The sequence below is a fragment of the Podarcis erhardii genome (genome assembly GCF_964252035.2).
Source record: "Podarcis erhardii genome assembly, chromosome: 3".
Taxonomy (NCBI): Eukaryota; Metazoa; Chordata; class Lepidosauria; order Squamata; family Lacertidae; genus Podarcis; species Podarcis erhardii.
This window is the reverse complement of record NC_138507.1, coordinates 124319432-124450446: the sequence shown is the minus strand read 5'-3', so window position 1 is coordinate 124450446 and position 131015 is coordinate 124319432. Positions and strand designations below refer to the sequence as shown.

Genomic DNA, 131015 nt, shown 5'->3' with positions numbered 1-131015 from the left:
GGGGGGTGTCCCTAGACCAGGAGAAAATAGCAGAGGCCGAGCAAGGAATCCTGAGAAGCCAAGCCAAGCCTGATCTCTAATCTTCCACTCTTGCCCCGGGATCCCCGCTCGCCACGCGCAGGAGGAACAATGGGGCACAAGCCCTTATATCGACTGGGGAAATTGCCCTCCCCCCCCCCCGAGCCCCAGACCCCCCCTCCATACATGCATCACAAAAGAGGTGTGCTGTTTTGGTTATCTGCCAGGTGATCTGATTGCCTTTCCTGGTAGTCTCTCACCCTTTGAGATGGTGATTTCCCAATTCCTGAGACAATGGGAAGCTTCCCTCGCCCCCTCCCTCCTCTCAGAGAAAACATTGGGTCAGTTTGGGAATTAAAAATGGTTTCAGGACGGCCTTCCTGTGCTGATCTATCTACGTGCTTGGTTGGTACGTTTATGAACATTTATTATACATTTAAGACTTTTAAATTCTAATCACAAAAGGAGCCCCCCCCCAAGACATACAGCTGGGGGTCTCCACAGCCCCCCAGCCACGCTTGAATGGAAACCTCGTGGCACAGCACACCCATTGCTTTTAATGGAGGGATGCATCCTTTCCAATGTTATCACTTCTTTTTTTCATTAGAAAGTGCCGTTTATGAAGTTTGCAGAGGAGGGCTACCCGCTTACACAGACAGAGGGAAGACCCCCCCCTCTGCTGGCTGTGCCCTGTGCCCAGGCAAGCCTTAGAAATGCCGTTTTGTGCAAGCAAAATTTCAAATGCCCCCAACCTTTTTTGGGGAGGCAGTGAAAGGTTGCTGGCTACCAGGGAGACCAGGCCAAGAAGCCAGTGGACTTCACTTTTGGCATTACCCAACAAGGTCAAAGCTCCCCGGAAGCCCACAACCCGTGCAAGGGAGCCGGCAGCTGGGCAGGGCTAGTGGGAGTTGCAGTGCAACATCCTGGAGAGGCAGAGGCTGCTCAGACATTGCCCCGGGGCATGGGCGGCAAGCGGCAAATGCCTGGCGCTGCTGCACAGCCGCAGAGAACTCTTGCCATTGTTATAAGAATTTTAAGGTCTTAGGTAAAGGTAAAGGGACCCCTGACCGTCAGGTCCAGTCGTGGCCGACTCTGGGGTTGCAGCGCTCATCTCGCTTTACTGGCCGAGGGAGCCGGCATACAGCTTCCGGGTCATGTGGCCAGCAGGACTAAGCCACTTCTGGCGAACCAGAGCAGCGCATGGAAACGCCGTTTACCTTCCTGCCGGAGCGGTACCTCTTTATCTACTTGCACTTTGACGTGCTTTCGAACTGCTAGGTTGGCAGGAGCAGGGACCGAGCAACGGGAGCTCACCCCGTCATTGCGGGGATTCGAACCGCCAACTGTCTGATCGGCAAGTCCTAGGCTCTGTGGTTTCACCCACAGCGCCACCCGCGCTATATGTAATAAATGTTCATAAATGTACCAAGCAAACACATACATAAATATATAAAGCACAATAAAAAAATTCCTTCCAGTAGCACCTTAAAGACCAACTAAGTTAGTTCTAGGTATGAGCTTTCGTGTGCATGCAAACTGGTATCTGAAGAAGTGTGCATGCACACAAAAGCTCATACCTAGAACTAACTTAGTTGGTCTTTAAGGTGCTACTGGAAGGAATTTTTTTATTTTGTTTTGACTATGGCAGACCAACACGGCTACCTATCTGTAACTGGAAATATATAAAGCACATGTCTGAAACCCCACAGAAAAAAAGACCTGAACAAATTGACCTCAAATATTTCTCTGCAAGGTCAAAGTGGGAAACCTCCCCATTGTCTCTTTCTTCACAAATCCTGTCTTAAGGGCACATTTAAGATATGAATAGGGTGTGAGCCTGTGACCTGGCTCAGGAACTAAGTATTTATCATTACAAAAGACTGGCCAGGCTCCCCAGGAAATTCAATCAAGTAACCATTAAAGAGGTGTAGCAGGAATTTAGGTACAGGTTGGGGGGGTTGCCCCTCCAGCAGATATCATGCACATGCAGCCCACTACCAAAGTCAGCACAATCACTTTTGTGACTTTTACAGATAGGTAGCCGTGTTGGTCTGCCATAGTCAAAACAAAATAAAAAAAATCATTCCAGTAGCACCTTAAAGACCAACTAAGTTAGTTCTAGGTATGAGCTTTCGTGTGCATGCACATATCTGAAGAAGTGTGCATGCACACGAAAGCTCATACCTAGAACTAACTTAGTTGGTCTTTAAGGTGCTACTGGAATGAATTTTTTTATTTTGTTTTGTGACTTTTGTGATTTGTCCCTACAAAACACTTCATCACAGTTTCTTCCTAGCTATTCAAAGGGCCTTTGCTGCACAATACCAAATGTAAGAGTTCACTGATAAACGTATCTCTGTACTGGCTCACTGGGGAAACTTCAGAAATTCATCTAGACCTGTGAGCTCAGCTACTCAGTAGCCCCTCTGCCTGAGGGATAATCCCTGGCATCCTGATACCTGAGTGCCAGACAGGTAGCCCTTCCAGAAATAACAAACCCAGATGAAGACAAAAGGGTGTGATGAACTTGGCTGTTAAACAGAGAAATGTAAATGTCTCTTTTGTTCCACTTGATGGGTGTTTGGTGGAGGGCAAGGGGAACCATGGGGCAGGGTCCAGGATGCTCAGATTCCTGCCACCAGACCTCCCCTTTCACGATGTATTAGTGATGTAGTTGGGATGTAACATGGGGATTAGCAGCTAATAAAAGTTTGGGTTCTCTTTTGTTTGGGGCTTCCACCTTGTTCCACCTGGTGGCAGGTGGGAGTCCTGTCGCAACAGTCTTCAATCAAGACCAAGCCTACTGGCTGCTCTTTTGCTCTGGTCTTCCTGGCTGGTGTCCTTGTTTTTTGTCCAAGGGAGCCCTCAGATTTCTCTGTTAACACGGGTAACCTGCCAGACAGGAAATAAACGATGACAGGAGATAAACAACACACTCAGATTTCTGCTTTAGCCCGTCCTTTCTGTGATGTAGGTGTGATGTGTCTGGGGGTGGTCTTGGACTCCAGGGCGGGCAATTAAAAATGTCTATATAAGGGCAGGCACACCTTTGTTCTGGGTCCTCCTCCGTCCTTCTGCATGAGAGGGGAGCCCCCTGTTGCAACAGTTCAATAAAGATCAGGCTTATGAGCTGCTTTCCTTCTCAATATTCTTTGGTTGGCCTCTGTTCTTTTCTTCAACCGATGGAGAACCTGCAAAGGACTCTACAAGGGCCCTTGTGTCCCCCATAAGGGAATAAGGGCAGATTTCCGTTCATTACACCACACTCCGGTTCACGTTGCCCCAGGTGCCTCTGGCAGCCCTTGGCACGTGGCTCTCCTTGGCATGCTTTTCCCAGGGAGTCCAGCAGGGGACGCTGCTGCTGTGCCTCCAGGCCATGCGAGATGCACGGGGACATGCGTGTGGCTTAGACAGGAGCAGTGCATTGTGGGAGGATGAGGTGGGGGGGGAGATCTCCGGGCGCAGCAGCCAGCAGGGGGCGCTTTGCAGGAGGGAGAAGCCAGGCTCCATGACCTGGCAGAAGCAGCCGCCTTGGGGGTTTGCCACTCAGAGGTTGCTCACCTTAGCTGCAATTCCTGCAATTCCACCCCCACTGTTCTGCCTGGACACTGAGGTCCAGCGCCAAGGGCCTTCTGGTGGTTCCCTCGCTGCAAGAAGCCAAGGGAATCAGGCAGAGGGCCTTCTCAGTGGTGGCACCCGCCTGTGGAACACCCTCCCACCAGATGTCAAAAAGAACAACAACTACCAGACTTTTAGAAGACATTTGAAGACAGCCTTGTTTAAGAAAGCTTTTAATGTTTGATGTATTAGTGGCTGGGGAAGCCCAGCCAGATGGGCAGGGTGTAAATTATTATTGTTGTTGTTGTTATTATTATTATTATTATGGCAGGGGGTTGGTCTAGATGACCCTCGGGGCCCACCCCACTCTACAAATCTATGGTGTGTATGGGGAATGCTCAGACGTTGAACCACTCTCAAGTATTTTCACGGCAAGAATTTTGTTTTGTTCACTAGAGGCTCCTGAGGCTGTTTTAAGGGAAAACACTGGAGGAAATTAGACCATAAGAAAAGCCTTCTGGATCAGACCAATGGCCCACGGTTACAGAAATTACGGGGGGGGCACATCTTTAAAGTTGTTTAATGTTACAAATATTATGCATAAATGTATCCTTTCGACTTGACGGCTCAGGGAAGTTACCTAGGTTTATCATATAAAATCAACTCCTTTGCCAGTTTCCTCCATTTCAACACTTTTGCCCTTGGAAAAAGGACTCTTTTCCCTGCCACCTCCCCAAGGGTGAGGACATGTATACACACCTCCTACCCCAGGAAGTGCCCAGAGGTGACAATTGCTGAGCTGATTGTTGGCCAAGGAAAGCCTAATCCCATCACCGGACTTGCCGAGGGGCCAGACATGCAAAGGAAGTTCTGTTGTGCTTTGGGTGGTGGGACTTCAGAGGTCTTTGCCTATGCTAATTTTATACCTGGGTCTTGCCCTGACTGTCTGCTTATGCTAATCTTGTACCAAGGACTTTTCTGGACATGTTTGCCAAGGTTAAACTGGTGTAACCCCTGTCTACCCCTCCCCTTTGGTGACATGTCAGTGATGCAGCAATGATGCTGTATGAATTGTATTCTGGGATATGGTGGGAAAGTTTTAAAAGTCCCTGTCGCCCCATCCTCGGGGTTCAAAATTCCTCTTTGAACCTATTGCGCAATAAACTTTGGTCTACAGCTATTTGCTCCGGTTGACTGGACTCCTTCCTTTATTCCGCAGGGACCAGCGGGCTCTGTCCGACCAGGTGGGGGACTGAGCAGCCTCACACCTGGATTTTTCGGTAACACCCACCTAGTCCAGGGCTCTCACATGGGCCAAATTTCAAAGCGTTCCCTGGTTGTAAAGCTGGCACCAGCAGAAGAGCTACTTTGGGCCCCAGATGCGAATGATGCTCCTTGCTTGGGGCTGCTGGGTCCGGCTGAACAGATCTTGCCTGCTGCCACCATCAGTGCAGAACTGTTTGCACAACTCAAATCTTAGAGCAGCAAATACCACCTGGTGGGCTGCTCCGGCATCAAGCAGGGAGCAGGTGCCCCTTCTTCCAGTTCTGTGATTCCAGGCTATGGAGCACCACCAGCAGAATACTTGCCTGCCTTGTTTAATTCTCTGTAGGAAGCAAAGGCCTCCTTCCAAGAGTTCTGGAGCTGGCGTCCATCTGAGGTGTAGGCAGGCAGGCAGGCAAAAGACACAGCCGTTTCCCCCCTTTTTGTACGTGATTCTGCATTTGGAGGGTGGCCCCATCTCCCCCTCCCCAATAAAAAAGTACCGTATTTTTCGCTCTATAAGACGAACCAGACCACAAGACGCACCTAGTTTTTGGAGGAGGAAAACAAGAAAAAAAATATTCTGAATCTCAGAAGCCAGAACAAGAGGGATCGCTGCGCAGCGATTCCTCTTGCTGTTCTGGCTTCTGGGATAGCTGTGCAGCCTGCATTCACTCCATAAGACGCACACACATTTCCCCTTACTTTTTAGGAGGGAAAAAGTGAGTCTTATAGAGCAAAAAATACGGTATTTTCCTGGCACCCTTCAAAACTCTTTGGCAAGCTGAAGGGAGCAGCAAAGATGAAGAATGAGTTCCCTGCAATTCAAGCGTCCCAGGAAGGCCCTGCTCTTTCACAGAAGGAAAATAGGCAGCCAAGGTCTCCCCAAGTGACCACAGGAGCTTCTTCACAATGGGGGGGGGGGCGATCGAGTTCATAGAATCATACAGGCGGAAGGGACCTGTGAGGGCAATGCAGGAATCACAACTGAAGTTCTTACACAACCAGCCAAACTGCTGGACTACACCGAAATGGCAAAACTAACAGGAAGACAGGTATCAAGAGGATAAGATTTAATAAAAATAATGGGGGAAATTCATAATTTATTTAGGAGACCACTGTAATCAAATTGAAACTTTAGCTGGACTCTGAGACTCACTTGTAATGTAATGAAAGCATGGATGATTTGAAAATTGAAATTTGGAGAACAGAAGCGCTCCAACTGGAGAACAGCCTTCACCAAAGGTGTCCTAGGCTTTGAAGACACTCAAACTCAGGAGGCAAGGGAGAAACGTGCTAAGAGGAAGGCACGCTTGGCAAATCCACACCGTGATCAACTCCCGCCCAGAAACCTCTGTCCCCACTGTGGAAGGACGTGTGGATCCAGAACTGGTCTCCACAGTCACATACAGACTCATTGTTAAAACTGTGTTTATGGAAGACAATTTTACCCGGCTAATCGCCAAAGAAAAAGAAGAAGAAGAAACATTTTAATAAGGAACCATTCTAGGGTATGGGGGGAAGTCAAGCAATTCAGAGAATCTCAAGAGACGGTTATATAATTGATTGTAAATTTGTATTGATGAAAACAAACAAAAAAAATTTCAAAAGAAAAACAAAGTTCTTATGCAACCTTTGGGCAATCCTGTTTAAATGCCTGGAATGAACCTGAGGGGGCCGTGAGCAGCTCACAGGGGGCCGCTGCCTCTGCATTTCCAACTCGCCCTCAACACACAGAAGCAAAAGTGTGAAGTTCCTTCATTTCAGCAATTGTGGGTGAGGACGTCAACACACAGGTGCCCTGTCTCCAGCTTGACTCTTCCTGGGGGACAACGGACAAACCTTTCTAGGGAAATAGCGCACAGCGGGTTTTCTGGGAGAGAGTTCCACGCACCTGCAAAACAAGGGGGGCAACCACCATCCCTCTGACTCTGGCTGCGTCAGGGACCCCATCCATGAGGCCCTTTGGGGGTTTGGAGGGCAGCAACTGCAGCGAGGCTTGAGAGATGCAGGTTCTGCCCCTTGTGAGAATCCCAAGATATCAGAGCGGCCTTGGCGGAGAAGGGGGCAGCCCAGGGCGCCTCTTCCTCTGGGCTCGTGGGGCACCAGCTGCCAGGAGCTTCTCTGGCCAGCAGCCCCAAGGCAGAGACCCCTGAGCCCGGGGGGGGGGGGGTTCGATTCCGCCACAAGGACCATTCCTCTCCGTGTTCTGCTTCCAGACTTTATTACAAACTTGTGGCCCAAGCCAAAGGGTTTCTGTCCAGCTGCAGAGAAGAGAAGCCTCTAGGAGACCTTTGCCTTCCGCCTCTGGGTGACCCACAGGAGGAGGGAGAGGGCGATGGTGACAGCTCCCAAGGTCCCAAAGAACAGCAGGTAGGGGAAGGTGCCCTGGAAAAGAAAGGTCAGTTAGGAAGACTTTTCTCCTCTTGCGGCAGCCCCCAAAGCCCCCCAACACCCAAGCCAGTCTGGGGAAGGCTGGGAGGGGGCAATGCCTTTGACTCTTGGCTGCCGCTGGACCTGGCTGGGTCGAAGGTCTGCCTTCTTGCAGAGAATCATAAATTGGATGAGTTGGAAGGGTCCCTGAGGGTCTAATAATAATAATAATAATAATAATAATAATAATAATAATATTTATACCCCGCCCTCCCTGACCAAAGCCGGGCTCAGGGCAGCTAACACCAGTAAAATTACAGTAAAAACAAAACAGGGGTGGGGAACCCCAATTTAAAATGCAGGTTAAAATGCAATTTAAAATGCAGCCTCATTTTAAAGTAGCTGATAAATCAAGACCATAAGGGGAGGGAAACATAAGGGTCAGACTGAATCCAAACCAAAGGCCAGGCAGACCAGCTCTGTCTTGCAGGCCCTGCGGAAAGATGTCAAGTCCCGCAGGGCCCTGGTCTCTTGGGACAGAGCGTCCCACCACGTTGGGGCCAGTGCTGAAAAGGCGCTGGTACAATTCCCTACAATGCAGGAATCTTTTTGCCCATCGTGGGGCTCGAACTTGTGGCCCTGAGCTGCCCACACAGCTGCAGGGCTGGGGCAGGGCTCCCGCCGTTGGGCCAGGGTGGGGGGGCAGCGGCCCTGCATTCCTGGCCTCCGCTGTCTCCCAGCCCCCAGGCTTTCCTGGTGCACGAAAAAAGCCGCTCTGCTCCAGTTGAGTAGCACAACCCCCCCGGCCCCCTCTTTGCACCCCTCCTCTCAAACACAAAGCCCCCCGCCCTCTGGGGCAGCTCACCTGGCGCAGGCACTTGTAGCCGTAGTGGGGGCTGGTGCAGAGGCACTGGGGCAAGCCGGGCCCCTCGTGGGAACACAAGGAGTCCTTTGGGCACAGGTGGCCTGCGGGAGGAAGAGGACAAGAGAAGGAGACTTTCCCCACATCCTGCAGGTGAAGAATGTTCAAGAAGAGTCTGCTGGGTCAGGCTAATGCCAAATCTAGTCTAGTGCTCTGTTCTTACAGTGGCTGACCACACGCAGGATTCAACCAGCCTCCTTTCTGGCTACCAGGGCCAGGCCATGATGTCTCGGTGGTAGAGGCAATGAGGACCCCCCCCCCGGGAGCTCCCCAGGTCCTTGCAGGGCTCCCCTCTGTTCCAGCGAGGTCTGAGCAGAACGTCCCACGCAAGGCCACAGGTCTTGTGCAGGAGAAGCTCCTGGCAGCTGGTGCCCCACGAGCCCAATGCATCTGCCCGCCCCTCCTGCAGCCCTTGGCAGGAACCCAAAAGAGCTGCAGTCGTCCTTTCTAGGGTTGTGCCTCGAGGGAGACGGGTGGTTGCCCTGAGCAACTGGGCCGTGTGGCACGAGGGATCCTGGGATGGCCCTGGACTCTGGACTGTTTTCCTGCCCTCCACTGAGCTCTCTCAGTCCTGCTTGTGGCCTGATCTGAACACCAAACAGACACAGCACCATGCCCAGGTCCCAGGGTGGGTCGCTCTCGCCCCACAGGGAACTTCTGGAACCCCTGAATGGTTCAGACCCGGCTCCAATTCCTACACTGTGGGGGTCAGGTGGGATTGCTATGAGGAATCATGAAATATGGAGCACGCCATTGCGTCCGCGATGAAAGCATTGCTGTGACTGGGCCTGATTCATTGACAATAATTTCTGATCAAATCCCACAAGCCTCTCCACCTCTGCCCCATCTTCTCTACTGTCCATTTTCTACACCTGACAGGCACGTAAAGCATTCTAAATCACAGACTGGTGGCTTCACCAGACATCCTGAGCCATGAAGATAGGAGGTAACTTTGATGTAGCTTTCGTTAATCTTTAGATAGATCTTAAGGGCCAGGAAGGGAGCTTACATGGAGATGGTAAATGCCGCTTTCTTTCCTATGGGTTTATGAGCTCTGGGGGTACTAAATGCATTCCTCCTTGGCTCCTGTTTATTTACATTAACCACGTATGCACGCTCAAGTAGGAAATAGTTTCTTTGTAGTTAAAAGGATTTCTTCTGATCTGACTTTGTCCCACGTGGGGTTTTTTGAAATGCTCAGAGGAAATCTGATTGGTTCTTACTAACCAACGTAAAAAGTTCTCTTGTGAATAAAACGACCTGGGCCAACGGCTGGACAGGATTATTATTGGCACTCCTCCCAGAGTCTTGCTGGTCAAGCCTCGTGTGTATTCTATGAATCAGAGTCTAATCCTTCCTTGCTTTGGGAACGCAACACTACACACAACATCATCCTGCAGCTCCTTCACTGCAGCGGATATAGGAAGGACTTTGGTGGCTCCCCAAATCGATGCTTCCTGCGCCCCACAACTGCCCTGATCCCCCCCATTCTGCATGAGGCTGTTCCTCCAGCCCCCAAGCAGGCCAGCCCCTGCCCACCCCCTCCATACCGAGCCCCCCTGAGCCATTGCAGGGGTTCCTCTGGCCGTGGCAGATCCGGCTGCTTCCTTGGACGGTGACGTTGTCCCAGCCTTCGTTGCCTCCAGGGCAGTCCAGCGTCAGTGGCAGAGCGCTGCGGATCAAGGGGAATTATGAATCTCACCAAGTCCAGGACTGGTCTCCCCCCAACTGTCCCAGCAGCAGGACTTGGAAGCCATGTCCCAGGGGCCCGCCCTGCAGCAAGGGGCCACGGGAGCCACAAAAAATGTCCCAGCCACCACGAAGCTGCTGTTTCCCAGGAGGCAGCGGCACCAGGGGAAGCCATCACCCTCAGGCTCAGCTGGCACAGTCCAGGAGAAGCAGGAGCCCCCAGCCCAGCTCTCCACCCCACTCACAGGGTCTGCAGGTGGGTGAAGCCCCGGAAGGCGTCTTCAGGGAGAGGCTCCAGAGGGTTGTCAGTCAGGTCGCTGCATTGAGAAGGAGGAAGCACAGTCAGGCCCTGAGCTCTGGTATGGAAACACAGGAAACGGCCTTTTGCAGAGTCAGGTCCACTGACAGGGTCTCTCCAGGGCAATGGTTCTCATACTTTTTCCCTTGGGCCACAGAATAAAAATTTGCTTTGGCTGCACCAACTTTTAAACTGGTAAGAAATACATTGGGAAATGAAAAGAAACTGCTCCTAGCAGTGCTTGATTCAGTACGTTTCCAAGCACAGTTCAAAGTGTTGGTGCTGACCTTGAAAGCCCTAAACAGCCTCGGCCGAATATAACTGAAGGAGCGTCTCCACCCCCATCGCTCAGCCTGGACACGGAGGTCCAGCACAGAGGGTCTTCTGGCGGTTCCCTCCCTGCGAGAAGTGAGGTTACAAGGAACCAGGCAGAGGGCCTTCTCGGTGGTGGCACCCACCCTGTGGAACGCCCTCCCACCAGATGTCAAGGAAATAAAGAACTATCTGACTTTTAGGCGACATCGAAAGGCAGCCCTGTTTAGGGAAACTTTTAATGTTTGATGCATTATTGTGTTTTGATATTTTGTTGGGGGCCACCCAGAGTGGCTGGGGAGGCCCAGCCAGATGGGCGGGGTATAAATAATAAAATTTTATTGTTATTGTTATCATTATTATTATTATAGCATAGCACCACACCCTTTGAGAGCCACTGTTCCAGGGTTTGGGGCATGAAAGTTTTACCAGCCCTTCTTGCATCTGCCCTCCCCTGAGGTTGAACCTGAGGCCTTCTGCATGCAAGGCACCTGCTCTGCCACAGGGCACATTTTGGTGTGGCACATCACACGGGCGCCACTGCCCCCTCTGGGACTGGGCTACCAAAACCTCAGGGCAAGTGTATCATGTTGAGGCATTATTTCTAGCCTGAAATGGAGCGCAGATGAACAACCCAGAAGAGGGTGCTTGAATACAAACCTCAGGCTCCCTTCCTAATACTTCCCTGTACAGTGGGGCGCCAAGACTGTGACTCAACCCCATTTCAGGGCAGCCAAATCCCTGCATGGCGTTACACCTGAGCAAGCAAATACACAGCCAAGCAGAGACCAGAACTCTGTCCCTCCAGCTCCCTCTGAGAAGGCCGGGGGGAAAGGACAGGCGAATTCAGGTTAGGATCCAAGAGCTGAATCCGTCCCACCAATCCAGCCTGAACAAAGGAGCCTAAAGAGGGCTTGGAAGGCCAGAGAGTTCCACAGGCATCTGGCTGGCCACTGTGAGAACAGAATGCAGGACTGGGGGGGGGCCCTTTGGCCTGATCCAGCAGCCAGACTCCTCTTAGGTGTTTATGGACTCACATGAGCAAAGCTGTGCTGGCCTCCTGGAAGCTGGAACACAAGTGCTGCAGCGAGCAGTTCCCCAGATCCAGCCTAGAGGACAAAGAGAGAGGAGCATCAGTTGACAGGAGTCCCCAGTCCCTGCCCTTCCTTCCCTCGCCCTCCAGCAGTTTTGGAGGTTGGGGCTGAAGGATGAGTTTCTCACAGCAGCAGTAATATGGGGCTCACCCCAAACCTCAGCCGCAGAGCCTCGCACTTCCGTTGGGCCTTTGGAACAGCCGCCAACTAGCAGCATCAGGTCACAATCTGTTCCAGGCTTCCAAGCAGAGAATTGTAGAGTTGGAAGGGACCCTGAGGGTCATCTAGTCCAACCAACTGAAATGCAGGTGCCCTCCAGATGTTCATCAGCACTAGCACCATGCAGCTATGCTGACAAGGGCTGATGGGGGTGCTAGTCCCACAAATATGGAGCATACCAGCAGTGCCAGATTACCAAATAGCCAAAGTAGACACCGGCCTATGGGCCCCATGACAATGGATCAAAATAATATTGATTTCATCCTCAAAGAATTTTTAATTTGGAAGAGAAACTCCCATTAACTCAGAAGCCTACATTATTGCAAGCCCCCCCCCCAAGGTTTTGACTGCCTAGGGGCCTCCACAGGGTTCATCCAGCACTGTGTATCAGGTTCGGGATAGATGCATCAGTCGTTTGGGGGCCACCTGAGAGCATCATCTCCTCCCCAAGGGCCCACAAGAGATTTTCTGCAATGCATCCAAGTCCAAGCGGTGATGTGGGATGAACATTTTCCTCCCCCCACCCCTGACAAGTTGGCCAATTGTCAAGGGATAATGGGAGCTGTAGTCCAGCAACATCTGGGAGGCGCAACATCTGCTACGCTTGCCACCGTGAATGACAGTGCATTCACATCGGGTGACTGGAGCAGCTACCCTGCTGCCAGAATCTAAGGTCAGAGTGACAGGTCACATTTTCCAGGTGACTATCCCTTGGGAGCGCACATGCCAGGCAGTGGTGCTGCGAGTGTGACCTGGGGGACCAGAGTTTGAATTCCCACTTAGCTGTGAAGCTCACTGGATGAACCTTGGACCTGTCTCTCAGCCTAACTCAGGCTTCCTCAAACTCGGCTCTCCAGATGTTTTTGGCCTACAACTCCCATGATCCCTAGCTAGCAGCACTAGTGGTCAGGGATGATGGGAAGTGTAGTCTCAAAACATCTGGAGGGCCGAGTTTGAGGAAGCCTGGCCTAACCCTACCTCACAGGGTTGCTGTGAGAATAAAATGGGGAGGGGAGAACCAAGGCCTTGAGGTCCTTGGAGGAAAAGGTGGGATATAAATAAAAAGAATATTTATGCATTCTGTTCTTCAGGCACTTATTTATTAAATGTATATACTGCCCTTCACTCAAGGATAAAGCTACTATTTGCAAAGCTAAGCAAGGTCTGGTGTAGGTTCAAATTGGATTGGGGCCTGCATGTTGACACTGCTGCATTGCAGATGCTTGGACGTTTCCCTTTCTTTAAGGGAGATTCCCTTATTCCGAATAGGATTCCTCGCAAGAAAAGGCAAAAGTTGACAGCTATGCTTGGGAATCCCTTCCAGTTCTACAATTCTATGATTCTAAAACACAGCATAAAAGCAGAAGATATATAGAATCATTGATCCCGGAATGGCAGAGTTGGAAGGGACCCCAACGGTCATCCAGTCCAAATTCCTGCGAGGTAGGAATCTCAACTAAAGCATCGGACATAAAACCACACATTGACAGAAAGCAGCGCCCCTCCCGGCACGCTGACATCAGATTCGGTGACAGAGGGCAGCGTCTCCGTCCCTCCCTCCGCTCAAAACTGAAGAGTGTCCGGGAAGGGTCCCCTTTTCCAACGTGGCCGGGATTCCCTTGGCTGCAGCCCCCGGGCTCCCTCCCGGCCAGCCGGACTCACCCCACCACCAGCACCGCGCCGGCGGCGGCGGCCTCGCCTCCCGAGCAGCAGCAGCAGCGGCCCCGCAGCCGAGCGCCCGGCCGGGAGGAGCACTGCGCGGCCACCGCGGAGCCCTTCCGCACGGACCCCGGGCAGCAGCCTCCGCCGCACACCGCCGGCAGCCCCGCGCCCTCGCCGCCGCCTCCCCCCGCCGCCGCCAGGCAGGAGCCCAGCAAGGGCAGGAGCAGCAGCAGCAGCAGCATTGGGGAGAGGCGCCTGGGCGCAGCCATGATGCAGCACGTGACCCCGCCCCGGGAGGCGTCACGTGAAGGGCAGAGGCCCCGCCCCTCGATGGCGCCCCAGGCGCGTGCGCAGTCTCGCTTGGGAGGGAAAGGGGCGGGGTCTGCGCTGGAGCGCGAGGAGAGGCGGGTCGCTGGATCCCGGGAGGGCGGGGCAGCCTCGTGTTCCCATGCGGGTCAAAAGTCCCTGTGGACCTCGGGATCCAGGTAGACTGCCTCTGCCCCTGGAAGCTCCTCCCCGAGGGAGGGCAGAAGAAGAAAGAGCCGGCAGCAGGATCAGGCCCAGGGGGGACAACACCACCCAATATATATATCTCTATATTGTTGTTGTTGAGTCATTTAGTCGTGTCCGCCTCTTGGTGACCCCCTGGACCAGAGCACGCCAGGCCCTCCTGTCTTTCACTGCCTCCCACAGTTTGGTCAGACTCATGCTGGTAGCTTCGAGAACAATGTCCCACCATCTCGTCCTCTGCCGTCCCCTTCTCCTTGTGCCCTCCATCTTTCCCAACATCAGGGTCTTTCCCAACATCAGGGTCTTTTCCAGGGAGTCTTCTCTTCTCGTGAGGTGGCCAAAGTCTTGGAGCCTCAGCTTCAGGATCTGTCCTTCCAGTGAGCACTCAGGGCTGATTTCCTTCAGAATGGAGAGGTTTGATCTTCTTGCAGTCCATGGGACTCTCAAGAGTCTCCTCCAGCACCAGAATTCAAAAGCATCCATTCTTCGGGGATCAGCCTTCTTGATGGTCCAGCTCTCACTTCCATACATCACGACTGGGAAAACCAGAGCTTGAACTATACGGATCGTTGTTGGCAAGGTGATGTCTCTGCTTTTTAAGATGCTGTCTAGGTTTGCCATCGCCTTTCTCCCAAGAAGCAGGCGCCTTTTAATTTCCTGACTGCTGTCACCATCTGCAGTGATCATGGAGCCCAAGAAAGTCAAATCTCTCACTGCCTTCAATATAAACATTTATAAATATGCACAAGCATGCATCACTCTCATGTTGCAAAAACACATTGAGCACCTACATTTGCAGCACACCAAAAGGTCACAGAATCTGTGCATCCAAGCGGAGTGCTCTGAAGAATGGCATTCTTATTTTCTGCCTTGCATGGTTCCTGGGTGAGCAATACTCAGTGGGCAAACTGAAATGAATGAACATGGTTAACTTAAGTCAAGGGGAAATGTGAATTAAATTGGAGGGGGGGGTATGAGATGCCTGGTTGTGCACCCACAGTAGTGGCCAGAAGAGGAAAGACTGCAGAGAGAGGCATCTTGGTGCATCTGCAGCAGCGGAACCGGACGCCTTCATCTGCCTCAGCTGCAACTAAACATGTCTTTCCTGTATCGGTTTCTACAGCCACAGTAGGAGATGCAACCTTCTAATGGTTTGACTTTACCCCTGGAAGAACACTCCTCCTTTGTCTCCTGAGATAGACAGATGCCAACCTGTGGCGCCCGCCCTGTGGAACGCCCTCCCATCAGATGTCAAGGAAATAATCCACTATCTGAATTTTAGAAGGCATCTGAAGGCAGCCCTGTTGAGGGAAGTTTTTGATGACTGATGTTTTAATATACAGTGGTACCTCGGGTGCAGTACTTATTTTGTTCTGGAGGGTGTTGTAAATAAAAATATGCCCTTTTCCCTTATGGGGTATCCAAGAGCCCATATAGAGTCCTTACATAGGTTCCCTATTGGTAGGAGAAAATAACAGAGGCCAACCAGAGAATATTGAGAAGCAAAGCAGCTAGTAAGCTTGATCTTTATTGATCTGTTGCAACAGGGTGCTCCCCTCACGCAGGAGAGGAAGAGGACCCCCCAAAATGCTGTGCAAGGGCTTATAAAGACTTTTGAAATTCCCATTCTCTAGATCAAGACCACCCCCAGAAACATTATGCATTCATCACAGAAGGGGGGTAACCTAAGACCACCCCTCAGATAAGGCAGTCTAGAACAGAACATTTGCATGTTGTTTTCTCCTGCCGCTTTATTTCCTGTCTGGCAGGTTACAATAAATCCATTTCTTGGGGAGCCTGGGCAGTCTTTTGTAATGATAAGGCTCACACCTTTATTCAAACACAGATTAAGACAGGATTTGTGAAGGAAGAGACAATGGGGAGGCTTTTCCATTTTGACCATGCAGAGAAACATTTGCTCAGTTTAGGAATCAAAATGGTTCCAGGTTGGCTTTCCTGTGCTGATCTATGTACGTGTGGTTATGAACGTTGCCATATATCTAAGACCATAACATTCCTATCACAAGGGCTGTACTTAACCTGAAACTGCTCTAAACCTGAAGCACCACTTTAGCTAATGGGGCCTCCCGCTGCTGCTGCTGTGCCGCCGCAGCCCAATTTCTGTTCTCATCCTGAAGCAAAGTTCTTAACCCGAGGTACTATTTCTGGGTTAACAGAGTCTGTAACCTGAAGCGTCCGTAACCTGAGGTACCACTGTACTTTTAATCTTCTGTTGGAAGCCACCCAGAGTGGCTGGGGAAACCCAGCCCAATGGACAGGATATTAATAATAATAATAATAATAATAATAATAATAATAATAATAATAATAATAATTCTACTGTGGTGACAATGCAAAAAAACCCAGCATCCTGTTCTCTGTTTCCTCACAGTGGCCAGCCTGTGGGAAACCTGCAACTGCAAGCAGGATCTGAGCACAAGAGCAACTCCCCCTCAGGAGCATTGCTCCCTATGACTGTGGAGGCAAAGAGGGGCTGGGGAAATCCAGCCAGATTGGCCGTGTAGAAATAATAAATTTTATTATTGTTGTTGTTATTATTATAGAGCAGAGCCACTGCCAGCCCTCTCCACCTTCATGAATTTCCCCCCAGTTCTCATTTAAAGTCATCCAGGTTGGTGGCCCTGGCTGCCCCTTGTGGGAGGGAGTTCCACAATTTAATTCCGCTGCCTGAAGAAGGCTTTGCTTTCATCCCTTGCCCCTCTGGATCCTGGCACGCAGATTTTTTTGCTCCCATGTGCATCCTTCCCTCACGGGTGGTGCTGTGGGTTAAACCCCAGAGCCTAAGACTTGCCCGTCAGAAGGTCGGCGGTTCAAATCCCCGCAATGGGGTGAGCTCCCATTGCTCCGTCCCTGCTCCTGCCAACCTACCAGTTCGAAAGCACCTCAAAGTGCAAGTAGATAAATAGGTAGGGAAGGTAAACGGCGTTTCCGTGCGCTGCTCTGGTTCGCCAGAAGCGGCTTAGTCCTGCTGGCCACATGACCCAGAAGCTGTACGCCGGCTCCCTCGGCCAGTAAAGCGAGATGAGCGCCGCAACCCCAGCCACTGCACCCCTGCCTCTTCCCTCCAAAGCACTTCTGGCAACCTGGCAGGGGCGGGTCTTGCGGTGCTGCCCCTGTAAAGTGGGTCACTCTCCTGGCAAGTGAGGGGCTGGTGCAGTCAGGGCGCCCCTGCCAGGCACCAGGGGGCACTTGGAGGTGCCAACCAGGAGGTGGAGGCCTGCACTGCAAGTGGGAATCACAGAATCAGAGTTGGAAGGGACCCCGAGGGTCATCTAGTCCAACCCCAGCTACTTTAAAATGAGGCTGCATTTTAAATTGCATTTTAACCTGTATTTTAAATTGGTGTCCCCTTTCCCCCTATTATGTTTTACTATGTTTTTTTGGTGTTAGCAGCCATGAGCCCGGCTCTGGTCAGGGAGGGTGAGGAGATTTCACCCCTCCCATACCCAAGAATCTCCTGAGAATCTCCTGAGGTCTCTGCTGACTCTACAGAGAGGAGGAGCAATGTACTGCTCTCTACTTAATTAGTCAAGTGAGTGAATCTGTGTGTGAGAGAGAGTCAGTCAGTCAGTGTATCGGAGAGAGAGTGCAAGAGATCGTGTTTAGTGATAAGATTGCTGCTAAGAGCAGCTGCAGGCACTCAGAGTATAGCATTGATTTATGCTCAGAATATTTAGCTCTGTATATAGTTTGTATCATAGCTGTAGTTATAGAATAAAGGAAAATATTTTACAGAGCTGCTCTCCGAGTGGTTTATACTCTGCAAGACTCTGCAAAACGCGGCTGCGCAACGGCTGTATTATTGAGGAAGTGAATCCGGTGCTCTCAGCTCCAAGCTGTGAGTCCACAGCACTGTGACCTGTCCCTGTGAGAAAGGTGTCTCTGGCAGTGCTACCCAGCTCGCCTAGCCCAGTCGGGGCTGTAGTGCATGAGTCCAGTTGGTACACTGGCTCAAGGGCGATGCTGACAGAGGGCGGGGTATAAATAAAATTATTTATTATTATTATTATTATTATTATTATTATTATTATTATTAAATGCAGAAATCTCACCTAAAGCACCACCAGGGGCAGAAGCCAAAAGTGGAAGCCGGACTCGCTTCCAATTTGCAGGGAGATGACAATGGGGAGAGATCTGGGGTTCCGCCTCTGGGGGGCGTGTCACCACCTGCCACTTCCTTCTTCACAGCCCTCCTCTCTAGCAGGCAACTCTGTCATTATAACCCTTTGCTTTCTGAAACACTCATTCCTCCTCCTGGATGGAAGAAGGGTGAATGTGTGCCAGGATCCAGGGGGAGGGGTAACAGCAAAGCCTCCTTCGTGCAGCGCAGAGTTAAACTGTGGAACTCGCTGCCACAGGAGGCAGTGATCACCCCAACCTTGGATGGCTTTAAAAGAGGACGGGCCAAATTCACGGAGGAGGCGAGGATGGCTCACAACCCGCGATGGCTTTGCTCTGGCTCCGCAGTCGAAAGCAGCAAGGCTTCTGAATCCCAGTTCCGGGAAAGCACAGGAGAAGAGAGGGCTGCTCTTGGCCTAGGATCTTGCTCTTGGGTTTCCCTTGGGGGGCAGCTGGGGGGCCAGAGTGGGTGCAGGGTCCTGGGCTAGATGGTTCCCCTAGATCCAGCTGCTGCAGGGCTTGAGGAGTCTGGAATGGAGCCTCCATAGACAGAACCAGTCTACCTTAGAATGGCAGAGCACAAGGGCGGAGGAAGGTGCTCTCCTCCTGCTTGGGCCGCCTGGGTGCCACTGTGGGCACAGGATCCTGGGCCGGATGGGTCCCCTTTGGCTCCATGCAGCTGCCTTGGGATTCTTCCTGCATGGAGCCTCCAGGGCCAGAGCCAGTCTACCTTAGCGGGCCAAAGGCGCTCTCCTCCTGCTGGGGGCACCTGGGTGCCACTGTGGGCGCAGGATCCTGGGCCGGATGGGTCCCCTTTGGCTCCATGCAGCTGCCTTGGGATTCTTCCTGCATGGAGCCTCCAGGGCCAGAGCCAGTCTACCTTAGCGGGCCAAAGGCGCTCTCCTCCTGCTGGGGGCACCTGGGTGCCACTGTGGGCGCAGGATCCTGGGCCGGATGGGTCCCCTTTGGCGCGAGGCACCTGCCCCAGGGCTCTTCCTGCATGGAGCCTCCAGGGCCAGAGCCAGTCTACCTTAGCGGGCCAAAGGCGCTCTCCTCCTGCTGGGGGCGCCTGGGTGCCACTGTGGGCGCAGGATCCTGGGCCGGATGGGTCCCCTTGGGCTCCATGCAGCTGCCTTGGGATTCTTCCTGCATGGAGCCTCCAGGGCCAGAGGCAGTCTACCTTAGCGGGCAAAGGCGCTCTCCTCCTGCTGGGGGCGCCTGGGTGCCACTGTGGGCGCAGGATCCTGGGCCGGATGGGTCCCCTTTGGCTCCATGCAGCTGCCTTGGGATTCTTCCTGCATGGAGCCTCCAGGGCCAGAGCCAGTCTACCTTAGCGGGCAAAGGCCCTCTCCTCCTGCTTGGGGGTGCCTGGGTGCCACTGTGGGCGCAGGATCCTGGGCCGGATGGGTCCCCTTTGGCTCCATGCAGCTGCCTTGGGATTCTTCCTGCATGGAGCCTCCAGGGCCAGAGCCAGTCTACCTTAGCGGGCCAAAGGCGCTCTCCTCCTGCTGGGGGCGCCTGGGTGCCACTGTGGGCGCAGGATCCTGGGCCGGATGGGTCCCCTTGGGCTCCATGCAGCTGCCTTGGGATTCTTCCTGCATGGAGCCTCCAGGGCCAGAGCCAGTCTACCTTAGCGGGCCAAAGGCGCTCTCCTCCTGCTTGGGGCGCCTGGGTGCCACTGTGGGCACAGGATCCTGGGCCGGATGGGTCCCCTTGGGCTCCATGCAGCTGCCTTGGGGCTCTTCCTGCATGGAGCCTCCAGGGCCAGAGCCAGTCTCCCTTCGAGGAGCGGGGAGGCTGCTGCTCCCTGGCCCGCTCTGGCCCTGCCTGCCTTGAGCCCTGGCCCCAGAGGCCCCCCCGGCCCCCCCGGCCCTGCCTCTCCCCCTTCTCCGGCCCCCAGGCTCCCCCAAGGAGACCTCCCCGCTGGCTAGGCAAGGGTGAAGAGCAGCTGCGCCCCCTTCCTAGAGAGGACGGGAAAGGACGGCTAGGGAGGCGGGTCTTCCGGAGCCCCTCCCTGTCCCCCCTCTGCTCTCCTCCGGTGAGTCTCCTCTCCCCCCGGGGGGGGGTCCCCTTGTGGGGAGGGGCAGGCAGGGCTGGGCCGGGGGGGGGCGAGGGGGTTTCCCCAGCTGGGGCTGGACTGCAACTCCCCTCTTCCCTGAGCCCTGGCCGGGCTAGCTGGGGGGGGGGGCGCCCAGCTGGAGAAAGGCTGGTCCAGAGGCCGGACTGAGGACCCCGCGGGGCCCCTAAATGGCAGGGGCTTCCCCAAATGCTCAGATCTGCACCCCCAGACTGAGGAGGAAGCCTTGGGGACTCGGAAGGGACCCCAAGGACATCTAGTCCAGCCCCTGCACTGCAGGAATCTCTGCTCACTTCCCCCTTGCAGGCGGCCCCCCACCTTCTGCTCAGAAACCTCCAAGGGGGTGACAGGGCCCAGCAGCTCTTCGGTTTCTCCCAAGGCTGAGTCGGAATCTCCTTTCTGCAGGAGATCCAAGAGGAGAGGCCATGGTGGGAAGGAGGGGCAGTGCGGCCTAATGGTTAGAGTGCCAGACTGGGACATGCCACTCAGCCATGAAGCTCCCTGGGTGACCTTGTGTCCGTCACCATCTCTTCGCCTCGCCTTCCTCACAGGGTTGTTGTGCGGGTGAAACAGGGAGCAGGAGAACCACGTATTCCACCCTGAGATCCTGGGAAGATGAAAGTGGTCTGTACGTGTGATAAATCAATCCCAGGGTGCAGGTGGGGTGAAAGAGGCAGCCCCCTCCGAGAGCTGAGAGTAAGTGGGAGACCCTCTCTCCACAGCCCCCTCTGCTCCAGCTCCGGTTCCCCAAGTCCCCTGGCAAGGAGGCTGGGTTGTTACACCACCCTAGGAATTGCGGCAGAGGGCGCTCTCCTGTCCGCTCACCGCATCCTGAACAAACTACGGTTCCCAGGATTCGGGGGAGGAAGCCGTAGCTCTGGAAAGGGCTCTGGTCCTGCTTGGCAGATGCACCACAAGTGGAGCCTGGCTGGGGGTCCGGGGTCTTCTTCTAATGCTTTATAATAGAATAATAATAATTTAAAGGGCTCTGGTCCTGCTTGGCAGATGCACCACGGGGTCCGGGGTCTTCTTCTTATGCTTTATAATAGAATAATAATAATTTAAAGGGCTCTGGTCCTGCTTGGCAGATGCACCACGGGGTCCGGGGTCTTCTTCTTATGCTTTATAATAGAATAATAATAATTTAAAGGGCTCTGGTCCTGCTTGGCAGATGCACCACGGGGTCCGGGGTCTTCTTCTAATGCTTTATAATAGAATAATAATAATTTAAAGGGCTCTGGTCCTGCTTGGCAGATGCACCACAGGGTCCGGGGTCTTCTTCTAATGCTTTATAATAGAATAATAATAATTTAAAGGGCTCTGGTCCTGCTTGGCAGATGCACCACGGGGTCCGGGGTCTTCTTCTAATGCTTTATAATAGAATAATAATAATTTAAAGGGCTCTGGTCCTGCTTGGCAGATGCACCACGGGGTCCGGGGTCTTCTTCTTATGCTTTATAATAGAATAATAATAATTTAAAGGGCTCTGGTCCTGCTTGGCAGATGCACCACGGGGTCCGGGGTCTTCTTCTTGGCCTTTATAATAATAATAGTAAACTATTATTGATACCCAACCCACCTGGCCGGGTTTCCCCAGCCACTCTGGGCGGCTTCCAACAAAAGATTAAAAATACATTAAAACATTAGTGAGTAAAAACTCCCCTAAACAGGGCTGCCTTTAGGAATAATAGGCCCAAATAAATAGGCTGTCTTCTTGTTTCATGTGTACATCACAAAATGGGCAGAGATCTCCGCAGCCCGGGGTCAGGATGCAGGTTCTTGGTTCGTGAATGGATTTAAACCAAACCAGGAACAAAGGGGAAAGAGGATGGCCCACCAAGTGCCAGGTCAGGAGTGCCTCTGGCTGGGCTGAGATTCAGCCTCCTCAAGAGTCATTTTCCTCCTCTGCCATCTGAAGTCTCTGGGTGTAGGCGGGAGGAGCCGGTGATTGACAGTGGAGCCAGGCCGGAGTGGGGGTGCAGTTCCCCCGAAAGGCCACCAGGGGGTCGGAGTCTCTCTCTCTCTCTCTCTCTCTCTCTCTCTCTCTCTCTCTCTCTCTGATTGGCTGCCCAGCAAGCAGTCAAAGGGGCGGAGCCAGCACTTTGGGCGGGAAAAGAAAAGGAGCCGTTTCTGACGGAGTTTTTAGTCAGGGACAGAGAAGGGAAAAGAGCAGATTATTGATCATTATTATGATTATTTTATCATTTATACCCCTCCCATCCGGCTGGGCTCCCTCAGCCACTCTGGGCGGCTTCCAGCACATATAAAACCATAGTAAAATGCAGTGGCGTAGCGTGGGGGGTGCAGGGGGGGCCGGCCGCACCGGGCGCAACTTCTGGGGTGAGGGCAAATCCACGGGTTAGGGGGCGCAAATCACTTGCCTTGCCCCGGGTGCTGACAACCCACGCTACGCCACTGGTAAAATGTCAACCCTGAAAAGTGAAGTTTCCCCAAAGAGGCCTTCAAGTGAGCCAGGGCTCCTTTGGAGAGATAGAAGCAGAAAGAGGGATCTGGACCCAGGACTGGACTGAGGGAGGAGAAGGGGCTCCGGATGGAGCCTCTCTGAGGGGAATCTGGTCTCTGGCCAGAGGAAGAGCCGGTGGAGCCTCTGGGGAAGGCAGGCAGACAGACAGGCAGACAGACGGATGGAGAGACAGGCGGCACATGGGGGGCTGAGTCGGGGGCAGGAGAGGGAGAAGCCGTGGGAAGACCCTCTGAACCAGAGTTTCAGGGACCAGCAGCCTCCCCTGTCCCGGGGACAGTCGACGGGATATCTAACAATCCGGGAGAGCAGTGGGAAGCGGCGCTGGAATAAGGGAATTTCCCGCAAAAAAAGGGGAGCTTGACAGCTATGCTCTGACCGGGGTCTCCTTCCCGTCTGGAGGGGAGAGGTCTTCCCGAAGGAGAAGGGGACCCCGAGGTCGGTGATCTTCTTTGGAAAGACCTCCGCAGTGGCATTGCTCAGAGAACCGGGTCCAGGACGAAAAGCTCCCTTCTCTGGAGGCAAAGAATGAGGCTGCGCCCAAAGCTTTTCACGGAAACGTCTGCCATTGCTAGGGAAGGAGCAGCAAGGCCAGGAAGCATTTGGCCCCCTCTTTTGCACACCTCAACGTCTCCCTCAAGTGGAAGAACCGATCTGGAGAGAAGCTGCGCCTGTACTACTGTGTTTAGGCCTTTGACATTTTTCTGTTTAGTTTAATAATAACTTAACTTCTACCTGAAAGAATGCCTCTCCTGACCCAACCTTCTTTCACCAACATTTTGTGTAAGAAAAAAAAAGCTTTTCTGGTTTGACCAACGCCTGCCTCAGACTGCAAATCACTAGGTTTTCCCTCAGAAAAGACCCGCCCCCCCCCCGACAGCCTGTGGCAAACGGTAGAAATTTGGTGGGTCAACGATAATGAGTGAGTCTGCGACATATGAGTTGGTGCTTAGCGGTGGGCTCTGCTCCAGAGGCTCCTCAGAGATTGGGGTCCAAGTGAACCCCTCATGGCAGCACCTTGAACGGAGCCCCATTGTTGTGGGGACTCAGTGAGGAGGGGTAGACGCATGGATGCCCCCGGAGATCCTTGAAGGAAAAGGTGGGATAGAAATGCCACTAATAAAGGGAGCCCAGCCCATCATCTGGGTGCTGCCAGATGGGTCTGGCATGACTTGTTTTGGAGAAACCTGTGCTGGGTCTTAGTAATCACAGCATCCTTTTCTCAGTCCTCACAGACTGACGGTTTAATTATCTGTTCCAGGACCTTCCCCGGTTGCCTGGTATCAATCTCAAGCTCACCGGTTGGTAGTTTTTCCTGTTTTTGAAGATGGGGACAACATTTGCCCCCCTCCAGTCTGCAGGAACCTCTCCTGTTCTCCAAGAATCAGAGCTCTAGATGAAGGCTCTGAGCTTACATCCCCAAGCTCCTTCAGTACCTTGGATGCAGCTCAGCAGGTCCTGGAGATCTGAATTCACTTGAAGAAGCCATGCGTTCAGTTACTCCCTCTTTTCCGATCCTGGACTTCAGCTCCCTCCTTGCACCATTTATTCTTTTATTACTAGGTTGGGCATCACTTTCCTTATGCAGCCACACTGTTTTCCTTAGATGCCTCTCACTATTCTTTCCTGTTGGGACTGCCTGCATTTGGGCCTTCAATATTTCACCTTGAAGAAGCTCCCATTTCCTTTAGTATTTCAGAACATAGGATCTCACCCAGTATCTCCTTAAGCCTTTTAAAATTGGCCGCCTTAAAGTGAATTCCTGACTACACTCAGCTTTCGTTTCCCTCTGTCTCAGGAAACCTCAAGAGGACATGATCACTTCCGAGTTTCCCAGTACTTCCACTTGGTTGATCAGTTCCCATCTGTTGTTGAGGACTAGGTCCAAGACAGATGATCCCCTTCTTGTTTCTTCCACCTTCTGGGTCATGAAATTGTCAGTGAGGCAATTCTGCATGGTCACTTTCCTTAGACCAGGGCTAGAGACATACTTCTCTTTCTTCTTACTTTTTTTCCTTTTAATGAAAGTTCAGAGTCGGGGCTGTGGTGCAGTCCAGCTCTGGCTCCTAGCAGGACTCATCCACGCTTGCTCAGGAAGCATTTCTCTTCTCCTGACCAAGTATCAGTCTGATAACAGACCAATATGTTTGCTTTGTAGGCTTTGCTAGAACTCTAAATTGGACCATCAGAACTTGGCAGAAAGCGAAAGGATTCCTTCCGATCTCTTGGAGGCTTCATGAGAGCCCAGATGGATGAGCAAGACTCAGCTGGCCCTGAAGCAGGAGGAGGCCCTGCCCCCCAAACTGGGAGCAGTGGGAGATTTGGGGGAAATTCAGAGCAGAAGATCCCAGGTGAGGAGGACACCCTCTGCTCAGAGGTGCAGAGCCAGCAGTTGACGCAGTCTGGCTCTCAGGAGGCCAAAGGACCCCAAGAGGCTTGCGGACGACTCCACCACCTTGACTGTCGGTGGCTGAAGCCAGAAAGTCATACCAAAGCTGAGATGCTGGACCTGGTGATCTTGGAGCAGTTCCTGGCTGTCCTTCCGCTGGAGATGGAGAGCTGGGTGAGGGAATGCGGAGCGGAGACCAGTTCCCAGGCTGTAGCCCTGGCCGAAGGTTTCCTCCTGAGTCAGGTGGAGGAGAGGAAGCAGGCAGAGCAGCAGGTGAGAGACTTTCCTCTGGAACCTCCCAAGGGGCTCCAAGCAAGACAGGGCGCCTTCCAAGATGCTCTCCTAACGGCTGGCCCTCTTTGGAGAAGCAAGGGATGAGATCTGCTCCGATCATTCCTTTTCTAATCCTTCTCCCCATTCTCTGTTTTAAATCCTTGCTACTCTTTCAGGGAAAGGGTCTCTTTGCGGAAATGGGCCTGGATTCCTGTGAGGCAGAAAAGACTCCGTTGGACGCCAGAGAGAGGCCACTGGGTAAGGAGGAACTCGTCTTTCTTCCCATTCTGTGGATCTTGAAACTAATCTTTGGGTTCTGTTCATCTTTGGGGGGGGGGGAGGCACTTGGGGCCAAGAGCCCAAAGGGGGGCAGATGTATTTTGAAGAACAAAAATTTGAAATGGGTACAATGTCAAAATGCACTCAAGAAGCAAGACCTTTTCCATGGCACATCTATGGCACAAATCTCTAAGTGCTGAACCTCTAGTTACAGGTAGGTAGCCGTGTTGGTCTGCCATAGTTGTAACAAAATAAAAAAATTCCTTCCAGTAGCACCTTAGTGACCAACTAAGTTTGTTATTGGTATGAGCTTTCATGTGCATGCACACTTCTTCAGATACACTGAAACAGGCTGCTGAAAGAGACTTCTGTTTCAGTGTATTTGAAGAAGTGAGGGACGCAGGAGCTGATGGCTTCCCTTTGACTTTTGTCTCTCACAGGTGACAGAAGGATGCCCCCCAGACCTCCTCATCCATCTTTTCATGAGAACGGAGGAGAAGCAGCAGCTGTGGAAACAGATCTGGTATGGGGAAAAAGCTTTGTGGGGAAAGAGTCAGAGGAGGGGGGCAGCCAGGGAGCCTCTGGGCCAGAAAGAATTTCTCCTCCTCTTGGCTTCTGTCAAAGCCTCGGTCCTGAACAAAGATGGACAATGCCATTCGGGAAACTCTATGTGCTGACAGGAATGAACAGCCATCTCTCCTTAACTGGGCTTCGGAATGTCACTATTTTTATGATTTATCAGTAGCTGCAGTTATATTTCTATATTGATCTAATCAGGCTTCTAAGCAGTTGAGAAGCTTCCAAGAAGTTGAGAAGCCATAACAAACCGTGGCCGGGATTCACCTCAGCAGCCCCATCAGCTGAAGAAGGGGAATCCCCCTCCTCCCCCTCTTTGTGCCCCCATGAGCCCCTTGAAGTTGGCTGTAGGGCAGAGGGAGGGTCCCATCGCCCCCCAAGCAGCACACAGCGGGAGCAGAGAAGGGAGCGTTCTGTCTGGCAGACAGGAATACTTCCACAGAAAGAACAATTTGAAGAACACCAGGCGGAGGTCCACCCATTCACACAAAGATTAATACCCATCATTAGAATGCACAGTAAAATAAATCCACTGAAATGCTAAAATAGGCATCCAGACCTAAAAGGTGCCACAAAATAATCCCATTAAAAGAACACAACAAGGAATGGACAAAAAACAACTGAGCAATGTATAGTGGATAATCTTTGTGCTGTCTCAGAAGAGGACCTTTTTCCCTTCCCTTCAGGGTCCTCTGTGCTTTGAAGATGTCGCTGTGTATTTCACAGAGGAGGAGTGGGCGTTGCTGGATCCTGACCAGAGAGCTCTGCATAAGGAAGTCATGGAGGAGAATCGTGCGACTGTGGACTCTCTCAGTAAGGATTCCTGCTGGACTATAATATATGTTTTGAAATACACACACACACAAACACACACACACACCCACACACACACACCCCTACCTCCACCTGTGAGAATCCTGCAATATTTTGATGGCGCTTGACAGCATCTGGGATTCTCCTTCCCCATAGCTCACCTTGAATCTACTGTTTTGTCTGCAAATATTCTTGCCCCACATATGCCTTTTTAAACCATGACCAGGCCGGTCTGAGCTGCCCAGACATTCTTGAATGTAACCTTCCATGTGTTGGCAGAAGTAGCAGCTTCTGTGAGGTTTTCTGTTTTTGCTCCTGTCACTTTCTGGTTGACCAAAGAGACAACTGGCCTTGCACATGGAGGAGATTCCACGATTAGGTCAAACAAAATCCACCCTGGAAGATCCCAGGCTGTTTGAATCTCAGGTTCCCATCAATCTGTGCGTCAATGAGAGTCAACAAAGGCAGTGAACCCTATAGTAAGGCCTCAGATCTAAGTCCCTTCCATTCTTCATTGATCACAAACATTCATTAGCAGTCTTCCATAATTTGGGGCTCTATTTCTTCCTGAGGCTCTAATCGGTTTCTTTCTTTGATGCAGGTGCTGATGGATTGAAAATTATGAACCAGGGAGACATTCACAGAGTGGGGAAGTTGTATAAATATTTGGAGTGTGGAGAGAGTTATAGTCTGAGCTCCCATTCTACTTCCCATAAAATATATCCTACTGGGAAATATCATTATCGGTACTTGGAAGATGGTAAGACATTTCGTCAGAAGACATTTCGCACTTTCCATCAAAGAATTCATACAGGGAAGAAACCCCATCAGTGCTTAGAATGTGGGAAGAGCTTTAGTTGCAAAAATAGTCTCACTTCCCATCAACGAATTCATACAGGAGAGAAACCATATCAGTGCTTGGAATGTGGAAAGAATTTTAGTCGGAAGGATTACCTTACTTCACATGAAATAAGCCACAGAGGGGAGAAACCCCATCAGTGTTTGGAATGTGGGAAGAGCTTCAAACTGAAGAGACATCTCACTTATCATCAAGCAATTCACAGTCGGGAGAGACCATATCAGTGCTTGGAGTGTGGTAAGAGCTTCAGTTGGAAGGACCATCTCATATCCCATCAAAGTATTCATACAGGGGAGAAACCCTATACGTGCTTGGAATGTGGAAAGAGCTTCAGGCAGAAAGCTAAGCTCACAGATCATCAAAGAATTCATACAGGGGAGAAACCATATCAGTGCTTGGAATGTGGAAAGAGCTTCAGGCAGAAAGTTCAGCTCACAGATCATCAAAGAAATCATACAGGGGAGAAACCATATCAGTGCTTGGAATGTGGAAAGAATTTTAGTCGGAAGAGTACCCTTACTTCACATGAAAGTATTCACCGAGTGGAGAAACCATATAAATGCTTGGAATGTGGAAGGGGCTTCATTAAGGACTGCCAGCTCACTTCCCATCAAAGAATTCATACAGGGGAGGAACTATATCAGTGCTTGGAATGTGGAAAGAGCTTCACTTGTAAGAATAGTCTCACTTCCCATCAAAGAATTCATACAGAGGGGAGACCATATCAGTGCTTAGAATGTGGGAAGAGCTTTAGTCGACAGAATAGTCTCACTTCCCATCAAAGAATTCATACAGGGGAGAAGCCATATCAATGCTTGGAATGTGGAAAGAGCTTCAGTCAGAAGGTTACCCTTACTTCCCATCAAACAATTCACTGTGAGAAGAGACCATATCAGTGCTTGGAATGTGGAAAGAGCTTCAAATGGAAGAAAAGTCTCACTTACCATCAAGGAACTCACAGCAGGGAGAATCATGGTATTTGAAGATGGGTCTCCTATCTCCTCTCAGTCTCCTCTTTTCCAGTCTAAGCCTACCCAGCTCCTTCTATCGTTCCTTAAAAGGCTTGGTTTCCAAATGCTTGATTATATTGGTCACCCTTCTCGGCACAGATTCCAACTTCTCAATATCCTCCTTTGATTGTGACATCCAGAATTGAGCACAGGACTCCAGGTGTGGTCTGACCAAGGCAGAAAGGAACCTAGTATTACTTCCCATGACCTGGACATTAGACGCCTGTTGAGATAGCCTGAAATAGCATTAGCTTATTTTGCTACGGACTCACCTTGTTGACTCATGTTAAGCTTTTGGTGTCCTAAGACCCTTAGATCCTTTTCACATATGCTGCCGGCAAGTGTGGTGTTTCCCATAGAATCATATTTTATTTTATTTTTAAATAAATTTTATTAACCGGCCAATCACATCAAATCAAACCACATCACATAAATTCCAAATTACAGAGCCAATTTTTTAAAATTTTGTTGGGGGGTCCCATACTTCCAGATCCGAGTAAGAATTCTGATCTAATCATTCCTTCTGCATTAATGTCCAAATCAGTCCAAATCAGTCCAAATAGATGTTCAAACAGTCCAAACATATATTCATATCTTGCTGTTTCCACATCACTCGTAATCAAATATTTTCTCTTTGTCCTTTATGGTCTCTTCTCATGGTCTCCTTAAGCCGATAAGCACCGATAATACTCCTGCGTAGATTTCCCGTCGTAAATCCTCAATTCCAGTTAGTTCCCATAAATCGTCACCTTCGGAGATAAGATCACTTTTTCCTTCGTAAATTCTGTCGTACCTGAAGCCTCTTTGAGGGGTCTCTCCCACGATGTAAACACACTCTCTTCCACCTCCCAGGCTTATTCCTCCGACAGAGCTTCCTAAGATGGCGTCGACGACATTTTTAACTGCATCAGAAGCAAAGCTCTTATACATTCCACAGTCTTCTAAAAACATGCTTTGGTTCGAAAGTTTATCTCCACACCGCCTTAGATTCACAGCTTAAGTCCTTAAAACCTCATTTCTGGCTTTTGACTCCTGAAGGGAGGGGATTCTTGGGGTATCACTTAGTAAAATAAAATGTTTTTCCCCCTCCCCCATCAGTCATTTGCCATACCGTATCAACATATCTTCTCATAATTTAAAACTTGCTTTTCCAGAGACCTCTTCTGTTGCAGTCTTCACTCACTCCTCCTCATTTCATGAAGTATGTGCATTCCTTCGTGCCAAATTGTTTCCTTTGAAGTTCTTGCAGCTAGTGGCGCAGGTCAGAGACAGTGTCCAGGAGTGCCGAGATCCCAAAGGAGGGTTTTTGTGCCTAATGCCCCCATCCCCCTCAAAAATTTGGGGGTGGTATCTGGCACAGCAGGCATATGGCCCCACTCACCGACCTGGATGGGTAGGGAGGCTAATTACTCCCAAGATAGTCTCCAAATTACCTCCTGTGGGTTGGAGAGATAATAATAATTTATTATTTGTACCCCTCCCATCTGGCTGGGTTTCCCCAGCCACTCTGGGAGGCTTCCATAGAAACCAGAAATACACTAAAATATCACAGATTAAAAACTTCCCTGATCAGGGCTCCCTTAAGATGTCTTCTGAATGTCAGGTAGTTGTTGTTCTCTTTGACATCTGGTGGGAGGGTGTTCCACAGGGCGGGCGCCTCTACTGAGAAGGCCCTCTGCCTGGTTCCCTGTAGCTTTGCTTCTCGCAGTGAGGGAACTGCCAGAAAGCCCTTGGAGCTGGACCTCAATGTTATTGTCAGCCATCTTCCTATGCGCCCCCTAGTGGCCCCCCGTTTCCCACAGAATCATAGAATTGTAGAAGTCTAATGGTCTTTGTGGACCACAAGCTGAACATGAGTCAACCGTCTGATGGCATCCAGCATGGAATGTGTGCCTCCGTTTTTCAGCATTTTTAGTAGTCTAGCACAGTGTTTCCCAACCGGTGTTCCGCGGCACACTAGTGTGCCGCGAGACGTTGCCTGGTGTGCCGTGGGAGGGAGGCGGGCGAGTCGGGCGGCGAGAGGCGGGGTGGCGGCGGCGAGCACACGCGGGGCGGGGAGCGAGCTCCCTCCCACATCCCATCGCCCCGTGCTCCGCGCTGTTGTAGGCCAGCCCTGCGCACCCGGGGGACCTCCCCCTGAGAGCGCAAGGCTTGCAGGCGTCAGCTGGCAGCGCGGAGCACGGGGCGCCCTTCGGAGGACGCCCCGTGCTCCACGCAGGTGTCCGCAAGCCTTGCGCACCCGGGGGATCTCCCCCCGGGAGCGCAAGGCTTGCGGGCGTCAGCTGGCAGCGCGGAGCACGGGGCGCCCTTCGGAGGACGCCCCGTGCTCCGCGCTGGTGTCGGCCAGCCTTGCGCACCCGGGGGATCTCCCCCCGGGAGCGCAAGGCTTGCGGGCAGCAGCCTGCAGCGCGGAGCACGGGGCGCCCTCCAGAGGACGCCCCGTGCTCCGCGCTGGTGTTGGCCAGCCTTGCGCACCCGGGGGATCTCCCCCCGGGAGCGCAAGGCTTGCGGGCGTCAGCTGGCAGCGCGGAGCACGGGGCGCCCTTCGGAGGACGCCCCGTGCTCCGCGCTCGTGTTGGCAAGCCTTGCGCACCCGGGGGGCGCATGGGGCGCCCTGAAACAGAGGGTTCCCCATGCTGCGGACTGTAGCCTGCCGCCGGACGCGCGGGGCGCCACAAGCTCGGGGGACAGCGGGGAGGCGCAGCACCGCCATCCCACTGTTCCCCGACCTGGTTTTTTGGGGGGGAAATAAAGGAAAAATTTTTTTCCTTTATTTCCCCCCTCAAAAAAGTAGGTGCGTCCTATGGGACGGAGCGTCCTATGGGACGAAAAATACGGTACTTACTATTTCATAATAAAGTAATTATAAAATACTTTCTTTATGTTTATTTGATTCCTATTAAAGAGAGTTACTTTATATATAGTCAATATAGGCACAGAGTTAATTTTTTAAACATTTTCTAATGGTGGTGTGCCTCAAGATTTTTTTCATGAAACAAGTGTGCCTTTGCCCAAAAAAGGTTGGGAAACACTGGTCTAGCAGTCTCTGCTCTTTTTGCCTTCCCTGGGAGGAAGGTGGAGTGGATGTCTGAAACTCAATGTCAAAGTGAAACTCAGTCCAGATAAGACTGAGGCAGTTAGTGGGTGGTGCCCTAGACCAGATGGGTGGGAGAAGGCCTGCTCTTAAAAAAATATATAAAAAAATTAAATTGGTTTTAGATAAAGTTATACATGATAACTGTAACCTTTCCAAAACATACCAAATATCAAGGTTCTTTCACACCTTCAGACCTTCCCCCCCATGCGTTCCAGTTCTAAAGATGTTATCTTTCCCCTTTTTCCTGCATCTTTTACCATTATCCATCTCTTATGCAACCATAGTAACCAAAGTTCAGTTCACATTACAAGTGTCCTTGCATCCCTGCCCGTGATTTTAACTGTCTACAGTGGTCTTTCAAGTATACAATAAAATTATCCCAGTCTTTTAAAAATACTTGTTCTTCCAGGTTTCTGATCTTTCCCCTTAGTCTCGCCATTTCTGCGCATTCCATCAGTTTGGTCTGCCGCTCTTCCTTAGTTGGTACTTCACCTTCTTTCCATCTCTGGGCCAAAAACATTCTCACTGCCATTGTTGCATACGTAAACAGTCTCTTATTTTCTTTGGTAATTCATCACATATTATATTATAACAGAAAAGCCTCTGGTTTTCTTAGAAAGGGTGAGGGGAGAGACTCCACCAGGCAAGGCCTCCTTCCACCTGCCTTGCCCAACCTTCTGCTTCTCAATGTGTATTGTATTGTTTTGTGTACTGTGGCTTGCCGTTGTTTTATTGATTATAGTTTAGATATTATTGTAACTGTGTTTTTTTTAAAAAAAAGATATTTATTATAGTTTTCCAAGTTAATACAATAAAAAAAAACAAAAAATAGAAAAATACAAAAAAGTTTAAAAACACATAAAGTTCACCATGCTTATTTTTCATTAACATATTTCCCCGACCTCCTCAAACCTCCCTTCCTTATATTCCAGTTCAAATTGTTCACTCAGCAAATTATTAATTCTCAAAGTTAATTTTGCTTATTCCCAAATCTTATTTTTCATCTCTTAAAACATTACAGCTGGAAACCACTTAATTTCTATCCAACATCATTCTAACATTCCTTAATTTTACAATATTTCTGAAGATAATCTTTGAATTTCTTCCAGTCTTCTTCTGCCGACTCTTTTCCCTGGTCTCGGATTCTGCCGGTCATTTCTGCCAGTCCCATATAGTCTATCACCTTCATCTGCCATTCTTCCAGGGTGGGTAAATCCTGTGTCTTCCAGTGCTTTGCGATGAGTATTCTTGCTGCTGTTGTAGCATACATAAAAAACGTTCTGTCTTTCTTTAACACCAATTGGTCGACCATGCCCAGGAGAAAGGCCTCTGGTTTCTTCAGAAAGGTATATATAAATACCTTTTTCATTTCAAATTTGAAATGAAAGCTTCAAATTTGACCAAATTTCTAAATCTTTTTTCACTTCCGTCCAACATTTTTCATAGTTATCTTTAAATAGATTCCCATTTTTAGCTGTCATGTTAATCCCCAGGTATTTCACTTTCTTAACCACTGTCAGACCTGTTTCATTCTGAAACCTCTCTGTTTCAATCGATGTTAATTTTTTTCCTAAAACCTTAGTTTTTAACTTGTTCAATTTAAATCCTGCCACTTGACCAAACTCTTGAATTAGTTCCAACACCCTTTTGGTGCTAGATTCTGGCTCCTGTAACGTCAGTACTAAATCATCTGCAAATGCTCTCAGTTTGTACTGTTAAGCTCCGACCTGTATACCTTTAACCCTTCTAATCATATTCAGCAGGACCTCCAGGACCGATATGAAAAGTAATGGGGAAATTGGGCATCCCTGTCGTGTCCCTTTTTCTATCCTAAATTCTTCCGTAACCACATTATTTACAATTAATTTGGCCTTTTGTTCAGAGTATATTGCACCCATACCATTTTCAAACCCTTGGCCTACCCCCATACCCTGTAGATTCTTTTCCATAAAACTCCAAGAGATGTTGTCAAAGGCTTTCTCCGCATCCACAAATATCAAGACTGCTTTAGTGTTTATATTCACTTCTAACTTTTCCAAAATGTCTATTATATTCCTCAAATTGAAACCCGCTTGGTCCTTGTGAATCTCATCCATCAGTACTTTTTTCAATCTCTTAGCCAAAATATCAGCAAAAATTTTGTAATCCACATTTAATAACGATATGGGACGGTAGTTCTTAAGTTGAGTCTTTTCAGTCTCAGTTTTTGGTATGAGTGTGATATACGCCTCTTTCCACGAATCTGGTGCCCTTTTCCCTTCCAAAATTTCATTGCAGACTTCCTTCAAGGGTTGTAATAGCCACTCCTTTAAGGATTTATAGTATCTGGAAGTCAGCCCATCCGGTCCTGGAGACTTGCCTAATTGCATATTTTGAATGGCACCTTCTACTTCCTGGTCAGATATTTTGTAATTCAGCATCAATTTACTTTCTTGAGAGATTTTTGGCAACCCGTTTGTCTCCAAAAATCGATCTATGTCCATTTCCTTCTGTGGCCCTTGTGAATATAATTGTTTGAAATACCTCTGGGAGCAGTTTCTGATCTCAACTGGATTGTGTATGTTCTTTCCTTCCACTTCTAAATTAGTAATAGTATTTAATTTTTGTCTTTTTTTCATTTGCCAAGCCAAGAGTTTCCCACATTTATCTGCTGATTCAAAAGTCTTTTGTCTCATTTGCTTAATTTTCCATTCTATTTCCTGATTCATCAATTCCATATATTGTACTTGATGTAATTTTATTTCTCTCAAAATCTCCTGCAACTTTGGTTTTGTTCTCAATTTTTTCTCTCCATCTTTAATTTTCTCCAGTATTTTATCTTTTTTCTCATTTTGACTTCTCTTCTTTATTGCATTCTGTTGAATCAAAAACCCTCTCATAACAGCTTTACTTGCATCCCAGATTACTCTTTTTTCAACATTTGTTGACATATTTATTTCAAAATAGTCTTTCAAAGTTTTTTGGGCCTTCTTATATACTTCTTCATCTCTAAATAAGGTGTCATTCATCCTCCATCTAAAGGTGCCGGTTGTTGTTTGCTTCATCTCCATCTTTACAGCATTATGGTCAGAGCAAGTTTGGGGGCAGATTTCCACTTTTTTTATCTTTGGTGCCATTCCTCTAGTAATCCAAATTTGGTCAATTCTAGTCCATGTCATCTTGGCTTCAGAGAAAAAGGTTCCCTCTCTCCCAGGGGGTTCTTAGTTCTCCAAATGTCAATCAGATCCATATTGTCAGTCAATTCAAAAAAGGTTTTTGGTAGTCTACCATCTTTGGTGACTACCTGTTTTTGTGCCTTATCCATATTTGTAGATACTACTCCATTCATGTCCCCCATCAGAATTAAGTTGTAGTCCATATAATCCAATAAACTCTCATGCAACTTCTTAAAGAATTCAGATTTCCCCTCGTTCGGTGCATAAATTCCTACGATCAGAAGTTTCTCTCCTTGAACTTGGATTTCAATTGCCAAAAATCTTCCTTGTTCATCTTTAAAAATTAATTTCGGTAACAATCTCTCCTTTGCATATATCACTACCCCTCTTTTTTTAACTTTATCAGATGAGATGAACTCTTGTCCCAATCTCTTATTAATAAGTATTTTTCTATGTAGTCTCATCACATGTGTTTCCTGTAGGCAAATCAAGTCCAATTGTTCTTTTTTTAGTATGTGAAAAACTAATTTTCTCTTCCGAGGTGAGTTCAAACCATTACAATTCCAGGTTAGAAGTTGCAGAGCCATGGTGATGGGGTTACTTCACTTTACCTCCTACTGCTCCAAGTAACTGTTCTTGATCTGTCGGTGGTGTCTCTTTCCCTGGGCTGTCCAATCCAAAGGAAAGGTTTGCTATGTCAAGTATTCCTTTTTCCAGTGGTCTTTGGTCTTCTCCAGATTCTGCTTCTTTTTGCAAGTCTTCTCCATAATCTCCTAAAAACTTGTCTTTGTCGATTACTGTTCTTATCCTTATCTTCTTTTCTTTATATTTAAACAATAGGCCTTGGGGAAATTCCCACCTGAAGAGTATTCTATTTCTCCTCAGTAGGGTGACTAGATCTCTGTAGTTGGACCTTATATCCAAAATGTGTTTTGGGATGTCCTTAAAGATCTCCACAAACGAATCTTCAATTTCCAAAGTTCTTTGATAGTGCAAATTCAGAATTTTATCCCTTTCTTCCTTAGTTCGAAAGGTAATCAAACAATCTCTTACTTTGTTCTTTCTATGTCTTCTTCCAATTCTAAATGCACTCACTATCTGAAATTCTTCCTTCCCCAAATCCTGCTGCCAAAAGTCTATAAATTCTTTTGTAAGAAAATCCACCAAATTGTCCTTCTCAATTTCAGGTATTGCTCTTAATCTTAAGTTCCTCTCCTTCCCTTGTAGTTCAATCATAGACAATGTCAGGTCATGGTCCTCAAGTTTCTTATATACTGGTAATATCTTCTCTTGGGCGGCAATTGCAGTCTCCTTAGCTTCCTCAGCTACTTTTCGAATCGTGGCCGATTCCTCTATTAATCTTTCAATAGACTGTGTATTGGAGTTCACCTTCTTGCCCAAATCATTAATGCTTGTAGTGTTCAAATCTATTTTTGCAGAAGCCTCCGCTACCTGTTTATTTGTCTCAGCCACTTGTTTGGTTGCCCAGAGGAGGGCAACCAAAATGGTCAAAGGCCTGGAAACAATGCCTTATGAGGAACGGCTAAGGCAGCTGGGCATGTTTAGCCTGGAGAAGAGGAGGTTAAGGGGTGATATGATAGCCATGTTCAAATATATAAAAGGATGTCACATAGAGGAGGGAGAAAGGTTGTTTTCTGCTGCTCCAGAGAAGCGGACACGGAGCAATGGATCCAAACTACAAGAAAGAAGATTCCACCTAAACATTAGGAAGAACTTCCTGACAGTAAGAGCTGTTTGACAGTGGAATTTGCTGCCAAGGAGTGTGGTGGGGTCTCCTTCTTTGGAGGTCTTTAAGCAGAGGCTTGACAACCATATGTCAGGAGTGCTCTGATGGTGTTTCCTGCTTGGCAGGGGGTTGGACTCGATGGCCCTTGTGGTCTCTTCCAACTCTATGATTCTATTTGTCTCTGCTACTTGTCTTGCTAGATTTTCCAAAGAGTCATTAATTTTACCAAGTGCCTGGGTCAATACATCTTCAGATGACATTACTTTTGGTTTAGTTTGCGAAGTAACAGCTCCTAGTGTACCTGCAGTTCCAGATGTTGAGGCCCTTCTCTGAGTTGCAATGTCACTCCAAAATTGTCTGCCAGATCTAGTGCCAGTTGTTTTTTCCTGTGCTAAGTCTAGTTAACCTTTATCATTTGCCATGCCACTCTCATGAGAATCCCACGCCTGAAGAATTTGTTTTGGGAAGGAAATTTCCAGTTACTTAAGTATTGTTGCAACAATGTCAATATTCCTCTAGGGGGACCAGTTCAATTCACAACTCTTTAGAAACAAATAAAGTCCTTGTAAGTTCTTCAAATCACTTAAAAGTCACAGTTTCAATGTCCCCCAATAGTTATTTTGTAAATAGTTACTTTAAAATGTTGCTTTATGACAGGAGAAGTCCAGTAACACTGTATCACTCTGCAGAGCTGGTTCAAAAGCCTTAACTTTCAGCTCTAGTTTGAGACAGGCTCCCCACTGATCGGCTTTCTTATCCAAAAGCATTCCGTTCCCAGGTTTGAAGGCAGCAGATTGAGCTTTTCTTTTCCCCCTTTTTCATGCAGGTAAAGAATGTTTAAATCTTTCCCCCTACACTCCTGCAATTTAGGGGGGGGGGACCACTTTTTTGATGTTGGATTTTAGTCTTCCCAAAAACGTCTTTAAAGGTTTCCGCTTTCTAATCTCTTTGCTTTGCTCAGTCTATAAAGAGGGGAAGCTGACTTCCTGTTTATACTTTCCCCTTTCGGTGCCAAATTAATTCAATTTGTTCTCAAAATAGTTCAGATTTAACCTACTCACGGGTAGCTTTTTCAGAGTCCAATTGCCAGGAAGAAGTCAGCGCTCTCCGCTAACGGCTGTGCGGCTTCACTTTATGAGAAGAGCAGTCGACTCTCAGCACCGCGCCGCTCACCCCGATCCGTTCCAAAGCCTTTAAAAAGGCTTTTTCGCAGTTCAGGGGGGGCGCAATGGTGCCCGCTGAGTCCCACGCTCACAGGCTTCACCCGCCTGTGATTTTTAAGGGTCCCCGCTTTACCGCAACGGCCAGACCCGAACTTGTGAAGCTAGTCCCTCCGGAGCTCAGAGGGAATCCACCATTACGCGTTGGCGCCAACCCGGAAGTCCGATATTATTGTAACTGTTGAGTGGATTTCTGTTTAACTTTTATATGTTATCATTATGTTATACTATTCTAATTAATGGTTGAATGTTGCTATTTTGATGTAGGCTGCCAATTTTAAAGTTATGTTTTATTATCACATTTTTGTATTGCGTTAGATTGTTAGAAGATGTACATTTTATGTTTCTTCAGCTTGTAAACCGCCTTGAGTATTGTAAGATAGAAAGGCGGTATGCAAATTAAAATTGATGATGTTGGTGATGACAAAAGTTTTCTTTAACGCTTTCTTTAATTCAGTATATATCATTTCCCAGAATGCTTTTACCACTCCACAGGACCACCACATATGATAAAAGGTACCTTCTTTCCTTTTACATTTCCAGCAGAAATTTGAGCTAGTTCTATACATTTTTGCAATTTTACTCAGTGTTAGGTACTGCAATGCGTTACACGTTGGGCTGCCTCTGAAGACGGTTCGGAAACTGCAGCTGGTGCAGAATTCAGCGGCCAGGTTGCTCACCGGAGCAAGGCGGTTTGAACATATTGCACCAATCCTGGTCCAACAGCACTGGCTGCCAATTCAGTGTGCTGGTTTTGACCTATTAAGCATTAAACAGCTCAGGACCACAATTCCTCAAGGACTGCCTCTCTCCATATGAACCTCCCCGGACCCTGAGATCATCTTCTGAGGCCCTTCTTCGTGTCCCTCCTCCTTGAGAGGTCCGGAGGGTGGCAGCACAGGAACGGGGCCTTCTCTGCAGTGGCTCCCCATGTGAAGAATGCTCTCCCCAGGGAAGTTCCCCCAAGCGCATTTGTTACACACCTTTAGGCACTGGGCAAAAATGTTCCTTTTTAACCTTTGGTTGATTTGATTGACATCCTATGCCCCTATATGATGGACTGTGGCAAAGGCCTGATTGTGATGGTTGGGCCTCAGTTTGGACTGAAAGGATGGAAGGATCCCATTACACAGGGATCTATGGACTGTTGGAAGATGGATATGTGTTTGGAAATGAATGAAGGTTTTGGGGCTACTAGATTTGGATGCATTGGGAAATACCTTTGGAAAGACCACTTAAAATCTAAACCTGAAAATTTGGTTGAAGGGTTTAAATGGTACAGCTATTATGTGAGGAAGGGATTCCCCAGAGATGTGTCTCTGGGAATTAAGGAGTATGAACGAAATTGCCAGAAGGGGCCTGGGGGGGACCTAAGAGCCTCCGACATCAGGTTCCCGGATTAACAAGCTTTAGGGAATTGACGGAAAGGATTGGCAGTTTTTTTGGGGACCAGGGGAGGAGCTGTGGGGAGAGGATTGGGAAATTTAAAGTTTTTATTGAAATGTATTATAAAGTTTAAAGGCTATCTTAAAGTAAAGCAAACCGTAAGAGAATTTGGATAATGGTGGATAGATACCCACAGGTTTCAGCAGAAATGTCGTGAGAAGTTATGTATTTATAAGTTAAGAATCTAAAGTCAATAAGGTCATGAAAAGTATGTTATGTATATGTAAAAATTTTGGAAAGATGGAAAGGATTTGCTAAAATAACAATTGAAGCAGAATACAAAAAAGGGAGGTGTGAGGAGGTCAAAGAACTAAGCTAATGAAAGTTACATTATTGATGTACATTTTATTTTTATGTAATGTTTTGTTTTCTTCTTTTTTGTTTTCTTTTTGCGTTTGTTTCTTTGTGTGACTGTTTACTTTTGTTATATTTTTGAAAATCTAATAAATATTTTTTTTTAAAAAAAAAAAACCTATGCCCTTTTAAAATGTGTTGGGGGGAGGGTTTATTGGGTGGTTGTTTTTATTTTGATTATTCTGTGGTTTTATATTCTGCTTTTATTTTGTGAATTGCCCTGAAAGCCTGTGGGCATAGGGTGGTATATAAATTTAATAAAGAAATGAAACGCCTCCTCCCAGGATTGTATCCCCCTGTGGATCAACAGCTCCTGCTGAAGTTGGAGAGGGGTAGCGAGAGAGAGCAGCAGTCGCAGACCCAGCAGCCCAAGTCTCAGTGGCTTATAGACCACAGAACCCCCTGCGCCCCACAACCTGTCCATAGTCGTCAACCTTCCCGTTTTTTGCGGGAAATTCCCTTATTCCAGCCCCGTTTCCGGCTGCTTTCCTGGATAGATAACCTATAGACTGTCCCCGGGACAGGGGAGGCTGCTGATCCCTTATTTTCAAATATGACAGTTGACAGCTATGGCAGGATCCTGGGCCGGATGGGCCCCCTTTGGCGCGAGGCACCTGCCCCAGGGCTTTTCCTGCATGGAGCCTCCAGGGCCAGAGCCAGTCTACCTTAGAGGGCAAAAGGCTCTCCTCCTGCCTGGGGGTGCCTGGGTGCCACTGTGGGCGCAGGATCCTGGGCCGGATGGGTCCCCTTTGGCGCGAGGCACCTGCCCCAGGGCTCTTCCTGCATGGAGCCTCCAGGGCCAGAGCCAGTCTACCTTAGAGGGCCAAAGGCGCTCTCCTCCTGCTTGGGGCGCCTGGGTGCCACTGTGGGCGCAGGATCCTGGGCCGGATGGGTCCCCTTGGGCTCCATGCAGCTGCCTTGGGGCTCTTCCTGCCCGGAGCCTGCAGGGCCAGAGTCTGTCTCCCTGGCGCGGCCCTGGCCCGGGTGGGGCGCCGGCCGGATCCCGCTCTTGCCCGCTGGGGCTTCCCTTCGGGGCTCCCCCTTCCCGGCGTCATCCCCGCGCGCCGGGCGGAGGCGGCGCCTGTCCTTGGCAATGTCAGCTCCGCCGCCGGAGAAGGAGGAGGCGGGAGGCGGAGGCGGGAGGCGGACCCGGACCCGGCGGCGGCGGCGGCGGCACGTGGGCGGCCCGAGCAAAGGTCTCTCTCTCTCTCTCTCTCTCTGGCGGGGCTGCCGGGCGGCCAGGAAGCGCGATCCCCGGCGGACGCCCGGCTGGTAGGTGCGCGCTGGCCCGCCCCGCACGTGGGAACCGGGCCGGCGGCGGCGGGACGCGTGTTCTCTCTCGGCGGATCCCCTCGGGGCGCGGGGGCTCCGGGTGCCCCGAGCAGGTCCAGGGGTCTCCGGGAAGGGGGCTGCCCGCCGGGCGGGGGGTCGCAGGGACGCCGCTCCAGATCCGCCCTCCCATTGAGCTGGGCGCCAGCACGACAGCCCCGCGGGGTAGGCTCGCCTGAGAGCTCCTAGCTGAGATAAAATAAGCAGCAGCAGCAGCATCATCATCATCATTTTTTTATTATTTATACCCCGCTCCTCTGGCTGGGCTTCCCCAGCCACTCTGCGGCTTCCAACAAAACACTAAAATACAATAACCTATTCAACATTAAAAGAGAGGAGGAGGAGGAGGAGGGGAGCCGCCCACTTGGGTTCTGGGGCTGCCAGTCCTGCAAGTAGGGAGCCCCCCCCCAATTGCCACCCGCTGGTATCTGGGCATAGGCTGGGGGGCCCGCTGTGCGGGGGGGGGGGTTGGTCATGGAACTGTAGAACTGGAATAAGAAGAATTAATAAGAATTTATTGTTTGTACCCTGCCTGTCTGGCTGGGTTTCCCCAGCCGCTCTGGGCTGCTTCCAACAAAGATTAAGAATACATTAAAATGGAAGGGACCCCAAGGGGCATTGGGGGCAGCAGCAGTCCCAGCCTTGCTTAGACCCATTCTGGCTCCGTTCCATTCCCCTTCAGAGGGGTGGAGGCAGGGCTAGATTTACCTATAAGCTAAGCAAGCTATAGCTTAGGGCCCCACTCTCTTGGGGACCCCCCCAAATCACTATTAATATACTTATTTGTATTTCAATTACTTTGATAAAATACATATTTTGTTATCTGCAAAGGGCTAGAGATACCTATTAGGTCCATAAATGACCATATAGGATATAAAGGTCAAGGGACCTCTGACCATTAGGTCCAGTCGTGGCCGACTCTGGGGTTGCGGTGCTCATCTCGCTTTATTGGCCAAGGGAGCCGGCGTATAGCTTCCAGGTCATGTGGCCAGCAGGACTAAGCTGCTTCTGGTGAACCAGAGCAGCGCATGGAAACGCCGTTTACCTTCCCGCTGGAGTGGTACCTGTTTATCTACTTGCACTTTGACGTGCTTTTGAACTGCTAGGTGGGCAGGAGCAGGGACTGAGCAACGGGAGCTCACCCCGTCATGGGGATTTGAACCGCCGAGCTTCTGATCGGCAAGACCTAGGCTCTGTGGTTTAACCCACAGCGCCACCCACGTCCCAATATATTCAATATATTCAACACCAAAAACAGGGACAATTTGTTGTTGGCAAAGGACAGCTGCACATATAAAGGGCGCCATTACCTTCAGGTGCCACGTGATGCCGACAGTGTGAAGGGACCCCCAAAGAGTCAGGCGGGGGGGGGGAGTGCACCTCTAACCGCTGGATGCGTGACCCGATCCTGGAATCCTAGAGCTGTAGAGTTGGGCAGGGACCCCCAGAGGTCATCCAGTCCAGCCCGCCTGGAAGGCAGGAATCGCAGCTCCAGAATCCCTGGCAGGCAGCTGCCCAAGCTCCGCTGAAAATTCTCCAGGGAAGGAGAGTCAAAGGGGGCTCTTCTCTCCCCATGAAGACCCCACAGCCCTGTGCGTTATTCAGACGCAAGATATCAGGAGCATCCTCTGAACAGTACGATCTGTTTGGCTGTGGGGCTGGCTGTGGGGTGGGAAGGGGGTCACTTTTGCTGGAGGGGGTGAGGCAGAGGGATTCCCCGGAGGGGCGGAAATGGCCCCCCCGCGAGCGAGGTTGTAGCTGCTTTCCACTGAGCGGCGGGGTGGGCTGGATGTCCTCTGGGTGCCCTTGCCGATTTAACATTCTTTATTTGCGACAGCAGAGCTCTGGGTGACTCATTGGAGCCTTTGGGAAGAAGCCAGCCTGTTCCTAGCAGACCCCCGGTGGGCAGGAGGCTGGATTGGCAGAGCACCCTTGAGCTCTGCAAGTTGCCGAGGGGATTGGGGCCACTGGCCTGGGCTGTGGAAAATCCCCACTCAGCCGCTTTGCTCCCTCCCTGTGAGGTCACGAGTCTCCCTCTCCCCCAATTTGGAGGCTCCAACGCTGCTCCTCGGATGCTGTCCTTGGCTGAAGGTCAGGAAAAACTAGAGGGGGCCCACGGAGGGCAGGGGGCAGAGTGGGGAGCCCACCTTCCCTCCCCCAGACCCCCCACCCCTCTGGCTCGTCTATGGGGTGCAGGAGAATTGGGCTGGGCTGCCAGTCACGTCTCTGGGCAGAAGCAGTTCTTCAGCTCTGGAAAATCAGCTGAATGGGGGGGCATTTTGGGAGTGGGGGGGCTTCTGGGCGTGAGGGCAGGGAATGCCGTTGGGGCATGTGAAAGACAAGGGAGTCCTGTGGTGGGGGGGGCAGCTGGCCACACATAGCACCCCTCCTTATTCCTGCCCCCCCCATCAGCCGTGGAGACCCCTGAACTCAGAGGGCCTTGAGCCGCTTGGCACAGCTGCAGAGGGAGTGCCTGGGTTGCGCTTGCAAGGCCCCCCCCCCCATTGTGGCATTTGCGTGGCTGCTGTGAGGGCAGGATGCTGGTTGGGGGGGGGGCACTTTGGCCTGATCCAGCTGCAGCCAGACGCTTCTTTGCTGCTTCTTCTGCAAGGCCTCAAATGCCGATACTCTTGCAAACAAAATAGGAAGCAGACATGGCAGCAGCAGCAGCAGCCCCCCTTCTTCTGCACTTTAGAGAAAGCCCCCTCCTCGCTTCTCCTGGGCCCCTATCCTGACCCTCAGACCGGCACTTCGGCTTTTCTCCTGCTAGGATCAGACAAGCCCTAGCAAGCCACCGTGGGCCATAATCCCAGGAACTATGCATTCAGCATTCTGTGGCTCAGTGCCCTGCAGGATCAGTGCCCTCCTGGCTGGTTGCTCAGCGGCTTCTCCCCCACCCTCCAGAAGTCATTTTCCTCCATGGTGTTGTCTCCCCCCCCAAACTCTCCTTTGAACTGGCAGCCTGGAGGCCGGCTGACTCCTCAAAGTTTGCCAGTTGTAGAGGCTAATCTCCCTCTCTCCCTCCTGCTTAAATGCTTAATCTCTCACCGAGTTTCCCAAGTGCTGTGGCTGATGATTAAGGAGCCCTTTCCAAGACCTGAGCTTGCTAGGTGGAAGCAGAGCCCTTTGCAAGAGAACTGTGTCCCTGCTGCTTGCTTTGCTAAACCTGAGCTGCTCGCTTGCTGCATCTCAGGTCTTGCAGTGCCTCAGGTTTACCCAGAATTTGTTTCTTTGCTAGCCGACTAAGCAGAATGTAAAGGGACCCCTGTCAGGGGTCCTTTTACCTTTACTAGGGGATGCGGGTGGCGCTGTGGGTTAAGCCACAGAGCCTAGGACTTGCCGATCAGAAGGTCGGCGGTTCGAATCCCCGTGACGGGGTGAGCTCCCGTTGCTCGGTCCCTGCTCCTGCCAACCTAGCAGTTCAAAAGCACGAAGTGCAAGTAGATAAATAGGTACCACTCCGGCGGGAAGGTAAACGGCGTTTCCGTGCGCTGCTCTGGTTCGCCAGAAGCGGCTTAGTCCTGCTGGCCACATGACCCGGAAGCTGTATGCTGGCTCCCTCGGCCAGCAAAGCGAGATGGGCAACCCCAGAGTCAGTCACGACTGGACCTAATGGTCAGGGGCCCCTTTACCTTTACAAAGCAGAATGTCTCCTTCCTCACTCTTTCTTTCACATGACTCTTTTCCATTGTAAAATCACAGGCTTGGCGTTTCCATGCGGTGCAGCTCTCTGCCTTCTTAAAATACTTTACAAATATTGGTCTTGCCTAGATGAGAATGTGCAAATTGGGAGAATAACAAAAGCTGACATGTGAGTCTGGTTGAAATGCGAGTCTTTCTTATTCCTTTTTGCTGTGCCCCGGGGAAGGCTTCCAAGCCACACAGAAGAGCCTCGCTTCTCTTGGGGGGGGGGGAGTCCAAAGAGGGCAGCCTGGCAGTGCCCCCCTCCTCTCCATGCTGACCCTCGTTCCCCCCAGGCTGCCCTTGCAGGTCCAGCTTTGGGGGCCTGAGCTCAGATTTCCAGCCCTGCATGTGGGACCCCCACAAATGATCCTCCCCCCCCCCCCCCGCAAGGGGCCTGTGCTGCTCTCTCCCCCCCCCATTGGACGGAGGTCTGCTGGGCTCCCTCTCCTCATTTCTGCTCAGGCTACCAGGAGCTATTTGGGGCCGCAATTTCACAACTGGCTCCATCCTGCTGAGTCCCTACATTCTGGGATCTCAGGCGGGCCAGACCGCCTTCCTCCTCCTGGTTTTTATGGGGGCTTCACTCTGTGGAGGTTTGCAAGCAGAGGCTGGATGGCCATCAGTCAGGGATTCTTGAACTGCAGTTCCTGCATTGTAAGACGTCAGGCTGGATGAGCCCTGGGGGTCCCTTGTGACTCTGCAGTGCTGTGATTCTACGAACCCTTCCCAGGCCCCCTCAACAGGGACACCCCCTTTCTCCTTAAACCCCCCTCCCCCCCCCAAACCTGGGCATGGATGGTTCCCTTCCACAGTCTCTGCTGGGAGGCCAAGCGGCCCCCTCTGCAAGCTGAGAGCAAACAGGGCTGGATCAGGCCCCTTTTCTGTCCTGTGCCTTTTCAGAGCCTTTGCAAGATCTCTTGGGTTGCACGACTCTCTTTCCGTGTGGAGGAGAGGACATTCTGTGCAGCTGACCTCAGGAAGCGTTTTGCCTTGCAAACCTGAGCAGAACGTAAGAGAAGCACGATGGACCAGGCCAATGGCCCATCTGGGGCAGAATCCTGTTCTCACAGTGGCCAACCAGATGCCCATACATGATAAAAGATAAAACATTAAAAAAATTCCCTTCAGATGCCTTCTAAAAGTCAGATAGTTTTGTATTTCCTTGACATCTGGTGGGATAGGGTGCCACTACCGAGAAGGCCCTCTGCCTGGTTCCCTGTAACTTGGCTTCTTGCAGGGAGGGAACCGCCAGAAGGGCCTCAGCACTGGACCTCAGTGTCCGGGCAGAACGATGGGGGTGGAGACGCTCCTTCAGGGATACTGGGCTATCCATAGCCCTCTCCTCCTCCATGAATTTGTCCAACCCTCTTTTCAAGCCATTCAAGTTGGTGGCCACCCCAGTCTCCTGTGGGAGAGAGTTCCACTGTCTAACTCTGTGCTGTGAGAATAAAGCCTTTCTTTTCCCGTTCTACAAGTTCTGGTATAGGAGAAATGAAGAGGAGCTTTTCTCCACCCCTCCCTCCAGGCGTCATGTTATAAACTCCCATCGCATCTGCTCCTACTTGCCTCTTCTCTTGACTAAAACCCCCCAAATTCTGCTTCTCCTGGGCTGGGCAGATGGCGCCAGCAGATGCTTCTCCTGGCGACACCCCCCACTGCGCCCTCGGCACTCGGAGGCTGCTCTTGGGCTGCTCAGGCTGTGTGCTTTGGCCCCGGGTGCTGCTCCTGGGGCGCTTCTCTGAGTCCTCCCTGCCCCCTTGCTGGGAAGGCCTGGCTCCCCGGTGCCAAAAACACTCCGGGCCGTGAAGATTGGCAGCCGGCACTTGCCTCACTTGGGGTCCTGCCAGAAGACTTTGCTCGCTCCCTCTCTGCCTCGCAGCCTTGAGACGGGGAGATTAGCAGCAGCGGCGAAGTCTGCTGCCTCCCAGAGCTGGGGTGTCTGGAGGAGGGGGTGCCGGCTGGGTCACGTGCTCCCGGGTCCTTGGGCTCATTCCTCCTCCCTCTCTCTTCCAGATCGCCTCGCCTGGGCCATGGCAGCCGCACCGGATCCCCGGCAGCGAGGCCGGTGCTTGGCAGGCTGGTGACGAGCCGGTGCCCGGTTTGGGGAAGGCAGGCTGAGTGGCTGGAGCCGGGTTTCAGCGCAGGGGTCACTCCCGTGATGGCCAAGGGACAGTAGAAGCCCCTCGCCCTCCAAGAGGCTCCGGAGAGCCGGCGCCGTGGGGACAGCCATGCCGGTGCTGACGTTTGGCGTGGCCGACTACGCCATTTTCGTCCTTCTGCTGGTCTTCTCGGCCGGGATCGGACTCTTCTACGCGCTGAGTGGCGGGAAGCAGAGGACCACGCAGGAGTTCCTGCTGGCCAACCGCAGCATGGGCTTCTTCCCCGTGGCGCTCTCCCTCCTGGCCACCTTCCAGTCGGCCGTGGCCATCCTGGGCGTCCCCTCCGAGATCTACCGCTTCGGCACCGAGTACTGGTTCCTGGGCTGCTCCTACTTCCTGGGGCTCCTCATCCCCGCTCACGTCTTCATCCCCGTCTTCTACCGCCTGCGCCTGACCAGCACCTATGAGGTGAGTGGCAGCGGGTGGGGATGTTGAGGGTCTCCTTGGAGATGGGCTGGCCTGGAGATGGGGTCAGAATTGGACCCACGACCCTCTTCTCTCGGGGTCTCCCGCTGCAGCCGGCACCAAGGCACAAAGTGTGGTGCTCTTTTGGTGTGGTGGCATCTACACTGCGGAACTCCCTGCCTCTTGAAAATCAGGCTTCATTGCACTCTTTTCGGCACCTGCTAAATACATTCTCTTTTTTATATAAAACTTTATTCATTTCATTTTTTAAATTAAAATTTTACAGAGATGTATCAGACATAAAAACAGGATTCCAAAGAATCTCCTGGACTTCCCTCCTCCCCTTTGTGGGTCCTATTATTTATCATTTCCTCCTGTATCTTTTATGATAGTCCAAATCTTTTACATCTCCATTGTATTCAGAATTCCCCTGAAACTACAAGTGATGTTCCAATCCCACTAACAAAATATTCTCACTTAGACAAGCCTGTTCAGGCGTCTGGAAAGTTGGTCTGTTTTTATTTTGTTGCCGTTTTAACTTTTTGAAAGTCTTACACTATTGGTGTTATTCATTCTTCTTGCTGACACTTTTATCGCACTGTCTTCTCAGCAAAACCGCCTTGAGATGTTTTCTTGGTGGGCGCTGCTGAGTCGAGTTCTGCAAGGAGGCCGGCCGGCTTAGAGCCCCGCTGGGAGGCCGGCAGTTGGAGGTCTCTGGCCATCCTGGGGTCCCCCCTCCTCTCAAGTGGTGCCTGCAGATGGGGGAAGCATATGGGGACGTGGTGGGTGGGTGGGTGGGGGTCAGGAATGCTGCCCCTGGAGAGCAGGGGGGCTGTCCAGGGCTCCTTGGGCACCATCTTGTGGGGCTCCTGCCCTCCCACCAACAGGGCAAAGGCTGCGCCTGGAAGCCAAGCCATATTTGCTCTCTGCCCTACTGACACCCCCAATTCTCTTTGTCGCCCCACCCAGTACCTGGAGCTGCGGTTCAACAAGGTTGTGAGGGTGTGTGGAACAGCCACCTTCATCTTCCAGATGGTGAGTGCAGAAAACCACCCTGGTCTCTCTGCCTCCTCAGTCGTGGGGAAAAGGAGGCCCCTCCTTTTTAAGCTTCTGCCACAAGCTGCCAGTTCTTCTGCTTAAAACTTTCCATGTCTCCCTCCCTCCCATCTGTCTTTCCTTCCTTCCTTCCTTCCTTCCTTCCTTCCGTTGCAGGAATTTATGTATAGGTTGGGGGGGGGCGGTTTGCCCCTCCAGCAGATATCATGCGCATGCAGCCCACTACCAAAACCAGCACAATCACTTTTGTGACTTGTCCCCACAAAACACTTCATCACAGTTTATTCCTATCTATTCAAAGGGCCTCTGCTGCACGATACCAAATGTAAGAATTCACTGATAAATGTATATAGAATCCTAGAATCCTAGAGTTGGAAGAGACCACAAGGGCCATCGAGTCCAACCCCCTGCCAAGCAGGAAACACCATCAGAGCACTCCTGACATCTGGTTGTCAAGCCTCTGCTTAAAGACCTCCAAAGAAGGAGACTCCACCACACTCCTCGGCAGCAAATTCCACTGTCAAACAGCTCTTACTGTCAGGAAGTTCTTCCCAATGTTTAGGTGGAATCTTCTTTCTTGTAGTTTGGAACCATTGCTCCGTGTCCGCTTCTCTGGAGCAGCAGAAAACAACCTTTCTCCCTCCTCTATGTGACATCATTTTATATATTTGAACATGGCTATCATATCACCCCTTAACCTCCTCTTCTCCAGGCTAAACGTGCCCAGCTCCCTTAGCCGTTCCTCATAAGGCATCGTTTCCAGGCCTTTGACCATTTTGGTTGCCCTCTTCTGGACCCGTTCCAGTTTGTCAGTGTCCTTCTTGAACTGTGGTGCCCAGAACTGGACACAGTACTCCAGGTGAGGTCTGACCAGAGCAGAATACAGTGGCACTATTACTTCCCTTGATCTAGAAGCTATACTCCTATTGATGCAGCCCAGAATTGCATTGGCTTTTTAGCTGCCGCGTCACACTGTTGGCTCATGTCAAGTTTGTGGTCAACCAAGACTCCTAGATCCTTTTCACATGTACTGCTCTCAAGCCAGGTGTCACCCATCTTGTATTTGTGCCTCTCATTTTTTTTTGCCCAAGTGCAATACTTTACATTTCTCCCTGTTAAAATTCATCTTGTTTGTTTGGGCCCAGTTCTCTATATGTACTGGCTCACTGGGAAATTCATCTAGACCTGTGAGCTCAGCTCCTCAGTATCCCCTCTGCCTGAGGGATAATCCCTGGCATCCTGATACCTGAGTGCCAGACAGGTAGCCATTCCAGAAATAACAAATCCAGATGAAGACAAAAGGGCGGGATGAACTTGGCTGGGAAACAGGGAAATGTAAATATCTCTTTTGTTCCACTTGATTGGTGTTTGGTGGAGGGCAAGGGGAACCATGGGGCAGGGTCCAGGATGCTCAGATTCCTGCCACCAGACCTCCCCTTTCATGATGTAACCGTGATGTATGAGTGATGTAGTTTGGGGGGGGGGGGTGTAAGATGGGGATTAAAGGTAAAAGGAACCCTGACCATTAGGTCCAGTTGTGGCCAACTCTGGGGTTGCAGCACTCATCTCACTTTATTGGCGAGCCGGCGTACAGCTTCCAGGTCATGTGGCCAGCAGGACTAAGCCGCTTCTGGCGAACCAGAGCAGCACACGGAAATGCCGTTTACCTTCCCGCCGGAGCAGTACCTCTTTATCTACTTGCACTTTGAGGTGCTTTCGAACTGCTAGGTGGGCAGGAGCAGGGACCGAGCAACGGGAGCTCACCCCGTCATGGGGATTCGAACCGCCGACCTTCTGATCGGCAAGTCCTAGGCTCTGTGGTTTAACCCACAGTGCCACCTGTGTCCCTAACATGGGGATGAGCAGCTAATAAAAGTTTGGGGGCTCTTTTGTGTGGGGCTTCCATCTTGTTTCACCTGGTGGCAGGTGGGAGTCCTGTCGCAACAGTCTTCAATCAAGACCAAGCCTCCTGGCTGCTCTTTTGCCCTGGTATTCCTGGCTGGGGTCCTTGGTTTTGGTCCAAGGGAGCCCTCAGATTTCTCCGTAAACAGTTCCTTCCTTCCTTCCTTCTTGCCTTTGTCTTCCTCCCTCCCTCCTTCCGCTTCCTTCCCCCCCCCCCCGCCATGCTGCCTCCCCCGTCCTTCCCTCTCATTCTTCCTGCCTCGGCTGTGGTGTTCAGTAGTTGGCGCAGAGCAAGTCCTTCTCTCTCAGCCTCGCCTCCCTCGCAGGGCTGTTGTTGGGCAGGTGGGGGAGGGAGGGAGACCCAGAAACCTGGGGGGAGGGGATCAAGGTTATGATTCTCCTCTGGAGTCAGCCCCCCCCCCCCGCATGTGGGTTTTGTCAGTTGTACTCTGCCTCATCCTCCGATCTTGGGGGGGGGGGTTTCCACAACCCAGGAAGGCCCTGTGGGGTCCACTTCACAGTGGGGCTGCCTTTCTCCCCACAGGTGGTGTACATGGGGGTCGTCCTCTACACCCCAGCACTGGCTCTCAATGCAGGTGAGGAAGTGGACCTGATCCCGGGGGGCAAGGCTTTTTCACAGCTGGAGCATTTTGGGTGGTCTGGGGGGCACGGAAAGTGGGCAGTCTGGACCCAGCCCCCCGCTTGGGGGAAGGGGGGGGTCTGATGCTGGGCTGCTGCTCTTGAGGGGCAGGCACTCGGCTGCTGGGCCCCTCCCTGAGGACTCTTCCTTGCTTGCAGTGACCAGCTTTGACCTCTGGGCCTCTGTGCTGACCATTGGGGTGGTCTGCACGCTCTACACTGCCCTGGTGAGTAGGGACCCCGCAAGGGCCAAGGGGGCGGCTGGAGCCCCCCAGAGATTCTGGGCTGCAGGAGGTTGGGGGCTCCACAGGGCCCCCAAAGAGGGCAAATTCTTAACCACCAGCCATGAACAGGGTGGTCCCTGATTGGGGGTTGGCTAGATGTCCTTTGGGAGTCCCAGCTCCACAAGTCTATGATTCTGGGGTGGGGCTGGAGGTGCAAGTGGCCATGCAGCCTCTGGGCCCCTTCTCCTGTCTAGATTGGTGGCTTCTGGCCCCCTTTTTCCCATACGACCATCCCTAGTGCCCCTCACCCTATAAAATGCATTGCAGTGTCCAGATGGGCAGGTTATAAATTATTTTTATTTAGACCCCACCCATCTGGCTGAGTTTTCCCAGCCACTCTGGGGAATATTAATTATTAATTATTATTATTATCATTATTATTAGCAGTTTGCACTCCCCACTAAGGAAGAGAACGACACGAGGAACTCCAAGACAGTGACAATTAATTCCATGCTTATTCAAAATCCCATTTAAACCACAGAATGGATGGACTTGATCCAGGAAAGCCTGATATTCAGGGACCCCTTCAGTGCCTCTCAGAGCCCCCCACAAAATCCCATTGCCCACCTGCCAGGGGGCAGGACCACCCACTGTGGAAACCGTGGGACAGTGCGATTGCCCCGAATGTTGCCCCCCCTTAACCGCCCCCTCCTTCCCTTTGCAGGGCGGCCTCAAAGCCGTGATCTGGACGGACGTTTTCCAGACCTTTGTCATGTTTGCCGGCCAGGTGGCCGTGATCGTGGTGGGCACCGTCAAAGTGGGCGGCATGGGGCGCGTCTGGCAGCTGGCGGCAGAGAAGGGCAAGGTGTCCGGCATCGAGTAAGTCGGGGGCAGGGGGGGATAGGGGAGCTGGTCCCTCCGTCTGCTGCCCCGCGGGATGAGCCCAGCAGAACCCAGAATTGGGGCCCCGGGGCCCCTGCCTGGCCTTAGAGCCACGGGTGCAGATCCGTCCCTTTGCACTGCACCTCTGCACAAGGAAAGCCCCTGGGGAAAGGATCTGGGGGGGTCTTGGTGGACCCCAAGCTGAACCCGAGCCCAGAGGGTGATGCAGCAGCAAAAAGGAGCAGCGCTGTTCCAGGCTGCATCTGCAGAAGTCGAGGGTCCGAGTCAAGGGAAATCAGAGTCCCACTCGATTCTGGAATATCGTGTCCAGTTCTGGGCACCACAATTTATATTGGATATTGACAAGCTGGGAGGTGGGCAGAGGAGGGCGACCAAGAGGATCCAGGGTCTGGAAACCGAGCCTGATGAGGAACGGTGGAAGGAACTGGGAATGTTTAGCCTGGAAAAGAGGAGACTGAGAGGAGACAGGAGAGCCATCTTCAACTATCTGAAGGGCTGAACCATGGAAGATGGAGAAAGCTTGTTTCCTCCTGCTCTGGAGGGCAGGACTCGAACCCATGGCTTCAAGTTACAAGAAGGGAGATTCTGACTAACATCAGGAGTAACTTGCTGGGGGAATGGACTCCCTTTCCTTGAGCTGTGATTCCTGCATTGTGGGGTTGGGGTTGGTCTAGATGACCCTTGGGGTTCCCTTCCACCTCAACCGTTCTCTGCTCCCCTTCCCTCCCCAGCCTGAACCCTGACCCTTACGAGCGGCACACCTTCTGGACCTTGGCCTTTGGGGGCGTCTTCATGATGCTGTCTCTCTATGGGGTCAACCAGTCTCAGGTCCAGCGATACCTCAGCTCTCGCTCGGAGCGACAGGCCGTGCTGTGAGTGGGGCGGGGGGGGCGGGGTACTTGGGAGACGTGGGGCTGTGGGGCCCAAGGGGCTCCAGTCCCCATCTGGAAGCAGGAGGGGGCAGCTGGGAGGAGGCTGGGGGTCAGCCTAAGGATGTCCTGGGAGAGAGAGGGAGCTATGGGGGGCTTCTATCTGGGGGGGGGCTGACCTCTTTCCCTGTGGAGCATCTGCCTGGCCGCTGGGCCAGATTTGCCTCCTTTGGCCTGATCCAGCAGCCTCTTCGGGTGCCCTTGTGGAACCTCCAACTCCAGAGGCAGTCTACCTGGAGTCCTAGTTCTATGGGGCCTTTTGGGGGAGAACAGGATGCTGGGCCTGATCCGGTGGCCTGATCCTCCCTCCCTCTTTCTGCCCCCCTTCCAGGTCTTGCTATGCCGTCTTCCCCTGCCAGCAGCTGGTCCTCTGCCTCAGTTGCCTCACCGGCCTCGTGATGTTCGCTTACTACCAGGAGCATGAGCTGAGTGCGGAGCAGAGCAGCGCCTCCTCCGATCAGGTGGGTCAGGCGCCTGCTTCCGCCGGGAGAAAGACACCCCACTCCCAAATCCCGGAGAGGCATTGCGGCTGCCGGTCAGCGCAGGCAATACTGTTGCACACAAAATTGGGGTGGGCTTTTGCCGCCCAGCTCCCCATCCAGGGACCCCGGACCCCCTAAGTCCGTTATTGATCAGAGAAGAATGGGTGGGGTCTCTGTCCCAGGGGCTGCCCCAGATGATCTTCACGGGCCGGTTCCTGTTGGGGGGGCAACTGCCCTCCCTGAGTTGCCCCCTGATTTGCATCTCCCTCCTCCACTTTGCAAACCTCTACTTCGGTTTTTTTTTAATTATTATTATTATTATTATTATTACTGAAATTTCCCAACAAAATTTACCATAATCAATGCTAAAAACTAAAAACAAAAACACAAATTGCATATAATAATAATAATAATAATAATAATAATAATAATTTATTTATACCCCACCCATCTTTTACATTTCTATTCCCTGCCCCCAACTTCCCTTTCTGGTTTATCACTTATTCATTTCTTCTGTGTGTAATTTTCCATACCTTATATATTGACATTGAAATCATACCTTATTGACATATTCTTAACATTTTATCCTCATATTTATTTTTTCTGTTTATATTTGTCCGTTGTAAATGTATTGATCGATTCCTGCAAGTGAGTTCATTTCAGTACGTTATTTCTGTATATACATCATAAAAGATTCCCAATCTTTCTTAAAGTCCTTATTGTCCTGTTCTTAAGCTTTGCCATTTCTGCGTATTCCATCCACTTTTCTTGCCATTGTTCTTTCGTTGGCATTTCATCGCTTTTCCACCTTTGAGCTAATAAACCACTGGCTGCTTTTGTCACCCACATCAATAAATTCTTCTTGTCTTGTGGTCACTCTTGCAGATGGTCCTCTACTTTGTGATGGACGTCCTGCAGGGAGTGCCCGGCCTCCCCGGCCTCTTTGTGGCTTGCCTCTTCAGTGGCTCCCTCAGGTGAGCTCGGCAGGTCGCTAGCCCTTCCTTCCTGGGGGATCATGAGGACTAGAACCCTTCATTATTCCGAGCAAGTGTTGGTGCTGACCTTGGAAGCCCTAAATGGCCTCAAAGGCCCAGTAGACCCAAAGGAGCGTCTCCACCCCCATCGTTCTGCCCGGACACTGAGGTCCAGCTCCGAGGGCCTTCTGGCGGTTCCCTCATTGCGAGAAGCGAGGTTACAGGGAACCAGGCAGAGGGCCTTCTCGGTGGTGGCACCCGCCCTGTGGAACGCCCTCCCATCAGAAGTCAAGGAAATAAATAACTATCTGACTTTTAGAAGGCATCTGAAGGCAGCCCTGTTTAGGGAAGCTTTTAATGTTTGATGGATTATTGTATTTTAATATTCTGTTGGAAGCCACCCAGAGTGGCTGGGAAAGCCCAGTCAGATGGGTGGGGTATAAATAATAAAGTATAAGTATAATTAGTATTAGTATTAGTATTATTATGGAAGGACCAGAGCGCAGGGCTTGGCACGCAGGCTCTGCCAGGTTCGGTCCCTGCCGGCAGCATCTCCAGGGAGGGCTGGGGGGAAAGACCCAGGAGGGCTGGTGCTGCCAGCCAGTGTCGACATTATGGAGCCTGTGTTCCTGCTTAGATCTTCCTTCGGAAACACGAGCACTAGAGCCTTGTGTTTATTTCCAGGGAAGTGCATTGTGTCTCCCGGGAGGGCTCTGCCCAAGGGGCTTTTTCTGCCCCCTTCCCTTCGGCTGACCCCCCCCCGCCTCTTCTCTCGGCAGCACCATCTCCTCCGCCTTCAACTCCTTGGCCACCGTGACCATGGAGGACCTGATCCGCCCTTACGTGGCCAGCATCCCCGAAGGACGGGCCACGCTCTACTCCAAGCTGCTAGGTAAGCTGCCTCTGGGGGAGAGGGGTTGGTGGCAGGCAGCGTCCCAGTGCCCCCAGCTCCACGGCTCCAGCCACGCAGCCCAGGGGTGCCCCTGCCTCTCCTCTCCCTCTGACTGGAGCCCCTTCTCCCCCCAGCTCTGGCCTACGGACTCCTCTGCCTGGGCATGGCTTATGTCTCCTCCATGATGGGTTCGGTGCTGCAGGTAAGGGGTCAGTGGAGGGGGCGGCCGGGGAGGGGGGAGCTGAGTTTGGAGGCGGTGCACGTTGATTTTTTAAAATAATAATTTGGGGTTGGTCTGGATGACCTTTGGGGGTCCCAACTCTACGGTTCTCTGATTCTCTCCCCCCTTAGGCTGCCATCAGCATCTTTGGCATGATGGGGGGCCCTCTGCTGGGGGTCTTCTGCCTGGGCATGTTCTTTCCTTGTGCCAATTCCGTGGTGAGTATTGCTGTTTATTATTTTTTTGGGGGGGTGTTAGGAGCTGTTGTTCCCTCACCCCTCTTTCTTTGGGGTCAGAAGCCTTCCCTTCCTCTTCCCACGCTCCAAAGGGGGTGACCAGCGTTGCAACTGGCAGAATAGCTGGTGGGGTTTTTTCATGGGGGTGGCTTGGCCTAGCTTGCAGTGGGGGGGGGGTGTCAGGATCCCCTTAATACTCTCTTCCTCGCAATGGGATATTGGCTCTGCCCAAGGCAGGATGGAGAGCAGCAGCGGCTGGGAATACGCAGACATAACATTTCACAAGGACAGGACCAGGGACAGAATAGTCGTCACACACAGAAGGAATAAGGATATGGTTTGAATGTTTCACCTGTGGGTTTATAAACCATTTAATGTGTCTAGACGAATGGATGTCGTTAATATTGCAGTTGTTGTATAAGGGATTGTTATTCGGACTGGAACGTAATTGAGATGAACAAGGTTTTGGGACTCAGAAACAAAGCAACGTCATCAAACCATGCGGGGAGGGCACCTAAATTACATAATTACATAAACCCAGCCAGATGGGCGGAGTATAAATAATAATTTATTATTAATTATTACTATTACTCTCTTCCTCCGGCTCTTCCTCAGGGGGCCGTCGCTGGCTTGGCTGCCGGGCTGGCCATGGCGTTTTGGGTGGGCATCGGGAGCTGGGTGGCCAACCAGGTGCTTGTGCCCCCCGGGGCTGGCGCCCCCCAACTGGACGGAAACCTCACAACGGCCGTCATGACGACGCTGCAGACCTTGACGGCGACCCCACAGAGGTAACGGGGAAAGGGACCAGGGGACCCCAGGACACAAGGATTGGGGGGCTGTGTGTGTGTGTATTTAGGTCGAGCTTACTATTATTTCTGACATTCCTATCCCACCCTTTTCCCCAAGGAGGGCATCCATGCTTCTCCACGCTCATTTAATCCCAGCAATGACCCTGCGAGGTAGACCAAGGAGCCTTGTGGCTGGGGGGGGGGGTATGAGCCCATTTAACCCCTGCATCCCCCCTGCCCAGAGGTTGGGGTTCCAGTTCCCAGGATGCCTTCCCCATGTTTGCTTAACCTGACCGTTGCTGGAAAGAGGCTTGGTTGCCCTGAGCGATGGGGCCATGGCTGACAAGGGATTCTGGGATGCCGCTCTGGACTCTGGGCTCCCTGTGCTGCGGACGGGATCTGAGCACCCAAAGTCCCCGGCCTAGATCCCAGCGTGGCTTCAGGGCAATTTGTGGTTACAGTGGTACCCCTGGATGCGAACGGGATCCATTCCGGAGCCCCATTCGCATCCAGAAGTGATTGCAACCCATGTCCGCGCACCTGTGCATGCGTGTGACGTCACTTTGATGGTCTGCGCATGCACGAGCGGCAAAACCTGGAAGTAACATGCTCCATTACTTCTGGGTCACTGCAGCACTGCCGAAAATACTTATCCCGAAGCTACTTCAACCCGAGCTATTTGGGGGAATGCCCTTCCGTCTGGCCCAGGATTTCCTCCTCCCCCTTTTCCTCTCTTACCTCCAAGCTCTCATCCTGCCATTTCCTTCCAGAACTGTAGAATTGGAAGGGACCCCTGAGGGTCATCCAGCCCAACCCTCTGCACGGTTCCAGCAGGCAGCCCTCCCAGGAAGGAGAGCCCACCGCCTTCCGAGGGAGTCGGTCCCACTGCCCAACGGCTCTTGCGCTTGAATATTCCTTCTGAGTGTGGAGTCAGAATCTCCTTTCTAGCCCCGTGAAGCTGTGGGTTCGAATCCTTCCCTCCAGAAGACAAGCTGCCTCCGCCTTCCATGTCCAGGCAGGCTCATCGACAGGCGAGGGGGGCAAGCTGCATTCGCAATATGGGGGTGCAGCACTGGCCAGCCCTAGGGGGTTGTTGTAAGGATGGCTCTGCTGGGTCTGGCCTGGCGGTTGGCTTCCCCAGCGGCCCCCTGAGAGACCCACAAGACCCCCTGTGGCTGGTGGTTGTATAGCAGCCCCCCTCCCATGCGCTCTGGGGGCATTTTCCCAGTCTCTGCTGCCCCCTTTGTGGAAGCCCCTCGTTCCCCATGACTGGGGCAGGCGGCTGCATCCAGGTGCCAGCATCTCTTTCTTTGATAGATTTTATTAAAGTTTGAAAGAAGATTTATGAAGGTTAATTTACAAGATCCAAAGATTAAAGATACTGATGTAAATAAAGACTCAAAGCAGAAGAAGGGAGGAGGGAGAGAAGAAAAGAAAAAAGGAGAACTTTCTGTGCTTTGTAGAAAATTATTCAAAACACTCCCTTCAAGATAAACACCTTTCTGCCTTTTTCTGCAGGGTCACGGGGCTGCGCAAGTTCTACAACCTGTCGTACTTGTGGTACAGCGCACACAACTCGACCACCGTCATTGTCGTGGGACTGCTGGTCAGTCTCCTCACAGGTAGGTCGGGAGCGCGGGTGGCGCTCGATTTCGTGGTCGCCCCACAAAGCTGAGTGTTGGAAGATTCGGGATGGAGGAAATTTGAAAGGACTTCTTCTTGCAGTTTATCGTTAACCTGTGGAACTCCCTCAGGAGGCAATGATGGCTGCCATTTTGGATGGTTTTAAACGGGATCAGATAATTGCATGGAGGGGAGGAGGGTGATTGATGGCTCTGCTCTGCCTCCAAAGTCAGAGGCAGCAATGCTTGTGAATCTCAGAAACCACAGGAGAGGAGAGCGATGCTCACAGCCTAGGACCCTCGTACCTACGGGACCGCCTCTCCCGATATGCCCCGTGGAGGACCTTAAGGTCCATAAATAGCAACACCCTAGAGGTCCTGGGCCTTAGGAAGTCAGATTAGCCTCCAGTAGGGCCAGGGCCTTCTCAGTGGTGGCTCCAGCCTGGTGGAACACTCTGTCTCATGAGACCAGGGCCCTGGAGGATCTGATTTCTTTCTGCAGGGCCTGTAAGACAGAGTTGTTCCTCCTGGCTTTTGGCTTGGAATCAACTTGATCCCCCCCCCCTTTCCTTTCTCCTCCTGTGATGGAATTCCCATTTGGGGACTTCACTGGCTTTTTCTGGCCCATGTAGGACCAGTCTGGAAAGTGAGCCTTGGTGAAGACTTGACGTTTTCATCCCCAAAAAAGTTTTTGATTTGAGTTTCCACTGAAATGAGGCTGCATTTTAATGTTTTAATGTTGTATTTTAATCTTGTTTTTAAGTTCTATTTCAACCAATTTGTTTTTATATCGAGTGTTAGCTGCCCTGAGCCCGATCTTGGCTGGGGGGGGGGGCAGGGTATAAGTAAAAATTATGATGATGATGCTCGGATCCCGCTTGCGGGTTTCCCATAATGGGCACCTAGTTGACCACTGTGAGAAGAGGAGACTGGACCAGATGGGCCCTTCAGAGGTTCTTGCGACTGGAGGAGCAGAGCTGGCCCAAGTCAGAAGATGCAAAGGGGGCAGATGCCGGGGTCTGTGTGCGTATTCTGCACCCGGCGAGCCAGGGGGCGAGGCCTCTGCCCCCCTTGCCATTGCAGACTAGTGGCCTTCAGCAGAAGGGGGGGTGGAATCCTTATTTCATTCTTCTTTGAAGCCTCCATCAGCATTTTATAGTGGGGGTGTGTGTGTTTAATAATATTTGTACCCCGCCCATCTGTCTGGGTTTCCCCAGCCACTCTGGGTGGCTTCCTACAAAGATCAAAAATACATTAAAATGTCACACATTAAGAACTTCCCTGAACAGGGCTGCCTTCAGATGTCTTCTAAATGTCAGGTAGTTGTTTATCTCTTTGACATCTGCTGGGAGGGCGTTCCCCAGAGCCGGTGCCACCACCGAGAAGGCCCTCTAATCTAATAAATGTATAAAAGAAGCCTGGAGCTGGGGGCATGGAAGGCAGAAGGGTGAGGTGGGGGGGTGTTGGGGGGCCCTTCCAACCAGCACCCTTTGTGCGCCTTCGCTGTGCCTTGGCATTCTGCCTGGCACCTGGGCTCATGCCACACTGCGGGGGACTAGGAGACTGAGCAGGTCCGCCTCTTCCGGCCCCATCAGGAAGGGGGCGTGACGCTGCTGGAGCCCAGTAACGCTGCCTTCTTCCCCCCCCCAGGCCCCACGCGGGGGGAGGACGTCGACCCCCGGACCATCTTCCCTGTGCTGCCCCGCCTGTTCTGCTGCTTGCCGGCGAGGTACCGAGAGAAGCTGCGCTGCGGGGTCTGCAGCCCCCAAGAGGTGAGGTTTTCTGCGTGCGCCTTGAGTGGGGGGGGGAGTTCTGGGAGGGGGCAGGCTGGGCAAGGCAACCTCCCATGCGCTTTGGAGCCCTGAGGAAGCGCACCGAGGGGGGTTGGAGGGAAAAAAAGGGGTTGCGAAGAGCTCCAGAAAGACCGCCCCAAACTGAGAAAGGGGCGCTGAAGCAGCAAGTGCGAAGAAGGGGAAGCAAGGGGAAAGTTTAGCATCCTGGGGAAAGGGGACAAGTGGGGGCTGCAGGCTCCTGTCCTGGGACCGTTGTTGTTCAGCGTCTTTCTAAATGACTTTGGTGGCGCTGTGGGTTAAACCACAGAGCCTAGGACTTGCCGATCAGAAGGTCGGTGGCTCGAATCCCCACGACGGGCTGAGCTCCCGTTGCTAGGTCCCTGCTCCTGCCCACCTAGCAGTTCAAAAGCATGTCAAAGTGCAAGTAGATCAATAGGTACCACTCCGGTGGGAAAGTAAACGCCATTTCTGTGCGCTGCTCTGGTTCGCCAGAAGCGGCTTAGTCCTGCTGGCCACATGACCCGGAAGCTGTACGCCGGCTCCCTCGGCCAGTAAAGCGAGATGAGCGCCGCAACCCCAGAGTTGTCCGCGACTGGACCTAATGGTCAGGGGTCCCTTTAAAAGGACTTGGATGAAGTAATCGAGGGGATGCTCACCAAATTTGCAGATGGAGAACCGTAGCTGATGCCACAGAAGTCAAAATCAGAATACAAAATGACCTTAACAGACTGGAGAAGTGGGTGCAAGCTAACAGAATGGATTTCAATAGCGACAAAGGTCAGGTTCTGCATTTAGGCAGGAAGAACCAGATGCACAAATAGAAGGTTATTATTATTATTAGATTTATATATCGCCCTTCGTGACCAAATCTCAGGGCAGTTCACAAGGTGAGGGACACCTGGCTTGTGAAAAGGATCTGGGGGTCTTAGTAGACCACAAGCTGAACATCCATTGTGTGATGCAGCAGCAAAAATGGTTAATGCTATTCTAGGCTGCATCAACAGAAGTCTAGTGTCCAGATCAAGGGAAGGAATAGTCCCACTCTATTCTGCCTTGGTCAGAGCACACCTAGAATACTGTGTCCACTTCTGGGCGCCACAATTTAAGAAGAATGTTGACAAGCTTGGGAGACCAAGAGGATCTGGAAACCAGAACGGTTGATGGAACTGGGTTATGTTTAACCTGGAAAAGAGGAGACTGAGAGGAGATAGGAGAGCCATCTTCAAATATCTCATGTGTTGTCGCATGGAAGAGGGAGAAAAAATTGTTTTCTCCTGCTCCGGAGGGCAGGACTCGAACCCATGGCTTCAAGTGACAAGAATGGAGATTCTGACTCAACATCAGGAAGAGCTTTCTGACAGTAAGAGCTGGGACTCAGTTTCATTGCAGGTTTTGAAACAGGTTGGATGGCTGTCTGTCGGGGATGCTTGAGCTGAGATTCCCGCCTTGCAAGGGGCTGGACTAGATGACGCTAGAGGTCCCTTCAAACTTTAAAATTTTATGGCACTAAAATTCTATGGTGCTAAACCGCATCCCTGCAGAGTCGGAGTTTGACTTGTGCCCTTTCTCTCTCTCTCTCTGCCCAGGACGGAAACTGCTCAGAGCCCGTCCCCCTGACTGTGGAGAAGACCAGCAACGGGCTGCTGAATGGGCTGCCAGAGGGGCTGCCCCTTGGGGGGGGCGGTGAGGGAGAGGAGCCCCCCGGGGAGGGGGCGGCCCGGCCAGGCGGGAGCCACAGCTACATCCTGCGGGAGACAGCCCTCTGAGCGGGACGGCGGGAGCAGCCAGGCGGGGGCGTCTGCAGGGCTTGGCTCTGTTCCGAGAGAGGACACCCCCCAGGGAGAAGGGGGTCCCGGACCCTCCTTGGGGCACCGTGGGGCACTCTGCACTGGATCCCGGATGAGCACTGGAGGGGGGTCAGACTGGACCCCACATCTGGGTGATGGAGCAGCCCTTTCCGGGGTCCCTCCTGCCATACTGTGAATGTGCCAATCTCTTAGGTGTGGGTGGGGGGCTGCTGCCCCCCCGTAACTCAAGCACACTGGGCGAGGCAGGAGTGTCTGGCTCCTCCTGCCACTCAAACGCCCTCAGAGCCCTCCAGCCCACCCACCTGAGGCCTCACCAAAGAAGCCCCCCTGGACCTTCAGTGGGGTGGGGGGTACCCTCTCATTCCACTTCCAGACATTCCTCCATCTCAGCGGCTCCCTTGATGGCAGCCCCCCCCCCGTCCACTCGTGGGCCTCGTCATCCCCTCTCATTTTCTGTTTTCTGTACCCCGTGTTGCACTTCCTCTGAGCGGTTCTGTTTCTCCGGTTCCTTGCCTTTCTGACAACGCTCAGCGAAGGATTTTGGCTGCTGTTAATAAAAATGGTTCTTGTTGCTGCTGGCTGCTTCGTGGGTGGAAGCTGGGGGCTGAGGGAGCCGGGTTCAAATGCTGCCTCGCTGGGCTGCTCTCGGAAGACGTCTGGGGCTCTGCTCAAGGGGGGCTGCTGTGCATGTGGGGCCCGTCGTTGTGTCCACTGGAACTTATTTATTATATTTATAATATAGGACCGCCTCTCCTGGTCTGCCCCACGGAGGACCTTAAGGTCCACAAATGACCACACTTTGGAGGTCCCAAGTCGCAAGGTGGTTAGATTGGTCTCAACTAGGGTCAGGGCCTTTTCAGTACTGGCCCCGACTTGGTGGAACGCTCTGTCCCAAGAGACTAGGGCCCTGTGGGACTTGACATCTTTCCGCAGGGCCTGCAAGACAGAGCTCTTCCACCTGGCCTTTGGTTTGGACTCAGTCTGACCCTTATGTTTCCCTCCCCTTATGGTCTTGATTTATGGACTCCTTTTAAAATGAGGCAGCATTTTAAATTGCATTTTAACCTTTTTTTTTTTTTACTTATTATGTTTTTACTGAAATTTTTATTGGTGTTAGCTGCCCTGAGCTCAGCTCTGGCTGGGGAGGGCGAGGTATAAATATTAATAAATTTTATTAATATTATTATTACTATTATAACCCGCCTTTGCTCCCCAGGAGCTCAACGTGGAGCCCACCGTTCTCCCCTCTCCTTCTAATCCCCGCAGCAACCCTGTGAGGTAGGCCAGGCTCCGAAAAAGACAGAGAATGGGTCCCCCAGGCAGCTTCGTGGCCAAGTGGTGATTTTAAGCCTTTTCTCTCAGATCCCAGTCCAACACTCTAACCACTACTCCATACTGCCTCATGCAAACCACAGTCAGGGATGCAGGCGGAGGGGGGAACCTGGAAATCACAGGCTGGATAGACCCTGGGAAACAGGAGGACGTGGTGCCCAGCATGGAGGAGGAGGCAGCGGCTCTGGGTGGAAACTCGCCAGGGAGCTCGAATCCTTCTTGCCCGCCTCCCACAGCCCCCTGGCTGGTCTCTGCGAGAACAGAATCCCTGCATTGCTGCGGGTTGGACTGGATGACCGCAGGCTCCCTTCCACTCTGCAGTTCTAGGATTCTGTGTCTAGATGGGTCCCCTCTGGCCGGATCCAGCAAACAGGCCCTTCTGTGCCAGGAGACAAGCTCTTTCCTCCTGGGTTTGGGGGTCCCTGGTGGGGCTTCCATCTTCAGGGAACTCAGGTTGCTGGGTCCCTGGTGTCCCTCCCCACAAAAGAGGTCAACGGGGGGGGGGGGGAAATGGGGAGGCAGCGCAGAAGAAATGGTGTCTCCCCAGCTTTGCAGAGAGGACAGTAGCTCCCTGTGACCCTCTGGCTTTTCCTGCAGCCATGGTTGCCCTAGTTTAACACCCATGGGGGGCTCCCAAATTTGGTCCGTCTCCTGCTTGGCCCATCGCCTTCAGAGGTAAAGGAGGGCAGCCAGAATGAGAAAGAAGCCACGCCTGATGAGGAGCGGTTGAAGGAGCTGGGTATGTTTGGGCTGGAGAAGAGGAGACACGAGAGCCGTCTTCAAATATCTCATGGGAACAAGCTTGTTTTTCTCCTGCTGCAGAGGGTAAGACTCGAACCCATGGCTTCTAAGTGACAAGGAAGGAGATTCCAACTAAACATCAAGAAGAACTTTCTGATAGAAAGAGCTGTTCAAGAGCGGATCGGTCTCCCTTGGGAGGTGGTGGGTTCTCCTTCCTTGGAGGTTTTTAAGCGGATTGAATGGCCATCTGATTTAGCTGAGATTGCTGCATTGCAGGGGGTTGGACTAGATGACCCCTGGGTCCCTTCAGCTCTGTGATTCTTTGAAATGATGGAACTTCCTCCCTGATGCCCATTTTGGGAAACCCACAAGCAGAATTCAAACCCACAAGCCCTCTCCTCCTGCCCTTTCCAGCAACTACACAAAACAAATGAAATACCGCGAAAATGCCTGAAACAAGAAGTAATCGACTAGAAAGATTATCTTATAGAAATAAACCAAATAATAAAAATTGAAAAGTTTAAGGAAAAAATTGGAAAATTGTACAAAGCCTTAACGGGATGCCGGCTACACACCTCGTTAAGGCTTTGTAGAATTCTAGGTTTTTCTTATTCCTTAAACTTTTTGATGTTTATTATTTAGTTTATTTCTAGTTGATTACTTCTCGTTTCAGGGATTTCCACAGTATTTCATTTGTTTTGTGTAATTTCTCGGTTCCGTGACTGGCTTTCCCCCCCTACTGCTTTCCAGCAACTGGCATTCAAGAGCCTTGCTGCCTCCAGTGGCAGTGAGTTCCGTAGGTTAACTGCACAAAGAAGTCCTAGCAGCTCTGGAGGCCTCGCCTCGGTACCCCACATGCCACCCCTTCCCCCATGCTCCTCTGCCCCATAAGCCGCTCTCCCTGGCTCCTGCTCCGGGCCCTTAAGCCGTGGGGAGGGAGTGGGGGGGCCCAGCTGCTGAGTGGCTGAGCCAACTTTTCCTGGGAACGTCAACGCCAATTCACCCCCTAAAAATATCTCTTGTCTGGAAGCAGCTGGACTTTTGCAGGGCTGGGTGACCCCTCTTTCCACGGACCTTTGAGGGTCCTGCCTGGAGGAGGAGGAGGAAAGCTCGTTAGCTCGCTCGTTAGGGACGGCTTTGGTCTGGGGCCAGGGTGGATTTATGAGTTCGGCCTTGACCCCAGCCCCCTTTCCCAGAGAAGAACAGATGAGGCTGCTTTCCTTCTCCCCCCATCGCCCCACAAGCAGGAACTGGAAGCCTGAGCTCCTCTTAGCCCCACAGGCAGCCCCACCAAATATAGGTTTTTCTCCCCACCCCACACCTCCCATGGGGTATTCCAGAAAAAAAAGATGGCCCAAGGATGCCCAGACCCCCTCCTCAGGGACCCAGGGGATCCACCCCAATCTTCTTGCAGCCGTAGAAATGCACTCTGCACATGCTCAGAGCCACACTGTGCAAAGGATGCCGTTTTGTTAATACAGATTGTGTGTGTTTCAGGAGCTGGCAAAATTCAATGCAGTAAAAGCATGGTGCAACATCAAGATTTAAGCACTAGGTCAGTGGGTCCCTAAGTAGGTGGTGGGGTTGCCTAGGGGGCGCTGAGAGGGAGGGGGAGATGATGGTCAGCTGGTCTCCCCAGATCAAATTCAACTGGTTTGAACTGGAATCTGAACAAACTGCAAACGATTGTGACTGGTTTTGATTTGATGGAGTTCTCTTCCGCGTAGCGAGACGTGCAAGCCGCCATTCTGAATAGGGTTTTCTGTAGGGTAGGGGGCACTGGGGATGCATGGAGGGAACCTAGGGGGCAGGCCCCTAAAAAGGTTTGGGACCAAAAGATGCACAAGATGGAAGACTCAAAGAAGAACAGCTGTCCAGAGCTGCGGCAAGTTCCAAAGGCCTGGGGAGATAAAAGGGTTTTGTCCGTGCCAAACCCCCACAAATTCAGGAAGGCCTTTCTCGGCTCTCTGGCAAGGAAAGGCCCGTCCTCTGGGCTCCAGGCCGAGATGATCCCGCAGGAAGAGGCAGCTCAGCCCCACAGCCTTCTGGTCCCAAACCCTAACCCTTTCCATTAGCCCTGGAAACAGACTGGGGGGTGGCATAGCAGGGGGCCATAAGCTCAGTGCCAGGGGTGGACTAGAGGACCTTTGGAGTCCCTTCCACCTCTAGGATTCCAGCAGGCAGCAAGTCTGAGCCCACGTTGCAGGAGGGGGAACCCCACGCAAAGGCAAGCTGCTTATATAGAACAGTTGTAAAAGATGTTTCTGAACAAATTCCTGCATTGTAGGGGGGTTGGACTAGATGACCCCAGGTGTCCCTTCCGACTCGAGGATTCTGTGAAATGCTGGAAGTGGTCTTGCGCCAGGTCGCCTCCCTCTAACCCACCTAAGACCTCCTGCATTAGATGATATGGACTCCAGTCCGCCCTACAAACGGCTTTTAAGGGGTCCGGAGGGGTCCTTTAACCCGCTCTGGGAAGAGCGCAGCCTGGGACTCGACTGTCCCTCCAAATGCAGCCCCAGAGGGCAGAGGAGGGTTTGGGGGCATCCAGGCTTTTCCACGAGGCAGGAAGCACCCCATGGCACCATCACCCCTGGGAGAATCGGATAACTGTAAAGTTGGAGGGATACCCAAAGGTCATCCAGCCCAACCCGCTGCAGTGCAGGAATTTCAGCTAGAGAATCGTCTCCCTTCCGAGGGAGTCCGGTCCACTGTCAGGTCTTGCTTCACGGAGACGGGTCCTGGCTGTGCCCCCCCCCCCGGCGTCAGGACCCGTCTGAGCCCACCCGCCGGGGGCAGGCAAGGGTACGACTGCTGCTTCTGTGGAAGGGCGGCCTCCAGGCCAGGAGCCCATGTAGAGGGCGCAGCGCAGGGGCCACTTCTGCAAGACAGGAAGGTGAGATGGGGGGTGAGGGGGAGAAGGAGCGAGAGGAGCCCTGCTGCTCTGTCGGGCCCCTCCTGCCTCTGATCTGGGCCAGCCAATCATAATAATCATAATCAACAAGACAGAAGTACTGTTTTGGGGGGACAGGGGGTGGGCTGGTGTGGGGGACTCCCTGGTCCTGAATGGGGCAACTGTGCCCCTGAAGGACCAGGTGCACAGCCTGGGAGTCATTCTGGACTCACAGCTGTCCATGGAGGCACAGGTCAGTTCTGTGTCCAGGGCAGCTGTTTATCAGCTCCATCTGGTACGCAGGATGAGACCCTCCCTGTCCGCAGACTGTCTTGCCAGAGTGGTGCATGCTCTGGTTATCTCCTGCTTGGACTACTGCAACGCGCTCTACGTGGGGCTACCTTTGAAGGTGACCCGGAAACTACAACTAACCCAGAATCCGGCAGCTAGACTGGTGACTGGGAGTGGCTGCCAGGACCATATAACATTGGTCTTGAAACATTGGCTCCCAGTACGTTTCCGAGCACAATTCAAAGTGTTGGTGCTGACCTTTAAAGCCCTAAATGGCCTCGGTCCAGTATATCCGAAGTAGCGTTTCCACCCCCATCGCTCAGCCCGGACACCAGGGTCCATCTCCCAAGGGACTTCTGGCGGTTCCCTCCCTGCGAGAAGCCAAGTTACAGGGAACCAGACAGATGGCCTTCTTGGTGGTGGCACCCACCCTGTGGAAAGCCCTCCCTTCAGATGTGAAGGAAATAAGTAGCTATCCTATCTTTAAAAGACATCTGAAGACGGCCCTGTTCAGGGAAGTTTTTAACATTTAACGCTGTACTGTTTTTAATACTTGATTGGGAGCTGTCCAGAGTGGCTGGGTATAAAGAATAAATTATTATTATTATTATTATTTCAAAATCAGTGCCTGAGTTTTGAGTTTTCCTCTTCCCTCCCTGTTGCTTTTACCTTGCATGCCGTGAGGTTTTTTGGTGACGGGGAGTGTTAGCCTGCTGGTAGGGCCTGTCTCATTTCAAATGTATATAGGTCACTCTGGACGCCATTTTGGCGAAAGAGCAGGGTGCAAAGGCCAAAAATGAAGCAAAGCAAACAAACTTGGGGGAGGCCCAGGGACCCCCCCCCCAGGGCTTCCCCAAAGGACTCTGGGACTCTGGCTGCTGAACAGATATTCCCGCCCGCCTCGCAGGGCTCCTTGTGAGGAAACTGCCAGTGCTTCAACGTGCGACTTGGGCTTGCCAGTTCCCTGGTAGATGCTGCCAAAGCGAGCCCCCTCCATTGCCCCTTCGCAACTGCCAAGGCCAGACCCCAAGGGGGGAGACCAGCCCTCTTCCCCCCCTTACCTTCAGTGGGTGCAAGAAGGCTGCTGGGGGCATCCTGGGTGTGAGGGGCCCCTGCTGGAGGGTCTGGCTCAGGTGGGTGATGTAGCTGGTGGCCAGGAGGAGGATGTCCAGCTTGGAGAGCTTGGTGCCAGGGGGCACAGCGGGCAGCGCCGCCTGCAGGGCGAGGAAAGCCTGGCGGAGGGTCTGCACGCGACTTCGCTCCTGGGCAGCAACGGGGGCCCTCCTGCGGCCCTGAGGACGAGGAGACGCAGCAGCGTCAGCCCAAGGTGGCGCTACCAATGGGCCCCTGCCTGTCCGCCTGCTGGGCTGGCCAGGCCCAAGCCACACATTCCTCTACCCTAGAGCAAGGACATCACATGACCCACCCCCCACAGAACTGGGGGCTTGGCAGAGGGGGCCCTTGTGCTCTTTTTATGTCCCTTTGTTCCAGCTGTTTAGCTGCAATTCATGCACTGCAATGGGGTGGACTAGATGAGCCTTGGGAACCCCTTCCAACCCTACGACTCCCTACATTTCCAGCCACATAAGAGCCAGTGTGCCATAGGTAAAGGTAAAGGGACCCCTGACCATTAGGTCCAGTCGCGGACGACTCTGGGGTTGCGGCGCTCATCTCGCTTTACTGGCCGAGGGAGCCGGCGTACAGCTTCCGGGTCATGTGGCCAGCATGACTGAGCCGCTTCTGGCGAACCAGAGCAGCGCACGGAAACACCGTTTACCTTCCCGCCGGAGCGGTACCTATTGATCTACTTGCACTTTTGACGTGCTTTCAAAGTGCTAGGTTGGCAGGAGCAGGGACCGAGCAACGGGAGCTCACCCCGTCGCGGGAATTCGAACCGCCGACCTTCTGATCGCAAGTCCTAGGCTCTGTAGTTTAACCCACAGCGCCACCCCAGCCACATAAGAGCCAGTGTGCCATAGAAGTGTCCAAATGGGATGAGCTATAGAAAAATGGTGGAATGAAGTTATATGGCTTTGGCAGAAATGTTATAAGGAACTAGGTACAGATAGATTGTTAATGTATTAAAGGGGAAAAACAAGGTTAGAATATGTTAAGATAAATTACAGGACAGAAAATAGATGAAGATGGAAAGGAATTGCTGAAACAGTTAATTGAAGTGGAATACAAAAAGGGAGGCGTGAGGAAGTCAATGAAACAAGTGAATGAAAGTTAAGATTGAAAATATTGGAAGTGTTTTTGATTGTTTTTGTTTTTTTTTGTTAATTCAATGTTTTATGTAGTGTTTTTGTTTTTGTATTTTATTATGTTGATTTGTTTAATTCTTTTTCTTTCTTTTTGTAATCTTTAAACTCTTAATAAATATATATATATATATTTTTTTAAAAAAAAGAAGTATCCAAATGGGGCCTGGCAGAGCCCAGGGTTCGAATCCCCACTCGGACTGGGTGTGGCCGTAGGTCCGTCAGTCACTCTCGGCCTGACCTCCCTGGCAGGGTTGCTGTGAGGCTAAAATGGGGGGGACAGAACCACGTGCGCCACGTAGCTCAGCGGCAGAGGGGCAGACCTTCCATGCAAAAGGTCCTGGGCTGGGAGAGACTCCGGGTCTGAAACCCTAGAGAGCAAGAGGCAATTTTGAGCTAGATGGAACACAGGCAGCTTCCGATTTTCCTTATGCTCTCTGGTGGGATAGAAGTGCAATCAATCAACCAATGCTTTGTTGGGCCTCAGCGCCATCTCTCAAGCCGCAAACCCCAGGCTCCTCTGCAATGGGAACAGGGAATGTGCCTGGCCAGCAGTGGGGCTGCCAGCCTGGCTAGCAATTGAGGCAGGAGTCATCGTTCAGCAGTCTCTGGGGTGACCCACCACACGCCCACCCTGCGCCCAGCCTTGCTCTGCAAGCCCTCCCTCCTTCCTTGAACCAGCAGTTCCAGGTGTGGCGTGCTGCTTAAGAACAGAGGAACACGAGGCGAGCCCTCCTGGATCAGGCCCAGGGGAGCCCAGCTAGCCCAGTGGCCAAATACCCCAAAGAACCCAGAAGTCTAGATAGACTGCCTCTGGAACTGGAGGTTCTATCAGACCAGCCTAGCTGTCGGTCAGTGGGGATCCCACCTAGTCCAGCATCCTATGCCCATTGTGGGAAACCCACGAGCAGGATTCGAGCGTGAGGGCTCCGTCTCCAGCCACTGACATTCAGCTGTGGATGCAGAACAGAGCCCCCCTGCTTATGAGCCACCGGCTGCCCCCTGGCTGCTGCCCTCCTTACCCTCCTTGCAGCTGCGACTGGCCCTTTGTCCCCGGACAGCTGGCTGCCTCCTGTGGCTCTGCTGCCCCTTCTCTGGCTCCTGCTCAGCCCCACTGGTCCCCTCCGTCTGCCGCCCAAGGATGAGGACAGCTGGGACTCCCTCTGGCTGCTACTCCCACGGCACAGGAGGCAGGCAGCTGGGGGGGTGCAGGGGCCAAGCGTCATCTTCTCCCCAGTCCCGGCCACAGACTCTGGCTCAGCCATCCTCCTCGGGGACCAGATGTGCTTTGCGGCCGCCAAGAGGACTCCCAGCGCCCCTATCCCAGCTGGGAGGATCCGGCCCCAGCCCAGCCTCCTGCTGGGACAGCTCAGGCAGCTCCACCCAGCTGGCTCCAGAAAGAGACCCTCTGTCCCACAAACAGGGGCTCGGAGAACTCAGGCCCAGGTGGGGCTGGCCAGAGAATCATAGAAATACAGAATTGGGAGGGATCCCTGAGGGTCATCTAGTCCAACCCGCTGCAATGCTGGGCCTTGCTTTGGGGCAGGCACACAGGGGCTCAGCAACACACCGGGCACATAAGAAGAGCTTGCTGGATCAGGCCAGGGGCCCGTCTAGTCCAGCGTCCTGTTCTCACTGTGGACAACCAGGTGCCCATTATGGGAAACCTGCAAGCAGGATTCGAACACAAGAGCGACTCTCTCCTCCAGCAACTGGCATTCAGAAGCATGGCTGCCTCTGACTGCAGAGGCACGATGGAGCCATCCTGAATTTGTCTAATTCTTTTATTATTGTTGTTGTTGTTTATTTAACATAACTTTCAAAATAAGCAAAATGTTACAAAAACATACATATATATTTCAAATAAGCACATATATATATGAAAAAAGGAACAAAAGAGAAAAGGAGAAAAGGAAAAAGAAGAAAAAAGAAAGAGAGAAAAAGAAGAAATGTTGGAAGAATTTCTTCCAAGTTCATTCTACAGATATCTCAATATGAAAATAATAATAAAATTTCATTGATTGACTTCCATCACTTACACTGCACTTCCTGTATACATTTTAAGCAAGATTATATCTGTTATTCCATTTCTAAGTTTTCTAAATCTCTCATAAATCTATTTTAAACACAACCAATACCTTACATTTAATCCTTGTCTACATAGACAATCATTTAAACATTTGCATTTTTCTGGATTACACTTTTTGGTTTTTGTCTTATCAAATTGGTCAGCTTTGGAATTTGTCTAATTCCTTTTAAAAGCTGTGTGGCTTGCCCCCCCGCCCCCGCGCCAGCCTGCTCTCCCTCCCAGGGACCCGCCTGGCTTGCTATACTTAGGGGGCAGGATGGGGCCAGCTGTTCCTCGCAGCTCTATCCTTATGCAGGTGTGCTCACAAGAAAACAGCCCTGAACACAGCAGGGCTGGACTGCAAGTAAATCTCTGCAGGATCGCACCCTTGGCCTTTCCTCTCCTCCTGCGCATGGGGCCTTTTCAGCAGTGAGGACAAGCCTCCCTCGTGGGCTCAGAAGGCACTCTTGGGAATTTGTTTAATAATAATAATAATAATAATAATAATAATAATAATAATAATAATTTATTTATACCCCTCCCATCTGGCTGGGCTTCCCCAGCCACTCTGGGCGGCTTCCAACAAAATATTAAAATACCCTAATACATCAAACATTAAAAGCTTCCCTAAACAGGGCTGCCTTCAGATGTCTGGTAGTTGTTTTTCTCTTTGACATCTGGTGGGAGGGTGTTCCACAGGGCAGGCGCCACTACCGAGAAGGCCCTCTGCCTGGTTTTCTGTAACAAATATTAAAATACCATAATACATCAAACATTAAAAGCTTCCCTGAACAGGACTGCCTTCAGATGTCTTCTAAAAGTCAGGTAGTTGTTTTTCTCTTTGACATCTGGTGGGAGGGCGTTTCACGGGGCAGGTGCCACCACCGAAAAGGCCCTCTGCCTGGCTCCCTGTAACTTGGCTTCTCGCAATGAGGGAACCGCCAGAAGGCCCTCAGAGCTGGACCTCAGTGTCTGGCCTGGGTGATTGGAGTAGAGACGCTCCTTCAGGTCTACTGGACCTTTGAGGCCATTTAGGGCTTTGAAGGTCAGCACCAACACTTTGAATTGTGCTCAGAAACATACTGGGAGCCAATGCAGATCTCTCAGGACCGGTGTTATGTGGTCCCGGTGGCCACTACCAGTCCCCAGTGTAATTGCCGCATTCAGGATTAGTTGTAGTCCAAGTAGTAGTAGTCCATTTCATTTCTTTTCACTGAGAGATCGCAAGCACAGTGTGCTGCTGGTCCCGGTCTACAGCTTTGGAGGCAGCAAAGGTAAATTGTGTTGAAAAGAGGTTTACAACAAATTCTGTTAGCTCCCAGACTTGCTTTGTCTCCTGTCTGGCCCATCTTCTTCACACAGCGCAGTGTTAGACTGTGGAACTCTCTCCCACAGGAAGCACTGATGGCCACCAACCTGGATGGCTTCAAAAGATTGGACAAATCCACGCAGGAGGAGTTTTCGATGGCTACTAGTCAGGATGGCCCTGCTCTGCCTCCACAGTCGAGGAAGCAATGCTTCTGGAAACCCCTTTCCTGGAGACAAGAGGAGGGGAGAATGGAGCTCGGGTTCGAATCCTGCTTGCTGGTTTCCCAGAATGGCATCTGGTTGTTGGCCGCTGTGAGAACAGTATGTTGGACGAGATGGCCTGATCCTTGGGCCTGATCCAGCAGGCTCATCTTCTGTTCTTCTGGAACCTCCAGGTCCAGAAGCAGTCTATCTTGGTTCCTAGGTTCTTTGGGGTCTTTGCCGGACCAGATGGGCCACTTCTCCTCCGAAGTCTCTGCTCCCCAGGAGCTTTTGGTCAAAAACTGGCAGTGCAGCTGTGCTTTCCACAGGGAGGGAAGAAAGGGATGAGCGACGCAGGAGGGCTGCTTCGCTCCTGGCCAGAGCTGGGACCAGTGCTGGATTTACATATAGGCTAAACAAGCTATAGCTTAGGGCCCCACTCTCTTGGCCCCCCCCCCCAATTTTTTTAAAGGAATAAGAAAACTGGATGTACATTTCCAAAATGTAAGATAAAACACAAATACAGTGGTACCTCTGGATACGAGTGGGATCCGTTCCAGAGCCCCATTCGCATCCTGAAGTAAAGGTAAGACGCGACCGTGCATCTGTGCGTGCGTGGGTTGCGTTTAGCCGCTTTCGCGCATGCGCATGACGCCATATTGAGCGTCTGCGAATGCGCGAGCGGCAAAACCCGGAAGTAACACGCTCCATTACTTCCAAGTTGCCACAGAGTGTAACCCAAAAATATTCATCCTGAAGCTACTTCAACTTGAGGCTGTATGTAGAATAAAACCTGCATACAGCAACAGTGTTTTGCGTTGTGTAGGCTCCTCTGGTGTAAGTCATGGGCGCCACCTGCTCTCTCAAATATCCCTGGTTTGCTCCTTTCTATATACAGGGTGCCGACATTCTGAATGGACTGCTTGCAGGGCAACATGGGCAAATGGCTTGAGATACCTATGAGGTCCATCAATGACCATCAAGCATCTATTCAACACAAAAAACAGCGACAGTTTGTTGCTGACAGAGGGCAGCTGGACATAGAAAGGGCCCCATTCCCTTCAGGAGCTGAGGGCCACATCAAACCTCAATCCGGCCCTGGGTGGGATCCAAGAGAAGCAGCTGGCGCAGGTCGACCCCAGTTCTGGGCACCACAGTTCAAGAAGGACACGGACAAACTGGAACGGGTCCAGAGGAGGGCAACCAAAATGGTCAAAGGCCTGGAAACGATGCCTTATGAGGAACGGCTAAGGGAGCTGGGCATGTTTAGCCTGGAGAAGAGGAGGTTAAGGGGTGATATGATAGCCATGTTCAAATATATAAAAGGATGTCACACAGAGGAGGGAGAAAGGTTGTTTTCTGCTGCTCCAGAGAAGCGGACACGGAGCAATGGTTCCAAACTACAAGAAAGAAGATTCCACCTAAACATTAGGAAGAACTTCCTGACAGTAAGAGCTGTTTGACAGTGGAATTTGCTGCCAAGGAGTGTGGTGGAGTCTCCTTCTTTGGAGGTCTTTAAGCAGAGGCTTGACAACCATATGTCAGGAGTGCTCTGATGGTGTTTCCTGCTTGGCAGGGGGTTGGACTCGATGGCCCTTGGGGTCTCTTCCAACTCTAGGATTCTATGAATAATTTGGAACCTGCAGGCGCAGCATCTGGGAAGCCGCAGTTAAGCAGCAGAGTCCGCTGTCCCTTTAAGAGCTCCGGGCTTCCGCCCTTCCCAAAGATGGCGCGCCGCGCGACGGAGTGACGCAGGTGACGCGCGCCTCCTCTCGCGCCGGCCGGGCCGGGCGCTGACGTGGGCCGGGAGTCCGCGCATGCCCACTCGGGACCTGAGCGCCGCCGCCGCCGCCGCCGAGAGGGGCTGAGGAGGAGGAGGAGGAGGAGGAGGGCATGAGCTGACCTTTGACCCGCCCGCCATGGCCCCCCGGCGGCCCCCGGAGCTCTACCGGGCCCCCTTCCCGCTCTACGCCCTGCGCGTGCACCGCGGGGCCCGCCTGGCCCTCATCGCGGGCGGCGGAGGCGCGGCCAAGACGGGCATCAAGAACGGGCTGGTGAGGGGGAAGAGGGGGAGCCCTGTCCCGGGAAGGGGGGGGAGAGAGGCGCGAAGGGGTTAATCTTCTTAGCAGTGGCTGAGCTGCCCCCCCCTCCTCTCCCTCCCTTGGCATCCTTGGGTGCCCCCTTGGCCCAAGGGAGAGGAGGGCCAGGAAGACCCCCCCCAGGGCACGGGGAAAGAGGGGAGCCCTGTCCAGGGTGGGGGGGGAGAGGCGCGAAGGGGTTAATCTTCTTAGCAGTGGCTGACCTGCCCCCCCCTCCTCTCCCTCCCTTGGCATCCTTGGGTGCCCCCTTGGCCGAAGGGAGAGGAGGGCCAGGAAGACCCCCCCCAGGGCACGGGGAAAGAGGGGAGCCCTGTCCAGGGTGGGGGGGGAGAGGCGCGAAGGGGTTAATCTTCTTAGCAGTGGCTGAGCTGCCCCCCCTCCTCTCCCTCCCTTGGCATCCTTGGGTGCCCCCTTGGCCCAAGGGAGAGGAGGGCCAGGAAGACCCCCCCCAGGGCACGGGGAAAGAGGGGAGCCCTGTCCAGGGTGGGGGGGGAGAGGCGCGAAGGGGTTAATCTTCTTAGCAGTGGCTGAGCTGCCCCCCCTCCTCTCCCTCCCTTGGCATCCTTGGGTGCCCCCTTGGCCCAAGGGAGAGGAGGGCCAGGAAGACCCCCCCCCAGGGCACGGGGAAAGAGGGGAGCCCTGTCCAGGGTGGGGGGGGAGAAGCACGGAGGGGTTAATCTTCTTAGCAGTGGCTGAGCTGCCCCCCCTCCTCTCCCTCCCTTGGCATCCTTGGGTGCCCCCTTGGCCCAAGGGAGAGGAGGGCCAGGAAGACCCCCCCCAGGGCACGGGGAAAGAGGGGAGCCCTGTCCAGGGTGGGGGGGGAGAGGCGCGAAGGGGTTAATCTTCTTAGCAGTGGCTGAGCTGCCCCCCCTCCTCTCCCTCCCTTGGCATCCTTGGGTGCCCCCTTGGCCCAAGGGAGAGGAGGGCCAGGAAGACCCCCCCCAGGGCACGGGGAAAGAGGGGAGCCCTGTCCAGGGTGGGGGGGGAGAGGCGCGAAGGGGTTAATCTTCTTAGCAGTGGCTGAGCTGCCCCCCCTCCTCTCCCTCCCTTGGCATCCTTGGGTGCCCCCTTGGCCCAAGGGAGAGGAGGGCCAGGAAGACCCCCCCCAGGGCACGGGGAAAGAGGGGAGCCCTGTCCAGGGTGGGGGGGGAGAGGCGCGAAGGGGTTAATCTTCTTAGCAGTGGCTGACCTGCCCCCCCCTCCTCTCCCTCCCTTGGCATCCTTGGGTGCCCCCTTGGCCCAAGGGAGAGGAGGGCCAGGAAGACCCCCCCCAGGGCACGGGGAAAGAGGGGAGCCCTGTCCAGGGTGGGGGGGGAGAGGCGCGAAGGGGTTAATCTTCTTAGCAGTGGCTGACCTGCCCCCCCCTCCTCTCCCTCCCTTGGCATCCTTGGGTGCCCCCTTGGCCCAAGGGAGAGGAGGGCCAGGAAGACCCCCCCCAGGGCACGGGGAAAGAGGGGAGCCCTGTCCAGGGTGGGGGGGGAGAGGCGCGAAGGGGTTAATCTTCTTAGCAGTGGCTGACCTGCCCCCCCCTCCTCTCCCTCCCTTGGCATCCTTGGGTGCCCCCTTGGCCGAAGGGGGAGGAGGGCCAGGAAGACCCCCCCCAGGGCACGGGGAAAGAGGGGAGCCCTGTCCAGGGTGGGGGGGGAGAGGCGCGAAGGGGTTAATCTTCTTAGCAGTGGCTGACCTGCCCCCCCCTCCTCTCCCTCCCTTGGCATCCTTGGGTGCCCCCTTGGCCCAAGGGAGAGGAGGGCCAGGAAGACCCCCCCCAGGGCACGGGGAAAGAGGGGAGCCCTGTCCAGGGTGGGGGGGGAGAGGCGCGAAGGGGTTAATCTTCTTAGCAGTGGCTGACCTGCCCCCCCCTCCTCTCCCTCCCTTGGCATCCTTGGGTGCCCCCTTGGCCCAAGGGAGAGGAGGGCCAGGAAGACCCCCCCCAGGGCACGGGGAAAGAGGGGAGCCCTGTCCAGGGTGGGGGGGGAGAAGCACGGAGGGGTTAATCTTCTTAGCAGTGGCTGACCTGCCCCCCCCTCCTCTCCCTCCCTTGGCACCCTTGGGTGCCCCCTTGGCCGAAGGGGGAGGAGGGCCAGGAAGACCCCCCCCAGGGCACGGGGAAAGAGGGGAGCCCTGTCCAGGGTGGGGGGGGAGAGGCGCGAAGGGGTTAATCTTCTTAGCAGTGGCTGAGCTGCCCCCCCTCCTCTCCCTCCCTTGGCATCCTTGGGTGCCCCCTTGGCCCAAGGGAGAGGAGGGCCAGGAAGACCCCCCCCAGGGCACGGGGAAAGAGGGGAGCCCTGTCCAGGGTGGGGGGGGAGAGGCGCGAAGGGGTTAATCTTCTTAGCAGTGGCTGAGCTGCCCCCCCTCCTCTCCCTCCCTTGGCATCCTTGGGTGCCCCCTTGGCCCAAGGGAGAGGAGGGCCAGGAAGACCCCCCCCCAGGGCACGGGGAAAGAGGGGAGCCCTGTCCAGGGTGGGGGGGGAGAAGCACGGAGGGGTTAATCTTCTTAGCAGTGGCTGACCTGCCCCCCCCTCCTCTCCCTCCCTTGGCATCCTTGGGTGCCCCCTTGGCCCAAGGGAGAGGAGGGCCAGGAAGACCCCCCCCAGGGCACGGGGAAAGAGGGGAGCCCTGTCCAGGGTGGGGGGGGAGAAGCACGAAGGGGTTAATCTTCTTAGCAGTGGCTGACCTGCCCCCCCCTCCTCTCCCTCCCTTGGCATCCTTGGGTGCCCCCTTGGCCCAAGGGAGAGGAGGGCCAGGAAGACCCCCCCCAGGGCACGGGGAAAGAGGGGAGCCCTGTCCAGGGTGGGGGGGGAGAAGCACGGAGGGGTTAATCTTCTTAGCAGTGGCTGACCTGCCCCCCCCTCCTCTCCCTCCCTTGGCACCCTTGGGTGCCCCCTTGGCCGAAGGGGGAGGAGGGCCAGGAAGACCCCCCCCAGGGCACGGGGAAAGAGGGGAGCCCTGTCCAGGGTGGGGGGGGAGAAGCACGAAGGGGTTAATCTTCTTAGCAGTGGCTGACCTGCCCCCCCCTCCTCTCCCTCCCTTGGCATCCTTGGGTGCCCCCTTGGCCCAAGGGAGAGGAGGGCCAGGAAGACCCCCCCCCAGGGCACGGGGAAAGAGGGGAGCCCTGTCCAGGGTGGGGGGGGAGAGGCGCGAAGGGGTTAATCTTCTTAGCAGTGGCTGAGCTGCCCCCCCTCCTCTCCCTCCCTTGGCATCCTTGGGTGCCCCCTTGGCCCAAGGGAGAGGAGGGCCAGGAAGACCCCCCCCAGGGCACGGGGAAAGAGGGGAGCCCTGTCCAGGGTGGGGGGGGAGAGGCGCGAAGGGGTTAATCTTCTTAGCAGTGGCTGACCTGCCCCCCCCTCCTCTCCCTCCCTTGGCACCCTTGGGTGCCCCCTTGGCCGAAGGGGGAGGAGGGCCAGGAAGACCCCCCCCAGGGCACGGGGAAAGAGGGGAGCCCTGTCCAGGGTGGGGGGGGAGAGGCGCGAAGGGGTTAATCTTCTTAGCAGTGGCTGAGCTGCCCCCCCTCCTCTCCCTCCCTTGGCACCCTTGGGTGCCCCCTTGGCCGAAGGGGGAGGAGGGCCAGGAAGACCCCCCCCAGGGCACGGGGAAAGAGGGGAGCCCTGTCCAGGGTGGGGGGGGAGAGGCGCGAAGGGGTTAATCTTCTTAGCAGTGGCTGAGCTGCCCCCCCTCCTCTCCCTCCCTTGGCATCCTTGGGTGCCCCCTTGGCCCAAGGGAGAGGAGGGCCAGGAAGACCCCCCCCAGGGCACGGGGAAAGAGGGGAGCCCTGTCCAGGGTGGGGGGGGAGAAGCACGGAGGGGTTAATCTTCTTAGCAGTGGCTGACCTGCCCCCCCCTCCTCTCCCTCCCTTGGCATCCTTGGGTGCCCCCTTGGCCGAAGGGGGAGGAGGGCCAGGAAGACCCCCCCCAGGGCACGGGGAAAGAGGGGAGCCCTGTCCAGGGTGGGGGGGGAGAAGCACGAAGGGGTTAATCTTCTTAGCAGTGGCTGACCTGCCCCCCCCTCCTCTCCCTCCCTTGGCATCCTTGGGTGCCCCCTTGGCCCAAGGGAGAGGAGGGCCAGGAAGACCCCCCCCAGGGCACGGGGAAAGAGGGGAGCCCTGTCCAGGGTGGGGGGGGAGAAGCACGGAGGGGTTAATCTTCTTAGCAGTGGCTGACCTGCCCCCCCCTCCTCTCCCTCCCTTGGCACCCTTGGGTGCCCCCTTGGCCCAAGGGAGAGGAGGGCCAGGAAGACCCCCCCCAGGGCACGGGGAAAGAGGGGAGCCCTGTCCAGGGGGGGGGGAGAAGCACGAAGGGGTTAATCTTCTTAGCAGTGGCTGACCTGCCCCCCCCTCCTCTCCCTCCCTTGGCATCCTTGGGTGCCCCCTTGGCCCAAGGGAGAGGAGGGCCAGGAAGACCCCCCCCAGGGCACGGGGAAAGAGGGGAGCCCTGTCCAGGGGGGGGGGGAGAAGCACGAAGGGGTTAATCTTCTTAGCAGTGGCTGACCTGCCCCCCCCTCTCCCTCCCTTGGCATCCTTGGGTGCCCCCTTGGCCCAAGGGAGAGGAGGGCCAGGAAGACCCCCCCCCAGGGCACGGGGAAAGAGGGGAGCCCTGTCCAGGGTGGGGGGGGAGAAGCACGGAGGGGTTAATCTTCTTAGCAGTGGCTGACCTGCCCCCCCCTCCTCTCCCTCCCTTGGCATCCTTGGGTGCCCCCTTGGCCCAAGGGAGAGGAGGGCCAGGAAGACCCCCCCCAGGGCACGGGGAAAGAGGGGAGCCCTGTCCAGGGTGGGGGGGGAGAAGCACGGAGGGGTTAATCTTCTTAGCAGTGGCTGACCTGCCCCCCCCTCCTCTCCCTCCCTTGGCATCCTTGGGTGCCCCCTTGGCCCAAGGGAGAGGAGGGCCAGGAAGACCCCCCCCAGGGCACGGGGAAAGAGGGGAGCCCTGTCCAGGGTGGGGGGGGAGAAGCACGAAGGGGTTAATCTTCTTAGCAGTGGCTGACCTGCCCCCCCCTCCTCTCCCTCCCTTGGCATCCTTGGGTGCCCCCTTGGCCCAAGGGAGAGGAGGGCCAGGAAGACCCCCCCAGGGCACGGGGAAAGAGGGGAGCCCTGTCCAGGGGGGGGGGAGAAGCACGAAGGGGTTAATCTTCTTAGCAGTGGCTGACCTGCCCCCCCCTCCTCTCCCTCCCTTGGCATCCTTGGGTGCCCCCTTGGCCCAAGGGAGAGGAGGGCCAGGAAGACCCCCCCCCAGTGCCTGGGGAAAGAGGGAGAGCCCTGTCCGGGGGGGGGGAGAAGCATGAAGGGGTTAATCTTCTTAGCAATGGCTGAGCTGCCCCCCCTCCCTTGGCATCCTTGGGTGCCCCCTTGGCCGAAGGGGGAGGAGGGCCTGGAAGACCCCCCCCCCAGGGCACGGGGAAAGAGGGAGAGCCCTGTGCCGGGGGGGGGGGAGAGGCACGAAGGGGTTAATCTTCTTAGCAATGGCTGAGCTGCCCCCCTCTCCTCTCCCTCCCTTGGCATCCTTGGGTGCCCCCTTGGCCGAAGGGGGAGGAGGGCCTGGAAGACCCCCCCCCAGTGCCTGGGGAAAGAGGGAGAGCCCTGTCCCGGGGGGGGGGAGGGGGAGAAGCACGAAGGGGTTAATCTTCTTAGCAATGGCTGACCTGCCCCCCCCTCTCCTTTCTCTCTCCCCCCCCCCACAGCATTTCCTGCAGCTGGACTGGCGAGGGGGGGAGCTGTGCGCCTCGCTGCTCCATGCCCACGACACGGAGACGCGCGCCACCATGACCATGGCGCTGGCCGGGGACCTCATTGCGGCCGGACAGGACGCCTCCTGCCACATCCTCAGCTTCCGCCTGCAGAAGCCCGGCGGGAAGAAAGCGGAGGCGGGGGCCGAAGGGGCTGCCGACAAAGCAGGTGGGGGCCGGCCCCCTGGAGAGAGGGGCAGAGGGGGATCCGCTGGTGGGGCTGGTAGAGTTGGAAGGGATCCCCAAGGGACATCTAGTCCAAGCGCCTGCCATGCAGGAATCGCAGCTCAAGGATCCCGTTTGGTCTCTGTTTATAAACCTCCAAGGAAGCAGAATTGATTCCAGGGGAATCCCTTCTTACCGTCAGAAAGTTATTTTCTAATATTTCACCGGAATCTCCTTTCTGGAGCAGCAGAACGCCAGCTTGCGGCCTCCTCCCTTGCAATCTTGCTCCGTCTTCCCCGAGGGAAGGGGCATGGTGGGCAGAGTTGGCCACAGCCCTCGATCTCTTCCGTTGCGCCCCCAGGTGCTGGCGACAAGGGTCCCCGGAGGCGCAAGGCCCCCGCCCCCAGCGGGTCGGGCAGCAATGGTGGCATGCGCAGCGAGACGAGCCAGGTGGCCGTGGAGACCCTGCACTGCGTCCAGACCGACACCAGCCCAGACGCCCTGCAGAAGGCCGTCTGCTTCAACCACGACCACACTCTCCTGGCCACGGGGGGCGTGGACGGCTTCTTGCGCGTCTGGGAGGTAAGGGGAGGGCGCCTGAAGCTGGGGGGGGGCAGCCTGAATGGGTGTTGTGATGGTGGGGAAAAAGGGGTGCTCTGGTGCCAGTGGTGCCAAATATCTCCTTTTGTCTGCAGTTCCCCAGCATGAAGAAATCTCTGGAGTTCCAGGCCCACAACGGGGAGATTGAGGACATAGCGCTGAGCCCAGACAACAAGGTGAGGGGGTGCTGGTCTGGTTCCTGGGGGTCTGTTAGGGGGCACCACAGGAGGACCCGAGGCCCCCGTGCTGGTGGTCCTTGGAAGAGTCACTAGCTTGCAAAGGGAAGAGGCGCCTTCACTGTCTGGGTTCAGGGACCAGGAATTTGTTGAGCAGGAGGAGGGAGATGGGCGATGCCAAGGCAGGTGCCCTAGGGGTGCCCATGGGGTCAGGGGGGTCAGGGGGTTGTTCCTCTTGTGACTGTGCAGAGGGGTCTCCAGCATATTACTTCCTGGAGCAAGGGAGGGGGGCTCCAGAGACCCCCAGAAAGGCAAGTTGAGCAATGGATTTGACCAGTTCATGGAGAAAAGGCCTGTTGCTGGGAACCCCAGGAGGGGGGAGAGCTCATGCGCTCAGATCCTGCCCGCTGGGTTCCTATGGGGACTTCCAATCGGCCACTGAGAGACCAGGATGCAGGACGAAATCTAGCAGCCAGGCTCCTCGTGTGTCAAGGAAATGGAAGTGCGTTTTTTATTTTGGCTGGGGAGGGCTTTGCATCCTTGTCTCTCCTCGCCTCTCAGCCCAGGGGCTCAAAGCAAACGGCCCCTTTTAAAAAGTGGGGCAGGCGATGGGTCTGCGCTGCACAGCCAGGCCCAGGGAGCACAATGAAGGCATGGTTCTGAGCCCACGTGGTCCCCTCTGCCTTTGAGTCACTAGGCCTTTTCCAGCCCTTCCTTGAGGCCATTGGGCTTCTTGCAAAATGCTCCGCCTGGGGCAGCGCACTGTGAATAGGGGCCAAAGTCCCTGCTTGTGGAAAGGAAGCTCTCAGTTCTAATCCAGACCTTCCAAGTCTCCCAAGGCTGGGTGCAGAAGGGGGGAAAGGCAGGGAGCAGCCGTCGATTTGCCTTCCTGCTTCCTCCAGCAAGGAAAGTGATGGACTCCGGAGGGCCTCCCTCCCCTGAGCAAAGGCCGGTGGGCTTCTTGACGAGGGCTGGGGGTTGTTGCGGGAGGGGTGGTGGTGTTCCTGGGGTCCCTCGTCCTCCCTAAGCCCCGCCCTCCCGCCCCTCCACAGGTGGTGACCGTGGGCCGGGACTTCCAGTGCTGCGTCTGGCAGCGGGACCAGATGGTGACGGGGCTGCACTGGAACGAGAACCTCCCGGGCATCCCGGAAAAGGCTTACCGCTACCAGGCCTGCAGGTAACGGGCTGGGCAGGGGGGCAGGCGGGGCCCCTGCGTGGGCTGTCCGTCCCCTGACGCCTCCTCCCCCTTCTGGCGCAGGTTCGGGACGGTGGAGGACCAGGCTCAGGCGCTGCGTCTGTACACAGTGCAGATCCCCCACAAGCGGGAGCGGCGCCCGCCCCCCTGCTACATCACCAAGTGGGACGGGCACAGCTTCCTGCCGCTGCTCACCAGGCCCTGCGGCAACGAGGTCGTCTCCTGTCTGTCCGTCAGGTAGGCCCACCTCTCTCGCTTTCCTCCTTTCGGAAGTGCAGGGGTCGTCCCGGCACTTAGGGGCTCCACTCCCCTCATCCCTGACCATTGGCCTTGCTGGCCGTTGGGGGTTGGAATCTGACGGTGTCGGAAGAGGGGCCGGTCCGCGTGGTCGGCTGCTGGAGCAAGACTGATACTGAATCTCCCCACTGCCTGCAAACCGCACCCCCTTGGGTTCAGCCCTTTCTCCTTTAATCCCAGGCGGATGCTGTAGTTGAGATTCCTGCCTTGCTGGGTTGGGCTAAATAATAATAATAATATAATAATAATAATGATTTATTATTAATACCCTACCCATCTGGCTGGGTCCCCCCAGCCACTCTGGGCGGCTTCCAACAAAACACTAATATACAATAACCTATTAAACATTAAAAGCTTCCCTAAACAGGGCTGCCTTTAGATATCTTCTAAAACCACAGCTAAAGGGTCCCTGAGGGCTGGTCCTCTGACCTCTGTGTAAACACCTCCAATGAGGGGTTTTTCATGCGCTCTGGGGGTGAGATGTGTCTGGCCTTGAAAGGGCTCTCCGTATATGCGCTAAAGAACTTTTGACATACTTGCCGATTGCTGTTAGGCAAACACAGAAGCGCAGCCCAAGAAGCCGTTGCGCAATGTCGGCTGGCGGGCCTGGCGTCAGAGCCCTTGCGACACCGCAAGCACCCACAACCCACGTTTGCTGTAGGTTAAAGGGAGTTTATTTTATCTGCCTCCAGATCACACAAAGAGCACCTGTCTGAAAATGCAGGACAATTTGCCTTGCACGATCTGCTCCCCATTGAGGTCCAGCTTGTTTTTGCATTTGCAGTGACTTTGTCTCCCCCTGACGTAAGATTTCTGAAGATGTGCCAATGCTCCCGCTCTCCTGTTTTTGTTACGTGTTTTATGCCGCCTTTATATTTCCCGTGCAATTTTGGGGTGGGGGTCCCCCACAAACCTGCCTGCCTTGTTCTGAAGCTGACGGCTGTCTGTCTGTGCTTGCAGTGACACGGGCACATTCCTGGGGCTGGGCACCGTCACGGGCTCCGTGGCCATCTTCGTGGCCTTCTCCTTGCAGGTAGGCAACTTCCCGCTCCTTTCCAGGCGGCTCCTGGCCTCGTGGGCAGCCTGACACTGCTAGCCCAAGGGCAAGAGAGGGCAGCAAAGGCCCTGGGCAGGTCCTGGGGCTGGAGCACAGAGAGGGCTGGAGTCGAGCTGGGAGGGATCCACCTTGTAGTGCTGGTGTCAGAAAAGAAAAGTCCCCCTGGGCAGGGCTGGGGCTGAGCCTGAGGACAGGCACGCTGCAGGCATGGCCAGCTGCTTCCCTCTAAGGGCTGGGGGCCTAAATGGCATCGGGGAACAAGTGCGGATCCTGAGAGCCCCATCGCTGTTCCACCTCCCCACTCCCTCTCTGGAAGACCTTTATGCGAGGCCTAGGACCCTTGTACCTGGGGGACCGCCTCTCCCGATATGCCAGAAGGTGGACCTTAAGGTCCATAAATAGCAACACCCTAGAGGTCCCAGGCCTCAAGGAAGCCAGATTAGCCTCAACCAGAGCTAGGGCCTTTTCAACACTGGCCCCGGCCTGGTGGAACGCTCTGTCTCATGAGATCAGGGCCATGCGGGGTCTGCTTTCTTTCCACAGGGCCTGTAAGACAGAGTTGTTCCAGCTGGCCTTTGGCTTGGAATCAATTTGATTCCAGTTTCTGGAAACTAATGGAAAGTAGCTCTCGCACTCGGATCCTCTCATGTGTTTCCCTCTGGGGAATATGGTTGGCGACAGTGAGGACAGGATGTGGGGCGTGAGGGGCCCCTGGCCTGACCCGGCTGGCTCTTCTTCTCTCCCGCAGAGGCTGTACTACGTGCGAGAGGCGCACGGCATTGTGGTGACGGCGTTGGCTTTCCTGCCGGACACCCCTGACCTGCTCCAGGACAACGAGGCGGCCCTGCTCAGCGTGGCCGTGGACAGCCGCTGCCGCCTGCACCGCATCCCTTGCCGACGTAGGTCAGGGGTGGGGAGGCAGTGCTGGGGCCCCTGCCCTGCCAGCAGGGGGGCTTGGGGGACCCCTCCCCTGCTTTGCTCAGTTGTCTCCCCTCTCTCCTCGCAGGGAGCTTCCCCGTGTGGCTGATGCTGCTCTTGTGCGCTGGACTCATCGTGGCCTCGGTCCTGCTGCTCCAGCTGGCCTTCCCCGGCTTCCTCTAGGCCTCGGCTCTGCCCTTCCTGCGTGGGGGGCGCCCACCCCTTCCTCATCCCACAGACTGCAGAAGGCCCCTGGGGTCCGGGGCGAAGGCTGCCCCCTCAGAGCCTCTGGACAGGTGTGCTTGGCTGAGCCGGGGGGCAGAACCCCCACAGATGAAGTCTTGGGGTGGGGCATGAACTCTCCTCGTCCGCCCGTCCCCCCTGCTGGTGACTACGGGGTGGGGCAGCCCCACTCCTCCGTTCTGGACTGCCATGTTGAAACATTCCAGCCTTGGCTGCGTTGGGCAAGCGAGGCTCCTCCCAGCCCCCGACGGGGGTCTTGCAAGTTGCCATTAAACAAGAGGATGGAGCAAGAGCTCTGCTCCTTGCCTGCCTCGTCTGTCCCCTCCTGGCTGGGGCGGGGCTGGAGCACCCCGCAGGTGCGCGAGGGGCTGTTTTGTGCCAGGACTGGGAGCAGTGGAGGTGGTCTGCCACGTGGGACCCCTTCCCCATGTTGGAAGCCTGGCAGCCCCCACTTGGCCTTGTGCCCATGGGTGTCGGGGCACGAGGAAGAGGGGAGCTTGTGCCTTTGGTGGGTACATGGGCTTTTTAGGGGTTGCATGTGCCATCAAGCTGCGGAAATGCTGATCAGAGCTCAGATTCTTGCCTTGCAGCAGGTTGGACTTAGATGACCCACGACTTATGCGATGACCCAACTAAGCCACTAAAAATTCCCCTAAGCTGTAATCTGACCTCCTTCCTCTTGCTCAACTCCGGTATCTGTTTTCCCTCTGTGTAACTCTAAACCCCTCCCTTCCTGCGGCTGAGACGATCCTTTGCTCCTCCGCCATGTGCAAAGCCTGTCAGGAATCTCTCAGCTGCTGCTGGCTTCCTCCAGCTTCCCAGGAAGCTCACATTTCCGCAGGTCAGCTGTGAGGATCCTGCTACCGACGCCATTGGCTCCCAGTTGCTGCGTCCTGAAATTATGCCGGCCCTTTATTTCCCCAGCAATGAAGTTGTATTACGAACGGCCTTTGCATGCCACCCTCTGCCCTCATTGAAGTGCAAGCAAGGCTTACCTGGTTCAGCGGCAGCCCAGGTGTGCTCTGAGCTGCCTGCCCATCACCCCTTGAGGGAGTGAACCAGGAAATCAGAGGCTGGAGGGCGACAAGGCCCAGAGCAGTTGTGGAAAGGACAATGAATGGTCTTCAGAGGGTCAGTCTCCACCCAAGCCCACACCTGCTGCCTAACATGCAGCCTGGCTCTGAGTGGCACTGAGAGATTTTTGTGTGGTAGGTGGGGGTAGAATGTCCACATTTGTGTGTGTTTATTTTACAGGAAATTGACCCAACTCAATCAAAGATCTCAGCCCTTTCTCTCCTTTCACCACAAAACAAATTCCTTCCAGTAGCACCTTAAAGACCAACTAAGTCAGTTCTTGGTATGAGCTTTCGTGTGCATGCACACTTCTCCTTTCACCAGTTCGGCCTCCTCTGGTCGCTGCTGGCTGGGAGTGGCTCTCTTGGGTTTTTATTATTATTATTGATTAAACTTGTTAGTCACTTAGGGCAGCCCAAAGCAGCTTGCGACCATTTTAGATGGGTGTCCTTTGCCAGCTGTTCTGACTCTCTATAGTTCTTTAACTGGCAGCCGCTCTCCAGGGCTCCAGACGGAGAGTCTTTTTCCGCAGCCCTCCCTGGAGACGCTGCCAAAGGGGTTTGAACCCAAGGCCTTCTGCAGACAGAGCAGCTCTTCAGCCCCTGAGCACTTGCTGCCCCCCCTCCACCCAAAGAAAGAGGGGAAAGGGCTCGTCACTGGGGTGGAAGCAAGTTTCTGGGCAAAAGAAGTGCAGCTTCCTTTGTGCCCGGAACGGAAGCAGCCTCACGCCAAAGTACTGGAAAAGCCATCTTGTATTCTGCACGGTCCTGGTGCCAGCAGCGCCGCTGGCTGGAATCCCCTCCTGGAGGTCAGAGGCCAGGCCCTTGGAGGGGCTGCTGGCCCTCCTGGCCTCTGGTTCCCCCCCTTGGAAGGAGCAGGGCAACAGGCTCAGGCCCTCCACCTGTGGGGCTCACAGGGCCTGCGCTAGGGGCCTCCTCCTCCCTGGTTCTGCTTAGGAGGTTGCCACCTGGGCGCCCGGACCCTGTTCGTGGCACTGCTGCAACTGCTGCTTCTGCTCGGCGGCCACGGCCGCCGCCAGCTCTTCCTGGTGCTCAAAGACGGCCCCCGCAAACTGGGCGAAGACGCGGTCCATGTAGCTTTGGTGGCGCGGCAGGAGCCCCTCCAGGAAGCCGATGTGCCCCCCTCGTGCCGTCACCAGCAGCGCCAGGGTGGAGACGCTCTGGGCTTCCTTCATGGGGATGGCTGGAAGGCAGGCAGATGGGGGTCAGTGGAGAGCAGGAGCCCCGGGGGGAGAGGGGCGCCCGCCTAGGGAAGGCCAGGGGACTCACCGTGAAGCGGGGAAAAGGGGTCGTCGGAGGCGTTGAGGCACAGCACCGGGACCCGGAAGCTGTGCACCTTCTGGCAGGGGCTGGCGGCCTGGTAGTATTCCTCGCAGGAGCGGTAGCCAAAGGCCACGGCCGTGTAGCGCTCGTCAAACTCCCGGATGCTGCGCGCCTGTGAAGAGAGAGCACAAAAGCGTTCGCTGCGGTGTTGCAGGGGGGTTGGGCTGGATGACCCTCGGGGGTCCCTTCCAACTCTATCAGGGAGGGGGCTGTACCTTCAGCACGTGGTCCACGTCAATTCGCTCAGCAATGACCTTCCTGTGCCTGAAAATAGGGTTGAGGTGTGAGACGGGAATGGAAAAGGGGGCAGCTGGGGGGGGGAGGGGGGTTCTGGGAAGGAAGAGCCGAAGGGCAGGGGGGTCTTGGGGTCCCTCCCTCCACCAGACCTGCCTCTGGTCCACACACACACACAACAGCCACGCACCGCTGGATGAGCTTGCGCAGATTGGCCGTCAGGTGCTGGTTGAAGAGCACCTGGTTGAGGGGGCTCTCGAGGGAGTGGGTGGTCTCAAAGGAGTCCCAGCTGACCGAGCACGTCATGGCGGCCACCAGTCCGGCTTCCGGGCCCTTGCGCCCCAGGTAGTTCAGCACCAGGATCCTGGAGGCAGGAAGAGGAGTTTGGATTTGATATCCCGCTTTATCACTACCCGAAGGAGTCTCAAAGCAGCTCACAATCTCCTTTCCCTTCCTGCCCCACAACAAACACTCTGTGAGGTGAGTGGGGCTGAGAGACTTCAAAGAAGTGTGACTGGCCCAAGGTCACCCAGCAGCTGCATGTGGAGGAGCGGAGACACGAACCCGGCTCCCCAGATTACGAGTCCACCGCTCTTAACCACTACTCCACACTGGCTCTCCAGAGGGATGCTTCAAATGGATGGAGGGGTGGCTTTGCCCCAGGTACGTTCTGGGCACAGCTGGACCATCAACCCCTGTCCTGCCCCCCCAAAGCCCCTCTCTATTGCAGGCGGCCCCTGTGATTGACCAGCAGCTCTCTGGGAAGCCCTCTCAGTCTGGAGAAAAGGCAGCAAAGCAGAAGTTTATAATATGAAATAAATAAAGTCCTTTATGTAGCACATAGTTAAAGTGTGGAACATTGCAAGATTCAGGATGGATTTTAAAACAGGACTTCTTCACACGCCACAAAATTAAACTATGGAACTCCCTGCCACAGGAGGCAGTGCTGGCCACCAACTGGGGTGGCTTTAAAAGAGGAGGAGACAAATTCATGGAGGAGGAAAGGGCTGTCAATGGCTACCAAGCACGATGGCTCTGCTCTGCCTCAACACTGAGAGGCAGTGATGCTTCTGGATTCATAGAATCCAGAGGGGAAAGGGGAAAGGGACCCAACGGTCATCTAGTCCAACCCCCTGCAATGCAGGAATTCCAGTCACCAGAGGAGGGAGGACTCATGCGCTTGAATCCTGCCCTTTAGGGCCACTGGGGGAACAGGATGCGGGACTAGAGGGGCCAGGGCTTGATCCTGCAGGCCGTTGTTGTGCCTCCCTGCAGTGCACTGCAAGCGGCAGCGGCACCCTCCTCTTTTGGGCCAAGACTCGGGGCAGCTTCCAGGCTGCTCAGAACATTTCTTCAGGTCCAAACAGCTGCAGGCCAAAGGCTGTCACCGCCCCCCCCCAGAGAGCTGCTCCAGTAAAAGCCCACCCGCCCCCATTCTGGAGCATCACCCTTGAGCCACTTCTGCTTTGCTCTTCCGGGTTCCTGGTTTCAAATTCTCCACACTGGCAGAAGAACGTGGGCAAGTTCTGGAGGAGCAGGCCTGTGAGTCCAGAGGGGCAAACGGGGCAGACCTGGAACATCTGGAGCCATCAGATCTGCCACATCGGGGCTTATAGGAAACGAACACCAATGGCTGCCACAGGCCACTTCCAGGGTCACACCGGAGCATTCCTCTGGCATTCCTAGTAGTCCTGGGGGTCCCTTTCGCAAGCAGACCGGATCTGGTGGTGGAAGGGGGGGTACAGCCCCCTGGCACCCCAGAGCTGGACTGAGACCCTTGCTCTTTTTGGTCAAGGTTATCAGCTGAATTAAAAGATGCCTGCTTCTTGGGAGAAAAGCGATGACAAACCTAGACAGCATCTTAAAAAGCAGAGACATCACCTTGCGGAGAAAGGTCCGTATAGTTCAAGCAATGGTTTTCCCAGTAGTGATGTATGGAAGTGAGAGCTGGACCATAAAGAAGGCTGATCGCCGAAGAATTGATGCTTTTGAATTCTGGTGCTGGAGGAGACTCTGGAGAGTCCCATGGACTGCAAGAAGATCAAACACATCCATTCTGAAGGACATCAGCCCTGAGTGCTCACTGGAAGGACAGATCCTGAAGCTGAGGCTCCAATACTTTGGCCACCTCATGAGAAGAGAAGACTCCCTGGAAAAGACCCTGATGTTGGGAAAGATGGAGGGCACAAGAAGGGGACGATGGAGGACGAGATGGTGGGACAGTGTTCTCGAAGGGGAACCAGCATGAGTTTGACCAAACTGCGGGAGGCAGTGGAAGACAGGAGTGCCTGGCGTGCTCTGGTCCAGGGGGTCACGAAGAGACGGACACGACGAAACAACCAATCAGCTGTACCTCTGAGGGCTTCCCAGGGGCTTCCCTGTGCCCCAGCTGGCAAACGTGCTCTTGCTAGTAGCGGAAACCTTTCTGTAGCATCAAGCAGAGACTGACGCTGCTGGGAGCAAACTCCTGAGTCATAGGAGCAGGAAGGCTGACTCACCGGCTCACGTAAGCACCACAGCCGGCCAAGCTGGGCTCTGGCTTCCCTTTCACCCAGATGATCAACCGCAGCCGAGTCCCGGTTGTGTGGGCACAAAAGCCTCTCCAGCATTTCAGTTCCTTTCCCCTCCAACCATGGCTGGATTCAGGACACAGGAGGTCCGGCCTGTGGGTCCCTTGAGCGAGGGGCACCTTCCCTTTCCCCCCAGGACACCCTCACCCCTAACTGGCTTAAGAGAAGGGGCAGGAGGAGCCGTTGGGAAGGAGACCCACTGGCAGGAGACTCCACTCCAGAGTGTCCTCACCCAGGACTTAGGTGCTGCCAGGAGCTGTTTTCGTGCCCTTTGCACCGCCACCCTGGAAATTTGTTTTAGGGGAGAGGCAGCTTGGCTCATAAACAGAGTCCTAGCAGGATGCAGAGGTCAATTCTCCAGCTCCTGCCTTCTGGGTGAGCCCTGGAGTGAGGCTGGCAAGAGAACAGCAGGATCTGACCAAAGGGGCCCTTTGGGTCCAGCCCCCTGCTCTCACAGGGGGCACCCGGATGCCCAGAAGCAAGCGGAAACTGAGCGCCACAGCCCCCTGGCTCCTTCCTGAAGTGCCCAGCAGCCAGGATTCAGAGGGGGGCACTTTGGCAGTGCCTGGGGGCAGAAGAGAACCCGGCCTCAGGCGGGGGGGGGGGGTTCTGGGGGCGGGGAGGCCCAGGCTTCTTCCAGCAGGTACCTCCTGGCTCAGCTTCTGAATCTCAGTTCCTGGAAACCGCAGGAAGGGAGAGTCTCTCTTGTGCTCAACTCCCACCTTAGGGTTTCCCACAATGGGCACCTGGTCAGCCTCTGTGAGGACAGAATCCTGGGCTAGAAGGGCCACGGGCCTGATCCTGCAGGCACTCCTGGTGCTCTTTCCTTTCTACGAGGCCCAAGCTGGGAGGCAGCGGGACTCCCCATCCTGGGGCAACAGAGCTGCTTCTCTTCAGCGCAACTCCCCTTTCCCACCCGCCTCCCCTCTTGCCCCGCCGGAGCCTCACCCGCCCAGCGAAATGCCCACCGCCATCAGGGGGGCCCGGGGGAAGCGGCTCTTGATGTGCCCCACCACCAGCTCCAGGTCTGCGGTGTCGTTGGCGCAGAAAGCCCTGTGGGTCTGTGGAGGGAGGAGGAGAGAGGGGAGATGGTGGGTGAGGCTTGCCTCTTCTGCAGAGACAGGGAGTTGGGGTGCCCATCCTGCCTTCGCCTTGCAGCCCCAGGGAACCCTTCCCTCCCCCCCCAACACCCAGGGGTGCACCGCCCCCCAGCTGTGGCCACACTCACCAGCAGCTCCTCTCCTTTGCAGCCTCGGTTGTTGAAGACAACAGCCCTGCGAGGGAGACGGGAAGAGAGTGAGAACCAAGGAAAAGGCTAGTTGTGGCTGCAAGTCACGGTGGCTACATGCTGTGCCTGTTGCTGGGAAACAGCAGCTGGGGGGAGAGGGCCAAGACCCTCCTGCCCGGGGGGTCCTGGGCAGGGGGGGGCACCTGGTTGGCCGCTGTGGGAACCTGGATCATGGGCCCCCCCGTGGCCAGACCCAGCAGCCGGGCTCTTCTCAGTTTATTATGATTGCTAAATTGAACCTCCATAGACAGAATCAGTTTAACTTAGGGTGGAAAACAAGAATGAGAAAATACAGTGGTGTGTAATGGCTAGAGTGTTGGACTAGGACCTGGGGGTAAAGGTAAAGGGACCCCTGACCATTAGGTCCAGTCGTGGCCGACTCTGGGGTTGCGGCGCTCATCTCGCTTTATTGGCCGAGGGAGCCGGGGTACAGCTTCCAGGTCATGTGGCCAGCAGGACTAAGCTGCTTCTGGCGAACCAGAGGAGCGCATGGAAATGCCGTTTACCTTCCCGCTATAAAGCGGTACCTATTTATCTACTTGCACTTTGACGTGCTTTCGAACTGCTAGGTTGGCAGGAGCTGGGACTGAACAACGGGAGCTCACCCCGTCATTGCGGGGATTCGAACCGCCGACCTTCTGATCAGCAAGCCCTAGGCTCTGTGGTTTAACCCACAGCACCACCTGCGTCCCAGGCCCTAGGGGAGCAGGGTTCAAATCCCCCCCTAGGCCATGAAACTCGCCTCTCAGCCTACCCTACCTCACAGGGTTGTTGTGCGCCACCTTGAACTCCGTGGAGAGAAAGGTGGGGTGTAACGCAACAAGTAATAGCACCGCCGATGCCAGGACCCCCCCCCGGGGCGCCCTTTCCCACCTGTAGCCCCGTTTCTGGACGCCAAGGACCATGTGCAGAATGTAGGTCTCCTGGCTGTTGCCCGTCAGGCCTGGCAGGAACAGCACAATGGGGCAGCTCTCTGGGTCAGGATGCTGCCCGCTCTCGCCATCAGCCCAATCCAGCAGCAGCTGGCCTCCGTCTGCGGTCCTCAGCACTTCACTGGATGGGAAAAGGCAAGGAGGAGGAGGCAGGTGAGACCGGCTCCATGGCATCACACCCCATGCCCACCATCTCCCCAAGCAGACTGGCACCGGCCCCCACCTCGGGCCTGGCCCCCCCCCCTTGTCCGGCTGACCTGCGGTAGGAGACGGGCGGGCTGGACTTGAGGAAGACGCGGACGATGGTCTGGAGCCGTCCTTCGAAGCACCAGGGCGTGGGGTAGAAGGTCTCGTTCACGATGGGGCAATATTTCTCCAGGAAGGAGCGGAAGGGCTGGCAAGCCACCAGCAGCGGGGGCTGCGGGGTGGGGGGAGGAGAGGAAGGTCACAGGGAGCTCAAGCTCAGGCGGCCACAGCGCTGCCCCAGAGCTCTCCTTCCTTGGCGTTCAATAATCCTGTATTGCGGGGTTGGACTAGATGACTTCTAGGGGTCCCTTATAACTCTACGATTCTAAGCTGCCTCTGCTGCTGCCCACACAGAGGTTGCTTTCCCGCCTCTTGCCAAAGGGCCTCCGGCTGGCATTGGTTGTGCCCTGGGCAGTGTCCTCTCCTGGTTCCACAGGGAGACTTTGCTCGCCCTTTCCTGCAAAAACGCCTTTCACAGGCAAACTCCTATTACTGCCCAAAAGTCCTTCCTAATGTTTAGTTGGGATCTCCTTCCTTGTCACTGGAATCCATTCGTTTGGGTCCTGCCCTCCAGAACAGGAGGAAACACGATCCATGTGACAGCCCTTGAGATCTCGGAAGGTGGCTATCATAATCATAATCATAATTTATTATTGATACCCCGCCCATCTGTCTGGGTTTCCCCAGCCACTCTGGGCGGCTTCCAACAAAATATTAAAATACAGTCATACCTCGGGTTGAATGTGCTTCAGGTTGAGCGCTTTCGGGTTGCGCTCCGCGGTGACCCAGAAGTAATGGAGCGCGTTACTTCCGGGTTTCACCTATCGCGCATGCACAGACGCTCAAAATGACGTCACGGGCATGCATGGAAGCGGCAAAATGCGACCCGCGCACACGTAGACATGCCGTCGCGTCTTACATTCCATTCAGGATGCAAACGGGGCTCCGGAATGGATCCCGTTTGCATCCCAAGGTACCACTGTACAGTCATGCATCAAACATTAAAAGCTTCCCTGAACAGGACTGCCTTCAGATGTCTTCTAAAAGTCTGGTAGTTGTTTTTCTCTTTGACATCTGGTGGGAGGGCGTTCCACAGGGCGGGCGCCACCACCGAGAAGGCCCTCCGCCTGGTTCCCTGTAACTTGGCTTCTTGCAGTGAGGGAACTGCCATATCAGTGGCAGATTTGGGGGTCTCCAATTTCAGGAATACCACGTGTGCAACACCAATATTTGCGCCAGTTGCGCTTCCCTAAATCTGCCTTTGATCACATTGCCTCTTGGTCTCTCTTTTCCTTCCTAAACACCCCAACTTCTTCCACCGTTCCTCACAAGGCTGTTTTCCAGACCCTTCATCGTCTTCCGCCCACCTTCCAGCTTGTCCATACCCTCCTGAAACCGAGCTGCCCAGAACCTCAGAAGGTGCTTCCCTGCCAGGGAGAGCCAAAACCAGGCGTGGCTGGGAGGAATCTAGTTTCTGTCCCTGATTATTGTTCTGGCAGACACCTAATGAATACTTCCCAACCTGTTTTCCAAAGCGGGGGTTTGCCGCACGTGTGTCAGCCTCACACGCCAGCCGGAGGCAGGTGGGCAGGCAGGCAGGCAGGCAGGCAGCCCACCCCGCCGTCTGGGGCAAATGCCAGGCTTGGCCCCGAGACCCCCGAGGGAGGAGAGAGCAGAGATCCCACCGCCATCCCCGTGGCCCTCCCGGGGTCTCTTGCCTCCACCTCGGGACCTGGCCAGGGGTCCCGTCGGGCTGCCGTCGGGGGAGCTGAGCTCGTGGGGGTGGGAGGAGAAGGGTCCCCCCCCCAGCCTAGTCCCTCGCCCGCAAGAGGGGTGCCAAGGATGCCCGGGGCGCCCTCTCCCCCTGGCCAAGAGGCTCAGCCTCCGCCCGCCCCCTCGAGGCTGCCCCTTCCCGGCTGACCTTGGGGACGCGCGCCCAGTAATAGGCCAGCCAGCCGGTGCTGAAGCCCAGCAGCAGCGACAGTCCCAGCATCTCTCCGCCGTCCGCGCCGTCGGGCAGCTGCTGCTGCTGAAAGTGGCCCCGGACGGGAAGGCGCTCGCGCAGGCGCACACAGCCGCCCGGCCTCACCAGGGAGGCCATCTTTGGGGCGGGCGAGAAGCCGCGCCCCGCCCACCTGCGGCCATCTTTGGGGCGGGCGCCCCATTCCAGCCTGAAGGAGCCCAAAGGGAGGGAGGCTCCCGGTGCGCGTCTTCCAGAAGAAAAGCGGCACAAGGGTCCCACTCTGAGAGCTTTGTGCATGCTCAGAGGCACTCTTCTTTCCCTCCCTTCCAGGCTGAGCAGTGCAGAGAGGGAAGGAAAAATAAATAAATAGAAGAAGAAGATATTATTTGTATCCCGCCCATCTGGCTGAGTTTCCCCAGCCACTCTGGGCGGATTCCAACCAAATATTAAAATACAGCAATACATCAAACATTAAAAGCTTCCCTCAACAGGGCTGCCTTCAGATGTCTTCTAAAAGTCTGGTAGTTGTTGTTCTCTTTGACATCTGGTAGGAGGGCTTTCCCCAGGGCAGGTGCCACTACCAAGAAGGCCCTCTGCCTGGTTCCCTGTAACTTGGCTTCTCACAGGGAGGGAATTGCCAGAAGGCCCTGGGAGCTGGACCTCAGCATCCGGGCAGAACGATGGGGGTGGAGACGCTCCTTCATATATACTGGACTGAGGCCGTTTAGGGCTTTCAAGGTCAGCACCAACACTTTGAATTGTGCTCGGAAACGTACTGGGAGCCAGTGTAGGTCTTTCAGGACCGGTGTTATGTGGTCTCGGCGGCCGCCCCCAGTCACCAGTCTGGCTGCTGCATTCTAGATTAGTTGCAGTTTCCGGGTCACCTTCAAAGGTAGCCCCACGTAGAGCGCATTGCAGTAGTCCAAGCAGGAGATAACCAGAGCATGCACCACAATGGTGTGACAGTCCACAGGCAGATAGGGTCTCAGCCTACGTACCAGATGGAGCTGGTAAACAGCTGCCCTGGACACAGAATTGACCTGCAGCTCCATGGACAGCTGTGAGTCCAGAATGACTCTCAGGCTGCGCACCTGGTCCTTCAGGGGCGCAGTTACCCCATTCAGGACCAGGGAGTCCCCCACACCTGCCCGCCCCCTGTCCCTCCAAATCAGTACTTCTGTCTTGTCGGGATTCAACTTCAATCTGTTAGCCGCCATCCATCCTCCAACCGCCTCCAGACACTCATACAGGACCTTCACCGCCTTCACTGGTTCTGATTTAAAAGAGAGGTAGAGCTGGGTCTCATCTGCATACTGATGAACACCCAGCCCAAACCCCCTGATGATCTCTCCCAGCGGCTGTCTTTTCCTTCACAGATCCTGTCTTAAGGGTATGTCTGTGTATGAATAGGGTGAGCCTGTGACCTGGCTCAGGAACGAAGTATTTGTCATTACGAAAGACTGGCCAGGCTCCCCAGGGTATCCAAGGCTGGCCAGGCTCCCCAGGTGAGCATTAACAGGTAACCTGCCAGACAGGAGATAAACAACACACTCAGATTTCTGTGATTTCTTCTGTGATGTAGGTATGATGTATGGAGGGATGGTCTTGGACTCCAGGGTGGGCAATTTTAAAATGTCTATATAAGGGCAGGCACACCTGGATTCTGGGTCCTCCTCCTTCTCCTGCGTGTGAGGGGAGCCCCCTGTTGCAACAGATCAATAAAGATCAGGCTTACTAGCTGCTTTGCTTCTCCATATTCTCTGGTTGGCCTCTGTTCTTTTCCCCGACCGATGGAGAAAATGCAAAGGACTCTATAAGGGCTCTTGTGTTCCCTGTAAGGGAATAAGGGCAGATTTCCGTTTATTACAGGAATTCGTCCTGCGTGGCAGGGGGTTGGACTAGATGACCCCTGGATGCCTTCCAAGTTCTACAATCCCAAGTTCCCATAAAAGCTACTGCGCGGAGCCTTCCCATCTTGAAAACAACCAGATCTCTCTCTCTGCCTGCGTGTCTGGTGCCTTTGCATCATCTCCCGAGGGTCCCCTCCCTCGGAGAGCGCCACGTCGGAGCCGCCTGCCGGCCAGAGCGGCTGCGAGGCCCAATGGTCGGAGCGCCTGGCAGGCAGCTCCGGAGGGAGGGCGCCAGGGGCACGCCTGGCAGCGCCCGCCTCCCCCGCCACGTGGACCCAGGACGGCCGCCAGCAGCCGGGGATCGGCGCCTGTCGCTGGTTGGTCGCTCGGTCTGCCTGTCATCCCCACGATCCACGCGTGGAGAGGAAGATTCCTCGTGTTGCGCGTGGCTCGGGCCGGGGCTGGGCAGCAGCCGGGCAGGGCGAGGAGGAAGAAGGCGGCGGGCGGTGGCATCTCCTGGGAAACTTCAGTTCCCCCTCCTCCCGGACCCAGGTCCTCCTTTCCCACGTGCAGAATATTAGACAGGCAGGCAAGGTGATCTCCCTTTCCCCGCTGCAGTGGTACAGTCCATTCTGCCGCCGCCGCGGCCGCGCGCATCCTCACATCTGGGGGCGTCCCCGGGGGAGGCGCGTGCCTGCGTGTGAACGGGTTCTGTCTGTCCGCCGTCGGAATCCGTGTTCTGGGTTGCTCCCCGGCTTCCCTGCCCGTGGGAACGCGTCCCCGTGGGCCCTCGCCACCTTCGGCAGCTGGTTGGCAAAGCCCCGGTGCCCACAGAAGCGACGAAGAGGGCAGCCCGCCGCGTTGGCAGGGCATGAGCGGACGGCGGGTTCCTGTGCCAACCCCGGAACGGTGCCAGGATGAAGGAAATGCTTCTGGCCGCGCTGCTCCTCGCGGTGCCAGCCAGTTGGGCGGCCCCAAAGGAGGACACTAACAGGTACCAGGTGGGAAACTGGGGGTGGGGAAGGAGGCACGGGGGGGGGTTTGAAGCTGGGTGTGGAGGAGGTCCTGGGTGCCCCCTCCAACAACACCTTCTCTTTGTGCCCTTTAGGTCGGAGCCCCTCCCCAGTGCCAGGGAGCCCCCCATCCCGAACCCCCTTGACCCAGGGCAGGAGTCTGCCAGGTGAGTTCCTTGCCCATCACACCGCTTGCCCCCACCCCTTTGCCCCTGGGGGGGGGGGAGACTGGCAGAGAGGGAGGCAAGGTCTCTCTGCCTCTGACCCAGTCAAATTTCCACTCCATTCTCAGCCTCAAAGGGCCCCCAGGCTTGAAGTCGAGGAACACCCCCCATAGAACCATAGAAATATTGAATTGTAGAAATGGAAGGGACCCCAAGGGTCTTCTAGTCCACCCCTCGCAATGCAAGTGGGCAGCTCAGTCCTTGTCCCTCTCCAGGCAGAGAATGTGCCCCCTCCCCTCTGCCTCTGCCCCCCCAGCACTCAGTTTTCTTTTTTTAAAAAAAACATGATTTTTATTGAGTTTTCCATATTTCATTTCATTACACATATCACAGCTTCTATTATTTGCTCAGACAGAGCACTGACCTCCTTCCCTCCCTCTTTTCGGACTTCCCTATAACATTAACGCATCTATCGCATTTCCATAATCACTTCTTTATCTTATATCCACATTTAAGAATCACTCTCTCATTTGTAAATTAGCACCTTAATTTCACAAAGCTACAAACGTTTTCAAATATTTACAATTTTCTTTCAAATAATAAATAAATTTGCTCTCGCTAATTAACCCCGATAAGAATGCCTCTGGTTTTTTGCTGAAATTATATTTTAATAATTTTTTTTTAGTTCATTTAGCAGTCAGTTTTCAATTAGGCTCGGTGCTGACTCAAGCCCCCAAACCAGGCATCTAGTAAGGCAGCTTCTGAACATATACAGGTAGTTCATCCCTGGCATATAGTAAGAGGGCCTCTGAGCATGTGCAGAATACGCACCCTCCCAATGAGGAACTGCAGGTCTCCCTTCCCACCCCTTCAAGGCGCAGTTTCCCCATCAGGCATTTTGATCCTGAGCAATCAGGAGCTGCCCAAACTTCTTTGTCTGCAAATGCCTTAGTCTGCCAGTCCTTGAAATGGGCAGACCTTGGCTCCTTCCTGACCGTTGCGCCTGTTGCCCAGGCCCAGAGGCTCCCTGCTGCCCCCTGCCCTTGCCAAGCCCCACATCCCTCCCCTGCCCCCTGGCTTGCTGACCTGTGGCTTGGCCTGCCTTAGGTTGATACAGGAGTACCTGAAGAACGTTGGGCAAGAGGATAGCAAGGCCAGCGCCATGAGCAGGAAGCAGGGTAAGTTGCAATGGGGTCCCAGGGCCAGGATGGCGTTGGATGGCACCTCGGGGCCTGAGTGCCAGGGCCTGGCAGGGCAGGGAGCGTGAGCTGGGGGCGAGGGTAGAAGGCTGGCCCTGAGCCCCCTGGGGTGTGGGCTTTCTTCCGAGAGGGGGCTCAGGGAATCCCCTGGGGCAGGTGACACTGTCCTGCTCACTTTATTTGGGTTGGGAACAAATGCTTTGGGGAAGAAATGGGTAAAAATGAACAAATTCTGCTGGGGGCGCTGAGCAAACCTCAGAACAGGCACAGGTGTGTGTAGCAAAAAGCAGGGGAGGGGCAAAAGCTGGAGCAGCAGCTGATTTTGGCAAGAGGAAAAAAGAAGAATCATAGACCTGTAGAGTTGGAAGGGAACCCCAGGGGTCATCTAGTCCAACCCCCTGCAATGGAGGAGTCACAACTCATCACAAACACACCCCCGACAGATGGCAATCCAACCTCTGCTTGAAAACTTCTGACCCAGGAGAGCCCACCCTCTTCCACTGCCAAAGAGCTCTTGCAGCCGGAAAGTTCTTGCTAAGGTTTAGTCGGAATCTCCTTCCCTGTAATTCGAATTTGGGTGCCGCCCTCCGAAGCAGGATGTAAACAGAGCGAGGGGAGGGGAAGCAGGGAGCCTGTCTGTGTATCGCAGGAGAGGGGAAGTCAAACAGGGAAACTAATGGGAAATAGGTGCTTTGGGTCTTGAAGAGAGAAAGGGGGGCCCCCTGACAAAAACCAAGGACCCCAGCCAGGAAGACCAGAGCAAAACAGCAGCCAGTAGTCTTGGTCTTGATTGAAGACTCTCGATACAGGACTCCCACCTGCCACCAGGTGGAACAAGATGGAAGCCCCAAGCAAAAGAGCCCCCAAACTTTTATTAGCTGCTAATCCCCATGTTACACCCCCCAAACTACATCACTAATACATCATGAAAGGGGAGGTCTGGTGGCAGGAATCTGAGCATCCTGGACCCTGCCCCATGGTTCCCCTTGCCCTCCACCAAACACCCATCAAGTGGAACAAAAGAGATATTTACATTTCCCTGTTTCCCAGCCAAGTTCATCACACCCTTTTGTCTTCATCTGGGTTTGTTATTTCTGGAAGGGCTACCTGTCTGGCACTCAGGTATCAGGAGGCCAGGGATTATCACTCAGGCAGAGGGGCTGCTGAGTAGCTGAGCTCACAGGTCTATAGGAATTTCTGAAGTTTTCCCAGGGAGCCAGTACAGAGATACGTTTATCAGTGAATTCTTACATTTGGTATCGTGCAGCAAAGGCCCTTTGAATAGATAGGAAAAAACTGTGATGAAGTGTTTTGTGGGGACAAATCACAAAAGTCACAAAACTGATTGAGCTGGTTTTGGTAGTGGGCTGCATGTGCAGGACATCTGCTGGAGGGGCAACCCCCCCCAACCTACACATAAATTCCTGCAACAAAGTTAAACCACTCAATAAACAGAAAAAGACCTTCAGGTAACAAGGTGTCACTATTAAAAGCACCCTTTTTAAGGCATAGCAAAGTGTTCCCCTTCCGTAACAAAAGGATGCTGGGAAAGGGGCCTCGTTGCTCCAGAGTCGTGGCCCCCGCAGATGGCCAGCATCTTCCCACTGAAGCACAGGCTGTGATTATGCAGAGCCTAAAATAAGTCCCTGGCTGCCCACACAGCCCAGCCGGCTTTGCTCTCCTTTCCCCAAGGGAGCGGAAGGAAGGGAGAATTTTGATTCGGACACCCAGAGGAGGCAGCCAAGATGGTCAAGGGCCTGGAAACCCAGCCAGATGAGGAATGGTTGAGACAGGTGGGGGGTTTGGCCTGGGAAAGAGGAGACTCCGGGGAGATAGGAGAGCCATCTTCAAAGATCTCAAGAGCTGAACCATGGAAGATGGAGCAAGCTTGGGTCTTTGCTGCTCCAGAGGTGAGAACCCAAAAGAATGGATTGAAATGCTAGAATAACGGCAGATCAAGTTGATGGATTATGCCGAAATGGCTAAAATGCCGGAAGAATCAGAAATCAGGAAAATCAAAATTTTAATAAGGAATAGGGGAAATTTATAGCTTATCTTAAAGACCATTGTAAACAGTTAGTTAGTTAGTTAGTTAGTTAGTTAGTTAGTTAGTTAGTTAGTTAGTAAGTTAGTTAGTTAGTTGGATTGGAATATCACTTGTAGCTTAATGGTGAATTTTGGATACAGTGGAGAGGTAAAATATGTGGACTATCATAAAAGATGCAGGAGGAAATGATTAACAATCAGACCCACAAAGGGGAGGATGGAAGTCCCGGAGATTCCTTGAAATCTTGTTTTTATGTTGCATGTTGAATATGTGACTGTGAAATTTTAATCTGAAAAACCAAATAAATAAAAATTAAAAAAAGAAATGCAAGAAAGGAGAATTCCCAGTGAAGCGGCTGCAACGTCTGCCCAGCAACTCTGGTCTGAGTGCTGGGGACATCCTGGAAAATAGGGGTCGTGTTGTGGTGGGGAGGGCTCTGTGGGTCAGGAAGGAGAGGTGAGAGAGTGGGTGGGAGTCTCAGGCTGCAGGAAAACCTCAGCCCCACTGCTGGAGTCACCCCACTGGCTCTGTGGGCTCCTGTGCCCTCTGGCTCAGCCCCCCAATATTTCACCCTCCACATCGTCCCTCTGGTGTTTACAGCTCTGTTGCTCCTCTTCGCCCTCCACGACTACGACAAGAGCGGGCGGCTGGACGGGCTGGAGTTCATGAGGCTGCTGAGCGAGATGCCCTCCCAGAGAGACAGTTCTGTGCCGGACTCGGTAGGTGCTGCTTTCACTCCTTGGCCTTTGGTGTGCCAGGCAGAGGGGGCATCTCTGCCCAGGCTGCGAATCTGAGTGCCTTCCCTGCTGTGGCTGCCTCTGCCTGCCTGCAATTTCAAAGCACGTCCGCTTTGTTGCTGTTGTTTAGTCGTTTAGTCGTGTCCGACTCTTTGTGACCCCCTGGACCAGAGCACGCCAGGCACTCCTGTCTTCCACTGCCTCCCGCAGTTTGGTCAAACTCATGCTGGTAGCCTTGAGAACACTGTCCCACCATCTCGTCCTCTGTCGTCCCCTTCTCCTTGTGCCCTCCATCTTTCCCAACATCAGGGTCTTTTCCAGGGAGTCTTCTCTTCTCATGAGGTGGCCAAAGTCTTGGAGCCTCAGCTTCAGGATCTGTCCATGGAGTTTTCTTGGCAGAGGTACTGGAGTGGCTTGCCGGTTCCTGCTCCAGGTGGATCACGTTTGGTCAAAACTCTCCACTATGACCTGTCCATCTTGGGTGACCCTGCGTGGCATAGCTCATAGCTTCTCTGAGTTATTCAAGCCCCTTCGCCACGACAGGGCAGTGATCCATGAAGGGGCTTGTCCACTTAGACATTGGCAAACTCGACCCTCCAGATGTTTTGGGACTACAACTCCCATCATCCCTAGCTAACAGGACCAGTGGTCAGGGATGGTGGGAATTGTAGTCTCCAAACATCTGGAGGGCTGAGTTTGCCTGTGCCTGGCTTAGAATCATAGAATTGCAGAGTTGGAAGGGGACCCCTAGAGTCATCTAGTCCAGCCCCCACCAGCCAAAGCATCCGGGACAGAGGGCCACCCAACCTCTGCTTTGAGACCTCCAAGGAAGGAGGCTCTCCAGCCCTCCATTTCTGTGTACACTGGACAAGCAGAAAAGTGTCTGGAGCCCACAGCTGGGCTTCCGAAGGACCATCGCTGGAGACTGCAGAGGGGAAGAGTTCCTCTTGCGCTCAAATCTTGCTTGCTGGTTTCCCCTTGGGGGATCTGGTCGGCCATGGGGAGGGCATGATGCTAGACTAGATGGGCCATTGGCCTGATCCAGCAGCCCTCTCCTCCTAGCCCCCTCCATGAATTTGTCTAACCCTCTTCTAAAGCTACCACTGCTCCTTGTGGCAGTGAGTTCCAAAGTTTAATTATAAGCTGCATGAAAAAGTTCCTTTTTTAATCTGTCCTGATGCTTCCAACATTCAGCTTCAATGGATGTTCATGAGCTCCAGTGTGATGAGAGGGAGGAAAACTTCTCTCCAGGCATAATTTTATGAACTTCTGTCCTGTTGCCTCTTCCTTGCCTTCTCTCTAAATTACAGAGTTCCAAACGCTGCTTCCTTTCCTCACAGGGTAGTGGCTGCATTGCCTCAATCTTTTGGGTGGCCCTTTCCTGAAACTTCTCCAACTCTTTAAGAGAGAAGTGCCAATTCACTGCATGCCAACCCTGATGGGCACCTGCCAGCTGCAGAACCAGAGGCGCCTTGCCTGTGCCAGACCTTGTCCTGGGCTCTCAGCAGGGCAGAGGCCTTGCACGGACCCCCAGGTGCGCTTAGTGGGCTTCTGTTCTTACTCATAATTTTATGGTTTTATTCTCCTTGAGGTTCTATTTTTCCAGTCAAGGGGTGCATAAATGTTACGAAATCAATGGAAATGCCCCCCTTGACCCCTGCAGGTAGTTCTGATGGTGGACAACATCCTGGCGACTCAGGACCTGAACCACGATGGGCTGCTGGAGCCCTCAGAACTGCTTCAGGGGCCCTGGCACAGCCAGACCCCCACCCTCCTCGCTGCCCCCAATGGAGAAGAGGGCAGCTTGCTGCGGGCACCCCCTGGACCTGACGGACAAGGCGTCGGCCACCCGGATCCTCTTGGCCAGCAAGGCACTGCTGAGTCCCCGGCTGCGTCAGAGGCGGCTCAGGACCAGGGCATGATGGAGGCCCCTTCGCTGAGCTCCCCGGCGCAGAATCAGGAGGGGGCAGCGGGGCAAGGAGAAACAGCTGAGGCACCTCAGCCACAGGAGCCTGGGGAGCCTCTCACGCCAGGAGAGTGAAACACGCCCCCCCCCCGAGAGAAAGGGGGGCCAGCGGAGGAGGACTGAAAAGCAGAGGCTGCACAGGGTGGCAAAGTTGACTCCCAGCCACCCGTCACCTAAATCCACAGTTGGAAGGGGCACTGAGGGTCAACCTCCAGCAATGCAGGAATCACAACTAAAGACGCCTTGGCCAATGGAGGTCCAACTTCTACTTAAAAATCTCCAAGGAAGGAGAGTCCATCGCCTTTGGAGGGAGTCTGTTCCACTGTTCAGCAGTTTTTACTGACATAAAGTTCTTCCTATTCTTTTTGTCAGAAATACATTTATTGCCATTTGAATCCATGGGTTTGAGTGCTACCCTCCAGAGCAGGAGAAAGCAAGCTTGTTCTCGGTCCCACTTGACAGCCATTTGAGGGATGCGGGTGGCGCTGTGGGTTAAACCACAGAGCCTAGGGCTTGCCTATCAGAAGGTTGGCGGTTTGAATCCCTGCAACGGAGTGAGCTCCTGTTGCTCAGTCCCTGCTCCTGCCAACCTAGCAGTTCGAAAGCACCCCTAAGTGCAAGTAGATAAATAGGTACTGCTCTGGCAGGAAGGTAAACGGCGTTTCCGTGCGCTGCTCTGGTTCGCCAGAAGCGGCTTAGTCCTGCTGGCCACATGACCTGGAAGCTGTATGCCGGCTCCCTCGGCCAATAAAGCGAAATGAGCAACCCCAGAGTCAGTCACGACTGGAACTAACGGTCAGGGGTCCCTTTACCTTTACCTTTAAGATATTTGAAGATGGCTCTCATATCTCCTCTCAGTCTCCTCTTTTCCAGGTTAAACATAACTCAAGTTTCATTAACCGTTCCTCATAAGGCTTAGTTTCCAGACCCTTGATTATCTTGGTTGCCCTCCTCTGCACACATTCCAGTTTATCAACATCCTTCTTAAATTGTGATACCCAGAATTGGACACTGTATTCCAGGTGTGGTCTGACCAAGGCAGAATAGAGTGGGCCTATTCCTTCCCTTGACCTGGACACTAGACCTCTGTTGATGCAGCCTAGAATAGCATTCGCTTTTTTTGCTGCTGCATCACATGGCTGGCTCATGTTCAGCTCGTGGTCCACCAAGACCCCCAGATCCTTTTCACATGTGCTGATGCCACACGTACTTTTCTCATGTTCTACTCATAAGCCAGGCGTCCCCCATCCTATATTTGTGCACCTGGTTCTTCCTGCCTAAGAGCAGAACCTGACTTTTGTTCCTGTTGTAATTTATTTCATAATTTGGGCCCAGTTCTCCGATCTGTTAAATTCATTTTAAATTGGGATTCTGGCATTTGCTACCTGGTGCCCCCCTGCCATGCAATGCCCCACAAGATCAAATGACCCACCAGCAGTTCTTCGTAGGACCTGGTGCCCCCTCCTCAGCTCTCTCGATTTATGCAATCTCTTCTCCAGCCCGGCAGGACAGAGCTCCTTCCCTCCCCCCTTGCTGTGGGTCACCCTTGGGGGAACCGGTCCTGAGTGTTGCTGCAGCTGCAGAAGAGACCCCCCCCCCCCGCATTGCTCCATCCTTGCTGCTTTGGGCTCCCTCTTCTGCAACCCCCACAGCCTCCTGTGCTTCTCCCTCTACTGTGCTTGCAGTGTCAGCTTATGACTCAGGTTTGACTCTATGAAGCCACGAAGCCGACTGGCCCTGACTGTTAGCCTAATCTGCTTTACAGGGATTAATTGAGGGGGAGACCCATGCATGCCACCCAGAGCTCAGATTATGAATGCAAGAGATCAATAAAATATCTGGGGCAGGCCAGCCCTTTCCATCCTGCCCCCTCACCCTACCCACACAGGTGGGGCTTCCACACAGAGGCCACTGGTCCAAGCATTTTATTCATCGGCCTTTGCAAAGAGGCAATGCGGGCAAGTCTCTCTCTCTCCCCAGATCCAGGCCCAGCCAGGACACACAGGCCGGCCCGGGCACAGCAGAGAACCGGCTTTGGCTGCCCAGCCCCTCCGGACCTTTCAGAGAAGCAGCACGCTTCTTCCTCGCTGAGTCGGGGGGGGGGGGTGATTTTGGTCCACGGCTTGATGAAGGTCCCCAGAAAAGATGGGCAGACACGGCTTGTCGCTTGCAGCTCACACGATCCCATCGTAGCCGTGCACACCGCACTTCCGTCCGGCCACCTGACACCCGTAGGTGATTGCCTCGGCCAGGGGTCTCCCTGGAGGGGGGGGGGAGACAGAGAGGGGTCAGTTGAGCTCCGAGGCAGAGAGGTGCCCTGGGGTTCAGGCAACAAGAACTCTCCCCGACAAGACCCCTCTCCCCAGGCTCCAGGGCTACTCTTTATTAGGGGCGGGCAGAATTCAGGGCGTGCGAGATTTACCGTATTTTTCGCTATATAAGACTCACTTTTTCCCTCCTAAAAAGTAAGGGGAAATGTGTGTTCATCTTATGGAGCGAATGCAGGCTGCGCAGCTATCCCAGAAGCCAGAACAGCAAGAGGGATCGCTGCTTTTGCTGCGCAGAGATCCCTCTTGCGGTTCTGACTTCGCCCCTTCCATTGCTCCTCCCGCTTTGCTGAAAGAATATTTTTTTTCTTGTTCTCCTCTAAAACTAGGTGCGTCTTACGGTCGGGTGTGTCTTATAGAGCGAAAAATATGGTGCTTGTTTTTCTGCTAAGAAGCCAAAGATCCACCAAGCGCAGAATTGTGGTTGGAGGAGGGAGGGGTCAGAGCACAGAATGAAGAGACATGCTCTGTCCATGCTCAGCTGCCCCAGGAATTTGGGCTACCAGAACTGAACTCACAGTCCGAGAATCATAGAATTAAAGAGTTGAAATAGTCCCCTAAGGTTCCTCTAGTTGTTCCTGCTGCAATGCTGGAACCATAGCTAAAGAAATTCTGTCTGGCAGCCACCGCCTCCACTGTTGAAAAACCTCTCATGAAGGAGGGGGCACCACCTTCAGACGTCTCCACCCCACCATTAAATGGCTCTAACAGCCAGAAAGTTCTTCCTAAAGTTTAGCTGGAGTCTCCTTTCCCGTCATTTGAATCCATTGGTTCAGTTCTCTGGAGCCACAGAAAACAAGCTTGCTCCATGGTTCAGCCCTTCAGATAGTTGAAGATGGCTCTCCTGTCTCCTCTCAGTCTCCTCATTTCCAGGCTAAACATTCCCAGTTCCTTCCACCGTTCCTCATCAGGCTCGGTTTCCAGACCCTTGATCCTCTTGGTCGCCCTCCTCTGCCCACCTCCCAGCTTGTCAATATCCAATATAAATTGTGGTGCCCAGAACTGGACACGATATTCCAGAATCGAGTGGGACTCTGATTTCCCTTGACTTGGACCCTCGACTTCTGCAGATGCAGCCTGGAACAGCGCTGCTCCTTTTTGCTGCTGTATCACCCTCTGGGCTCGGGTTCAGCTTGAGGTCCACCAAGACCCCCCCAGATCCTTTCCCCAGGGGCTTTCCTTGTGCAGAGGTGCAGTGCAAAGGGACGGATCTGCACCCGTGGCTCTAAGGCCAGGGGCCCCGGGGCCCCGATTCTGGGTTCTGCTGGGCTCATCCCGCGGGGCAGCAGACCAGCCCCCACCTCCGCCCCCTCACCCCACCTGCCCCACCCGACTTACTCCTTTCTTGTCACTTGAAGCCATGGGTTCGAGTCCTACCCTCCAGAGCAGGAGAAAACAAATTTGCTCCCTCTTCCATGCAACAGCCCTTGAGATATTTGAAGATGGCTTCATATCTCCTCTCAGTCTCCTCTTTTCTAGGCTCCTTCCACCGTTCCTCATCAGGCTTGGTTTCCAGACCCTCCATCATCTTGGTCCCCCTCCTCTGCCCACCTCCCAGCTTGCCAACATCCTTCTTAAACAGTGGCACCCAGAACTGGGCACAGGACTCTGACCAAGGCAGAATAGTGGTACTACCACTGGTGCCAACTCCAGGGGGCCCTGGGCACCTACGATTGTTTTGTGGGTCCTCAGCGCCCGCACTGCAGGGCCTCCGACACGACTTCTGGGGCCCTGCAAGGAACTGGAAGTTATGTCTGAGGCCTTGTGGGGCCTTGGAAGCCTTCTGGGGCTCCCAAGCGCTGCAACATGAAGTCACGATCTCACGTTATGTTGCACATGTCGCTGGGCACCCATAATCTGGGGTCCAAGTTGGCGCCACTGGGTACTATGAATTCCCTTGATCTGGGCACTAGACCTGCTGGTGCAGCTGAGAATAGCATTCACTTTTCTTGCTGCTGCATCACACGGTTCATAGAATCACAGAAAGCAAAGCAAAGCAAGAGACTTGTAAGAAAGCAAAGAAAAGCTCAAAGCAAAATTCATAAGAAACAAAAGCAAAGCAAAGCAGAGACTCATTTTCTCCCCCCAACTCCAGTCCTGGTCCCCCCCCCCCAAAAAAAACCCTTTCTTCTTTGCAGAGCCTAATTTTGAAGCAAGTTTGGGCAAGCTTTTTTGTTGCTCCTATAGTTAAAACTGACAGACAGTCCGAAGAGCGTGGCGATCTACTGCAGACCCTGGAGATCTCTCCGTAGATCCCATGTCTGATGAGCAGGTTGCAGAACAGATCACAAAGGGGAGATATGGACATGTGGGCGACAGGGAGGAGCAGAGAAGCCCCCGCGACTCACCCCTGCTGAGGGCCAGGATCACGGCCGCGTTGAAGGTGTCCCCAGCACCCAAGGTGTCCACCACCACCTCGGGGGAGAAGGCGTCCGAGTGGACCAGCACCCCGTCCGGTCCCATGGCGTCAGCCCCCTCCTCAGCCCAGGCACAGACCAGGGTGGCTCTGGGGGGGGGGGAGAAAGACGAAGGAGCCTTTAGCCTTGGGACAGAGACCCCACAGGTGCCTGGGTGGGGAGGCCCAGGGGGCAGACGGAAAATGGGGGCACCCCCAAAACACCCTCCCCACCTCCAAAAGTCCTGGTTCTTTCTCCCCAGGGAGCTGGGCTCAACAGGGCCTGTTTGGTTCAACCCAGGGAGGGGGAACCTGGGGGGGGGGGTCCGCCAAGTCCCAGCAGCCAGGATGATGAAGTCCCATCCTGCAGACCAGCTTCACAGGTAATTTCAGCAAGTAGAATTGCATAATAATAATAATAATAATAATAATAATAATAATAATAATATCCACCCTTTACCCTAAGGTTCCAGGGCAGGTTGCAGCGTTGAAAAACATATTAAGCACTACGTAAAACAACTTACAACCACTTTAAATAAGGTGGCTCTGAAAAAACAGAAACCCCAAGTGTCAGAAGTTGCTTTGTATTTTTTTTTTTAAATGTAACTCATTTTTAATGTTTGCTCTAATAATAATAATAATAATAATAATAATAATAATAATAATAATAATTTATTTATTTATACCCCTCCCATCTGGCTGGGTTTCCCCAGCCACTCTGGGTGGCCTCCAACAAAATATTAAAATACAATAGTCTGCCAAACATTAAAAGCTTCCCTGAACAGGGCTGCCTTCAGATGTCTCCTAAAAGTCTGGTAGTTGTTTTGTCCTTGGACATCTGGTGGGAGGGCGGGGGCCACCACCGAGAAGGCCCTTGCCTGGTTCCCTGTGTCTTACGGATATTTTATGGATATGGATATTTTAAATGAACATTTTAAGATCATCTTTTTGCAAACGGCTTGGGAGCCTTCAAGGTTTAGGGCAAGTGGCGTAGATACATTTTGTTAAATAAAAACATTCTGTAAAGAAAAGATGGAGGGAAGAATAAGGAGCAGTTCTGGAGCGTTGCGTAGAACTGTAGAATTGGGAGGGACCATGAGGGTCATCTAGTCCAACCCCTGCAAGGCGGGAATCCATTTGCCCAACATGGGGTTTGACCCCACGGCCCTGGGGTGAAGAGCCTCATGTTCTAGCGACTCCCCTAAGTTCTGTGGCATTTCCCACAGAGCACCGAAGGGCCAGTGGCCATTAAATCTAGATGCTGGAGTTGGCACGAGTTCCCCTCCCATGCCAGAGGGTGGGCAGGGGGGCTGAGGGGCACCCCAGAGGCAATCCAGCCTGCCCCCTTCTCCTTGGGTGGTCTCCACCTACCCCAGCTTCATGTATCTGCGGAGCCCCTTGACAGCTTCGGCGGCCGAGTAGAAGCCCCTTGCCTTGGCCACGTCCTTGCTGACAAAGACCTGGAGGGGGGGGAGAGAAGCCAGAGTCACCTTCTCCTCTTGGTCTCTCTCTCAGAACACTAGAATTCCCAGGCACCCAAGGGAGATGAATGTTGGAAGATGCAGAAAGGACTCATTCCTGCAGCACAGTGTTAGACTGTGGAACTCCCTCCCACAAGATGGCCACCTACCAGGACGGCTTTAAAAGAGGATTGGCTAAACTTATGGGGGAGAAAGGGGCTCTCAGTGGCCACTTGCCAGGATGCAGAGATGCTTCTGAATGCCAGGGGCAGCAAGGGAGAGGGTTGCTCTGGTGCTCAGATCCTGCTTGTGGCTTTCCCGTAATGGGGATTTGGTCAGCCACGGTGAGAACAGGAGGCTGGACTAGGTGGGATCCCCACTGACCAGCAGCTAGGCTTGTCAGGCAGAGCCTCCAGTTCCAGAGGCAGTCTAGACTCCTGGGGTCTTAGGGGTATTTGGCCACTGTGAGGCGAACAGGATGCTGGTCCAGCAGAGCTCATTTCATGTTCTGAGGTCAGTCCTCCACCCCCAGGGCAGCACTGCCTTCCTGCTGCTCAGCCCAGGCAGGGCTTCACAAGCAGAACTTAGAATCGTAGAGCGGGAGAGTTGGAAGGGACCCCCAGGGGTCATCCAGCCCTGTTGTGGTTCTGGACAGTTGAGAGTTAACACTCCCAGGAGGCGTTCTTATTAACTGGGCGCACTGCCCATATAATCCGGGCATTTTCCTGTGGGCTGAGCTCTCTCTGAGTGCAGAGTGTCTGAGAATGTGAGCGAGATAGTTTTGGTTTTGTTAGAGGCAGAAAGCTGCAAGCATGCAGCTAGATTTTGTAGGTTTTCTTTTCTGTTTTGTTATCCTTCTAAATAAAGAGTGTTAGATTAGAAGCACTGGTGTCGAGTTATTGTAGACACCCCACAGACACAGACAAAGCCACAGTTCCTGCATGACCCACTGGCATAGCTGTCAACTTACAGATTTGAAAATAAGGGACCAGCAGCCTCAAAAATAAGGGGTCAGCAGCCAAAATAAGGGATTTTCCAAGGGGCACAGGTATGTTCGACTTCTGAGCCCCTCCGAGCCAAAGGCAGAAAGCCCAGCCAGCAGCCAAACGAAGCCTCAAGCGGTGGTTCCCACAGTGCAGCAACCTGGCAAAGGGGACGCAGCAAGGAAAACCACCGTCACCTCTCCGCTGGGAAGCGCTGAGCAAAGACGAGTCCCCAGGCAACGCGGCTGATGTAACTGGCACAAGGCAGGCAAGCTCCACCCCCCAGGCGTTCTTAGACTCCTTATTGGGTGAGCAACGCAGCCAAGCAACCCAGTTGGGGGGAGAGGAGCTGCTTCCTTTGAAATCCGGGAAATTTAAGGGACATCATCAATAAGGGACAGCAGTGGGACACAGCGCTGGCATAAGGGACTTTCCCGCCAAATAAGGGACGGTTGACAGCTATGCCCACTGGGTCAAAGGATTTACGACCTACAAACTTTAACAAGCCCAATCCCTGGCCATGCAGGAACCACAACTGAAGACTCCCTGCCAGATGTCCACCCATCTTATAAATCTCCAAGGGAGTCCATTCCATGTAACGAGGACGTCCTGAGTATGGAGGAGCCTGGCCCCCCCAGGACCACCGGGCGAGGAGGGCTGCCTGGTCCAGCCTGTGGCTCTTCGGAGCAGCGCAAAGCCTCTTCCGCAGCCAAAGGCCTCTTCCGTGCGAGTCGGAAGCAGCAGCTGCTGTGCTCAGAGGCTTTTGCCCTTGCGCAGAGGAGGCTCTTGGGCAAAGGACCTGGGCAACATTGGGCAGTGCCAGGGAGGTGCCGCCAAGCCGTGACCCTGAATAGGGGCTCGTGCTACAAAGTCAGGGGGCTGTTTGTGGTCTGTGTGTGTGGTTTGGGAGCTGCACGACCAGGGAAAAACCAATGCTGTCCAGGGTTGTCAAGACTGCGGAGGGAATAATTGGGTGCACTCTTCCCACCTTGGATCAAATCTACGCTTCCAGGTGCCATAAGAAAGCTGCAGAGATAGTGCGGGATGGTGCGCACCCCGGAAACGATCTCTTTCAGCTTCTGCCTTCTGGAAGAAGGTTCAGGGTTATAAAGACCAGGACTAGCCACCTGAGAAACAGTTTCTATCCAAATGCAATTTTGGTTTTAAACGCAGTGTAAGGTAGTCTCTCTATAAGGGACGTGGGTGCCGCTGTGGGTTAAACCACAGAGCCTAGGACTTGCCAATCAGAAGGTTGGCAGTTCGAATCCCCGTGACGGGGTGAACTCCCGTTGCCCGGTCCCTGCTCCTGCCAACCTAGCAGTTCAAAAGCACATCAAAGTGCAAGTAGATAAACAGGTACCGCTTTGGAGGGAAGGTAAACGGCGTTTCCATGCGCTGCTCTGGTTCGCCAGAAGCGGCTTAGTCATGCTGGACACATGACCTGGAAGCTGTACGCCGGCTCCCTCGGCCAGTAAAGCGAGATGAGCACCACAACCCCAGAGTCGGTCACAACTGGACCTAATGGTCAGGGGTCCCTTTACCTTTACTCTTTAAGGTAGTCTCTATGTGAGTATATTATGGGGTATCAGAGTTTTTAGGGGGCTAACCAGGTTGGGATAGCTGGGATAGCAGGGTTGTTGGTTTCTGAATGTCTTATGTAGATTTTTCAGTTTCATTGTTCTGTATGGGACAATGACAATAAAGATTATCGTATCGTATCGTTTCTGCCCCATCATCCTGGCTTCCCCCCCAGGCAGAGGCTTTCCTACCACGTCTCCGTAGCCGAAGAGCTGGTATATCTCTGGCCGTGTCTTCTCCACTTCCACGGACATGGTCACTCGGTCGGACGGTGGGCAGGTCCTGTTATACTCCTCCACGCGCTGGATCATCTTCACCTGCTCAGAGGCATTCCTGCCCTGGGGGAGGGAGAAGGTGGGTCTCAGAGGGAGACAGGAGCTCACCCTGGCATCCCAGGGAGCGTCCGTGGCCAGGACAGCTGCACCCACAGCCAGAAGGTGGCCGCAACAGTCCTGGCATTCATGCTCTGCTGAGCTCTAGACTACTGCAATGCCCTCCCCGTGGGGCTGCCCATGAAGACTGCCTGGAAATGCCACCCCTCTGGGCACCAGAGGGTGAATGGCCAACAGCTGGCATCCTCAAGGGCAGTGACATATAGGCAGTGGCTCCCAAACTTTTCTGGGCCCCTGCCCCCTTGGTTCCATAAAGTCACTCCCAGCAACCCCTACCCTATAAAAAGCATTATTCAGCCATTACAGAGGAGAAAAAACCCAATAAAATTCAAAACGGGAATGATTGCACATTTATTCAAAATCCAATTTAAAACTATGTTGTTGAATTAACTCCAACAAAACTGATAAACTTGATCCAGTGATGCCAGTGAAGTCTGACAGGTCATGGATAGCTCCAGCACCATGAAGCCCCTCCTTGACTCTTAGTGCCCCCCTCCCGGTAACCCCACGACTCTAAGATCCAGTAACAAGAGACTTTAAAGGGGGCCATCCCTGAACCAAGGCCCTGCAAATGCGACATGAAGCCCCCTTCACAAAGAGGTTTGGCCCTGTCACCTGCGGAGCGAGCCGTCTTGTTTTCAAAACCATTGCATGTGTTTACTGGCTCACAATAAGTCTTGTTCCCAAGGGCTGTTTCTGTGTGCGAATGGCCAGTGTTGAGAACTTATCAATGGCCACCTATAATAATCATAATAATTTATTATTTATACCCTGCCCATCTGACTGGGCTTCCCCAGCCACTCTGGGCAGCTTCCAACAGAGTATTAAAATGCAATGGTCTGTTAAACATTAAAAGCTTCTCTAAACAGGGCTGCCTTCAGATGTCTTCTAAAAGTCTGGTAGTTGTTGTTCTCTTTGACATCTGATGGGAGGGTGTTCCACAGGGCGGGTGCCACCACCGAGAAGGCCCTCTGCCTGGTTCCCTGTAACTTGGCTTCTTTCAGTGAGGGAACCACCAGAAGGCCCACAGAGCTGGACCCAGGTGTCCGGGGTGGAGACGCTCCTTCAGGTCTACTAAAAGTCTGGTAGTTGTTCTTCTCTTTGACATCTGATGGGAGGGTGTTCCACAGGGCGGGAGCCACCACCGAGAAGGCCCTCTGCCTGGTTCCCTGTAACTTGGCTTCTTTCAGTGAGGGAACCGCCAGAAGGCCCTCAGAGCTGGACCCAGGTGTCCAGGGTGGAGACGCTCCTTCAGGGATACTGGGCCGTTTAGGGCTTTAAAGGTCAGCACCAGCACTTTGAATTGTGCTCGGAAACGTTCTGGGAGCCAATGTAGGTCTTTCACCTATACATTTCCGTCTTCATTTCCTGCTGATGGCAGCCCCTCCTGGCACCTGCATCCCTGCCACTCAGGAAGACCCTTCTTCCCTCTCGCTCCCCCCATCTCCCCAGCAATGGCTTCCTTCACTCACCTCCCAGTGGATCCACTTGTACTGAGACAGGTTGACCTGCTCAAAGTCAGCAGCTGTCACGTCTGGCAGGTTGCTAGTTGGGGGTAGCGGGGAGAAGGTGGAAGGGTGGGATGGGGGGGGGGGTTTACAAAGGTCTATGAGATGCAATGCCTTCACAGCCTCCTCTCCCACCCGAGATTATTCATTTGAACAAATTGATTAAAAAGCACAAAGGAAGGTGTTGTTGTCTTGGCCTCCCACCGTAGCACAAGCCAGGCCCAACTGGTGGGGTCCATGCAGCCAGACGCCCTCTCCCTATGGGCCCCCCAGGTGCCCCACAAAGTATGTGAGGAGGGGGCATCAAGGCAATAGTCAGCCCCTCCTATCTGACCCCAGGGTCCTATCAAGAAGCCCACTGCCTCAAAAGCATGGAGGGTCCAGCTGTGTCTCAGATGCAAGGCTGATCTTGCAATGAGGTATGTCCACTTTGATCCCCTTCTATGTACAGTAGTGCCTTGGTTCCCAAACACCGAAAACCCGGAAGTAAGTGTTCTGGCTTTCAAATGTTTTTTGGAAGCCGAACGTCTGATACGGTTGTCGGCTATTGTTTCCGGGGTGCCTGCACCAATCAGAAGCTACGCCTTGGTTTTTTAACATTTCGGAAGTCAACCAGAGTTCCAGAACGGATTGAGTTTGGTGCTTTTGTTTTTGCTATTTATTTTGTGTTTTTGTTTTTCAGGTTTTTCCGGTTAATTTGTTTTTGTGACTGTGTGGAACCCAGTTCAGCTACTGATTGATTGGTTGTATGACTGCAGAAATGGATAAAAGCAAGCAGTGACTATCATCAGTGCAGGTGAGGGGGGAAAAATACCGTATTTTTCGCTCTATAGGACGCACCGGACGATAAGACGCACCTAGTTTGGGGGGGAGGAAACAAGAAGAAAAAAATTCTGAACCCCAGAAGCCAGAACAGCAAGAGGGATCTGGCTTCTGGGATAGCCTCTTGCTGTGCTGGCTTCAGGGACAGCCTGTGAAGTCCCTGCAGGGCAGCGGGGTGAAGGCACTCCGCTGCCCCGTGGAGGCTTTGCGCAGCTAACCCCAAGCTAGAACAGCGAGACGGAGCGCTGCGCAGCGTTCTGTCTCCCTGTTCTGGCTTTGGGCTTAGCCGCGCAGACTGCATTCACTCCATAAGACACACACACATTTTCCCTTACTTTTTAGAAGGGGAAAAGTGTGTCCTATAGAGTGAAAAATACGGTAATTTTAATTTTTATAATCTACAATACTGTCTTATTTATTTTATAGTACAGTGCATTGATTATTGCTTTCATTTTATGGATCAGTGGTCTTGTTAGATAGCAAAATTCATGTTAAAATTGCTGTTTTAGCGGTTGTTTTTAAAAGTCTGGAACGGATTAATCAGTTTTGCATTATGTTCTATGGGAAAGTGTGCCTTGGTTTTGGAACGCTTTGGTTTTGGAACGGACTTCCGGAATGGATTAAGTTTGAGAACCAAGGTACCACTGTATGCTGGGACCCTTCCAAGGTGCTGGCTTCCATCTGCACAGCCCCAAAGAGCCGGACTCAACATTATTCAGGGGTTGCCTCTGAGCCTGCGGTTCCTGTATTGCGGGGGGTGAGTCGGATGGCCCTTCAAACACAACAGTTCTACCATTGTGGCCTAAACCCTCACATTTGGACAACCAGAAGAAGCATTAGCATAAGAACATAATAAAAGCCTGCAGGATCAGGCCAGGGGCCCATCTAGTCCGGGATCCCGTTCTGACAGTGGCTGACCGGACCCCTGCGGGAAACCGGCAAGCAGGATTCGAACGCAGAAGCAACACTCTCCCCGCCTACAGTTCCCAGCACCTGGTCTTCAGAAGCATCCCTGCCTCCTCCATGAATTTGAGGTGAGCAAGGAGGGCTATGAGCACACCACACAGGTGGACCAAAGAGCAGGGAGGAGATGGGAGGGAGATGGAAGAAGGGAGAGAGACGTTCTTCTTCCTCTCCTGTAGAGGCAGTGATGGCCACCAACTTCAAAAGGGGAGCCAGACCAAGAACGTGAAGGTCAAGAGCTACAAGTGACTGCAGATTCACAGAACTGTCCAGTTGGAAGGGACCTCCAGGGTTCATCTAGTCCAACCCCCTGCAATACAGGAATTACAGCTCAAGGATCCCCCGACAAGCACCTTGGGAGGGAGTCTGTTCTGCTTTCATACGACTCTTACCATCAGAAAATTCTCCCTGCCACAAAATCCCAGCAGGAAAGGACTGTGTGTCCCCCCCCCGCAGCCCTCCCTCCCAGTAGGCTTCCTCTTGGGGGATCCGGGAGGTCCCTGGAGGAGGACTTTCCTTGGGCCTGATCCGGCTGCAGCAGCCAGACACTTCCCACATTCTGAACTCTTTGCTGCATGAGTCCCCTGCACTGAAAACTGGGGGGGGGGGCGCTGTGGGTGGAGAGGCACCTACTGCAAAGGGTTAACGCTTGGCTCTAAGCCCCCTGACCTCTAGCCTCAAAGAGGAACCTTCTCAATGATTAACAGAGCAGTGGATCCTGCCCCCTTAGCAAAGGCCAGCCAGAACCCCATCGGGGCTCAGCTGCCATTTCTCCCCCTGGCTGAGAGGGGCCAAGGATCAAGTCCAGCGGATGTCTCCATCTGGGGAGGGGGTGCCAGGGGGATGAAGGAGGGACCCCTCCCCAGCCCTCTTCTCTCCCCAACACAGGCCCTGCCCCTCCCAACACCAGACCCTGCTTTCCAAAAAGCAAGGGGAGGGAACACCCCCCCCCCGCCTTCCTCTGTCCCCACCTGCCCCTAAGAGCCCCCATTTGCTCCCCCCTCCAGACCAGGCAATGACCAGGAAGGCGGATCAGGAACGGATTGAGGGAGATGATTGGCTGCTGCATCTGGGCTGAATTATCCGGTGAATCTGCCAAGAATTATTGGGCATGCATGGCGGTGCTTTCCCCTCTTCTCCCACTGGGTGGCGCCACTCAGGGAATGCGGGGGGGGGGCATTTCAACTCCAATTCAGGCCATAAAGGTAAAGGGTAAAGGGACCCCTGACCATTAGGTCCAGTCGTGACCGACTCTGGGGTTGTGGTGCTCATCTCGCTTTACTGGCCAAGGGAGCCGGCATACAGCTTCCGGGTCATGTGGCCAGCAGGACTAAGCCGCTTCTGGCGAACCAGAGCAGCGCATGGAAACGCCATTTACCTTCCCGCCGGAGTGGTACCTATTTATCTACTTGCACTCTGACGTGCTTTCGAACTGCTAGGTTGGCAGGAGCTGGGACCGAGCAACGGGAGCTCACCCCGTTGCGGGGATTCGAACCGCCGACCTTCTGATCAGCAAGTCCTAGGCTCTGTGGCTTAACCCACAGCGCCACCCGCGTCCCTATATTTCAGGCCATAGCTGTCAACTTTTTCCCTTTTCTTGCGAGGAATCCTATTCAGAATAAGGGAATTTCCCTTAAAAGAAGGGAAACGTTGACAGCTATGGTTCAGGCTTCTCAAGCAAACCGCTACCCTCTGAACTGGGCCGTAAGCCGGAGGTTGCAGACAAGCCTCAGGCCGCTTGGCCACAGGTGTGGCTGAAGGGATCGGAATTAAATGAAGTTCCATTTATGAACACTTTGATGTGTATTTTTTGGGGGGTGTAAAGGGGGACAGGGGAGGGTTTTAGACCATTTTATTTACTTTTCCTTTGTCCAGTTTTCCTGTTGTTATTCTGTCTCTCACAGCTACAATAAACCTACCATTAAAATTATGTACTGGTCATTTCCTCGTCAGAGGGCAAACGGGCAAATTTAGCAGGGGGTCAAATACTCCCCCCCCCACTGTAATTGGTTCATTTTTCAAAAGTAGTTTTAAAATAAATAAAGTCAGTGAGAGCGAACCTGGACGTCTTGGCAGCTCAGCCGCCGACTTCCTCAGAGGCCTCTCGGCCTCAGTGCTTCCAGTCTGTAAAATGGGAAGAGAGGATTTGAGCAAGGGGGCGGGGGCTGGGGGGGGGGGAGCTGGGCAGCTGGGCTTTGGGAACTGTGGGGCAAGCAGAAATTCAGCCACTGCAGCTTTGCACCTGAGCAGATCAGCTTGCAAAACTGAGCTTCTTTTGCTTGTGGTGTAACTGTTAAAAGCTCAAGAAAAAGGCTTGCTAGGGGGGAAGTGGAGGGAAGTAACCTTAGTACTATTAATGATCAAATGCACTTTGCACTTTAATAGTCCAAGATTAATGATTAATATTAGGAATAAGAAGGGGGAGGGGGCAGAAAGAGAGAAGGTAACATTGAGCTGCCCCTTTCCTCTCACGCACTCTTGACAATTTATTTCTCATTTACTGTATTTTTCCGTCTATAAGATGCCCCCCTGTATAAGATGCCCCTTATTTTGGGGGACTCAGATTTAAGAAAATGGGGGGAGATGCATCCGTGCATAAAACGCCCTCTAATTTTTGACATTATTTTTTAGGGGAAAAACCTAGTCTTATACATGGAAAAATACGGTACAGTCATACCTCGGATTACAGATGCTTCAGGCTGCGTTTCTTTGGGTTAGGTAAAGGTAAAGGGACCCCTGACCATTAGGTCCAGTTGTGACTGACTCTGGGGTTGCGGCGCTCATCTCGCTTTACTGGCCGAGGGAGCCGGCATACAGCTTCCGGGTCATGTGGCCAGCAGGACTAAGCCGCTTCTGGCGAACCAGAGCAGCGCACGGAAACGCCATTCACCTTCCTGCCGGAGCGGTACCTATTGATCTACTTGCACTGGTGTGCTTTCGAACTGCTAGGTTGGCAGGAGCAGGGACCGAGCAATGGGAGCTCACTCCGTCGCGGGGATTTGAACCGCTGACCTTCTGATCGGCAAGTCCTAGGCTCTGTGTTTAACCCACAGCGCCACCCGCCTGGAAGTACCGGAACGGGTTCCTTCCGGGTTTGGCCGGTCGCGCATGCGCAGAAGCGCTAAATCATGCTTTGCACATACGCAGAAACACTGAATCGCAAACCCGCGCATGCGCAGATGCACAGATGCGGATTGCGATCGCTGCAGGTTGCGAACATGCATCCCGCACGGATCACGTTCACAACCCGAATGTCCACTGCTGGATTATAAAAATGGCAGCCTCAAAGCGGTTTACAAAACTAAGCACCATACAAATCTTATCGAATTGATAAAAGGGTTGGGACGGTTTCTAGAAAAAGCTGAGTCAATGCCCACCCCCTGGGATGAGTGACAGCTTGCCTGCCCTGTGGCAGCCGGCCAGGTTCTTGTTTTGCTTATGCATTTCATCCCCCCCCTTCCCATTTTGTATCTTTATGCCCCGAACTGCCCTGAGGTCTTTGGGCAAAGGCTGCAATGCAAATTCAATAAATATTAGTTGGGAATAATAAATAGAGGGAGCCCTGTGGCGCCAACCAGTGGCAGGGTGGGGAGTTGGCGGGCGGGGGCAGCAGCTGCCCGCCTGGCCTTACATGTCATACAGAGTGACCGTCCGCGAGCCGTTGTGGCAGTTGACGAGACAGATGGCGCAGGGCATCTCCCCCCGGCTTTGCCTCACCAGGTGAGAGACATCCACGTTGTAGCGGCGGAAGTCGGAGAGGATGAATCTTGGGGGCAGCGGAGGGGAGAGAAAGAGGAGGTTAGAGGCTGTGGCCCAGGGGGGAGACCCCTCACCCTAAGCACCTCGCAGCGTGCAGGATGGTCCGGGTGCCCGTCGTGGAGTTGCTGATCACCATGGAGGTGGGCAGGGTGCACGCCGGGCGCGGCACCACGTGGGCGAGGTCCACCTCGTAGCGCTGGAAATCCTCACGGACGAAGCTGGGTGGGCAGAGAAGAGGAGCCCCCTTAGGGGTGGGGAGGGCGAGAGAGGATGGAGACCCCCTTCCTTGCCCTGACCTGTCCACAGTGATCCACGCGAAGGGCACCTCCAGGCTTGACTACTGTAACTCGCTCTATGTGGGGCTGCCCTTGAAGCTGACCCAGAAACTCCAGCGGGTGCAGAATGTCACGGTGAGGCTCCTTACAGGGTCCTTGCCACGGGATCGCATTCATCCAGTGCTTTACCAACTGCACTGGCTCCCCGTGGAGTACAGGGTCAGGTTTAAGGTGCTGGTTTTGACCTTCAAAGCCCTTCACGGCCTAGGACCCTTGTACCCACGGGACCGCCTCTCCTGGTACGCCCCACAGAGGACCTTAAATGACAACATTTTGGAGGTCCCAGGTCGCAAGGTGGTTAGATTGGTCTCAACTACGGCCAGGGCCTTTTCAGCACTGGCCCCGATTTGGTGGACCGCTCTGTCACAAGAGACCAGGGCCCTGCAGGACTTGACATCTTTCCGCAGGACCCGCAAGACAGAGCTCTTCCACCTGGCCTTTGGTTTGGACTCAGTCTGACCCTTATGTTTCCCTCCCCTTATGGTCTTGATTTATGGGCTACTATTAAATTGAGGCAGCATTTTAAATTGCATTTTAACCTGTATTTTAAATCCCCCCCCCTCTTTTTTTCTCCCTATTATGTTTTTACTGTGATTTTATTGGTGTTAGCCGCCCTGAGCCTGGCTCTGGCCGGGGAGGGCGGGGTATAAATAAAATTTATTATTATTATTTATTATTAAGGACGCTCCTCTCCCACTGCTTGGGAACAGGAGTTGGTGCCTGGACTTGCAGGGGTCAGCAAACGTTTTCAGCAGGGGGCCGGTCCACTGTCCCTCAGACCTTTTGGAGGGCCGGACTATATTTTTTGGGGGGGAAATGAACGAATTCCTATGTCCCACAAATAACTCAGAGATGCATTTTAAATAAAAGGACACATTCTAGTCATGTAAAACCACGCTGATTCCCGGACCATCTGTGGGCTGGATTTAGAAGGCAATTGGGCCGGATCCGGCCCCCAGGCCTTAGTTTGCCTACCCATGGCCTAGAGAGTGCTAGAAGCTGCAGGCGCCATTGGACCATGAAGGTATAGGTAAAGAGACCCCTGTCCGTGAGGTCCAGTCGTGGCCGACTCTGAGGTTGTGGCGCTCATCTCGCTTTACTGGCCGAGGGAGCCGGCGTACAGCTTCCGGGTCATGTGGCCAGCAGGACTAAGCCACTTCTGGCGAACCAGAGCAGCGCACGGAAACGCCGTTTACCTTCCTGCCGGAGTGGTACCTATTTATCTACTTGCACTTTGACATGCTTGCGAACTGCTAGGTTGGCAGGAGCAGGGACCGAGCAACGGGAGCTCACCCCGTCGCGGGGATTCGAACCGCCGACCTTCTGATCAGCAAGTCCTAGGCCCAGCACCACCCACATCCATGAAAGAGGCCCCAAATCCACCCTGAGCTCTGAGTACAAAATCTCTGCTGGAGAGCAGAAGGTGTCTCACAGAGAAGGTGTGAATTGGGTGAGGATTCCTGCAGGTACATGGGAGCAAAGCCTTTGTCTTGAGGGGAGCATGAGCTTCACCTTCCCATAAAACTCTGGGTCCAAGCAGGCAGCGACAGAGGGGTTTCTCAAGATCTGCAAGACCCAAATACTTACATTCAGCTTCTCAACGCAAGAGGTGTCTGGGCTTGTGATTCTTGGGTGATGTTCCACCCCTGGTAAGCAGCTGCCCTTTGCTCTTTAATCCAGCTGTGTGGTGGCTAAAGGAACTCTGCACATGCTCAGAAGGACCAGGGAAGGTGTGTGGGCCTTTATATTTCACATACTCAGTGCAGAGTCCCAGGACTCTTAATGAATCCTTTCTTAAACAAGACTGCCCTGACACATCTCATAGAATCACAAAATTGTAGAGCTGGAAGGGACCCAAGGGGACATCTAGTCCAACCCCCTGGAATAGGATGAGGCCTCCTTCTCCCAGGCTGATCCTCTCCCCATTTTGCAGATGGAGTCCTACCATTCAAACTGGTTCTCAGAGCTGAATTCAGCCGACTAACTTCTTAGGAAAATCCAGCCACTGCCTGGAAGAAAACTGCGGGCCCTGGAGCCCTCTGGGGGGTCTGTGCCTCTCCCTCACCCGCCCAGCACAGCACCAGGATCTGACCCTGCTCCTCAAAACCAGCAATAGATGGTGGGGTCAGAAATCAGCAATGGGGTTTTTTTCTGGCATGTTTTGATTTGAGAAACTTTCTGTCCCCCTGAATCTAAAGAGATCTGATTCCAGCATGTACAGCTGACACATATTTCGTAAAGAAAACTCACAAGTATGTAGTGTTAACTTCACATGCTGTAAAAAAAATCTCAGTACTATATAAGTATCTTAAAAGTACTTCTAATTGTCGAAAGTAGCTGAAATCGAAGGGGGTTTGGATGACCGTTGGGCGTCCCTTCCACTCTACAATTCTTTGGTTCTATGAAATGAAATTTGAGGCCAGGCAAGTGAAGAAAACAACCGAGGAAGCAGATAGAAACGCAGGCTGCCTTTTACTTGGGAGTAACCCTAATAAAATACAATTCGACTTACTTCCAAATAAACGTGCAGGGGGATAAACTATGCCGTTGGAAATTTTTTTATTGTGGATAAAGCTTTTGTGGCAAGAGCCCACTCTGTCTGATGCAGGTGTAGAAAAAATGGCAAGGTGTGAGGTCCGATTTGCATACATCAGGGATGTCCAACAGGTAGATAATAATAATAAAAAAATTATTTATACCCTGCCCATCTGGCTGGGCTTCCCCAGCCACTCTGGGTGGCTTCCAACAAAATATTAAAATACAGTAATGTATTGTATCTACTGGCAGGTATCTGTGGTAGATCGTGGGACCCCCCCCCCAAAAAAAGCTCTAGAATTTTGACTTCCCAAAAAAAGCTCAACAACTTTGGCAGATCACTGCCAGTTTTTAGTAGATCTCAGTCTGTTGAAAGTAGGACATGCTTGGGACACCTGAATGGAGTGGCCACATTTGACCTCAGGTAAACAGAGTGACCATTTACACAGAAGCAGTTGCTGCTAATGCAATCAGCCTTTCCTTGCCAAGCGAATGGAGCATCTCTGTTCATGCACAGAAGGGTTGTCTCCCCCTGAAGGCCCAGATGCAGTGGCAGGATGATTCTGCTGCTGGAAAGGGGCCAGTGCTGGGCTCAACATATTTACGCCACCTTTCTCTCCAGAGGACCTCAAGTTGTTCCCCACGGTTCTCCTTCCCCCCATTTCATCCTCATAACCAGTGCTTTTTATCTGGGGGGGGGGGGGCGCATACCACTAAATATTTTGTGGATCTAAGTTTGGCCTCATTAAGTGGCAGGATTTCAATATGAGCAGGAGAATGAGAGTACCCCTAATTTTTTTTTTTTTTAAGGAAAAAAGCACTGCTCATAACAGTGCGGTAGGTTAAGTTGGCTCAGGGTCACCCAGTGACCTTCATGCCTGAGTGGGAATTCGAACCCTGCTCTCCAAGGTCACGGTTTGATACTCTAATCCAGCGGCTCTCAACCTGGGGGTCCCCAGATGTTGGTGGACTACAACTCCCATCACTCCTGAGCTTTGGCCTTGCTAGCTAGGGATGATGGGAGTTGTAGTCCAACGACATCTGGGGACCCGCAGGTTGAAAAGCGCTGCTCTAACCACTACTCAACACTTGTCAGTCCTAGACATTGATACAGAATTGTCACAGACTGCCCTTCTTGAATTTCACTGCCATTTGACTCAGCACCTTATATTCTCTACTGTCATGGATGCTGAAATTCCTGCATTGCAGGGGGGTTGGACTAGATGACCCTGGGGGTCCCTTCTTTGACTCTGCCCTTCTGCCCCAACACCGGCCAGCTGCTGAGCCTTAAATGGCTTCACTTACTCATTAAAGTAAGACTTGGCTATTCATTTGTCATGCTACTTATTAATCTTAGAAGATAATGTATTACTAAAAGTAGGAAAAGGGCTCTGGGAAAAAATCTAGGAGTGGAAATTCCCCAGCCCTCCCCTCCCCTCTCGGAAAAGGCATCAGGGGTCAGGATGGGACCAGCACCCAAGTCCTGCCCATGCCAGACTGGCTTCCACCCTGGGGCCCCTGATTTCCCTGGAGGAGGAAGAGGATGGATGGATCCTGCAAGAAAAGGAGCCCATCACAGATTTGTGGCTCTGAAAGGGAGCCAGCGGGTTATCTAGTCTGACCCCAGTCCAAAGGACACCCGGCTGCCTCCTTTGCCAGGGTGCTGGGCAAAGGGCCCGTGGCCTCGCCCACCCTCCCCTGAAGGAGACCCACAAGGCTCCCCCCCCCCACCAGGACACTTACTCTGCGGCGTGGCCGGGCGCCAGGGAGCCCATGAAGGCGCAGGGGGCGCCCAGCAGGGCCAGGACGGTGCAGGTGTTGGAAGCGTTGCCCCCGCGCTGCCATCGCTGCGACAGGCACCTGCCAGCCAGGGAGGAAGGAAGAAAGGAAGGAAGGAAGGCCGTCTGTCCCGGGTGCAGTGCAGCGGGCGGGACTAGATGACCCCCGGGGGTCCCTTCCAACGGTGCTCGGAGGAAGGGAGCCAAGCCGGCAGCTCAGCCGGGACAGGCAAGCCGCGCGCCCACCGCCCGCCCGCCCGCCCGCCTCTGGCACCCGGCGCGTCTCCAGGCCGGGCGCCTTCCAGGTCCCGGGTGCCAAGGCAGAGCCAGGACATCTTTCCCCAGTGCCAGCTCGCTCCGAGACCAGGAGTGCCCAGGGCAGTGGTGCCATGCAGCGTGCATGGCCCTGGCACCCAAAGTGGTGGGTGCCCGGCCGCTTCGTGGGGCATTTGGTGGGTGCCCGGGCACCCTGGGAGGTGGCACCTCTGCCAGGGGGTACCTGGTGTCCGAGTCCTCGGTCGGGTATCTCTCCACCACGCTGATGATGTCGAGGCACACCAGCCCCACGCACAGCACCCGCTTCTCGCCCATGGGCGCCGCTGCTGCCAGCCCGGCCCGCTGCTCCGAGGCTCGGCTCTCCCAGCACAGGCAGGCAGCGCGCTCGGCAGCCATTGGCCGGCCCGCGCCCCGCCCCGATCCCGGGGCTCATGCAAATCCCTGCCTCCCTATTGGCCGGTCGGGGCAACGCCCCCTCCCTCGCCAGCCCCGCCCCAGGATGTGGGGCCGCCAATCAGGAGGATGGGGGAGCAAAGATGTACATTGGGAACAAAGGAGGGGATTCCTGCGTCCGGAGTCCTCTCACTAATTCTGCAAAACCGAGTTAGAGATGAGCTCGCAGTATCTCCAAATCTGGGAGGGTTGTGTACAGCTATGCACCAAATCCGTATACTTCAAGCCATGGTTTTCCCAGTAGTGATGTATGGAAGTGAGAGCTGGACCATCAAGAAGGCTGATCGCCAGAGAATTGATGCTTTCGAATTCTGGTGCTGGAGGAGACTCTTGAGAGTCCCATGGACTGCAAGAAGATCAAACCTCTCCATTCTGAAGGAAATCAGCCCTGAGTGCTCCCTGGAAGGACAGATCCTGAAGCTGAGGCTCCAAGACTTTGGCCACCTCATGAGAAGAGAAGACTCCCTGGAAAAGACCCTGATATTGGGAAAGATAGAGGGCCCAAGGAGAAGGGGACGACAGAGGACGAGATGGTGGGACAGTGTTCTTGAAGCTCCCAGCATGAGGGAGGCAGTGGAAGACAGGAGGGCCTGGTGTGCTCTGGTCCAGGGGTCACGAAGAGGCGGACAAGACTAAACGACTAAACAACAACAACAATGAAACAATTCTCATGTCCTTGTCCAATGTGGGAGGGTGGGGGTGGGCCAAATGTCCCTTGGGGTCTCTTCCAACTCTACAATTCCATAATTAGTGTTGAAGCAACAGAAGATGGCAAATGTAGGTTGAGAGAAAGATCCTTTTCAGACCTTCCCACCCAATTGACTCTTGCCCATTTGCAGAAAAAGCCACAGCAATCAGCTCTTGCCCATTCAGATGCAAAAGAACTGGGGGGGGGGGGGGTTAGATGTGGGATTTGTTGAAGGAAAGGAAGGCAGGACTAGTCCACCTCCACTGGCACCTGGAGAGGACTTGGGCGAAAACAGGGAGGCTCCAAGACTTTGGCCACCTCCTGAGAAGAGAAGACTCCCTGGAAAAGACCCTGATGTTGGGAAAGATGGAGGGCACAAGGAGAAGGGGACGACAGAGGACAAGATGGATGGACAATGTTCTCGAAGCGACTAGCATGAGTTTGACCAAACTGCGGGAGGCAGTGGAAGACAGGAGGGCCTGGCGTGCTCTGGTCCAGCGGGTCACGATTAAACAACAACATTCATCAAATGAAAAACAAAAAGCCAGCAGACCTGATGGGATTCCTGCTGAAGTCTTCAAAGTGGGTGGAATGGAACTTACACAACAACTTCACATGCTCATCAAAAAAATCTGGGCGAGAGAGGAGATGCCAGCAGACTTTAGGGATGCCAAAATTATCAATCTCTTTGAGAAAGGTGTTGCAAGAATTTATGTACAGGTTGTGGGGGTTGCCCCTCCAGCAGATATCATGCACATGCAGCCCACTACCAAAATCAGCACAATCACTTTTGTGATTTGTCCCCACAAAACACTTCATCACAGTTTCTTCCTGTCTCTTCAAAGGGCCTTTGCTGCACAACACCAAGTGTAAGAATTCACTGATAAATGTATCTATGTACTGGCTCACTGGGAAAACTTCAGATATTCATCTAGACATGTGAGCTCAGCTACTCAGCAGCCCCTCTGCCTGAGGGATAATCCCTGGCCTGGAAACTATCAAGGCATCTCTCTATTCTTCTTCTTCTTTGGCTGCAGCTGGCAAAATTCTTGCAAGGATCTTAGCAAACTGTCTCTTAACAACATCCAAAGCGACCCTTCCTGAATTCCAAAGTGGTTTTAGACTTCTAGGGGGACAGTGGACATGTTTTTCACCGCTCAACAGCTTCAATAAAAATGCAGAGAGGAAAACCAAATCCTGTATATGGCGTTTATTGACCTGACTAAGGCTTTCGACACTGTAAATCGTAATGCCCTGTGGACTGTCCTTATGAAAATCGGCTGCCCAGATAAATTTGTGAACATCCTTCGGCTCCTCCATGATAATATGACAACAACAATCGCAGATAAGCATGGCTCTCAAAGTGAACCATTCATAGTGGGATCAGGGGTTAAACAGGGTTGTGTTATTGCCCCAACTCTATTCATTACTTTCATTGCCATGATCCTACACTTTGTCAAAGGGAAACTCCCCACCGGAGTAGAAATCATATACCGAACAGATGGAAAGCTCTTTAATCTGAGCAGGCTGAAAGCAAAGAGTAAGGTTACCATAACTTCCGTCCTAGATGCTGATGACAACGTAGTATGCACACACTCAGAGAATGACCTCCAAACCCTCCTAAATATCTTTGCAGAAGCTTACGAAAAGCTTGGCCTATCACTCAACAACCCCTTTGCAGTGCCACAAATCCAACTCAGTGGTGTAACGTTGGAAAGTGTCAATCATTTCTCCTACCTGGACAGTTATCTTTCCACAAGGGCCGACACTGATGCTGAAATCCAGCATAGCCTGAGCTCTGCAAGTGCGGCTTTCTCCTGATTGAAGTGCGGAGTTTTTGAGGACTGGGACATTTGCAGGGAAACCAAAATGCCTGTTTGCAAAGCTACTGTACAGTACTACCAACCTTACTGTATGCTTGTGAAACATGGACCACTTATAAATGCCATCTCCAACTCCTCGAAAGATTCCATCAATGGTGTCTCCAAAAAAAATTACACATCACTTAGGAAGACAGGTGAACTAATGCCAGTGTACTAGAAGAAGCAAAGATCACCAGTGTTGAAGCAATGATTCTTCAACATCAACTTTGTTGGACTGGTCATGTTGTGCGGATGCCTGATGATTGTCTTCCAGAGCAACAACTCTGCTCCAAACAAAAATGGAAAGCGTAATGCTGGTGGTCAACAAAAGAGATTTAAAGACTGTCTCAAGGCAATTTTTTTTAAAAAATGTAGTATAAACACCGACAACTGGGAAACAGTGGCCTGCGAGCGCTCCAGTTGGAGAACAGCCTTGACCAAAGGTGTCCTGGGCTTTGAAGACACTCGAACTCAGGACGCAAGGGAGAAATGTGCTGAGAGGAAGGCATGCTTGGCAAATCCACACTGTGATCAACTCCCACCCAGAAACCAATGTCCCCACTGTGGAAGGATGTGTGGATCCAGAATTGGCCTCCACAGTCACTTACAGACTCCTTGTTAAAACCATGTTTACTTGGCTACGAGGGATTGCCAAAGGAAGCACAAAACTGGATTTCCTGCTGCTGCGGGTCTTCTGCAAATGCGATGGCCAGAAGCTGATCTCTCTGCTGCTTCTCTTTCCTCCCTAGGGGGAGCTCTCGACTTTCCCGCCTCTCAGCACAGAAGCTTTTGCATGACCCGAGGGGACCTTGTTCCTATCCAAAGGGCACAGGGAGGCTCTCTCCCTTGCCAGCCTGCTGCAGGGCCAGCAGCTCAGGCCAGTCACTAGCCAACTGCCTGCCTCTGCTCTCTCTCTAGAGGAGGCGGAGAAAAAACGAGAGAAGGGGCTCCAAGGGTCATCTAGACCAACCCGCTGCAGCGCAGGAATAATGATGCAAAATATTTATACTGTATAGTAGTTCTGCAGTGCACCCTATGGGAGGCCTCCTTTGCACTGGGTCCAGGAGCTGTGGTCAGTGCAGAAAGCTGCAGCAGGATCGCTGGCGGGTGTGAGAGCCAATCAGCACGCAGCTCAGCGCTCAGAGATCTGCACCGGCTCCCCATTTGCAGCTGAGTCAAGTTCAAGGTCGGTTTATATAGCCCTTGGGAGGTTGCCTTACTCCCCATGAGCCCCCACAAGTGCTTTGAGCTGGCACTGGTAACAGGTACAACATAAGATCCACGTTGCATTTGTAAGAAATGGATCTTCTGATAGCACAGCAAACTCCCTGCCTCTTGACCCCAAGAAGGTGCCTTCACTGTTTCAGCACCTGCTAAAAACATTTTTGTTTAGAAAGGTCTATCCACACATGTAGAAGTTACATGCAGAAGCCGCCCAGAGTGGCTGGGGCAACGCAGTCAGATGGGCAGGATACAGATAAAATAATAATAATAATAATAATAATAATAATAATAATAATAATACATGTGTTTCATCTTCTCAGTAGCAGGCCTTCTTGGTGGTGGCGCCCTCCCTGTGGAATGCCCTCCCACCAGATGTTAAGGAGATGAGTAAGGATTCAGGTAGGTAGCCGTGGTGGTCTAGCACCTTAGAGACCAATTAAGTTTGTTCTGGGTATAATATTTTTATAACAATTAGGAAACATCTGAAGGCAGCCCTGTATAGGGAAGCTTTTTCAGGTTTAATGTTTTACTGTGTTTTTATATATGTTGGAAGTTGCCCAGAATGGCAACCCAGTCAGATGGGCAGGGGACAAATAATAAACTATTATTATTATTATTATTATTATTAGTAGTAGTAGTAGTAGTAGTTGTTGTTGTTGAGTCGTTTAGTCATGTCCGACTCTTTGTGACCCCCTGGACCAGAGCACACCAGGCACTCCTGTCTTCCATTGCCTCCCGCAGTTTGCTCAAACTATTATTTGATTTTAATAATATTTTGAATGGTTTTAAACACCTCTTTATGCTAATGCTTTATGCTTTTGTAAACCGCTTAAAGGTTTACAATGAAAGGTTTACAATGAAATAAAAATAAATAAGGTTTACAATGAAATAAAAATAAATAAAAATTAAGTGCGGTTTTTTTGGTCTTCTAGCTCCATCAAATTGTGCTTGAGGGCAAAAAGGAGCTTAGCTCTGCTCCCAAAGTTGCATGCAAACAAGCAACTAGCCATTATTATTATTATTATTATTATTATTATTATTATTTCAACTTATTCAAACAACTAGCTATGGAGACAGACCCTGGCAATAAAAAGGGGTTGTTAACGTACAGGAATGAGATCCCGTTTCTTGGAATCAGCAACTCAGAAAGAGTCGGGGCTGATGCTAAATCCCAAGACTTTATGGTGCTCAGTGGAGAATGAGAGGGTGGCTGCCTACTTGACTTTGGCTCCCTGGCACCAGAAATTATGGCAAGGAGCAATTGCTGAAAAATTGACCCGCAAGATCCTCTCCTCCAAGAGAGCGGCGGCTAATTTAGATTTCTGCTCTGTGCGGCACGGCTGCTTAACTTGCAGAAATGAAAAGGGTGGCAATCAACACCTTTTAAAACTCTCTTCAACCGTGGAAGAAAAGCTATTGTTCTGCATCTTCTTGTCTGTGGACACAGTGACTGTGCCAGCCTCTAAACACCCACCTGCTCCTCTCTGTTTTGTTTTAGTGTTCATTTTTGTTGTTGTTTAGTCGTTTAGTCGTGTCCGCCTCTTTGTGACCCCCTGGACCTGAGCACACCAGGCCCTCCTGTCTTCCACTGCCTCCCGCAGTTTGGTCAGAC

The 131015-nt window shown here is 53.4% G+C and overlaps 8 protein-coding genes across 13 annotated transcripts; 4 read left to right on the top strand and 4 right to left on the bottom strand.

Moving 5' to 3' along the window:
* Window positions 1-6967: 6967 nt before the first annotated feature.
* On the bottom strand, window positions 6968-13687 carry ATRAID (all-trans retinoic acid induced differentiation factor). The gene is made up of 6 exons (XM_081855022.1): window positions 13409-13687; window positions 11471-11542; window positions 10069-10140; window positions 9685-9806; window positions 8078-8178; window positions 6968-7227 (listed from the first exon to the last, which is right to left on the bottom strand). Exons 1-6 carry the CDS (start codon window positions 13675-13677, stop codon window positions 7123-7125), a joined length of 741 nt encoding a protein of 246 aa, XP_081711148.1. The 5' UTR covers window positions 13678-13687; the 3' UTR covers window positions 6968-7122.
* Window positions 13688-24770: 11083 nt separating this feature from the next.
* On the top strand, window positions 24771-28896 carry LOC309337825 (uncharacterized protein). The gene is made up of 5 exons (XM_081854721.1): window positions 24771-25279; window positions 25456-25537; window positions 25999-26081; window positions 26821-26947; window positions 27549-28896. The coding sequence occupies exons 1-5, from the start codon at window positions 24854-24856 to the stop codon at window positions 28787-28789; spliced, it is 1959 nt and encodes a 652-aa protein (XP_081710847.1). The 5' UTR covers window positions 24771-24853; the 3' UTR covers window positions 28790-28896.
* A 12180-nt stretch (window positions 28897-41076) lies between these two features.
* SLC5A6 (solute carrier family 5 member 6) lies at window positions 41077-62451 on the top strand. 2 transcript variants are annotated; one of them, XM_081854732.1, is made up of 17 exons: window positions 41092-41107; window positions 44867-44975; window positions 46862-47415; window positions 48382-48447; window positions 50915-50966; window positions 51169-51236; window positions 51958-52112; window positions 52868-53008; window positions 53397-53526; window positions 54433-54521; window positions 55301-55413; window positions 55548-55615; window positions 55765-55851; window positions 56485-56657; window positions 58176-58279; window positions 59930-60051; window positions 61659-62451. In XM_081854732.1, the coding sequence occupies exons 3-17, from the start codon at window positions 47077-47079 to the stop codon at window positions 61836-61838; spliced, it is 1887 nt and encodes a 628-aa protein (XP_081710858.1). In that variant the 5' UTR covers window positions 41092-41107; window positions 44867-44975; window positions 46862-47076; the 3' UTR covers window positions 61839-62451. The 2 variants fall into 2 exon arrangements, with proteins under 2 accessions (XP_081710859.1, XP_081710858.1); XM_081854733.1 differs by lacking the exon at window positions 44867-44975 and having other exon boundaries at window positions 41077-41107.
* A 3585-nt stretch (window positions 62452-66036) lies between these two features.
* Window positions 66037-70663, bottom strand: TCF23 (transcription factor 23; the record flags this gene model as incomplete). Its single annotated transcript, XM_081855983.1, has 3 exons — window positions 66037-66834; window positions 68199-68429; window positions 70421-70663. The coding sequence occupies 3 exons, from the start codon at window positions 70661-70663 to the stop codon at window positions 66628-66630; spliced, it is 681 nt and encodes a 226-aa protein (XP_081712109.1). The 3' UTR covers window positions 66037-66627.
* Window positions 70664-74836: 4173 nt separating this feature from the next.
* PREB (prolactin regulatory element binding) lies at window positions 74837-85731 on the top strand. Its single transcript, XM_081854882.1, has 9 exons — window positions 74837-75029; window positions 80744-80957; window positions 81315-81535; window positions 81649-81729; window positions 82782-82906; window positions 82988-83161; window positions 84182-84254; window positions 85027-85177; window positions 85285-85731. Exons 1-9 carry the CDS (start codon window positions 74895-74897, stop codon window positions 85377-85379), a joined length of 1269 nt encoding a protein of 422 aa, XP_081711008.1. The 5' UTR covers window positions 74837-74894; the 3' UTR covers window positions 85380-85731.
* Window positions 85732-86658: 927 nt separating this feature from the next.
* ABHD1 (abhydrolase domain containing 1) lies at window positions 86659-95152 on the bottom strand. Of its 2 annotated transcripts, none has more exons than XM_081854898.1 (10): window positions 95048-95152; window positions 93138-93298; window positions 92822-93001; window positions 91889-91934; window positions 91609-91721; window positions 88281-88454; window positions 88072-88120; window positions 87803-87968; window positions 86823-87716; window positions 86659-86730 (listed from the first exon to the last, which is right to left on the bottom strand). In XM_081854898.1, the coding sequence occupies exons 1-9, from the start codon at window positions 95117-95119 to the stop codon at window positions 87466-87468; spliced, it is 1212 nt and encodes a 403-aa protein (XP_081711024.1). In that variant the 5' UTR covers window positions 95120-95152; the 3' UTR covers window positions 86659-86730; window positions 86823-87465. The 2 variants fall into 2 exon arrangements, with proteins under 2 accessions (XP_081711024.1, XP_081711025.1); XM_081854899.1 differs by having other exon boundaries at window positions 86659-86726.
* A 2020-nt stretch (window positions 95153-97172) lies between these two features.
* On the top strand, window positions 97173-104460 carry CGREF1 (cell growth regulator with EF-hand domain 1). Its single transcript, XM_081856599.1, has 5 exons — window positions 97173-97933; window positions 98048-98119; window positions 99224-99294; window positions 101963-102085; window positions 103767-104460. Exons 1-5 carry the CDS (start codon window positions 97857-97859, stop codon window positions 104138-104140), a joined length of 717 nt encoding a protein of 238 aa, XP_081712725.1. The 5' UTR covers window positions 97173-97856; the 3' UTR covers window positions 104141-104460.
* Window positions 104461-105974: 1514 nt separating this feature from the next.
* Window positions 105975-125571, bottom strand: KHK (ketohexokinase). 4 transcript variants are annotated; one of them, XM_081854966.1, is made up of 8 exons: window positions 125400-125571; window positions 124866-124982; window positions 120327-120470; window positions 114673-114745; window positions 113000-113146; window positions 110159-110247; window positions 108741-108898; window positions 105975-106325 (listed from the first exon to the last, which is right to left on the bottom strand). In XM_081854966.1, exons 1-8 carry the CDS (start codon window positions 125489-125491, stop codon window positions 106240-106242), a joined length of 906 nt encoding a protein of 301 aa, XP_081711092.1. In that variant the 5' UTR covers window positions 125492-125571; the 3' UTR covers window positions 105975-106239. The 4 variants fall into 4 exon arrangements, with proteins under 4 accessions (XP_081711092.1, XP_081711094.1, XP_081711093.1 ...); XM_081854968.1 differs by having other exon boundaries at window positions 120336-120470; window positions 125400-125570; XM_081854967.1 differs by lacking the exon at window positions 120327-120470 and adding an exon at window positions 120125-120259 and having other exon boundaries at window positions 125400-125568.
* Between the last annotated feature and the right edge of the window lie 5444 nt (window positions 125572-131015).

Coding starts and splice junctions, on each gene's coding strand:
- ATRAID (XM_081855022.1), bottom strand. CDS start 13,677: ATGGCTGCGCCCAGGCGCCTCTCCCCAATGCTGCTGCTGCTGCTGCTC. Junction 11,543..13,408: donor GGCGCGGTGCTGGTGGTGGG/GTGAGTCCGGCT, acceptor TTTGTCCTCTAG/GCTGGATCTGGGGAACTGCT. Junction 9,807..10,068: donor TTCACCCACCTGCAGACCCT/GTGAGTGGGGTG, acceptor CTTGATCCGCAG/CGCTCTGCCACTGACGCTGG.
- LOC309337825 (XM_081854721.1), top strand. CDS start 24,854: ATGAGAGCCCAGATGGATGAGCAAGACTCAGCTGGCCCTGAAGCAGGA. Junction 25,280..25,455: donor GGAAGCAGGCAGAGCAGCAG/GTGAGAGACTTT, acceptor CTACTCTTTCAG/GGAAAGGGTCTCTTTGCGGA. Junction 26,082..26,820: donor CAGCTGTGGAAACAGATCTG/GTATGGGGAAAA, acceptor CCTTCCCTTCAG/GGTCCTCTGTGCTTTGAAGA.
- SLC5A6 (XM_081854733.1), top strand. CDS start 47,077: ATGCCGGTGCTGACGTTTGGCGTGGCCGACTACGCCATTTTCGTCCTT. Junction 53,527..54,432: donor GCAGCGCCTCCTCCGATCAG/GTGGGTCAGGCG, acceptor TCACTCTTGCAG/ATGGTCCTCTACTTTGTGAT. Junction 56,658..58,175: donor TTGACGGCGACCCCACAGAG/GTAACGGGGAAA, acceptor CTTTTTCTGCAG/GGTCACGGGGCTGCGCAAGT.
- PREB (XM_081854882.1), top strand. CDS start 74,895: ATGGCCCCCCGGCGGCCCCCGGAGCTCTACCGGGCCCCCTTCCCGCTC. Junction 75,030..80,743: donor CGGGCATCAAGAACGGGCTG/GTGAGGGGGAAG, acceptor CCCCCCCCACAG/CATTTCCTGCAGCTGGACTG. Junction 83,162..84,181: donor GTCTCCTGTCTGTCCGTCAG/GTAGGCCCACCT, acceptor CTGTGCTTGCAG/TGACACGGGCACATTCCTGG.
- ABHD1 (XM_081854898.1), bottom strand. CDS start 95,119: ATGCTGGGACTGTCGCTGCTGCTGGGCTTCAGCACCGGCTGGCTGGCC. Junction 91,722..91,888: donor GCAAAGGAGAGGAGCTGCTG/GTGAGTGTGGCC, acceptor CTCCCTCCACAG/ACCCACAGGGCTTTCTGCGC. Junction 88,121..88,280: donor CTGCGCAAGCTCATCCAGCG/GTGCGTGGCTGT, acceptor CCCTATTTTCAG/GCACAGGAAGGTCATTGCTG.
- CGREF1 (XM_081856599.1), top strand. CDS start 97,857: ATGAAGGAAATGCTTCTGGCCGCGCTGCTCCTCGCGGTGCCAGCCAGT. Junction 97,934..98,047: donor CCAAAGGAGGACACTAACAG/GTACCAGGTGGG, acceptor TGTGCCCTTTAG/GTCGGAGCCCCTCCCCAGTG. Junction 102,086..103,766: donor TTCTGTGCCGGACTCGGTAG/GTGCTGCTTTCA, acceptor CCCTGCAGGTAG/TTCTGATGGTGGACAACATC.
- KHK (XM_081854966.1), bottom strand. CDS start 125,491: ATGGGCGAGAAGCGGGTGCTGTGCGTGGGGCTGGTGTGCCTCGACATC. Junction 110,248..112,999: donor TCTTCGGCTACGGAGACGTG/GTAGGAAAGCCT, acceptor CCCCCCCTCCAG/GTCTTTGTCAGCAAGGACGT. Junction 108,899..110,158: donor CGCAGATACATGAAGCTGGG/GTAGGTGGAGAC, acceptor CCCCCCCCCCAG/AGCCACCCTGGTCTGTGCCT.